We start from the raw sequence: 144,179 nt of genomic DNA, 5'->3' as shown, positions 1-144,179 counted from the left end.
GCGGGCCCTACGGATCGTTCCACTGAGCACGTCCCGCACGGGAGGTTGAGCCACACAAAACTGCTGTTTCCATAGGCCCGAAGGGGCAAGAGGTGACAAGGTCATGGAGAGGTACCAGGCGCTGTGCTAGACTCCCCCGCCCCCGCCCCGAGCGCTCAGACTTTTGCTCATCCAGGTCCCCGGTCCCACTGTCCCCCCTTTGCCCGCGCCTGGGTGCAAGCCGGGGCCTCGAGCCGGAGCTGGGTGCCCTGGGAACCGCGCTGCGCCCGGCTCCACCCCTGGAGGGCCCTCCTCGCCCCCCCGCCCCCCCCCAAGCCCGGAGCCAGGCTGTGTTGGACGCTTGCCTCCTGGCAAGGCCCGGCCGCCCGAGAGCAGGGCCTCCCTGATGCGACTGACAGGGGGGCTGGCTAATCCAGGCCTGGTGGCGCCCCAGGCCGCGTGTCTGTCTCTGTCATCCCCTCCTCGGGCTGCTAAGAGAGGCTCCTTAGGCACCTGCTCGTGGAACCTGGTTAAACTCCCATCAGGTACCTCCTTGCCGCCTCCCTTTCCCCGTTGGCGGCCCCGGTGCTAAAGGAAAGCCCCACGCCCCAAGTGCAAGAGCGCGAGGAAGGGAGTGAGTGCTAGGGGAGGGAAATTTCTCGTTTGTCTATGTAAGTGTTTGGTCCCAAGGAGCAAGGACACAATTTTTACCTTAGCTCAGTGCAAAAAAAAAATGAACTTGAGCGACCACAGCAGTGTGCATCCAGAGCGTGCTGAGCTGTAGCGGGCCAGGCCTGGCATCCCTGCCTTTCGCCACGTCCCGTTGGTGAGGGGCACTGCCAGAGGCCCCGACTGGCAGGAAAAGAGGATTTCGCTTTGCGGAAAATTCTATTTCGTCATGAACTGATCGGTCATCCAATCGCAGGATGGAGCTGTGGGTTCATCTAGAGGTGGCGACCGTCCTCTCTTTCTGTGATCTAGGACAGAGTCGCCTTGGCGAGTCTGGGAAAACCACAAAGGCATCCGGCTTCTGACGTGATAGAGATGCACCACCAGAGAATTGAAACCTAAACCAGTTAACCTTTTATAAAAACTGGACTGGGGGCGTACCTGCCATCAGCTCTGAACTGGGGCTGTGTTTGTTCACCTGGGGAACCATGGGCCAGGTTCAGAAGCTAGAGTTAGCTAGTAACTTTGTTATGTAACAGAGTAGAACAAAGGAGGGAAAATAGAGTACTTATAACCACTATTCTTGTGCAAACAGTATAATGAAAGTGAAGTAAAAGCGGTAGAAACTCCTACAGTATCTGGCCTTAGGGCGTAGATGAACGATGTAACCTTTGTCCTTTTCAGGGAAAGCAAAACCACCACCTCTACTAACAGTTGGGGAAGGACAGACCCTTAACTCAGGCCACGTTGCCCTATCGGGAGAGCTGGCGAGGCCCCTGCCAGGCATTCTGTGTCACTCGCATTCTTACCAGTGTATTTGGCTCTTGTGCCTTTACAATCCAAGTCCCTGTACGACCTTTCCCATCCCCACAGGTAACTGAGACATACAGATGCTTCTCTAGTGGAAGACCAAGTTATTCTTGTTTTTGTCCTAGCACTTCTAGAGAAAATACTACTTGTGCATTTGGGTTCTTGAAATTCTCCTTAGCCCAAAGTTTCAGGTTCTACCAACATCTGGATAGGCTGTAGCTATTCAGAGGTCTCCTGGGGGAGCTTAAGACTGGGGGGGAAACACTGGTTTTCACAGATGCGCCACATGGCTGTCTTTTAAAAGACTCAAAGCCTATTTTTTTTGTCCTTTCCTTCTCTTTGTTATGCTTGGAAATTCCCAGTGTGTCGAGTCTTTGCAAAGAAACCTTTAGATGTGGTTCATAGGTATATGAATAAGTATCTGTGTAAAACAGTGAGTGTGCAGTGTGTAAATACTTTAAATTATTATGCTAGAAAAATAAAGTTACATACCATGCTGTGGAATGTTTGTTCTGTGATTATAGTGACACCTGCTGGAGGAGCTGCAAAACACAGGAGCTGAGAAAAGGGAGCCAGAGGGGCTTTGTGCAAAGTCCTTCCTTGGTGATTACTGACAACACGTTGTGCAACCTGCCCACAAACTCACTTATTTTCTAAACCTCTTAAGTGCAGTTCTTCATTTTTAAGTTTAAAGCGATTTCAAGTAAGTCAGTGTCTGTCAAACTGGCCCCCTGGAATCCTCCCAAAGGTCTGTCTTTAGTAATAGTTGAGGTCCCTTGCAGACATGGGACCTGCACTGCGGTTCCTGAAGATAGCGTGGACTGCAGCAACTTCCTCTGGTGGGAAGGACCTGGGGCAGGGCTTTTCTGGCTTTGGGAACTTGTAATCCCCTTTTCTTGGGCGTTCTAAAAAGAGATGTCACATGTCACAAGATCTCAACTTGTTCTTCCTTCAAGAAATATGCCCAAGGGTAGCAAAATTTGAAAAAGAATTAAGCCCAAACTGAAGGCAAAGGCAATCAGTTAACTCCTATTAAGTCACATGCTAAATGAGACAAATTCCAACTAAGGGAAACCTACATAATCACTTAAGTAGGTTTAATCCATACACTCAGTGTTTATGAGTAGAGCTCAGAATTGTTAAACAAAAAAAATGTTATCTGAAACACATAAAATAGGACAACGGTGATAAAGCCACTGAATCCCTAAAGCATAAACCGGCAGTAAATGAACACTAAGAAAAATCATCCACATCACAATGAAGTCCATGCTTAGAAGTCAAAATTTCTCTTTCGGTGTACTCTATGTCCAGACCCGCTACTTTTCAGGAATTGAAACCTAAGTGTCCAAAAACCTAAGAAGTCTTATTGTCTTAAACAATAAGCGATGATTTCAACAAACCTTAAGAATCCTGTTAGTTACCTGATTTTTTTTTTCATCACAACATCAAGCATTCTAGTGCCTGAAGGCAGTTGGAGTAACACAGTCTCAGTCTTGAATTGCAGTCCTTTCTGAGCAAAGACAGTTTGTTTATGGGAACAGCAGGAGAAAAACTCAAGCAATGTCTTTGCACGTGTACCCAGGAACATATCCCTGCCTCAGAGAATGTAATTAAGACATTACAAAAAGAGCAGTTGAAAATTCCTCATCATCTGACTGCCTTGCTTACTATATTGTTTCTCCTTCCATTCATTTTCTGTCTTCCAAACGGATAAGGCATATTCACATTATTTAAATGGTATTTTCCTCTGAACTTACTACTCCTCCTCCACCAACTAAATAATAGGATATCCACTATATGTGCGAAGTGTGGAAGTACCGTGTGTTTCTTACAAGTAGCATATAGATTTATAAAAAAAAAAAAAAAAAAGTGGGGCACCTACAGCCCAGGAGGATATGCAAACAGGTCCTACACAGATGGAATGTGCACCCTTGCCTGGCTATGATGATGTTCAAACTAAGAGAACAAACCAGTCTGGTTAACTAAAATATATTAAAGTAGGTCCATCAAATTCCAGCTAGAAGAAAGCAACAGGGCAAAGTTTTCTGAGAATTCTTCATGGATCACATTTCCATGACCCCTCACTTTTTTTTTTTTTTTTTTTAATTCCAGTACTTAAAACTCCCAACTCCAGAAAAAGGGCAGGAAAAAAAAAAAAAAAAAAGGAAGCACTCTACTATCAGATGGAATACACAAGGCCAAACCATACACAAACCAGGTAGGAACTGCATTTGCCATAAATGACATATTAAGAAGAAAAAAAAAGGATCATCTCAAACCCTAAAGTAGCACTAGCACCTAAATATGTAAAGCAAATTTTAACAGACATAAATGGAAAATGGACAGTAATACAGTAACAGTAGGGGACTTTAATAAACCCCACTTACATCAATGGATACATCACCCAGACAGAAAATCAGTAAGAAAACATTGGCTTTAAATGACTCATTGGACCAGATGGAATTAATAGAGATATAGAGAATATTTGTTTCATCCCAAACTTCCAAGTAGATATAGTTTTCAGGTGCACATGGAACACTCTCCGGAATAGATTCATAGTAGGCCACAAAACAAGCCTCAATATTTTCAAGAAGACTGAAACCCTATCCAGCATCTTCTCTGACCACAACATCATGAAACTAGAAATTAATTACAAGTTAAAAATGAAAATAAAAACACACCAACACGTGGAGACTAAACAATAACTGCACAACTAACGTGTCAGTGGAGAAATCAAAGAGGAAATCAATGGGGCGCCTGGGTGGCTCAGTGGTTGAGCATCTGCCTTCAGCTCAGGGCGTGATCCTGGAGTCCTGGGTTCGAGTCCCACATCAGGCTCCCCATGAGGAGTCTGCTTCTCCCTCTACCTATGTCTCTGCCTCTCTGTCTCTCATGAATAAATAAAATCTTAAAAAAAAAAAAAAAGAAGGAAATCAAAAAATTCTTGAGACCAATGAAAATGGAAGCATAACTTACCAAAATCTATGTAAGGCAGTAAAAGCAATTCTAAATTCAAAGTGATACAGATCTACCTACCTCAAAAATCAAGAAAAATATCAAATTATCTAACTTTATATCTTAAGGAACTAGGAAAAGAAGGGTAAAACTGACAGTAAAAGGAAGGAAATCATAAAGATCAGAGTAGAAACAAAAAAAAATTTTTTGTTTAAATAGAAACATCAATGACACTAAAAGCTTGTTCATTGAGAAGACCAACAAAATCGATAAACTTCTACTCAGACTCCTTGAGAAAAAAGAAAGGGCCCAAATAAATTTTAAAAAAAAAGTACTTACTACTGATACAAAGGATCATGAGAGGTTACTACTTAAGCCAAGAAATTGGAAAATCTAGTAAAAAAAAAAAAATAGTTAATTTCTACAAACACACAACCTTCTAAAAATGTATCACAAAAAAATAGAAAACCTTAATAGACCTATACAAGAAATGAAATTAAATCACTACTTTTAAAACTAACAAGTAACATTTCAGGATCAGACAGCTTCATAGGTGAATTCTACAGAATATTTAAAGTAAATGTTAGTACCTATCCTTCCAGAAATATTTTTTAAAAAATGAATAGGAAGAAATGCTTCCAAACTCATTTTACAAGGCCAGCATTATCCTGACACCAAAGGAAGTCAAAGACACCACAAAACAGAAAACTAAAATATTCCTGATAAACACAGATGCAGAAATCCTCAACAAATTATTTCTAAATTTAACAATACAAAAATAAATAAATAAATAAATAAATAAATAAATAAATAAATAAATTTAACAATACATTAGAAGAGTCATACACCATGATCAAGCAGGATTTATCTCAAGGATTAAGGATAGTTCAACATCTGCAAATCAATCAACAAGATACTCCACACAACAAAAAGGATAAAAGCTCTATGATCATCTCCACAGATGCAGAAAAAGCATTTGAAAGTTCAACAGTCATTTGTGATAAAAACTCTCAACAAGTGGGTATGAAAGTAATATACCTCAACATAATAAAGGCCATTTATGATGAGCCTACAGCTAACATCATACTAAATAATGAAAAGCTGAAAGCTTTTCCTCCACTATCAGGAGCAAGACAAGAATACTCAGTCTTGCCACCTTTATTGAACATAGTATTGGAAGTAAAGTCACAGCACAAAAAAATGGACAAATTGGTTGCATTTCTGTACACTAATAATGAGCTATCAGAAAAACAAATCAAAAACCCCATTTGCAATTGCACCAAAAAGAATAAAACACGAAGGAAAATATTAACCATGGAAGGGAAAGACCTATAATCTGCAAACTAGGAAACAACAATGAAAGAAATTGAAGACGTCACACACATGAAAGGCATTCCTATGCTCATCGATAGGAATAGTACTGTCAAATGTCCATCCTATCCAAGCAATCTATAAATTCAATGTAATTACTATTAAATACCAACAGCATTTTTCACAGAACTAGAACACATAATCCTGAAATTTGTATGAAACCACAAAAGATGCTGAATAGCCAAAGCAATCCTGAAGAAAAACAAAGCAGAAGGTCTCACAATATTTCAAGATATATGACCAAAAAAATAATAATAATAAATAAAAAGAGGTATACTGCAAAGCTACAATAAGTTAAACTGTATGACATGGTCACAAAAATAGACACAAAGATCAATGGATCAGAACACAGAGCCCAGAGAGAAACCCACACTTACATGATTAATCTACAACTAAGGAAGGAGGAATACACAATGGGAGAAACACAGGCTCTTTAACAAATCGTTCCAGAAAAACTAGACAGCTACAGGCAAAAGAATGAAACTGGAACACTTTCTTGCACCATGCACAAAAATAAATTCAAAATGGATTAAGGACCTAAATGTTAGACTAGAAACTGTAAAACTCCTAGAAGGAAACCTGCACAGTAATTTCTAGGACATTGGCCATAACAACATTTTCCTAGATATGCCTCCTCGGGTAAAGGAAACAAAAGCAAACATAAACTGTGGGAGTACACCAAAATAAAAAATAAAAATAAAAAAAAAAAACTTTTGCAACACAATGGAAATGATCAACAAAATGAAAAGGCGACCTACCAAGTGAGGGAAGATATTTGCAAATGTTATGTTGGATAAGGGATTAAGATCCAAAATTTATAAATAATTTATACAGCTTGACACACACATAAAACAATCCAATTAAGAAATCCTACACCTGATGAAATCAGCTACATGGTGGAATCAAGGCCATTTGTTTGGCTAAATAAATGTGTGACCACAGGGCAGTCCACGCTGGCAATTTACTGATATTGCCACAATGTTTCTGTAATATATTTGGGGACCAATTTATCTTACAATACAGGTGGCTGTAGCAGGATTATGCCACAGTGGGCTATGGGGGAAAAAATAGAGGACCTGAATAGACATTTTTCTAAAAACATCCAGACAGACAACAGACACATGAAAAAATGCTCAGCGTCACTAACCATCAAGGAAAAGCAAATCAAAATCACAATGGCCTATCACCTTAAACCTGTCAGAATAGCTAAACTCAAAAAGACAAGAAATAATGAGCATTGGCAAGATAGTGAAGAAAAAGGAACCCTCATGCATCACTGGTGAGAATGTGAGTTGGTGTAGCTAATATGGCAAACAGTATGGAGGTTCCTCAAAAAATTAAAAATGGAAATACCCCATGATCCAGTAATTCTACTATTGTGTATTTACCTAAAAATAACAACAAATTTCAAAAAAAGATAAACACACCACTAGTTTTACTATAGCATTATTTATAATAGCCACAATATGGAAGCAACCCAAGTGTTTTTCCATAGATGAATAGATAAAGCAGCTTTGGTATCTCTCTCTCTTTCTCTCTCTCTCTCTCTCTCTCTCTCTCTCTCACACACACACACACACACACACACAGGAATATTAGCCATAAAAAATGAAGACATCTTCATATTCACAAAAAAATGGATGGACCTGTGGTTTTTCTTCTAAATACGTGTCAGAAAAAGACCAATACCATATGGCTCTGCTCCTATGTACAATTTGTGAAACAAAACAAAGAAAAAAGAGACAAAGAAAAGAAACCCAACAAGACTCTTAAATACAAAGAAAAAAATACTGGTTGTCAAAAGGAAGATGGCTGGCAGGATGAGCGAAATAGATACAGGGGATTAAAAGGTACAAACTGCCAGGTATAAAATAAGTACATCACAGAGATGAAAAATACAGAATAAAAAGAAAAAAAGAGGGATCCCTGGGTGGCGCAGCGGTTTGGCGCCTGCCTTTGGCCCAGGGCGCGATCCTGGAGACCCGGGATCGAATCCCACATCAGGCTCCCGGTGCATGGAGCCTGCTTCTCCCTCTGCCTGTGTCTCTGCCTCTCTCTATTTCTCTCTCTGTGACTATCATAAATAAATAAAAATTAAAAAATAAAAATAAAAAATAAAAAAAAGAAAAAGAAAAAAAGAAAAGTACAGAATAGGGAATATAGTCAGTAATATTGTAATACCTTTGTATAGTGAGAGATGGTGACACACGGTGGCAAGCCCTGATGTATAAAATTGTTGAATCATTATGTTGTACACATAAAATATACTATTAATTGTACTTCAACAAAATGAAACATGGAGATATCAAAAAAATAAATAAAAATGAAGGTGAACAATCCATTGCTAACAAAAAATATAAAAATAAAAAAAGCAAAGAATCTCATTTATAATGGCATCAAAACAACAACAACCTAGGACCAAATTTAACCATGAAGGTGAAAAACCTCTATGCTTCAAAAACTCTAAGACACTGACAAAAGAAATTGAACAATGACCCGAATATATGGAAAGATAGTCTGTGCTCATGGATTGGAAGGATATTGCTAAACGTTCATCATATCCAAAGCCATCTACAGATTCAATGCAATTGAATGGCAATATATCGATGGTATTTTTCACTGAACTAGAATAATCTGAAAATTCATGTGGAACCACAAAACACCCCAACTAGCCAAAGCAATACTATGGAAGAACAAAGTTGGAGGTACCACAGTCCCTGATTTCAAACTATAGTACAGAGCTACAGTGATCAAAACAGTATGGCTCTGGCATGAAAACAGACTAACAGGGCAGCCCCGGTGGCTCGGTGGTTCGGAGCCGCCTTCAGCCCTGATCCTGGAGACCCGGGATCGTGTCCCACATTGGGCTTCCTGCATGGAGCCTCCTTCTCCCTCTACCTGTGTCTCTGCCTCTCTCTCTCGGTGTGTCTCTCATGAATAAATAAAAGTCTTTATAAAAAAAAAAGGAAAATAAAAAAAGAAAACAGATACACAGATCAATGGAACAAAATAGCCCAAAAACAAATCCATGCATTACATGGTCAATTTATCTATGACAAAAGCAGCAAGAATATACAATGGGGGAAAAAGTCTCTCCATTAAATAGTGTTGGGAAAACTGGACAGCTACATGCAAAACAATGAAGTGGGACCACTATCTTAAAGCATATAGAAACATAATTTCAAAATAGATTAAAGATTTCAATATAAGACCTAAAATCATAACATTCCTAAAGAAAATAGACAATAAACTCTTTGACACCAGTCTTAGCAGTGTTTTTATTTTTTTGGACCAGTATCCTCAGGCCAGGGCCACCAAAGCTAAAATAAACAAATGGACGTACATCAAACTAAAACGCTTTTGCACAGCAAAGGAAACCACGAACAAAAAGGCAACTCCCTAAGTGGGAAAATGTATTTGCAAACCAAACACATGATAAGGAGTCAGTATCCAAAATACACAAAGAACACACTCAACTCAATATGGAACAAAAAAAGATCTTATAATGGGCAGAGAACTTTTCCACAGCAGACATGCAGAGGACCAACAGGTACATGAAAAGTACTCAACTTCATCGAGCATCAGGAAAATGTAAATCAAAACCACAGGTAGAGGACACCTGGGTGGCTCAGTGGTTGAGCATCTGCCTTTGGCCCAGAGTGTGATCCTGGAGTCCCAGGATCGAGTCCCACATCGGTCTCCCTCCATGGAGCCTCCTTCCCCCTCTGGCTATGTCTCTGTGTCTCTCATGAATAAATAAACTTCAAAAAAAAAATAAAAAAAAAAACACAGGGAGGTACAGCATCACAACTATCAAAGTGGCTATTACCAAAAAGACAAAAGCGTTGACAAGGATGTGCAGAAAAGGGAACCTCATCCTCTGTTGGTGGGAATGTAAGCTGGTGCAACCACTCTGGAAAACAATGTGAAAGGTTCCTCCCAAAAATTAAAAACAGAACCACTGTAAGACTCAGAAATCCCACTTCTGGGTGTTTATCTGGGGAAAAAAAAAAAAAAAAAAACACAAATTCGAGGACACATATGCATGCCTGTATTCACTGCACTATTGTTTACAATAGCCAAGATGTGGAAGTGGAAGCAACCCAAGTGCTGCTCAAGAGATGAGGGGATAAGGGATCCCTGGGTGGCTCAGCGGTTTAACACCTGCCTTCGGCCCAGGGCATGATCCTGGAGACCCGGGATCGAGTCCCACGTCGGGCTCCCTGCATGGAGCCTGCTTCTCCCTCTGCCTGTGGATCTGCCTTTCTCTCTCTCTCTCATAAATAAATAAAATCTTAAAAAAAAAGAGAGAGAGAGAGAGAGAGATAAGGGGATAGAGGACAGTGGGGTGCATACATACCAAGGGGGATTATTCAGTCATACCAAGAATGAGGGCCTGTCACTTGGAACACCAGCTACAGACCTAGTACACAGCTGGTGGGTATTATGCTAAAGGAAACAAGTCAGAGAAAGACAAATACCATGAGATTTCTCTCCTATATAGAATCTCAAAAACAAAGCAAAGATGGACTTACAGATACAGGAAACTGTTGGTTACCAGAGAGGGGAAGGGGCTGGGAGTCCGGCAAAGCAGGTGAGGGCAGTCGAGAAGCGCAAAGCCCCCGTCACCAAGTAAAGGGGTCACAGAGCAGAGGGAACAAAGTCAATAATATTGTAATAGGTTTGTATGGCTGGTATGAGGCGGTAGGTAGACGTGTCCTAGGGATCATTTCATCATGTGAAACTATCAGATCACGCTCACGAATACCTGAAACTAGTACGATATCCAATGTCAATTATATAAGCAAGAAAAATAAAGTATTTGGCACTGCCAAGGGCAATAGTGCTACTTGATGGCACAAAGGGCTTTCAAAGCCTTCACACAGGATAAAGTTAGGTGGTGATCCCTGAACAGGACAACAAATTTATTTTCTAGCAAGATCTTTGTCCGAGCTGCCCAAGAGCAGTGCCGTTAATATATTGTTGGTCATGGGTGCAGTGAGGACTGTGGAGCGAGCCCTTCGTTTGCTCACTCTAAGGGCAAGGGATAAATTCTGAGCCAGAGTCACCATCATCCTTCTTGGGAAGGAGGAAGAAAAGGGAGTCAAGTAACTGAGGATGGCACGAAATAAAGACTGTGTTCTGTCGGATTGGGAATTTGATTGTCATGTAGAGGTTGGTAAAGAAGTAAAAGTTTGGGAGCCCAGGTGCCTCAGTGGTTGAGTGTCTGCCTTTGGCTCAGGGCGTGATCCTGGAGACCTGGGATCAAGTCCTGCATCGGGCTCCCCACCTGGAGCCTGCTTCTCCCTCTGCCTGTGTCTCTGCTTCTCTGTGTCTCTCATGAATAAAAAAATAAAATCTTTAAAAAAAAAAAAGAAAAAATTTATTTGGGGAGCTGGGAAGTACATGAAGAGCTCACAAACCAGAATGATAAATTTGGCAAGTATACTAATTACATTTTAGGCTGCAGGCCTGTTATTAAGGGCTCATTTGTGTGGAAATATTTATTTTATACACCCAACATAAAGGTAGAGTTAAAGCAGGCAGCACAGCATAGCAGTCAAGATTATAGGCTGTGGTTCTGAGTTCAAATCCACCAACTTCCCTGGATACACGGCTTTAGATAATGCCAAACTATATCCTTCTCCTTAAAATGGAGATCCTATCAGAACTTTGCACCTCAAACATTCATTTATGAGGCTTAAAGTGTTACCACATCTAAATTTCTTAGCACATTACCTAGCACAGATCTGGCACGTTACTCAAAAACATACCTGAGATGAAGACATGGGTGTTCACTTTTGGGAACTGCAAACCCTTGAGTTCTTCCTAGATTTAAGTTGGCATTTATGCCCCTGGGAACATTCCAGAATCCCATAAGGGAGGCCAGCTCTGCACCAGGCCTCCTAGAGGAAGGAGTGAGACCAAATGCAAAGGGTGGAGACACCAGGGGCCTTGGCCTTGCCTCCTCACCGTGCTGCCCCAGGAATCTCAAGGCCCCGATTGAGAGAGTAATCCTGACTTGCAAGCAACCATTTGCCCCAGACAGAACTGCAGGGCTTAAGAAAGGCCTAGAAGGCCCCAATGGGACAGGACAACTCTCAAGAGAAGCTGCTACCAGTGAAATTCCTGCTACAGATTTCCGGTCATATGTCCTACCCCTCAGCGAACAAGAGTCCCAGGGGGGTACCCAACTTGGGGGAAAGACCCTCTAAAAGGTCTTCATTGACGGGGCTGCACGTAGAAGGTTTGGAGACGGGGCCCCCGATGTTGGCATCACAGCCTTAGCTCTTGGCCTTAGATCTCTTCCAGTTGCTCCCCCTCGGCCAGTTGGAGCATTCTTGACTTTCCAGAATGCCTCGTGGTAGAGCGGAGCCCAAGGGGAGAGGCCCACCAGTGTCAGCACGTCCTTCTGCTCCCTCATCTTAGATTTTTTTCAAATGTAGCCAGTGAGACGAGAGAGGCATTGTAGCCGCTGTGTGTAGACTCGGTGAGGAGACAACACAGAAAGTTAAGGGAAACATGCTGACAAGAACTAAAAGGTAATAGGACCAGGGAGGAGAAGTGGTGAAGGGGGGACAACTGAAAAGACTGTCCCACTGCTAGTGGGAGCACGGAATGAAGACCCAAAATGCAGACAAAGCCAGAGGTATTTATGAAGAAAAGCAGTGGCGTGGAGTCATCAGAGATCCTCCCTTATCAGCCAGGGTTCTTCCTGAAATAGAACCGATGGCGTATTTATAGACCCACAGGTACGTATGGAAATACAGAGATTTGGCCGTCCTGTATGCATGACCATGTGTGTGCGTATGTATCTACCTAAATGCATACAGTTGACCCTCGAACAACACAGCTCTAAACGGCAGGAGTCCATTTGGGACTTTCATTCTCTCTAAGCTTAAGAAAACGTCTGACGTACAAAAGACCTGTTCACCCACAGCTTATGTTATCAGTGAAGCTTTCAGTCAACAAACAGTAGGCTGTTAGTAGTTGACTTGTGGGGCAAAGTTATATGTGGATTTTTCACTGTGTGGGGAGTTGGGCCCCTCAGGCCCTGTGTTGTTCAAATGTCGCAGTGGGGTGAGGTGGGATGCAGGGAATCTGTTATAGAAATTGGTTCATGTGAGGGGATCCCTGGGTGGCTCAGAGGTTTGGTGCCCGCCTTCGGCCCAGGGTGTGACCCTGGAGACCTGGGATCGAGGCCCACGTTGGACTCCCTGCATGGAGCCTGCTTCTCCCTCTGCCTGTGTCTCTGCCTCTCTCTCCCTCTCTTTCTTCCTCTCTCTCTCTCATAAATACATAAATAAAATCTTAAAAAAATAATTAACTCAAGTGGTTATGGAGGTTGAAAGGTCCTGCCATCTACAGGCTAGAACACTGGGAAAACCAGTGGTGGAATTTAGTCTGAGCCCAAATGCCTGAGAACCAGGGAACAGCTGGTGTTAAGTCCCAGACCCTGAGGGCCTAAGAACCAGCAGCTCCAGTATCCAAGGGCAGGAGATGATGGATGCCCCAGCTCGTGAAGAGAGAGAGAGAACTCACCCTCCCTCCCTATTTTTGTTTTATTCAGATCCCCAATGGATCCCATGATGCCTACCCACATTGGTGAGGACGGCTCTCTTCACCATTTCTACTGAATCAAACACTATCTCTTCCAAATATACTCACACAGGCACATCCAGAAATAGTGTTATACAACTCTCTGGACATCTTTTGGTCCACTCAAGGTGACATATGAAGTTCAATGTCATATCCTCCTTTTACTTACTTACTTTTAAAACTTATTATACATTGCCTCATGCATTGGAAGGGGGAATAAGCGGTCAGGATTCCACTGATTTCCTCAACAAAATCCAGCTGGAGCTACTCTGAGCACAAAGGGAGGAGGGTGGGATTTATTTAAAGGCTTCAGAGATATCTTATGGAACCCCAAAGGCAGGAATGGAGTCAGGCTCCCAAGGCTGGAAAGTTCCTGGAAAGCCATTTGGGTCTCATCTCTGCTTTTGATTCTGCAAGTCCTTTTTTCCCCTCTCCTTCCTCTGCAAGCCACTTTCTCTACTTCATAGGAACTCTTAGTGGAACATGGCCACCTCACCAAGTTGTAGTTCCAACTACCTGCAGAGAGTTTACATTCCTAGAAGCCATCTCTTTGGCCCAGCCTAGGACAGATGGGTAAACAGAACACATAATGGGCAGTGGGCCTCTCCCTCACTTCACCACAGACCTCCATTTGGTACTTTAAAGCCCTAGGACATTCGTGTTGCCCATTTTATTCAGGCTCTGAAAGGGAAGGAGGAAGGCAGAAAAGGAAAGGAGGGAGGAAAAAAATGGAGAGAGGAAGACAAGGTAAAAGTCAACTTCATGGTGCCACAAGAGTAGACCTAGGATTGAAATTAGAAGAAACAAAGAAGGAAGGAGTGAAGAATAAGCTGACAGATGTAACTGGTATCATCATGAAAACTCCAGGCTCATGGTAACCACTTTTGCTGACACTCACCTATCAGGAATACCAAGATGGAGGCTGTGGCAAAGAGCCGAAGTTAATACTAGAACTGGACTGATCCTGCACCCAAAATAGGGGAAGCAAAGGGATTTGTCGATCATTTATTACGTCAGTGTGGGCACCTTGCAAACTAGGTGGTTTGAGGAAAACGAGCAGAGAGACTGACTAGAGTGTGATCACCACGCAGTGGGGGGTGGAGCTCACATTAGCATCCAGGCTCACCGAGATGGCACAGCCCATGCCGGCCATGGGAAACCATGCTCCAGCCCAATTATGTTTTACTGTTGCTATATGATTTAAACTATAGCACCTACTTGAAAGAAAGTGCTAAGTCTAGATAAATAGCCTATTGAAAATCATTCCTTTATGAATAAATACTACAAATTAACATTTTGTAATACTACAAATTAATACTACAAATTAACATAACACATCTAAAATATTTGAGGATGTCGTCCTAAGAAGGTAAATCACATATCTATAATCCTAAGTACTTGGTTTAGGGACTATAAAAATGAACTTTACCATCCCTGTTTGAATCAGCAGGGTCAAAATTTAAAAATATTTAGGCTATTCTCCTTGTTATTTCTCTAGATATAAACATGTCTACGTGTAGAACATCAATAAAAACTTATTAAAGCAGCACCAGGGTGGCTCAGTCAGTTAAGCAACTGCCTTCGGCTCAGGTCATGATCTTGGGGTCTTGGGATTGAGCCGCAACTTGGTCTCCATGCTCAGCTGGGAGTCTGTCCCTCTCCCTCTGCCCCTCCCCCATTAGTTCATTTTCTCTAATAAAATCTTTACAAGTAAATAAAATCTTATATGAATATCAATATGACTAATCACAAAAACAGGCTGAACCTTGTCAACTCATCAGAACCACTATTCTTTGGCAATCATGGGATAGGACTATAAATTCACTTCATAAAATAACTCCCAGCAGTTGAAGAGGGATCTTAATGAGTAGAGGAATTGGGTGGAGTGGAATATTAAAGGAGAGTTACTCAATTAACAAATGTTTCTTGAGTACCTACTAACTATAAAACACTGTTGAGTGCTACAGAGTGAAAGCTAAATAGTCTTATTCCCCTACCTATAGAGAAAGTCTAGCAAACCTCAGTGCTCAGTTTTAGAAAGAAAAGGTTTTTAAATTGGCTAACATGGTTTTCATATAGCAACATTTCATTTCTATACTGCCTATCCACAGTTTCAATAAAATACTTTCTCTTGTGGTCATATCAGTTAGCTGGGCTGCAGGGGAAGTGGGGGGCTGGGTTTCTTCCTTGGGCTCTCTCATGCAGTGGGGGTTAGAGGTCACCTGGGGATACAGTAATCTAAATGCCCACTTGGGCTGGACATCCAAGATGGCACACTCAAATGGCTGACCGTCAGTGGTGACTGTTCACTAGGGGATCAGCTGGAGCTGTGAACTAGAGTACCTGCATGTGCTTTTCCATGTGACTTTGCCTTGGGCTTCCCTACATAGCATGGCAGCCCTAAGAGGGAGATTAAGAGTGAGCAGAGAAAAGCAGTTTCCTAATGCCCAGAGAGGATCAAACAGAGTTAAGGTCTATACCAGAAACTAGCAGTGTCCCTTATTTCCACTATATTCTGTAAGTCAGAGCCATCACAGGTCTTATCCAAAGACAAGAAAATAGAGAAATAGAGACACCTGGGTGACTCAGTGGTTGGGTGTCTGCCTCCGGCTCAGGGTGTGATCCCTGAGTCCTGGGATCGAGTCACACAACAGGCTCCCTGAGGGAGCCTGCTTCTCCCTCTGCCTAGGTCTCTGCCTCTCTCTGTGTCTCTTATGAATAAATAAATAAAATTAAGAAAAAGAAAATCGAGAAATAAATCATCTCTTGATAAAGTAGCATCAAAGTCATATGTAGAAGACAATGTGGGATTAGTGTTATCTTTGGAAAACACCATCTGACATATATATAAAAGCATTGTTTTGACCAATATTGTACTTCAGATTATTTTAACTATTAAAACTTTAAATGCAATAAATTATCATCTATCCAGCAAATAAAGTTATCCTATCTAGACTTTCCTAAGGGAAAGAAAGAAATGCCTCATTTGGGGAAAGAACTCCCTTCAAATAGTAAGATAAGTACTAGTTTATGCCTAATATGTACATCACACACACCCACGCTACACATAGAACAGACAGAAGTCTTTAATATGAAAGGCAAGATCATAAATCCAAACACAAACCTCATTGATAATAAATCTAAATGCTTATCTTAGAGTGTCGTATCTTCTCAGCTCTTTATCAACTCAAACTGAGATTAATTCACTTAAATCATCTATATGATACTGTTAAGTGTTTCAGACTATATAATCGTGTCTTCTTGGATTTTACGACCTATATCAAGGGGGAGAAAAATATTACCTCCTCTTCATGATGAGTCTTAACAATGGTTGATGTGTCCCTTATTACTGTTTGTTCTTGGGCTTTTTCTTCCCCAAATGGCTACCAAAATAAATTGCACAAAATATAGAGTTGACTGGACTGCCTTTTAACCTGCGTTAATTTACTAACCGTTTCAAGCATTTGTTGTTGCTCATCAGTAGAGACAAGATTACTGTAAAAGTCTCAACACTTTTTAGTGCTCTGTATAAAATGGAAATGTAAATTCCTTTTATAGTAACTAACACAGATTAACTTTGATGAAACTGATATCAACTCTTCATTTTTTAATAGGGTCATCAGGTAGACTTGGAAAAGCCCAAAATACTCTCCTGATGCTTAAAAATTTCTAGGTCTCGTATATGTTAGTCTTCTTACAAAGACTACTTTCTTAAGTGGGGACTTAGAAAATTCCAGATGGTAAAAATGTAGGCTCTTCCAAGGTCAGAAAAGAGAAAAGCATTTTAGAAGACTGCAGTTTTTCCTGAGAACTTCCTCCTGCCTCGCCTTTTGGTGCAATGGAGAGGAGTCCTTTCACCTCTTGTTCTCCATGAGCAAAGATTCAGTCCTCTTTCCTAGCTCCCATCCCCAGTGTAAGCCTTGCTGCCATTTACCAGTATAGACAGTCCTGAGAGCTCCCAAGCTCTCTGAATGATGAGGTTAGGGAAAAAGTAGCAGGAGGCTGGTTCACTGGAGGGCACTTTGAATCGATTGTTAACATGTGTTGGGAATGCAGGTCAATGCATTCTGGGATTGGGCTCAGGTGGCTCACTGAAGGAGGTTACTTCCTTGGGCTACCTTTGACCTCAATTTAAGCAATGTATTTATAGTTGGGATAATGTAGTGATAGCATGACCTTATAGTAAATTGAACGAGCCCATTAACGATGCAATGATCACCCATTATGAAGCCCTTTTTTACAGGAATGATGCATTTAGGTCTTGGATAGAACTTGATAGGGACCAAGGTGGTAGAAGCGTGGGAAGAAACTTCAGAAACAAAGATAAACGGTTTGTTTTCTGGTGAATAAATAGGTCACTGTTCCCAACACTCCATTTCATTAATCAAGTTGGCAGGATAATCAACAAGCTTAATTGCTAGCAAATGATTAAAATGGGAAAAAATAACATGTCCAAATAGCTGGAAAGTATGGTCAAAATTTTATAAGATTTTAATATAGTCTTGTCATCCAACATATCACTGGCACAGTCAGAAGAGAATCTATTAAGATTTTTTTGGCCAGAAAAAAAAAAAACCCTCAAGGATTTACTTCTCCATTACAGGCTATGTATCCCTTATTTTCTTGAGAATCTTATTCCAATTCTCAAGTTTACTGGAACTACCTTGATGCACTTATAAAACTAAGCGGATCTCCATTATTCTTGTTCATGATGCTAAAAACAAATTCCTTAAGGTCGTTATTGTATTCTGTTATCTACACATTTTGTTGTGCCATTACCAAAAACCTCTAGGAAATTGAAAATGATGATGGTAAACAATGAAATCGCTACATGAAAATCAGATGTAATATACCAAAAATGTAGAGAATAAAGGAGTGTTCTTTTAACTGTCCTCATAGGTTATGAAAATGATAAAGAGAGGCAATGACTAACGCCAAACTCTTGTTCCAAAGACAGACAAGTGATATTTCAGATGGGTACAGATGGGTATCTAGAACATTCAATTTCCAAGCCCTGAGCCTTCAACACCTCTGTCTCCTACATTGGATGACTCAGTGCTACAGTCTGGTTTATCTAGTCCCCACACACCTGGAGCTCTTGCTTAATTAATCTATTATGTCTGTCTGACAAGAGGACTTTCCCAGAAATACTTCTGAACCTCCTTCTCATGAATTATTTTACAAGCAAGCTCTCCCTTTGACACCTTACTCAGCATAATACTGTATCCTGTGTAGATGGATCTTTGAAGAGATAAACAAAACTGATATACCTCTAGCCAGACTCCTTAAGAAAAAAAAAAAAAAGTCAAAATAATTAAATAGGAAATAAAAGAAGTTGCAAACATACAACGGATATACGGAAGACCATACAAGAATGCTACAAACAATCCTATGCCAATAAATGGGACAATCTAGAAGAAATGGATAAATTGCTAGAAACATACAGTATTCCAACATTGAGTCAGGAAGAAATGCAAAATCTAAACAAATTGATTACTGAGTTGAATCAGTAATCAAAAAATTCCCCCCCCCCCAAAAAAAAACCAACAAACAAAAGTCAATGCCCAAACGGATTCAACGGTCAATTCTACTGAACATTTAAAGAGGAGTTAGTATCTATTCTTCTCAAACTCTTCCAAAAAAATAGAAGAGGAAGGAAAGTTTCCAAAGTCATTCTATGAAACCAGCATTATCTCTGTACCAAAACCAGAAAAAGATATCACATAAAAGAAAATTACAAGCCAATATCCTTGATGAACAATAATATAAATATCTGTAACAAGATGTAAACTGAATTTAACAATACATTTAAAGGATCATACACCATGACTAAGTGCTATTTATTCTAGATATGCTAGGATATTTCAATACCCACAAATTAATCAAATCACATTAGCAAAAAGGATAAAAATTCCATGGGGGATCCAACACGGGAGAAATCAACAGAATCCCAAAACGAAATGAAGGAAGATCCTAGGTCCACGTCTGTGCTGCAAGCTAGAGGCACACCCATTCCAAACAGGAAACACCAGTAGGCTTGGAAGAGACTTCCAAAAGAAGTTAAATTAGGGCAGCCCAGGGGGCTCAGCAGTTTAGAGCCACTTTAGCCCAGAGTGTGGTCCTGGAGATCCAGGATCGAGTCCCACGTTGGGCTCCCTGCATGGAGCCTGCTTCTCCCTCTGCCTATGTCTCTCCTTCTCTGTGTGTCTCTCTCATGAAAAAATTAAAAAAAAAAAATTTTTTTAAAGAAATAAAATTAGCAGAGTACCTAATGTGTTTGAATATATTAAGGATTTATATAATTCGGAGGGAGTTTTCAACTGAATTGAGTACGTAAAGCCATGTAAATGATGGACAAGATGCTTAACAATCCCAAGGAAAACAAAATGTGTAGATGAAACAGAAATCACGACATACTGCAGGAATCAGCAGCAGATGGGGTTTACTCCGGCAGCATAACATCTGAAAACCAAACACAGTTTCTATTACACATATCTGTACAGGAAAGATCAGCATGGGAACTCAGATGGAGGTAAAAAATCAAACTAAACCCTCTTCTTTCAAAATAAAAAGGTCCTAGTTAGTGCCTGAAACTGTAAGATTGAGAAGTAGCCATACACTCGCTGTCTTTAGGTATATGTTCATTACATATACATAAAATCAGGCTGGAGAGTTAAAAAAATAAAAATAAAAAAAAGAGCCAAACAATGGCTCAGAGGGCTACTCTTTTCCATAAGAGGTTTGTGGAGGTATCTAAGGTCTTTGTAGTATGTGTATCTTTAATCCCAATAAAAGTTAAAAAGTGTATTTCAATTAGTTGAAGTACAGAATACAAAATCTTACCTATTGTAACATAAGCAAGAATTAAAAGAAGGTACGAGCTGGCAAAGACATTGATATGGAGAAAGAAAGGTCTTCCTTGGGTTTTAAATGATATACTTTCATAAAAATGAAATTTGGGGTTTGCATACTTTTCAGTGTTTATCACAGATTTCAAAGGTCCAGAGATGAGAAAAGCCCCATATGTTTCTATTAGGTTGTTAGGACAATGATATCACAACTGGTTGACATGAAGGCTTTCCACAGGGCACACGATTTCCAGGTTCTTAGTTCATATGTGGTATTTCCTAAAATAGTTGTCCCTGAAGACATCCTTGGGGCTGAAGACGATGCTGGTTTCCCTTGCCCACGTCCTCTACATAATCGCCTTTCTCCCAATTTTCAAATGAAATGCAGATCCCTCCCTCATCCCTAGTCTTAGCGTGGGACAAAGCCACGACTCCAAAAACCTCTGGAGCATCAAGCCAGGAGACAAGTCAAAAATGAATGACTGGCGTAAGCAAATGAATGACTCTGATGAAGGGGTGATACTCATTTTACAAATTGCGTAGTTTTTTATTCTTTCTTCCCACAATACAGGAGTATCTAAGCCAATTTGTCAACTACTAGGCCATTAAAATATTTCTGATGATCACTGTGACTGTCAGCATGTGACAGGGCAGGAGTTGAAGGAATTTTGCTACTCCCTCAACAAAACACTCTCCGTTTCTATATACAAATGTGGTTGTTAGAGCAGAAGAAATAAAATCGATGCTGAATCCTGTATCACTCTAAAATGTATCCTGGTCCATCTCATCAATATCTACATTTTGAGTACCATTTTACTTTTTAGGTTTAATAATTATCAACACTTGTATTTATGCTATGATTATATATTAGTAATAACTAATAATTATGGTCACTTGAAGTTTTTTTTTTTTTACAACTCTTCCAATTCATATTTTTGCAGGAAAAGCTTGAGAAGGCAATCTAGAAAACCCTACAAATATGTATGTTGTGACAGAAGTGGAATTTATGTATGAGAAGAATGAAAAGCAAATTTTCCAATTTCTAAAGCAAGGCTTTCCTCATAATCCCTTTAGGGATTACGAAGGGGTTTTGTTTTTTTACTTAGTTAACGACAAGGATGAGGGGCACCCGGGTGACTCAGTGGGTTAAGCATCTGCCTTGGCCCTGGGTCATGATCTCTGGGTCCTTGTTCAGGTCCTGTGTCAGGTTCCCTGCTCAGTGGGTAGTCTGCTTTTCCCTCTCCTCTCCCTCTGCCCCTGCTCATTTTCTCTCTCTCTCTCCTCTCTCTCTTGCCCCGCCCCCCTCAAAAAAATAAATAAAATCTTCAAAAAAAAAAAAAAAATACAAGGATGAGGCCAGGCAGGGCAGTAGAGACATACCACCCATAGAAAGCCCAAGTTCCTTGGGCCCTCCCTCCTCTGTTCCCCACCATCTACGTTTTAAATGGATGGTGATGACTACCAAATTGTCATGTATTTATATTTCTTTGACTATATGGAAAAGGTGACAGTTTTTTTCATTTGAAAATTTTTCTTTATTTTTAAGTGTCAATATTTAAAATATGCCAGAGATCATCTTTTGTTACATAACAATCATGCCTTTCTCTTGAAATAATTTAGGTACCAACTTCAGTGAAGATATTTAATTTTTAATACCTTAAACTTAGTTACCAATTCTACAAAGTGATGCATAATTTTTGAAATTATTTTTACAAGTCTGAGAGCAAAAATTTTGCAGTACACCTGCCCAGTTTAACGGGTGGGTTCACATCGCCCTCTTGTGGTGGTTATGATGGAAGGACACATAATTTAGACATGGTTTTTTTTTTCCCCTCAAATTACATTCTTCCTTGTTGCAATGAATAAATAGCAACTTGTTGTAGAGATGAGTACATCTCACATCTTCTTACTAGTTTTATAAAATTTGGATATAGTAAAAGGATCTTGAAAGTTAGAATATGACAACGCTTGGGGCATCTGAGGGGCTCAGTTCCTGATCCCAGGGTCCTGGATGGAGCCCAAGTCGGGCTTCCTGCTCAGCGGGGAGCCTGCTTCTCTCTACCCTTCCCCCGCTTGTGCTCTTGGTCTCTTGGTCTCATTCTCTGAAATAAATTAAAAAAAAAAAAAAAAGAATAGGACAACCCAATAGATAAAAAAAAAAAAAAAAAATCAGCTTATTTGCCTTCAATAATTGGGATTCGGCATTGACCAAATAAGATTTTTGCTCTCCACATATGTCCAGACCGTGCACAGAGTCCAGAGACACAACGGAGGCACTCCATCAGCTGAATGAAAAACTCATCCTATCGTTTCAGGTTGTTCTCAGGGTAACTGTGGAGCTTTGCCTAGGAAGGCAAAGCCTCTGCACAGTTTTCTCCCTACTTCCCCCTTCCTCCTACCCTGCCCCACGGAACTCCATGCCCTGGTGCTGTCAGCAATGAGGATATCCATTGTGGACAAAGGGTGGCACAGTAGACACCAGGCGATAATGAAATATCAAACAACAGGATGTGAATTTTGCACACACACACTCCCCTCCCCCGCCAAGCTCCTTGCTAGCTGTGACCTTGGTTGACATAACAGAATTCTCATGGTCAGTTTCTACAACAGTGCAATGCAGGCCTCACAGATGCCACGTGCAACTGCCAAAACACATTGGAAAGGTGCTCAATAATGGCAGCCAACAGCAACGATGGCTCTTTTACACATGCGAAGGATGAGCGGGTCTGCGCACATGGAGGATACAGTCCCAGCGAGACACTTCAGGTAGCTTTAGTCACTTTCATTTGTTCAGTCACAGCAGTGCCATCACATACATCTTCCGAAGTGTTTTCTTTCCTGTTCTGAGACAAAAATTTCACCCTTATTACACTTGCTCGCTCTTCTCGCTTCCTCAGGTGACTGAAGTTGGTTTATGATGAGCACAGATGCCGGCCCCACAAATATGATCCTGTCAGCGACCCCAGCCTGACAGCAATGCCCCACTCGCTTCCTTCACTACGGAGAAGGCCAGCTTCTCCCTGTGTGCTCAAACCCTACCCGTCTCACCTTCGCAGAGGCTTGACCGTTGCTTGATCATGTTTTCCTTTTTAGTGAGAAATATCCTCAAGTATTTGCTTCTCTTTCAACCAACCTTACCTCCACCTCCTAAATAAAAATTGTCTTTGTATGCCACGTGATCCTGTAGATGACGATTTATTGCTCTGTCCCCCTTCATCATTAAACATCTTGAAAGAGTGGTCTATAGTCAGAGTTCTGTTTCCTCACCTCATGCTTTTTTCACTCTACTCCATGTGGAAGGATGAATGTTCTTCCCCTTGACTGAAACTGGTCAAGGTCAAAAATTTAATTCTGATACCAATTCCAATAAAATGGGTTCTGCTCTTAACAGATTCCTTAGCAGCTTCTGACGGTTGACCACTCAAATGAGAAAAAATATATATATGGTATGTGTAGATGGTGTCTTAGGGATGACTTGGTGGTAAAGAATATAAATTCACAGGAACTTAAATAGACAAACAAACATTCATTTGGGGGAAAAAAGTCTCTATTATCTCAGGAAATCTCAGCAGGAAATTCAGCCAAGTGCTGTAAGATCATTCACTGGGTCACTCTGGGTATGCACTCTGGGAACTCTTGTTCCTCCTCCTCCTCTCCACATGTCGGCTTCATACCCATGTTTCTTTGAAGATTTCCAATATATAACTTTCTAGGTCAAGGGATCAGCAAAGACCTCTAAGAGTGACTAAGTCTCTCACAATAAATTTCCACGAGAGAAACCTGATTAGTCCAAGCTTGAAGTATGAATCTTTTCCCAATTAGCTACGGTCCGTGACGGTTAATTTTTACATCAACTTGCCTAGGCTACGGTGCCCAGTTACTTGATCAAATGTTAATTAAATGTTCGTATGGTATCAATGTTGCTGTGAATTTTTAGATGTGATTAATATTTAAATGAGTAGACTTTGAATAATGTGGATTAACTCCCTCCCTCTAAATTTGAGTGAGCCTCATTCAATTAGTTATTAACCTTGAGAGCAAAGACAGATTTCCCAAAGAGAAGAAACTTTGCCTCAAGTCTGCAAAATAGAAACCCTAACTTTCCAGCCTTCTGACTTGTCAAAAGGATTTTGGACTCCCCAGCCACTACAATCATGTGATCCAGGGCCTTAAAATTAATCTTTCCCTCTCTTCCCTCTTCTTCTATCTCCTCCCCTTCTCTCTGTATCAATACAGATAAGTAGATAGGGAGGGAGAGAGGAGGGAGAGAGGTATAGATAGACCAGAAACAGGTATTGTTTCTCTAGAAAACCATAATAATACAGTCACAAAGAACAAGCTTAATCACAGCAGTCTCTCCTGTTATTGAAAAGCAGGTTTAGGGTACTGGATATGAGCAGAGTGGCCCCAGCTCTATTATGCATATGATTCCAGAGAATCTCAAACTTAATTATATTTATAGTTCATTGTGCTTGCTCAAGAAAAATTCGCCAATATATTAACATCTGTTCATTACTATTTAATCTAATATCAATTCAAATATTATTAGCTACCTAATTAAAATTTCAATCTTTTCTTTAAAGCATGCCTATTCATGTTGACATTTTATACCTTCAAAGTCTAGAATTAAAATAGAGAAGACTCTTTGGAACCCTCTGCATTCTTGGAGGGAGAGACAAGTTATGGTTGACAAAAATATCCTGTACACAATATGGGTTCCTGTGATGGGGGAAAGAGGTGGGAAGACCAAGGACAAGAGTGGGAAGGAACCCGATTCTCTTTATGACACCAGTAAACCTTCATTTTTGCCCCCTTCTTCCTAGAGGAGCAAAAGATGATCTTGGATTCCATCATAAATACAAAATATGTATTCATCCAAATGCTAAAATTACTGAAGAAATATAAATGGTGTTTTGTTTCTGTCCATGGGTCTTATTTTCAAATCATCTATATAGTTACAGTAAAACCATAATCAACTGGAATTCTACTTACCAGAAAATAAGCAATGGAGAATCTGAGGTGAGAAGCCTTTTTTTTTTTTTTTTAAGATTTTATTTATTCATGAGAGCTGCAGAGACACAGGCAGAGGGAGAAGCAGGCTCCCTGCAGGGACCCCATGTGGGACTCGATCCCTGGTCTCCAGGGTCACGCCCTGGGCCAAAGGCAGACGCCCAACCACGGAGTCCCCCAAGCGCCCCAAGGAGAGATGGTTTGAGGAAGGAACATGGGTTGACTTAAGAGAGGGAGAATTCAAGGTGCTAGCAGACAACCAGCCCCTAAGAGCAACACTTCAGAGCTTAGGAGAAGTCACTGTTGGCAACAAGGTGGAAACCATCCACTGAAACAAAGTACTTCAAGTGGCAAAAGTTGATGGGCTTGCTAAGGGCGAACAAGTAAAGACAACAAGTAGAGTTTGGTACATGTTTAACGATTTCAAACAGAGAAAGTGGTCTGACACGAGGGAGATAAAACATCTGCTTGGAGCAAGCACCATGGTTTGCCTCTCAGAGGCGTTTTTCCTCTTTCACTCTTGCTAGGCAAGTCTTAGTTTGCCTCATTCCACTGGGGGGTGGAGGAGTTACTGCAGGCTCCAGGGTAAATCCTAACTGAGTTAAGCCCACCATTTGTCCTCCTTTCCTTTTGCCACAGGCTTGTTTAGGCATATGCACGTATACACACGTTTGTACAGCACTGGTGGCTGAATTATGAGAGGGAGAGTCTCCAGTGTGGAGACTTCTGAGAAAGATACCTTCACTAGGATAGAAAACACGGAAGAGAAGCCTCCCTTCGGCTACATATTGCTCCTGTTAGAACAATACAAGCAACGTGGCCCTGATGAAGGACACTATCTCAATAAAGGCAAAGTAAAAAAGGAAGGAATCCGTGTTGATTATAATCACTCAATTATTAATTATCCTCGATACTAAGTACTTCAGGACTATGGGAGGTGACTTCTCTTCCATGTTTAAATCAGTTGAATAAGATTTTCTGTTACTTTACTTGCTGTCCAAAGTACAAATTAATATCTAAAATACAGTCAGAGTCTTAAAATCAAGGCAAGTGAGAATCAGCAATGTCAAATGCTCTCAATAATTCAAGAAGAAGAAAAGTCATTGGTCTAGATCCCAACTGAAAAGTGTGTGTGGGGGAGGAGGGGGAGAGTCAAAATCTTTAATTTTGTTTCTTATTTTATATATCTCTTTTCTTATTATACTAAGTGAAATAAATTTCAATTTCTCTTATTCTATACATATCAAAACTTAAAAATGTATCCATACACTTACCAATTTAATGCATGCAACTGAGAAGGACATTTTATTCACACTTGTATCAGTTAGGGTGTAGTCAGAGAAGAAGAATGACAGTGTGGGGATTTGGCACAAGGATTTGAACTTATTGATTGTAGGAGATGGTTAAGGAGTCTCTGAAAGGCTGTTGACCTTGCATCTGACGTTGGAGTTTGATACACACATGTTAAGACAGATGGGAAGGGAAGACAGATATGAAGTGAGGAAGAGAAGAACAATCCCAAATTCACAAGGAAGAGCTGGAGCCCACAGAACAGACTGAAAATATGTTCAGTTTTTGTTGCCTCTCACACTGATTGAGTGAGTATCCTGCAAGAAGTAGGGCCTTTGATCAAGCCAAGGGATCAGAGACAGGTGCAGTCCCGGCCGCTGCCTCATGCTAGGAGGTGAGCCAGCAGATAAATGACAAGATGCACAAATGGTGCCCATACCCTCATAAAGCCCCCTTTTGGTCCAGCCTTACTGGCAACATATAGAAAAGGGAATTCTGGGGAATGTAATGGAGACTAATAAGTTGGCACATTACAGTAATCCACATTTGCTAGTCTCATGAAAGAAAGGGTCTCTATTATCATGGTGATACTTTTTCCTTAATCTCATGGAATGGCCTTTGGAAAGGACATTTGATACTTGTCAGTATCAGACTACTAGTCTTTTAGTAGGACCCATTTTGTAAAATACTTGCACCTGCTCAGGCATCCTACTATTTCAGTTAGAAGTTACAAATAAGGGACCATTTATCACCACTGGACTATACCCTGAACTTGGTGCGTATACAGATAGTGAAAAGGTACATTCTGAAAGCAGTTGCTTTTAAAGACACATATTTCTTGCTATGAATTCAAGAGACTTCTACCAAGTTGGCATCCTCTACTCTCAATTTTGCCCAAATTTATCAAAAGTACTGTTGTCTCAACCTACAAAATTTAGACCCACAATAAGGGTCATCTAGAAACAAAATAACATGTAAAGACCCTGTTCTATTCTTGGAAAACTAGTTTTGCCAAACACGTTTTTCTTATGTTACAACTGAATGAAAGACTAAGCAGCATATAAACCATAGCTATGTTCAGAACTGTAAATAAAAGCCAAGTTAAGAAATATGTATTTACTATTGATTTCACCAGTAATTTACCTGTATCCACTTTGGTATGTCAGTTTACCTCTTTGTGCCTCTTTTTTCTTATTATACTAAGTGAAATAAAGTAAATTTCAATTTCTCCTATTCTATACAAACCAAAACTTCTAAGCGTATCCATATACTTAAGTCCAAAATATTTAAGACGTATAGAACAGAACAATTTAAAATATAAAAATATTTCCATTCATTCTGACTCTGGCATAAATATACTTTAAACATACCATTATAATGGAGTCATTAACTATTTTTTAATGATTTGGATAGACCAAGAAACAAATCCAACCAGAGAAATTTTGCATTAAATGTATCATACATTTTTCCTTGTACATTTTTAAAGTTGTACAAATTAATTAGAAACCTTAAGGCCAATATAAATAATGTACAAAAAAATACATTTGCCTAAAAACACATACTTGTGAGAACAGCAAAGAGGATAGATTCACCCTACCGTGTAGCAACACTCTTGTAATACTGTAATTAAGTGGTCAGACAACTGGATGACTGAAACAAAATAGCACAAAATTCCACTTATGTATACCCAACAATTTGATATAGGTCAAAAGTTACACCATGAATCAATGGGAATAGTAAGGACTAAAAGATAGTGTTATAGAAATTAGTTCACAATATGGAGGAAAATAAAACTATCTCCTTGCCTAAAACCTTGAACAAAGTAGATTCTAAATTAATTAAAAACTTAAAAGTAAAACCTAAAGCCATAAAAATGAAAAGAAGATAATGTAGAATAGTGTTTTGTGACTAATGTACAGATAAAGGACAGTCAAAATTCAAAAGTACAAAACACAAGGCAGGGAAGAGACAATGGATTTGATCATCAAGAAATTCTGTTTAATAATAGATTAGGAGGAGATATTTATAATATTTCAAACCAAAAAGGGACTAATTTTGCAGCACCCCCAAAAAATGATAATGATCTATCGATTTCTTGTTAGAAATCGACAATTAAGTAAGACAAGCAATAGGAAAATGGGCAAACTATATGAACAGGCAATGCACAGAAGAAACTCAAAGGAATGTGAAATATAGGAAAAGATGCTCAAACTTAATCTGGATGTGCAAGTAAAAATGAAAAAATTTTAAATAACATGTGAAAAGATGCTCAACATCCTACATTATTAGGAATATAGTTGCTCATTAAAGTAAGTGAGATACCCTTACACACCTATTAGAGTAGCCAAAATACAAAACACTTGACACCACCAAATGCTGGAGAGCATGTAGACAACATGTAGAACAGCATGCAGAACAACTCTCATACACTGCTGGTGAGAATGCACAATGGTAGAGTCTCTTTCAAAGCCAATTTGACAGTTTCTTACACAACTAAACATATTCTTACCATATGACCTCTTTCATATTTATCCAAATTAGTTGAAAACTTAGGTCCTCACTGAGGGGGGCACTTGATGGGATGAGCACTGGGTGTTATTCTATATGTCGGCAAATTGAACACCAATAAAAAATAAATTTATAAAAAGAAAAAAGAAAAAAAAAAGAAAGAAAACTTAGGTCCTTACTAAAACCTGTACACTAGTCTTTATATGATATCTTGACTCATAATTGCCCCAACTTTGAAGCAACCAAGATGTCCTTCAGTACATCAAGGGATAAGTGAACTATTATATCTAGACGCAGTGGATTATTCTTCAGCATTAAAAAGAAATTAGTTATTAAACCATGAAAATATAGGAAAAAATTAAATTGCACAGTATAAAATTAAAGAAGCCAATCAGAAAATGCTACATATTGCATTATTCCAACTGTATCACACTCTAGAAACAGCACAACTATGGATATAGTAAAACGATCAATGTTGCCAGGAGTTGGGGGAAAAGAGGAATGAAAAGACAGTGCACAGAGACTTTTTAGGTCAGTGAAACTATTGTGTAGGACATTATATTGGTGTATTACATATCATGCATCTGTCACAACCCATAGAATGTATACCTCTAAAATCAGGAACAAGACAAGGATGTCCACTCTCACCACTTTTATTCAACATAGTACTGGAAGCCATAGCAGCAATTAGACAAGAAAAAAAAGGCATCCAAATCAGCAGAGCAGAAGTAAAACTGTCACTATTTGTAGAGATGTGACACTACATAAAGAAAATGCTAACTACTCCATCCCAAGGCTATCAGAAATGATAAATGAATATCCATAGTTGTGCTGTTTCTTGGGTTTCATACAGTTGGAATCATACAATATGTAGCATTTTCTGATTGACTTCATTTTTATAAACCTGTAAATTTGCAGGTTACAAAAATAATACACTGTAATTACTTGCTTTTCTATACACTAATAATGGGCTACCAAAGAGAAATTAAGAAAACAACCACATTCAATTGTAACAAAAAGAATAAATACCCAGGAATAAATTTAATCCAGGAGATGAAAGACTCATACTCTGAAAACTGTAAGACAGTGATCAAAGAAATCGACCAATATTTAAATAAATCTTTAAATAAATGGAAAGATAGAACATGTTTATGGATTAGAAGAATATTGTTAAAATATCCATAGTGCCTAACACAATCAACAGATCTAATGCAATCCCTATTAAAATAATAGTATCTTCCACAGAACTAAAATAATCTTAAAATTTGTATGAAATTACAAAAGACCACGTATAGCCAAACAATATTGTCAACGATGAAAAAAGCTAGAAGTATCACAATCCCAGATTTCAAATTATACTACAAAATGATAGTAATCAAAGGAGCATGGTGCAGATACAGAAATAGATCAACAGAACAGAGTGCTCAGAAAGAAACCCACATGTACAAGTGCTCAATTAATCTATGACAAAAAAAAAAAAGGCAAGGAGAGTTTCTTCAATAAATGGTGTTGGGAAATGGGGCTGGGAAAACTGTAAAGCTACATGCCACATCCTGGATCACTTTATTGCACCATACACAAATACAAACTCAAGATATATTAAAAACCTGAAAACATAGACAGTGAACTCTTAGACATTAGCCTTAGCCATATTTTTCTGATCTGTCTCCCCAGGCAAAGTGAACAAAAGAAAAAAAAAAAAAAAAGGGAATTGAGACTATGTCAAACCAAAAAGCTTTCAAATAGTGAGGAAACAACAAAACTAAAGGGCAACCTAAAGAATGGTAGAGGGTATTTCCAAGTGATTTATCTGATAAGGGATTAATATTTAAAATATATGATGAATTCATACAACTCCAAAACAACAAATAATCCAATAAAAAAATAGGCAGATGACTTTAATACACATTTTTCCAAAGAAGACATTCAGATGGCCAACAGACACATGAAAAGATCCTAAGCATCAGTAATCATCAGGGAAATGCAAATCAAAAATCACAATTAGATATCGCTTTACATGAGTCAGAATGGCTAGTCAAAAAAGATGATTAATAACAAGTGTTGGCGAGGTCGTGGAGAAAAGGGAATCCTCGTGCAGTGCAGGTAGGAATGCAAACTGGTGCATATGGAAAACAGGACAAGGTTCGTCAAAAAATTAAAAACAGAAATGCAATATGATATGGTAATCCCACTACTCAATATTTACCCAAAGAAAAAGAAAATACTATTTTAAAGAGATAGATGCACTCCTATGTTAAGTGTAGCACCATTTATGATATGGAAGCAATTGAACTATCATGGAATGAATGGATAAAAATGTGGTATATATAAAGAGTGGAATCTCTCTCAGCCATAAAAAATGAAATTTTTTTTGTGACAACATGGATAGACTTAGAGGTTATTACGCTAAGTGAAATATGTCAGAAAAACACCAATACCATAGGTTTTCACTTACACCTGGAATCTAATCCAGAGAAAAAACTTCTTTCCCAGGGGGGAGGTTGATGGAGTGATGGGCAAAATAGGTGAAGGGGATAGAGAGATACAAACTTCCAATTTTAGAATAAGTAAGTCATAGGGATGAAAGATAAGGTATAGAGAATATAGTGAACAAAATTACACTAACATTGCATGGGGACAGATGGTAACCACACTTAAGGTGATGAGTAATGTATATAATTGTCAAATGAATATATTGTATTATAATTGTATGTCAAACTACACTTCAATAATTTTTTAAAATGTAATGACAAAAGAAAAGGAAAGAAGCGACGGAAGGAAAGAAGGACTGACACAGGCAAATAAACTACTGAGAAAAAATAAAAAGCCATCAGAGGCCTCTTTGTCTCCTCCACCCCCACACCATTGCTGTCCCCCTGTGGGCGCTTCCCTTGTACCCTTTTTTGTTCTAGGTCTTGCTGAACTTCTCTTTTTCTCAGAACCTCTCCCTAACCTCCTCCTCAGAGCCCATTAAGACCCGGCCCTTTAAAATTAAACCCTCTGAAAATCCTAATGTTAAATCCTTAATTTAACCTATCCCCTGGACTAAAAATTTCCCCAAAGTAAGTGAGGATTCCCACAAATTTGCTGAGGAATCTAACATAGTCGTTTGGACTTACCAACCTGGTTCCTCAGACTTAGACCGGCTAGTTCACATGATCGTTAGCAAAGGCCAAGCCCAACTCGGGATGAAAACAGCTAAGTAGGATGAGCCTGAAAAATCTAGAACCACAAAGGTGAGACCAACCCCCTGCCTTGTTATACTATCTGGTTTAAAATCACGAAGTGAATTCACCTGGCAATTCCTAGGGCTTTTCCCGAAACCTTCTGATGAGAATGAGATTCAGGCTTGCACTCAGAAACCCAGTGAACCTGTGCACAATTCTGACCCAAGTTGACTCCAAATGGTTTCTAAGGCAAATTCTGGCCTTCTGTTGATGTTGAATCCACTCAGGTGGATTCACTCAGCCTTTAACTCTGTGTTCATTAACAGGTTCAACTGAGATCTTTTCTTTCTAGTTAAAAGGACCAAGGTGGGGCAGCCCCGGCGGCACAGCGGTTTAGCGCCGCCTGCAGCCCGGGGCATGATCCTGGGGACCCTGGATTGAGTCCCGCGTCGGGCTCCCTGCATGGAGCCTGCTTCTCCCTCTGCCTGTGTCTCTACCTCTCTCTCTGTCTCAATGAATGAATAAATGAATAAATAAATAAATCTTAAAAAGAAAAAAGAAAATAAATAAAAGGACCAAGGTGGAATGGAAAACCATGTCCACTCTAGCTTTGGTTAAGTTAGCACATCAGCTCGCCCCCACCCTAGGTGTTTCAACTAAAAGGAAGGCCACTAAAATCCTTAGTTTTCAACTCCAACAAACGGAAGCCTCTAAACAAAGCCAAACTCCATCTGATCTTTGTCACTACTGCAAAATCTGGGACACTGGAAGAAATACCAGTTTAAGCTCTCCAGGAGCCTTCAGCTCTCCAACCAATCCTTTCTGAATTACAGACTCTGAGGAACTACAGCAGCATTTCTCCATCTTTCTCCAGGTTGGAAATGAATCTCTTTCTGTACTTATTGACGCCGGAGCTACACTGTTGGAGCTCAACCCTGTTATTTTTTTGTAAGATTTTATTTACTCATGAGAGACAGGCAGAGACACAGGCAGAGGGAAAAGCAGGTGCCCTGCGGGGAGCCGGATGGGGGACCTGAGCCAAAGGCAGATGCTCAACCGCTGAGCCACCCAGGTGCCCCTCAACCCCACTATTATTAAACAGTCTCTGCCTTGAAGTATTCAAATGGCTCACATAGCAGGGGTTTCTAATAAAGCTCAACACATTCCTGTGTCTCTACCGATTCCATTTAAGCCCTCTGAGGGATACCCTCTTCTCCTTATTTCTTTCATCCCTATCCTTTTATTGGACCAAGATTTCATATAGAGATAATACACTAAAATCTCTTTCTCCAGAAAGGGAGAGATAATTCTCGAATTTGATAGCAGCAACCAAAATAGGCAACCAGATTGATCAAATAACCCTTCGGTATCTTTATTTGTTCCATCTCTGACAACACAAGATCTAATAGTAAGGATACTAACTATTGTTCCCTACTGGACGGGCTACAGGGCATCAAGCCCATAAAAAAAAGATTATAAGCTTGGGGGGGGCGGGGTGGGAGCGCGCGCATTACCGCTGGAGATAAGACCTGCTAATATCTCTTTATCTTTATTTAGGAAGGAAAAGATTACAACTGGACAGTAAGGCCCCAGGGATTTACCAAAAGTCCTTCCTACATCTCCCCAAATTTAAAAACCATTTTGGACGATACAGTCACCTGGAGGCTCTGCTTTGTGACAACATGCAGAAGACTTGCTTTCTCTGCTCCTCTTCTCAAGCCTCTTCGCATGGAAGACAGCATCCACCTGTTAAAACTTTTAGCCTTAAAGGGACACAGAGTCTTCAAGGAGAAATTGCAGTTTGCTCAAAGGAAATTCTGTTATTTGGGGCACCTAATTTTACAAAAAGGGCTACATTTGTAGATCAAAATAGGTTCCATGGCTTCTTGAGCTTGCCCCAAGTCAAAACTAAGTGCCATTTACAAGGTTTTCTTGGCTAGTGGAATCTAAAAAACAAATCTGACCCTATCACTTGGGAAGATCGGGATGATTTTGCCTTTAAAACCCTAATGAAAAGCTTAAAAAAAAAATCCTCCACCCTTGAACGTCCCAATGACTAATTTCCTATTTTCCTGTCCCTGCTAAACCCCATCCCACTTCCCTGCTCCTCACACAACTAATCATAAACCCCCCACCACCACCTCCTTGCCTCTTCTGGGAGTACTGGGAGTAGTCTTCAGGACCGGTTGTCTCTGGCAGGTCACCTCCTTGCCCCTCCCTGATGACTTACAGAGAGCTCCTTTGCTTAACATCAACTTTTTTGTCCTGACAGTTCTTTTTTAAAAGGATCAAAGTGGTAAATGTTATGCTGGGTATGCTGTTGCAGCTTCATTGGAAATCATCCAGGTATCTCTGCCCTTGGTTACCTCGGCCCGGCAGTCTCAACTGTCTTAGCTGAAGCCAAACTGCATATACCCATGTGACAATGGTGATGCCTCTGCAGTAGCTCATGACTTTGGAACGCCCCAAAGTTGCACTGCTCTCAAAGGAACCAACAACCAAACTTCAGTCATGGTCTGTGGAGATGTTCCTTCAAATGATAATCTAGAAAAATTGTAGATGCCCAGCAATTGGCCCTAGAAAAGGAAAAACAATATTGGAAATCTAATAATTGTTGGTTTGGTTAGAAAAAGAAAACTCCAGCTTAGGTCAAATAATAATCCAGTTGTAGGATACTGACCTTAGACGGGAAATGCCTCAGAGTTCTCCCTCATTCCCCTCCTTGTTACTCAAATGTAGCCTCGACAGTCTGCAATCTGTGCAGTTTCCCTCTGACGTGGAATAGGACAACCAGTAAATGTCTCTCTTTTGTTTTTAAAGATTTTATTTATTTATTCACGAGAGACACAGAGAGGCAGAGACACAGGCAGAGGGAGAAGCAGGCTCCACACAGGGAGCCCAATGCAGGACTTGATTCAGGGACTCCAGGATCACGCCCTGAACCAAAGGTAGACTCTCAACCACTGAGCCACCCAGGCGTCCCTAACCACGCTTTAGGACAGTATTTACTAGCATGCCCCAGGGGATGAAGACCTTAAACATCCCACCTTGCAGCCCAGAGATTTTGTTTATTGGAAAAAGCTATCCCCAGAAAGGCTTCATAGTGCAACTCTGTTAGAAAGGCCCCTCTCGGGATCCCTGGGTGGCGCAGCGGTTTGGCGCCTGCCTTTGGCCCAGGGCGCGATCCTGGAGACCCGGGATCGAATCCCACATCGGGCTCCTGGTGCATGGAGCCTGCTTCTCTCTCTGCCTGTGTCTCTGCCCCTCTCTCTCTCTGTCTGTGACATAAATAATAAATAAAATATTAAAAAAAAAAAAAAAAAGAAAGGCCCCTCTCAGGTCCTGTTAACGGATCCTTATGGAGCCAAACTCCAAGGAATCGACCCTTGGATCCATGTGTTGCATCTAAAGAAAGCACCAAGCCTGGGGCACCTGGGTGACTTAGTCAACTAAACATTGGCCTTTGGCTCAGGTCATGATCCCAGGGTACTGGGGTCAAGCCCCATGTTGGGCTCCCTGCTCAGCGGGGAGTCAGCTTCTCTCTCTCCTCCCTGCTCATGCATTTGTGCTCTCCCTCTCTGAGGTAAATTAAAAAAAAAATCTTTAAAATAAATTTTATTTATTTATTTTTAAAAGATTTATTTATTTATTTATGATAGACACACAGAGAGATAGAAAGAGAGAGAAGCAGGCTCCATGCCGGGAGCCCGACGCGGGACTCGATCCCGGGACTCCAGGATCGTGCCCTGGACCAAAGGCAGGCGCCAAACCACTGAGCCACCCAGGGGTCCCTTTAAAATAAATTTTAAAAAGAAAGCACCAAACCCTGACTGGAACTGCATCCCCACTGGCAGCCTGGAAAATAAAGATTTCCAGGAATTAAAGCAGCTGAAGGAGATAGCTTTCCCCAGAAGACAGAACGGGTTTATTTACCTTTTCCTTGCTGTTGCTTTTTATCCTATTTCCTTCTTTACTTTTTTGACCCAATCTGTTGCTTAAAGAGGGAACTTCCCTGTTGGATCTGTTACCAGAAACTCCGATCTATCCACGATGTCAGGGATCCCTTGGTTTTCTCTGCAAGCAATTTGTTTGATCCCAAGACCTATCAGGATAGGCTGTTAGAGCTGGATGTTCACATACTGGTTTTAACCTCTAACCATAACCATACTCTTTAGCTGTTTGCCTTCAAGTTCGGCTCCTGGTTTAGAACGATTATACATACAACCCAGGGTCATTATTCTGCTACGTAAACATTTTGCACCTGTTGCCTGTCAAATCTCTATAGAAGTGACGCACCCAGTAGGTGGTGTTAGCTCGGCACTCACGGATGATCTCTGATGCTTACAACCGTGTAAGATACTGACCTTAGATGGGAAATGCCTCAAAGTTCTCCCTCATTCCCCTCCTTGTTACTCAAATGCAGCCTCGACAGTTTGCAATCTGTGCATTTTCTCTCTGACATGGAACAGGACAACCAGTAAATGTCCTTCTTGGCACTAAGGGATAAGACCACTAAATATCAAAAATCTAATCTTGGAGCAGCAAGGTTTTGAGGAAAGATCTTCATCAGAAGGGGGACATGGGGAAATGTGAAAATAAGTAAAAGAAACCTCATTTAAAATGGAATTGGGAAGCCCTAAACGGTGAGCTTTCATGTACCACCAGTCACCATAAGAAGCATTACCTTGCATTTCCCAACAGGAGACTTACTTGACATACTCCGGCAGCGGGAAGGAAGAATTTCTCTTTGTCCAGCAATAGCCCAGCCAATGAGAACTCCATGAAACAGCCCTTTCAGCTTCCTCCTTTCTTCTGTAAAAGCAAATCCCTCTCCTCTGTTCTCCAGACTTGCCTCTGCTTCACCATACTTTGCTTGTCCTGAAATGCAATTCCTCTGCTATTCTCCAATAAACTCATTTTGTTGGTAAAATAGCTGGCTCTTTTGTTTAAGGTCAACAGATAATGAAGGACTTAGAGTAGCCACAACAATTTGGAAAATGTACAGAGTTGAAGCACTCTCACTACCTGACTTCAAGAGTTATATATAGTTATCGAGATTATTTTAGCATAGGGTCAGTAGAATATTCAGAAATAGACACACATGTGGTCAACTGATTCTTTTTATAAAGGGGTCAAATAACCTAGGAAAATTATTCTTTTCTGGAAATGATGCTAAATAAACTGGATATCCACATGGAGGAAAAAATGAGCCCCAACTCTTAGCTCTCATCATACAAAAAAAATTAACTTGAAATGGAACGACCTAAATAACTCTTCTAGGAAAAAGAAAACACACACACACACACAAGAAAATCTTTTTGATTCTACGGTAGACCTAAGCTTCCTATATGGATGGGATACAAAATATAGTAAATATTACGGGGAAAAAATTAGAAAATGGACTTCATAAGAATTTGAAAGTTTTACTCTTTGAAAATTACTGTTAAGAAAAAAAAAGTAGGTCACATTTGGAGAAAGTATTTACAATACACATATCTGATAAAAGACTGGTATTTAAAATATATTTAAAATGCTTCCAGAGGAAGTTGATATTTTGAGACGATATGTATATGTTGGGGGCAAGGGACATTAACAAAATCTCTAGCTTCTCCATTTTGTTGTGAACCTAAAAACTGCTTTAACAAATATGAACTACTAAAAAAATAGGATAGAATAAATGCTTACAACTCAGTAACAAGAAAGCAAAGAATCCAACTACAAAATGGGCAAAAGATTTGATAGGTACTTCAAGTAAGACATATAAATAGCCAAAGCACATGAAGAGATCAATATCATTCGAAATCAATAACATGCAAATTAAAACCATGTGACTGCATTACAAAAGTATTACAATAGCTTTTTTTTAAAAAAGACACCATAGCTAGTGCTGGCAAGGATGCAAAACAAGTAGAAATTTCATACATTGTAAAACAGTACAGCTATGTTGCACGCATTTGGCAGCTTCTTTAAAAGTTCAGTGTTTACCGTATGATTTAGCAATTCTAAAGTATTTACTCGAGAAATGAAAACATATGCACAAAACAACTTGTAAAAGAATGTTAATACAAGTTTTATTCATATTAAAAGCTGGAAGCCCATGAAGTGAGCAGTATATCCATACAATGGAATATTATACACCAATAAAAAGGAATAAAAACATGAACTAACCTTAAAAACAATGTATTAAGCAAAAGAAGTCAGACAAATCTAATAGTAATTAAGCAAATCAGTACGTGGTTTCCTGGGCTACAGTTTAAGTATGGGGACTGACTGGGAAGGGCACACAATAAAAACTTCTGGGGTGATGGAAATATTTTGTATCATGATTATGTTAATGTATACATCTCTCAAACCTCAGCAAACTGCACATGTATAGTACATACAATTTACTGTAGATGTTTATCTCATGCCTCAATAAAGTTGACTTAATAAACACCCATTTAGAGTTTCTCTTCTTAAGACAGAACATTCCTCCTATCCTAACAAGAAAAAATAATCTAAAAAATCATAGTCTTATTTGAAATCATTAGAGAGTAGAGGTCACCAGGCAACAAAGAGAACTGAATTCTAAAAACATGACAAGATTCTCCAAGGGGAGCTGATACAAATGAATCATATATTTGACAAGAAGAAAGACTGCATAAAGCAGTTAAGAATAAATCAGGGGCACCTGGCAGGCTCAGTCAGAACATGTGACTCTTGATTTTGGGTCCTGAGTTTGAATGTCATGTTGGGTGTACAGAGATTACTTAAACATAAACCTAAGCAAGCAAGCAAGCAAGCAAGCAAGCAAGAAAGAAAGAAAGAAAGAAAGAAAGAAAGAAAGAAAGAGAAAGAAAGAAAGAAAGAAAGAAAGAGAAAGAAGAAAGAAAGAAAGAAAGAAAGAAAGAAAGAAAGAAAAAGAAAGAAAGAAAGAAAGAAAGAAAGAAAGAAAGAAAGAAAGAAAGAAAGAAAGAAAGAAAGAAAGAAAGAAAGAGAGAGAATAAACCAGTTAATGTTTAATGGATTCTTAAAGGATGACTGTGGGCTAGGCTAGTGCTGGGGTTTGCAAAAGCAGCATAAACACGAGGTGCTACAGGAAATTTAAAATTTTTGAAACACACTGATAATGTCCGTCTGTCCAAAATATTGACCACCAGCTTGAGATGATTCAATTTCATCATTAGATCCCACTACATTACAAAGTTTCATGGTTTTTTTTTTTTTTTGATAAAAATCAAGTGCTATAAGAAAATCCGTGCAGAACAGGTAATGAGGATGGCAGTCCCCAATTTGATTCCATGATTTAAGATGTTATACAACAGGTGCACATATCCCAAGAATAAGAACTTGTGGTTATTTTAATACAAAAAAAAATCACTTTTTTTCTTTTAATACTCAGAAAACTAAGATTAGAAGGGAACTTCTTTGACAAGATAAAGATCATATACAAAAGCGCTATGGCTAGTAACTTACACAGTGGTGGAAGAATGAATTCACCCCAAATGGGAATAAGGCAATTCTTGTAAGATGTCCATTCTTACCAACATCATAATAAAGGTCCTAGGAAGTAGATTAAGGCAAGAAAAAAAAAAGGCATAAAAGATTGTGAAGTTACAAAAAAAATTTTTTTCACAGACGATACAATAATCCATGTAGAAAATCTCAATGAATCTAGAAATTATAATTATGGAGTATACCAGGGTCACAGGAAAAAGGTTAAATACAAAAATCAATAAATACTTAAAAACTGAAATTAAATGGGTACCCGAGTGGTTCAATTAGTTTTGGATTCTTGGTTTCAGCTCAGGTTATTATCACAGGGTGGTGAAACCAAGCTCCCCCATCAGGTTCTTCACCCAGCTAGGAGTCTGCTTGGGATACCTTTCTCTTTCTTCCTTGTCCTCTGCTCCTCTCCTCACTCTCAAATAAATGAATCTTTTTAAAAATTGTAATTAAAAAGAGCATTTATAAGGAATAAACTAACAACATATATGCAAGATTCATTCATATAGTGAAAAACCACAATGATGGGAGAAAGACCTAAATAATTGAATATATACTGTGTGCTCTTAAGTCAGACATCTCAATCTTGTTAAACTGTCAATATTCTAATTGATTATAGGTTCATATAATTTAAATCAAAATCCCAGCAGGCTTTCAGTAGAAATTTACAATTTGATTCTAAAATGTTTGGGGAAAACCAAAGGAATTTAGAAAGCTCTAACAATTTTAAAAAAGAACAAAATTTAGAACTCACACCACCTGATTTCATAATTTACTATTTATTTAAAGATTTTATTACTGAGAAAGAGAATGAGCATGCATGAGTATAAGCAGGGGAGAGCAGAGGAAGACAGATCATCCTAAGCCGACTCCATGCTGGGCACAGAGCCTGACACGGCTCGATCCCAGGACCCTGAAATCATGACCTGAGCTGAAACCAAGAGTCCATCACTTAACCATAAACTGCGCTACCCAGGTGCTCCCATAATTTACCACTTAAAGTGTAGTAATCAAGACCGTGCGTTGTTGGCATAGGCAGAAATATAAAAATAGGACAAAATGGAAGCACAGAAACAGACTCACCTATATATGAACAATGGATTTTCAGTAAGGTAAAACAGAAATACAGGGAAAAAGATAGTCTTTTCAATAAATGCTGGAAGAATTGGATATATACTCCCAAAAAGAAAACCAAAAACTAAAATCCTGCCTGCACACATACGCCTCTCATTCATATCTCACATTATATACAAAACTCAATTTGAGATGGATCATAAGACTTAAATGTAATTCCTAAAAGTATAATCCTTTTAAAAGAAAACATGGGAAAAATCTTTTGTGATCCTGAGTCTACCCAGAGACTTGCACGTGAAAGTTTATTGCATCTTTATTCATAATGGCCAAATGACTGGAAACCCAGTTGGTAAATGGGTAAACAAACTGTAGAATATTCAATATAAAGAACAGCACTTAATAATAAAAAGTAATGAGCAGTTAATGCAAAGCACAGATGAACTGCAAAAATATTATACTAAGTGAAAGATTGGCTCAAAGCCTTTATTTTGTAGGATTCCTTTAAATAACATTATGGGAAAGGTAAGCTGATAGATAAATCAATGGTTGCCAGGGACTGGGTTTGGGGAAATTAGGATGGGATAACTTTTTTGGGGTGATGGAAAGATTTTTCTATCTTAAATACGTTGGTGGTCAAACAACTATATAATATACAAAGGTTATTACAATGTATACCTAAATACTCCTTAGGGGTAGAAAAAGATAGTCTATCTAAAAACATCAAAATATAGACAAATCGTTTTCCATTACATACCACATCTCTGAATATCTCTTCAAAGTATCATGATCTTTCCTAAGTAGCCATAAGTTACAAAACCCAATTTTTCATTTTTTATATATATAAGCATAGTGCTTTAAGTGGTTAATTAACCTCTGTATTGTTCAAGTCAATAAAATAAATATTAAAATTCCTAAAATTTACTTGAGACCTTTCTCTCTTAATTTCTAAACATGCAACTTAGGTGTTTATGTTTTAGGTGGTTTTTAAAAATTAGTTGAGTTAAAAAAACAAAAAGATAGTGAAAAGACTAGTAATAGAGATATTGATAAGGCAAATAAATGTTTCCAAAAATACTAACGGATCAGGTAACAATGTTAAGACAAAAAGCTTAATAATGCTGGCCAACTTATGGAACATAGCATTTCTGGGAAAGAATCAAAATAATGAAAAAAAAAATACAATTGATATGTGAGGCACAGTTTTAAGTGCTAGGGTTACAGCAGTGAAAAAGATAAAGTCCTTCCCCTAATGGAACTCACATATTCATGAAAGGGCAGTCAATGACAAGTGAAAAAGAAAAAAAAAAAAGTCAAGTAATACTCTAGGTAAGTGCTAGAAGGAAAAGGTAAGGGATTAAAAAATGATTGATAGGGGCAGGGTACCAGTTTAGAGACTTGACATGTGAGCAGGGACTTGACTTGATTATTCAAGCGAGGGAACAACAATGCAAAGACCTAGAAGTTCTTTGGGGTATTCTAAGCAATGGGAGTAGTGTGAGATAGAAAGAACAGAAAAGCTAGGGGTAAAGTGCCACAGATTATCAAGTTGTGAATGCCGAGTCCACCCATTTATCAAAAATTATAGACATTGGCAGTTTTTATTTGATGAAAGGCTGAGTCTGGCTTTCCATATTTAAGATTAGATGCCTCTTAGATATTTAAGTGCAGATGAGTTCAGGGGAGTAGTTGAAGCTGAAGATACTCCGCACAGCAATGAAAAGGAAAAAAAAAGTAAAGCAGGTGAAACAGAGGACACAAATAAAAAATATTATGACAGTAACACCACAGGTTTCCAGAAAGCAGAAAGAACTGGTCAAGAGGCAAGACCTGATCTAAAATATCAAATAAACAAAGAATATAACACCTAGACACAGTACAGTGAAAAGAACACCAGAGACAAAACAAAGTTTGGAAAGGACAAAGAGGGAAAAAACCGTGAATGCCAGGTCAAATTCCACAGCTCATCTACAGATTGGATACCTAATAGTAGTCTACAATAATAAAATTACAGCACAATCCACATTTCTGCCAGATAATATAGATGATCAATGCAATCAAGATGTTAACTCATTTAAAGAGAAGCATTATGACTTCAGGTTTTGAGACTATTTATATGTTCCCAATTAATATTTAGATCAAGACTCAAATGTAGACTGGGACAAAGAATTAAAATAATCTTACTCATTTGGGAGTTTGAATTACCAATCTTGTTTCAAGTAAGAGCTAATTTTTTTTTTTTTTAAAGGACAGGTGGCTAATGGCCTTTTAGGATAGAAAATATGGCACATGAAGCTTCACCAAAGAATTTATATAGATATTTGGGAAAAAACCTGGAATTATTTTTTAATCATACTTTACCAAATAATCTTATCTTTCATTCTTTAACATAGTTAATATTTCCTATCCTTAAGTCTTTATAAAGAATCCAAAGATTTCCTGTAATAAAACCAATCTACTAGGTTCTTAAAAAAGAAGAAAGAAGTTAGCCTAAATAAGGCATCTATTAAATTACTTACTATAGTCATTCTCCAGAGAAAATTTCAATTGTTTTGTTTTAAATGTCTACATTTAGAAGATTTAAGAATTTTAACAAAGAAGTTTTGACATTTTGTCTCAAGATTTTTGTACTATTGCCTAGTTGCCTGTCCTTAAATATGTTCATCATAAATCTTGCACTATATATAATAGTTTCATATTTTTGAGTCTTAACTAATGTGTTCGATAGTTGTTCATATTAACATGTTTAAATATCAATTTAGACACAGTTAAAAATATTTTTTGCATTACTTGCTGAGCAATGAACTACTCAAAATTTTAACAAGCCACATTTATGAGTTCACATTACAATTTCAAATGAAGCTGGTTGTCTAAAAGAATCTGATATTTAAAAATTGCTTTTCCATCCCCCACCATCCCCCAAATCGCTACACCCCTTGTAAAGAAACATCACAACTGTAAAACTACATTATTTACAGCCCAAAGACTATTTTCCAGTCAGAAACAGTAACGAAGGTAGGAATTACGGCGTTTACCCTAGTGCATATTCTTTAAATCTCATGGAAATGAAATCAGTATATTTATATAATCCTTTCATTACTTAACTACAAAAATGGATTACAGAAATTATATAACGTACTGTTTTATGCAAATACAAAGGTTTGTTTTATTAAGCCACTCACTCTGAAATTAATGAACGAAATCATTCACACTCCAGTTTTCCACAGCTTTCCAATCTAAAATTACTTTCTAACGTATCCTGAACAAAGAATATTTTCTTTATAAGCAAACAGGCCATTGCTTTTAATAAGAATCATTTATTGTATATTATTAAAGTGGAGGGTTAATTGGTACAGTACTGTGCATAATCTCTCACCCTTGAAAATTTAAACACAAATGGATAAAAATAGCAAAGCAGAATGAGCATGTAAAAGACAAAATTTATGCATATCTTATAGAGAATGTTCCCTGTTATATTTATGTACTAATGTTCTCCATTGTGTCTTAATAAGTTTATGGCTTGTTCCTCTTCTACAGGATTGCTGACTTCTTACAAATAGTGAACATATTTTCCATCAATTAATGTTACATACAGTTTTAGGTTTTTCATTCAAGTCAACTAATTAGGTGACTGAAATATTTAACTAAATGTTAAATCAGAGCCCATTCCATTGCCTCAAAATATGTAATACTGTTCTATGAAATCTGTACAATAGGATATAATACAAATATCCCAACTACAAAGTGATGATTAAAAATGCCAACCCTGATCTGTTTACTGTATTAATATAACTTCATTAAGTATTATATTTTTTCGTTAAATGCAATCTTCTACTAAATGTGGGAAAAAGTGGAAAAGCTTAAAAATGTATACTGGCACTAAATTGTTTTTATCACTTTTATATTTATATAAATTAATGTTTAAAAATTGAGTTATTCTTCATATGTTATCTGATACACCAGAAAAAAATAGATTATCATTTTTCATGGTAACTAAAAGAGGGATCAATACTTTAAAAAAAAAAAAAAAGGAAGGAAAGCTTTGTTTTGTACACATAAGATTTTAGACCTAAATGGATAAAAGGAAAATATTTAAAAAATAAATCCATCTATGGATAAATTTCTGTAGACTGCTCCCACAGTTAATCAACAGGGACACATTTTAGAATATTACAGGCATATACCAATATATTTATATTTGTCAAAGTTAAGATTCAAATTTGTTACATCACAGCACACACCCAAAATGTATGCCAACATGATTCAAAAATCCCCACTGAATATAACAAAATAAAAATCTGTGAATAAATATAAGGCATTCTAAAATAAAATCTGCAGAAAACCAACAAGAGTCCAACAAAGATTTCTATGATCTAAATTTTACTTCATAGATTCATATAGTCTTCAAAATAGATTTAGTTGTAGTGCCACATATTAGCAAGAATCAACTGCTTACCAAAATACCTTTTTCCTGGTAGCTAAATGTTACTACTAAAAACAAAACGAAACAAAACAAAAAACAAATAAAAAAAAGTTAAGTGCTTAAGGGAATAAGAATGCAGCAGAAAATTACAGGAGCCCGCATATCCTTTTTCTTAAATTTAATTTGTCATATATAAGGTTTTTATATACAATCAGTGTGCATTGTAACAGTTTATATTAAAAGTCAATCAAGTTTATCTAAAATGTTACCTGGCTGCATAGCACATTTGACATTATTGCCCACATGAAAAGGGAAAACAAATGGATTTACAATAACTTTTGGCCATTTTGGATTCTGTAAAGTGTTCATACACCTACCCTTTTAAACCAAATGCATCTGAAAAAAATGTTTCCAGAGCATGCAGTTTAGATTTTACATATTATCTCACCATTTTGTTACTACAAACACAATATTTACTAAAAAAGAAAAAAAAAAAAAGAAAGAAATAACATGTATCTAATAAAATAGTCAATATAAAAAAGAGGACTAATGGAATTAAGTGGCCCCTTTCCCCATTTTTTACATTCTAAACAATGATTCCATCAAGACAAATCATTAAAAAGTGTTATTACACTGATAAATTTTTTTAAATGATAAGAAGGCCTGAGTTGGTAGGGAAAGGAACAGTCAAAAAAAGCCTGAGAAGGGAAAGGAAGTAAGGAAAGCTCATTTAATCCATTTACAATAATTTACAGCCATTTTTATGTGTGTATGTATGTGTGTGTAAAAAGGCATAATAATAGATCACAAACAGGAAATTCCTGGCTATTTTACAGATATAAGTACAGAATTTAAATATTCAAGCTTGTGATGAAAAGCGGCAAGGTGGTCGCAGTGTACAATGTAAACAAGTAGCTTTGGAAAGTGAACAAAGTCCTTGAGTGTTTTTTCTTTATTAAGAAAAGAACTCTCTTTCATTCCTTCCTGAAACATGATCACAGGTCAGAGTAAAGTTCATATACAAACATAATTTAAATGGAGGTCAGTCTAAAATCACTGACTTAAAAACAGTTTTATCCAGCCTATATGGAAGGGCAGTGTTGAGGTCCCTGTAATAGTAAACATTTTCCATTTCTTTAAAAAAGAAAAAAAAAAAAAAGTACTACAGTATTTGTAGTACAGTGCAGCATAATCCTTAAATATAAAAATATTTTCTCTTCTGTTGGGATAATAGACCTTGCATCCTGGAAAGAAGTAACAATACTGCTACTGATAGAAGATCTGTTTATATCTTTCAAGTCATGTAAGGCAATTACTGTGTTGGTTTATGATATATGGCTAAAAGAAAAGTCCAGAAAGACAAAGTATCAGTTTTTGTTATGTTTTCCGACTACTCCAGGTATGCTCAGGTGTACTTTTGTGTTCAATTGAATGTTCAAATGGAGATCTGGAGCCATAAGGAGATCTCTGATCTAGTGGTGATCTGGGGCCACTACTGGAAGCTCTGTGGTCCATTTGCCAATCTGAGTGATACCTATAATCCCTGGAAGATTTATGGTGTGTATACTCAGAACTTGCCCGATGGTCTGAATGTAACCGATGATCTGAATGAGAACGATGATCAGAATGAGATCTATCCTTTATACTTCCTTCCAAATTTGACCTGTGATCTCTACTCCTGTGATCGTCCAGTTTTCTGTGTTTCTCTCTATCACTGTAATACCTAATAAAAGATAAATTAGAATTAAATTGATACTCCAAATTAATTGTTTCCAGATAAAAACAATTAAAAAATAAAACACAAAAATACTTTAAGGCATCCTTTTAATTGTATATTAAGCTCTGTGTTTTACTATAAAAACTTCCTAAGTGAGCTTCAGTCATTGGACCTATCTCTGCATGCCTCTCTGGAAAAATCATTCAACTCACAAAATTAAAGTGAACCATACAGAATACCCCAGACAGCATCTAAGTTTACACGCCCATTTTATTTTTTAATTATTTTTTAACTATTTAATACTTAATATTTATTTTTAATTAAAGCATAATTGACATACATTATCATACTAGTTTCAGGTATACAACATAGAGATTTGAAATTATACACATTATGAAATGTTCACCATGGTTAAGTGCAGTTACCATCTGTCATTATACAAAATTATTACAATACTGACTATATTCCTAAACTGTACTTTATATCCCCGTGACTTATATAACAGTATAAATGGAAGCCTGTACTTAATCCTCTATACCTATTTCACCTATCCCCCCCCCAACCCTCCAGACAACCATCAGTTTGTTCTCTGTATTTAGGAGTCTTGTTTGTATTTTGGTTTGTTCATGGTTTTATTTTAAGATTCCAGACACACTGAAATCATATGGTATTTGTCTTTCTCTGCCTTATTTCACTTAGCTCACATGCCCATTTTTCAATTGGTTACTTTTTACTCTACATAACAATTACATTAATGCATCTTAATTATCCGGAAGTGGGGATTAAGATAATGGTCTAGAATATCCTTGCAATCAGAGCCTTTTATGAACCTCCAAACAGAAAAAAAAAAACAAAAAAAAAAAAACAAAAAAAAAACAAACTCTAAAATGCAGTCTGTGAACTAATTTGCAGAAGAGAATTTTCACTAGTTGGGGAAAGGTCATTGTTATAAATTATATAAATTATGTTCTATAAGCCTGTAAAATTATAAATATTTACTACTACAAACAAGGCTTTTCATTTTGTGCCTTTTTCTAAGAGCTAATCTACAATTGACATAATTATAATGTGACAGTGCTTCCACTACAGAGAAGAAATTATTGCAGTGAGCACAAAATGCAAAATGCAAAAAAAAAAAAAAAAATCTATTAATTTCTTTACCTCTGACCTTTTATTCTCAAGTTTTTTTCTTTTGCTTTCATAGTTATCATTAACTGATGAAAATATTCCTTTACCAAGTAAAATGTATTTTGTTGTTATTATATTCAGGTTGTTTACTACTCAAAGGCTTCAAAAACCAATAAACTGAGAAAACTTCCTGATTTCAGGACTTCCCAGATTGCTGTGATGAAGTTTAACCTCAATAAAGTGTCTTCACATTTTTTCCCCTTTGTGTTTTGTTTTAATGGAATGGAACATAAAACCCGCTCACTGAATTTCAGTCATATTCCATTGAGCTTTTATTTGACTCTATTATTGTTGAAGAGTATTTGAGCCAATATTCTAAAACCAACCAACAAAAATGAATCCCTATGACTTACCAATTATAGAACTCCCTACACTTTCATCTCTCACTGTACTTTCATATTTATAATTAAAAAAATATTTTATAGAAATTCAGTTCTCAGTATTAACAAAAAGTATTATGTATCAGTTTTTTTATTTGTAAACAAACATCTTTATTTCACTTAATATTTGCTATTATTACCTGAATACTGAATTGGATGAAAATGTCAAATATTATAAATTAAAAAAAAAAGTCATGAATAGGCAAACTTTCAAAACTAATTGTACAGTTTACCTGCTTTCTTGCTTGTAATGATCCCAGTCACGATGATCTTTACCATTACTAAAAGAAGAATAGGGTCTTTTCCTAGAGTCACTCTTTTTGTAAGAATCTCCCTGATGCCGGTCTTTATGATGATCATGATACTGAGATAAGTGTCTATCAGATGAATAACTGTCCCTGCTACTATCATCGTGATTTGTATTCTCTTTTAATCTTTCCACATCTGTTAGATAAAGAATACAGCTTTTGTTAATGATGTAAAAAAAAAAAAGAAGAAGAAAAGAAAAGAAATACATGGTATACAAACTTTGCTGCTAGATTATAAGAACTCCTTTCTCAACTCCAGCAAAAAATCAGTTGTCCAACAAAGAGACTTTAGAGATGGTCTATAAAAGTAGTAGAGTAAGGCCTACAAAGGGGTTACTGTATTCTGAAATGTGAAAAAAAAAAACAACTAAAAAATATAAGGCCCACTCTTCTCAGACCATACTTTTGTGAGTCTTGCACCTACAGAATACATTATTCTAAATAATATTTTTAAAAATTACATTCATTTTAACAATTATTCTGTAAGTTCTAGAAACAAAAGGTTGATTTACGAAAGGTTAATTTAACAAGCTAATAAAAAGGATTACTGTTTAAGATAACAGATTTAACTTAAAAATGTGAGTATATATATTACGTAAAGCAAACCTGAAAGAAGAAAATAATTTTTAAATTTACTCTCTAAAACAAGTGGTAGCACTTACCTGGATTTCTAATCACTTGAGCATTCAAGTTGCTGTTCTGGTCATTATTTTGCTAAAATAAATACACATATGTAAGAATCTTTTAAGTGGCTTCAAATACCTTTATAAAATAAGATAAACAAAACAAAACACCCTAAAAAGAAATCATGATGCTGAAAGAAGTCCTCCTATATTAGGATGTATAAATGTATCATTTGCAGACATCTTTTTTTAAAGCATAGACTATCCCACAACTTTCTTAAAAATTTGACTTTGAAAGAATTCTAGATTTAGAGAAAAGCTGCAAAAATAATACCTAGAGTTCCCATATGTCTTTTACTCAGCTTCTCCTAATGTTAATATCTTATATAACACCACAGTATAATCGTAACTGAATAACACTGGTACAGTACTATGAAGGGAACTAGAAACCACATTCAAATTTTACATTTTTCTACTAAGATCTTTTTTCAGCTCCAGGATCCAATCTGGTACTCCATATTACACTGAGTCTTTATGTTTTCTTAATGTCCTCCAATTTAGGACAGCCTTTTAGTTTTTTTCTTGTCTTCAATGACCTTAACACTTTTATAGAGTACTAGACAGCTCTTTTGTAGAACTCTCAATTAAAGTTCGTCTGATATTTTTCTCAGGATCAAAATAAGGTTATGCACTTTTGTCAAGAATTCCATAGAAGTGCTATAACCTTTCTTAGTGCTATATTATACTGAGGGTTCATGATGTTAATCTTGGTCAAATGTTTAAGGTAGGTATTAAACATCTTGGAGGAGATACTCTGAGACTATCCCAATATCTTGTTTTCTTGCCCACTAATTTTAGCTTCTTTCACAAGATCCTATGGGCAAAAAACTTTAATCGTGCTCTAACAGTGATTTTATAATTCCTTCATTCCTTCTACATTTATTAAAGGAATTCTTCTATAAAGAAGAATATCTCTCAGTTTTAATAACAAATTAAAGGAAAAAATATGATGGATGCATTAATTTACCTGAGATTCCTGCCGTTTTTTAATAGCATGTTTATATAATTTATGTAATTTTCTGGCATCAAACTCTGTAAACTTAGATACAAAAATCCACAGGTTTCTAGGAGAAGAATAGGTAAATTAGTCTAGTGGAAAATATTTAAGCTTTTTCATGGAACCCTTAACCTCTAGATATAAACACACACACACACACACACACACACACACACACACACAGCCTTCTACAGAACAAAGTCTAGGAGATTATTTCTAGTATTTTTAAAAACTTTATATGGCTAAGACTCCAATCTATTTTAAGTAATCTCTACATGCAACATGGCGCTCAAACTCACAACCCTAAGGTCAAGAGTCACATGCTCCACTGACTGAGCCAGCCAGATGTCCTCATATGGTAAAATTCCAAATGAAATTAAACATTAAGGGACGCAGGAGTGGTTCAGTGGTTGAGTGCCTGCCTTCAGGGCATGATCCCAGGTCCTGGGATCAAATTCTGTATCAGGATCCCTGCAGGGAGCCTGCTTCTCCCCTCTGCCTGTGTCTCTGTCTCTCATGAATAAATAAAATCTTTAAAAAAACAAAAACAAAAACAAAAAAAAAGAAATTAAACTTTAAGTTTTACTTTTCTTCCAAATCCCTTCATTTTATAATCTTTTAGAGTGAAAGGAGTAATCTATCCTAATTTGAAACCAAAAAAGATGTAAACTTACAAATCAGGAAGGGACTCCTAAGAAACAAGCTATGTTAGTAGTCTGACTAAAGATAGCATCAGATAATGTGGATTAAGTATTTAAGATGGGTCCTAAAGAATTTGTTAAAAAAAAGTAACTGTATGGGGGTGCCTGGGTGGCTCAGAAGGTGAGTGCCTGCCTTCCATCTTATGCTCCGGTCATAATCCCAGAGTTCTGGGATTGAGTCCCACATTGGGCTCCCTGCTTAGTAGGTAGTCTGCTTCTCCCCCTGCTTGTGCTCTGTCAAAAAAAAAAAAAAAAAAAAAAAGCAACTGCATGGAAGTTATCAACAGAGAAACTTTGATTCTGGTTCTTGAAAATAAAAAGAGAATTTGGCTTTATCCATTTAAGCTACACACACACACACACAAAACTGAAATTTACTGTACCCCTGTTCTATGGTTCTGTGGTTTGGGGGTATAATAATTTCGTTTGAGAATAATTCTGTTTTATAGTATTTACGGAAAGCATTAAAACTCCAGTATATATATTCCAACTATAAATGAAAGATTAAGGCAGATAATATAGTACTTTAGGATTATTTCCTCTCCTTCCTCATAATTTATCTTTTTAAAAAAATATTTCAGAGAGAGAGAGAGAGAGAGAGAGAGAATGCACATCTGAGAGCAAGAGAGCAAGCAGGGGAAGGGGCAGAAAGGAAGGGCTTGATCCTAGGACCCTGAGGTCACAATTTGAGCTGAAATCCAGTCAGATGCTTCCCCGACTGAGTCACAAAGGCGCTCCTCCTATCTTATCATTATCATCCAATTGAAAAATATGCAGTGCCTTATATACAGTTTATAAAGGGTTTGCAGATGATTACTAGTAGGCTCAGAGATATTCTCTAACTGTTCAAGGTCACAAAGCCAGGAATTAGCCAAGATGGGGACCAAGCACATCTATGCCAACTCCAGGAATCATCCCATGGCATTAGGGGCACATGACTTCAGGCTATTATCATGCATGGCTTCAGTGTCATCAGACAGGATAGCTCAGTTTCATCTGTTTTTAAAAGCCTAGTGATCATAATCAACTTCCTGTCTCTATAACAACATGGGTTCTGGTTAAAGGGCACAAGGATAGTACTTTTTTCATTTAGTGTAATCACTCCTTCTGAAATATGTCATTAGTTTTTTGCTTTGATGTGCAGCTGCGCTGCAAAGAGCAAGGAAATCAGCAGACTAATAAATTGATATGACTGGTTTGTGGTTATTTTATAGTATTCCTAAATTGTTTAATAGTTTGGTTTTAACACTTATCTGGATCTGGTAATCATTAAGTGATTTGTACAGGATTATGGCAGTTCAGATTTACAATTTTAAGATCAACTGTGCTGCTGCTGCTTCGAAAATAAAGCAGAAAATAAAATTCATTTTACACTGCCTGAGAATATTAATTTTTACAAGGCTATTTATTCATACCTGAGTATGAACTGCTAAATTTACATGATAATACATTTTTGTGTCTGGTACTACAAATTCTAAAGATATTACTAAGAAGAATTTGGTGAAGTAGATATTTCTAAAAATCAAATGCAATCTGAATTCTAGTGAAACAGTTTTCTTTTTTTTTTTTAAGATTTTATTTTTTGGAGAGAACACAAGCACACACGTGAGCACTGGCAGGTAGAGCGGCAAAGGGAGAGAGGGAGGGACAGGGAGACTCAAACTGAGCTCTAAGCCCAACGCAGGGCTCAATCCCAGAATTCTGGCAACAATGACCTGAGCTGAAGTCAGATGCTTAACCAATTGCACCACCCAGGTACCCTTCCACCGTTTTGTGTTTAAAGGCAGAGGTGACACCAGTGGTTTATCGTGATGTATAATTAAGCAACTGTTCACTAATAAAAAGCTTTAAAGTTAAAGGAAAAAATGAAAACAATCAGAATAAGAAAAATTGAAATGTAAGACACAAAAAGATGGCTACATAATTATAAATTTAACATTTCCTGTAAAGTACATTACTTACTTTCTCCACTGCTTGATTTGTTCAGGATTTGTATACTCTTTTAGACATTCTGTGATATGGTCTCCAATTTTTATTAAACACTGTCTAGTATGCTCCAGTTGTTCTCTTTCTGAAAGGCCTTTTTCAGGCCTATCAAGTTGTTTCAAAGCTGCTTTGACAGGCCTCATTCTTTCCTTACACTTTAAAAGGGAAAATAACATGTGTTAAAAAGAAGACTTCAAGAAAGATCTACTTCCTTCAATGATATCTTATATGAGTAAATATAGCACTGTTTGATGCTAAAATTAGCATTAAAGCTTGCCTCACAGCTCTTAAACATCAGGGTTTTTTTCCCTCATATTTTCTTCAGAAAGTAAGGTTTTCCATTATCATTTAAATTAGATCTTTGTGTATGTAAAAGCTTTGGATTTACTTACCTTCTGTAAAAATAGTTACTTTTTACCCTGTAACACATCATTATGCAGCCTTAAACACAGAATGTTAAGAAATAATATGTCTCAAAACATAATATCCTAGAGATCCATTCTTTTTTTTTTTTTTTAAAGATTTTATTTATTTATTCAGAGAGAGAGAGAGAGAGAGAGAGAGAGAGGGAGAAGCAGGCTCCACGCAGGGAGCCCAAAGTGAGACTCGATCCTGGGTCTCCAGGATCACACCCTGGGCTGCAGGCAGCGCCAAACTACTGTGCCACTGGGACTGCCCCTAGAGATCCATTCTAATAAAGAATATAATATAAAAAAAATAAGAATCTCCATAAAATAGGCTGGCAAAGCTATTAAAATCAATATAGCTATAAGTATAAATGTCTACTCTTCTAAATCTTTGGGATCAAAAAAAGCTGCTAATGAAATTTTACTCTTATATTTTGACTGGTCAGAGAATTGGAGATGCTTGATAAGAACCAACCTTTTCCTTGGCCCATGTTATCACTGATATGCTAATAAAAGAATGATATATCAAAAAAATTGTATGATTCAGTTAAAGTTTATAAGTGCAATAAAAGTAATTTTTAACCAAAACTAAAATAAAAATATTACTAAAAAAGCAAACTATACATAAATTTTACTTATATATACAAATGCAAAACAAATTTAAAATGAACAATAATTAAATTCTCAAGCAGCAAAATTGGGATAGTTCCAGGAAAGTTAAAGATGGATCAACTACAGACGATATATTTAGCTGATCCAACGCCATTACATTTTAAAAAGAAATCCTTACACTGCTGCTGTAGAAGGGCCATTCTTATTTAAGGGTCACACTTATTAAATTAAGTGTCTATGTATGTGTGGAATTGTTTGAGTATTTTATTCTATTTTATTTACCTATTTGTCCAAATCACTTAGAAGTTTTCCATCTTTTGTCAGGAATAATTTAAATAATATTAGAATTACATGTTTTTTTAGTTAAAATTGGAACTCAGCCAGGCCTGATGTCTTTTTTTTAAAAAAAGCAAACCCTTTTCCTTTCTAACTTTTATTTTATTTTTTAGAGATTTTGTTTATTTATTCATGAAAGACAGACAGAGAGAGAGAGAGAGGCAGAGACACAGGCAGAGGGAGGAGCAGGCTCCATGCAGGGAGCCCAGTGTGGAACTTGATTCCAGGATCACACCCTGGGCTGAAGGCAGGCGCTAAACCGCTGAGCCACCCAGGCATCCCCCCTTTCTAATTATTAGCATTACTCCTACCTGTTCTCTACATTTCCTGTTTCTTGTTCAATTTTGGTAGTTTATATTCTGATAGAAAAGGATTCATTCAGCATACGTAATTTGAGTGCATACCATGTTCTAAGCATTGTCCCAGACCCAGGAAATAAAGCAGTAAATAAAAGAGAACTTTTCTTTGTGGAACCTACACTCTAGTAGGAGAAAGCAGGCAATAAATAAACAGGATGCAGTGTGTTGGATGGTGACAACTGTGATAAAGAAAAATTAAAAAAAAGTAGAGAACTTTCTACCTCATATAAGATTTCAGAGAAGAGTAATGTTTGAGCATACACCTAAAGATAATGAAGGAGTAAGCTATTTTGAATAGAGGAAAGAACAAGCACCTATGTTCTAAAACTTGTATGTTCAAAGGAATAGTATAAATGCCAGTGTGGCTGGAGTCTACTAAATGAGGGAAATACAAAGCAAAAGATGATAAGAGTTAATAAATGAGATGTAGTTTCTTTTATCCTATTATTATGAAACTTTCATCCTGAGTGAGGGAAAGCCACTCAAAAGTCTGAAGCAAAAAAATAAGAGGAGGTGAGTTTCTTCTCTCTGTAACAGTCATTATTACTCTGGTTGCCATGTGGAGTATGCACTGAGGAATGAAAGGGGTATAAGTACAAGAGTGGGAGCCATGAGAAACAGCTATGAAGCTACTGAAATAATCGAGGGCAGAGATGGCTGTAGCTTGATGCAGTATGGTAGAGCCAATACGATTTACTCATTGACTGATAGCAATAAAGAAAAAAAAGAGGAATTCATGACTAATATCTATGCTAAGCCAAGGCTAAAGTTGGGAATTGGAACAACGATAAATATTTATAAAGCACTTATTAGATATCAGAAGCTATGTGCTGTGTAAAGACACCTCGTTTGATTCTGATGGTAGACCTTTGCAACACTATTTTATTGAAGAAACTAAAGCTTAGAGTGAAATGACATCTGTCAAACCCAGGTCTGACCTCAAATGCTGTACTCTTTTCCTTGACTGTTAAATTTTGAATGACATTTAGGAGACAAATCAGTAAGACACAAAGAAAATCAAGAGGTGTCAAATTAGGCAAAAGATGTAAAGGAAAATGACCAAGAAAAGGCCTCTGAATTAATAATCAGAGCTATCTCCAAGTAAAATTTATATAGCAATAAAATCCTAATCATGCAAGCTCAGAAAGTCTGGCTCCAGAGTCCATGTTTAAAATTATAGGAGATTTTTAGGATCAATCATGAAGGTTAATGGAGAAGAAATTCATGCATTGGGCACAACAGGAAATTTTCCATTTCAGCTGTTATATGAACAAGTTAGAAGGCTAAGGAGGAAATTGGGCAAAAAAAGGTGGCAAGAGGTACAAAGGTACAATTTCACCTAACTCAGTAATGAACAGGGAGAGTAAGGGAAGCACTTCAAAAGACTTCAGTTTTCATTTCAGAAAAGCAAAATCTCACCACCACCTCTCTATTCCCACCCAATAGAGAGTGTTAAAAAAAAAATCAACAGAAAATGGATAGAAATGCTAGATTAAGAACTTGGTCAAAAACAGAAGGTTAACCTTAAAAAGATGGGAAGGAACCCCAGCGTGTAAACATGAAGAGATAAAAATGAAAAGTCCAGAGAAAGGTTCAAATAAGTAAGATGGAAGACAGGAACAAAAGTAACTTAATTCTGACTGTCTCCAATATTCTTAGGGATTGAAGGGATATAAAAAGCCAAAAATTAGGAGGGGAAAAAAAAAAACTGTCATAGGAACTATTAAACTCAAAGAACATGAAAAATATTTGAAGCTGTATTAGGGCATGCCATGGAATTAACAGGAACAAATAAATGGGTTCATTGATCAACATTCTCTAGTTAGGGTACAAAGTAGAAGAAATGGGACAAGAAGGTAACCTGGGCATTTATAATGGTTTCAGAGGTAAAACAAAAACATGGTTTTCGAAGTGAGAAGTTCCATCTTTCAAGTATAGTATTTATTACTAGCAATAAAACTGACAAGACGACACCCAAACGGCACAAATGATTCAGAGTCTAGAGATCCTAAAGAAGAAATGTCCCCCCCCCCTTTTTTTTTTTTTTTAAAGATTTTGTTTATTTTTTGAGAGTGAGCTAGCAGGCATACACTCCTGAGCACAGAGGTGGGGGTGGGAGGCACAGAGGGGAAGGGAGATGATCTAAAGCAGACTCCATGCTGAGCCCTGACACAGGGGCTCCATCTAATGACCCTGAGATCATGACCTGAGCCAAATTCAGAGTAAGACGCTTAACTGACTGAGCTCACCCAGGCAGCCCAAAGAGGAAAATTCTTATATGAATGTAGATCTACATTTGTGCACATTGTAACTGCATATGTAAGACCCAGACTGTATGTTGTTCCTTTAGGTGCTACCAATAATAATGTATCTCTTATTCAAGGATAATATGTACCTGTCTTGTATCATAAGGCTTTTTCTTTAACATTGTTACTCCTTCCTGATTTTGCTCTATATCTGGATTTTTTTAGTCCTTTATCAATCTGCTGGCATGTCTATATTCAATAACAACATCCACTACAACCACTATCAATTTTTTGAGCAAAGAACTACCTGAAAACTTCTCATGTATCAACCATCTGATCATATTTAATTTCCTAACAGCAGCACTCTGGCTCTAGAGGCAGTACATTCAATTACTATGCATAATTATTTCCCCACACTGCAACCTCACTATAAAGGTTTCCTCAAAATGTGTATCAAAATTAATTTCACAGGTGAAACTATTCTGGGCTCCTGACTGTATCCAGTAAATAATTCATTTGGGAAAAGGCCAAGATAGATACTCCCTGACTTTGATGAACAAAAAAACATGACAGCGTGTAAAACCAGTGTTTTTAGACCTGTGTTACTCAAAGTGGTCTATGAACCTGTATTAGTCCAAAAGAGGGAAGAAGTACAGAAATTTTAGAAAACTTTGTATCATTTTGACAGTGCAATTTTTTATCTACTGAATCTAGTAATATAACATTGGAGCTTTACATTTTGCCTTTTTTTTTCTCTCATTTTCACTTTTCTAATGAAAATTTTTTTTTTTTAAAAAAAGAAATGTTTTCATTTGTTTTTATTATACTTTCTAAGAATACTGGTCTATAAAAGATTGGGGGAAAAAAAGAAACTAGTCCTTCACTGTAGATAAGAAGCACTATTACATAGATAAAAGGTTCAGGATCTGAGAAGTTTAAAATTCTAAAGCTGAAGGGAAAAAAGTTTGCTTCAAGGATTCTCTAAATGCCTCTCTTTAAACTCTTTAATTTATTAAAAAGTTCTTCAAAGTTAATTCTAATTTTAAAATGACTTTTAAAATTTAAATCTATTGCCTTTATAAATCTGAACTGTAGTACTACCCAATTCAAATACATTTTTAAAGTGAAAGCTCCAAAAGATAAAATTGCCAATTAAAATAAAATGTTATATGAATTCTTATTAATAACCAGCAAGTCTACTACTTACAATGCTGAATGTCTTCTGATCTAGCTCTTCAGATTCTTCAGATATGGGAACTGGTTCACCACTTGCAGTGATATGAACCGGAGCATCTGACACTGAAGATTTCTTGGATCTTTCCTTGCTCTCAGACTTGGATTCGTTCAACTAAAGAAAAAGAGAAAATAAAAACAAAAATCCAACAAAAACAAAGGCAAAATAACACTTGCAGAAAACAATGTCTCACTTTCTATTATTGTTTGTTCTCATTTCATACTGTTTAATCTTCCTAGGAAACCAAAAATAATTCTACTCCGTACTATTACCCTATAGGTAAAGCATTAAAAAAAAAAAAGAAAAAAAAAGATTCAAACCTATTTTTCTCCTTTTCTAGATATCCACATGTATTCTTAAAGAACTTAGTTATTTAGGCTAATTTGAGCTGATAGGCAATTTATTTTCCTAAAATGTAAATAGGCTGATTGTGTCACTTTCTAAGTTTTACATTATGATTTGCATACCTTTTCTTCCTTTATGTCTTTTTCTTTCTGTATAGCTTCTTTTACTTTGTTTTCTCTTTTCTCTTTAAAATCTTTTTCTTTTATATCTTTCTTATCCTCTTTTTCTTTTATCTCCCTTTTAAGTTCTCTTTTATTCTCTTTTTCTTTTGCTTCCCTCTTTTCTTCTGATTCCTTCTTTATAAAAACATCTGGCTCAGGTCTTTCTTCACTGTCTCTTTCTGTTTTAATTTTTTTATTTGGATGTTTCACAGAAGTGATCTCATCCTGAAAAGTGCAAGTATGGCCAATGTATTACTAACCAAATCTTGACAAAGACTAATTCCTTTTCTTTGCAAGACTATAGATTGCATGTATGTGGATTCAGAAAGAAATAACCCAGAATCCCATTAATAATGATACATGCAATGTTCACCTTCCTATAAAAACTAAAGTAAGCCAACCCCATTTGAAATTCAAAATAAAATTAAAGGAAACAGAATCTCATTTTAAAAAATGGCAAATGTTTGAAAAGGAAGGTCCTTTGCTCTATCCCTCTTAGTGCTATCCTGTTAGAGGAGACTATGTAATGAACTTTATAAAAAAGGAACTTCAGTACCTAAAAGTAGAATTTCAGGTCTTAGTTCAAATTTTAAATGTCACGTATACTAAAACATGCTATGTCTCTTTCTAATATAAAAGTCTGTTTTTTCTAAAACACGTTCTTACCTTATCATCATCTTCATCGGACTTCTCTGAAGGCAGGGGTGAAGAATCACTCTTCATTTCTTCTTTCACTTTTATAGACTTCATTGCTTTATTCTTCTTAGCTCTTGCTTTTCTCCTCTTTGACCCTCCCTAAAAATAATTATTTTTATTCTAAACAACTCCACAGATTAAGTAAAAAACAATTTCTTAAAATACTAAATCTAAAAAGTTAAAAGAACACATATTCCTACCCAATCCTTAGTCTAATGGTAATGAGCTACACCAATCTTAGGAAGTCAACAAGAGTGACATAACTTAATAATATGAAATCAAATGCATAGTATTATGAATAATAGATATTAACTATAATTAATAATTCCTTTAAAAATTAGAGAAAAATGGAAGTTGAAAGAAGTTTTTTCAGCTTCCTAAATTAGTATTATCTTCAACTAAATTTGATCCCACCAGAGATAGCATCAGAGACATTTTTATTAAAAAAAGAAAAATATTTTTATTGGTACATAGGTATTTATGGACATTGTGGTTATAATGCAAATGGTGAAGGCTATTAGTGTCTAATCACCTCTCCTTCAGTGTATTTTTCCTACTTTTTTGTACCCGCCTCATAAATAAGCTCAGTGATCTTTAATGCTGTTTTTCCAAGACCACCAAATAAAATAATAATAGAGGCTTGAGCTCTTAAAAGTACACCACTCTAAGCAAACTGCCCCTAGTACCTATCCAAACACTAGGGGAAAAAAAAACAAAAAACAGGATCCTATTTCTGAAAGATAAGACTTGCCAGTTTTAACAGGAATGCAGAGATAACTTAAAGCAAAGTATCAGCATTTGCAATTAAAGCTACCAAATTACAGAAAAATATACTTATAAGGTCATATTAGCCTCAGATATCTAGGGCTATCAGTAAACCAAATTAATCTTACTAAAAAGTAAATTGCTCTTAAGCATCTAAATCTTAACTTACTGCACCAGAAAGTCTCTGAGCTTCTTTTTTTGCAAGATCTCTACTAAGTAATTTGATGAGGTAGTCTGCACGTGTCTGCAACTGCTTTGCTTGTGGTTTTTTATCAGGATCATCTGGAAGAATCTGAAAAGAAATTATTTTTTTCTAGTTGTCTTTAATAAATAATACGAGAAACCTATTGTCTAAAAAAAATGCTTACTCATTTAAAGAAATAATGTAAAATTTACTGGCAAGTTACAATCGTTAAAATTTGTAGGAATAAACAACTAAGAATGCAAAATACATTTTTCTTATACCTATAACCACAGCAAAGATTTCGTTTCCCTGGGATGAGTTCTAAATAAATACACGAAAAAAAATCCCTCCAATCAGGTAATAATACAAAGTATGAGGTTAAAAATTTCTTTCAAATATACGTGTATTGCTCCCGTGTTATTAAACATCATAATATTCTTAGATTTCTTTCCTCTCTCATTTAACAGTATATCTAACCACAAAGTATACAAAAATTCCTCAAAAACAATCTATCAGCTATTTAGGTGACCCAAAGCATGCACCATGAAGAAATTTTTACAGTGGAAATTTCAACTACTCAAGTTTGGCTTCATACGTAGCAAATGACATAGTACCAATATCAAAAGGTTCCTCTCCTCTGTGAAGTAGTAAAATATAAAAAGATAACTTAAATGATAATAAGGCAATGTTTCCAGTGTTTTCTAGTCTAAGCAAAGAAATGATTTTAGCTACTGTGGTAGTATCAGAAGACTAAAACCCGTAAACATTGTTTGATAGTAACAAAAAAAAAAAATCAAAATATTTTTTGCTCTTGAGTAATATGACAGAATGAGAATTTTACTTTAAACCTAGTACTAGGAAGAAAAATACACCTATACCTTAATAGTAAAGATATAATTTCAGAAGTAAAGCAAAATCTCAAAGATCATTTAAATTAACTCTCTCATGAAAACCAGGGGACCGTGGTCATACAGCTAGAGCCTTGGTTTCCTATCGAGTTTGTTTCTTTCTTTTTTTTTTTTTTTAAGATTTTATTTATTTATTCATGAGAGAAACAGAGAGAGAGGCAGAGACACAGGCAGAGGGAGAAGCAGGCTCCCTGTGGGGAGCCTGATGCAGGGACTCATCCCAGGACCCCGTGATCACATCCTGGGCCAAAGGCAGATGCTCAGTCGCTAAGCCACCACCCATGCATCCCAATCAAGTTTATTTCTAACATAATTTAGAAGCAAAAATCTAATTCAGTATCAGTAGTCAACAGAAACAAGAAATATATAGGTACCTTGTGTGTTAAACTGAGGTCAGGATCCATTTTAATCATTTCCCAGCTTCCATATCCATATTCGTAGATACCAATTAACAAATTGGAATCATCTTCTTTGCCCCAGTCTATATCAAAATGAGCTGCCTTTGTGTGGCATGGGATAGTATACCTGTATCAAAGTTAATAACCACTGAGAAGTTTAGAACTGCCATATTAAAAATTAATTTTGAAGAACATATGTGAATTATTGAAACTTCAAAAATACTATGTTTTATTTTCTTTTTAAAAACATTTCATTCAAACTAGTCAATGACATAATACATTTTATACCATATATACATATCCGACTTATTGAATAACAACAAGTTTTTACAACGGATAAATTAAGCAACTCACTGCTTTCTTTCTTCTGGATCTGAAGGAATGGATTTGTGCAATGGTATTAATTCTTCTTCATGGGAGATGACGAGCTTGGCATTCACTTGTACTCCAGATATTCGGAACGTTGGACCCTTTACTTTTCCAAGTCGACCACCTTAATTATTTTCAAGATAAAAAAAAAGTGTGAAATATGCAATTCTATAAAATACGAAGCAAGATAGATTATTACTTATATTAATATGCATTACTTATTTAGCTGTATTAGTAAGTATTACTTGTTTGTATTACTGAGGGGTGGCGCTTGCTGGGAAACCTTATACTTCACTAGAAGATTTTTTAGTACGTACTAGAGTGATTATAATATAGCAGACGTGGATTCACAGAAAGCATCTCTTAGAAAGCATTTCAAAAAAAAAAAAAAGAAAGCATTTCCATAAACGTTTTATCAACTGCACAAGATACATCAATCTATTAATAATGTCACCTTCTAAATAAGTATCCTAGTATATCTTTTTCAGGATTATTAAATCTTATCTAAATATTTTCATTTAGGTAGGTAAATTACGAAATAAGCTTAACGAAGTATCTATGCCCAAAGCCAGTATCACATGTGTACACTACATTTTCCCAGCCATCTATACTAAAAATACAGTAATTTCTAATGTTATCAACCAGCTACAATATACCAGACAGACTCCCTTGCTTTCTATAATACAACTCTGTTACCCATTTCTTATTACCCCAAAACAGTCCTGCTTTATTTTTTAAAGCATCTTTTAAGAGCGACGAATAGGTAACTGAGATGTAATACCTACATAACTCGTTAAAAGTTATTTGAAACTTCCATTTACCTCTCTTTAAATCACTCTCACTTTAATTTTTATTACCTGTTCGCTCTGTTCCTGAAGAATTATCCTTTAAAGCTTTAATGCAACCATTATGCACCAATTCTCCTAGTCGTCTGAGGTCTGTTTCTGACTTATCAACTAATTCAGCATCCCGAGCAATTGCATCTAATCTGTTAATGAAGTGATATAATTTTGAGTTAAACATTTAAGACAGAATAAGTTTTACTCTACCTCAAGCTCTACAAGTCACTCTACATGCCGTACAAATTCTAGTTCACATAAATGGCACAAGACATATAAAAAGAAATTTTTAAAATGTTAAAATATTTGCCAGGAAAACAATTCATTTATATAAGCAAGAAAAATAAAGTAAACCAATTCATTTTATAGAACAAATGGTATGCTTCAAACTTGAAGATTATGTAATAATTCTATAAAAGCTTTTCAAAACCAATTAAATCTTAAATTCAAAAATGATTAAGCATTGTAATACAGATGACCCTTGAGCAACACAAGCATGAACTGGACAGGTCCAGTTACATGTGGATGTTCTTCGATAAATATAGTAATTCTAAATATTCAAAATAAAACAAAATTACTTTAAGAGGGAGTTTTGGAGAGAAAAAATAGAATTAAGCCAATTTGAGTCTTTGACACTGTATATTCAGACAGTGGGTATGCCATAACAAAGGACAAAGAATATTCAAATCAGCAATTATTGAAATTAATCATTAACTTAAAAACAAATTTTTCTGATAATTTCTTTTTTAATAGTTTATATAAAAAGGAACTATAATTAGGATAACGTAAGAAAACTTCCGTAGTAAGGGAAAACATAACTGGTCTTTAAGTCAAAAGACTGTATTAGCAGGATGCCTGGGTGGCTCAGAGAGTATCTGCCTTTTACTCAGGGCATGATCCCAGGGTTCTGGGAACGAGTCCTGCATCAGGCTCCCCAGGGAGGAGCCTGCTTCTTCCTCTTCCTATGTCTCTGCCTCTCTCTCTGCATCTCTCATGAATGAATAAGTAAATAAAATCTTAAAAAAAAAAAGACTAAGTTAGCAACTGACCTTCTCTAAAGGATAAATCTGCTATTTTATGTTTGTGATGAAAAAGATCAGATAAAAGCACAATTATAAAAATGCTGAATATTTTACAGACATGTGTATTTCACAGGAAACTTCATTTGTAGGTAAAATTTTAGAGCCTAGAAAGAATTATGAATATGAAATCCTTTAAAAAAGTCTATTTGAAATCTGCTTTCTACAGACTAACTTTGTGAATGATTTTCAAGGCAAATTTAGCAAAGTAGCTAAACTGAATAGTGGTATATATAAATAAAGCTGACAGCATGAAACACACATTCTATAATTCTATGCAATTATAGACAAATGTATTTACCTTTCCAGAGGGCCACCAAATTTCTTGTAACTCTTGATAAACCTAATAGAAAATAATTGTTTGGTTTAAATGTGGGCTTCACTATCTATTAAAAAATAGATTTATAAACATACAGAAATAAGAAAACAGTTGTTAGTGCAAAAGTTAAATGAATAAACTATGCTAAAAGCAAAAATGTTAAAACGTTAAGATATACTAAGTAAAACAAGACATATTTTAACACCCAGGATGATGTTTAGAAACCAATATAAATAAAACAATAGAAGCTAAATTTTATTTTAGAAATTACTTTATTATTTTCACAAGACAAGTTCAAGGCTACCACAGGAAGTGTATCCAGAATTATCAATCAATCATACTACACCTCCTCAACATTCCAAGTATTGATAAAAGTTTACTGAATAATAGCTTTAATTCAGATGTATGGTATTATACCAACAGTGGAAAATAAAAATTTTACTTAAGAACAAAGCTACCCAAATGGTTGATGGATGAGGGGAAATATCCAGGAAAAGTAGAAGTTGAAATGTTCTTCAACTAAAGACAGAAAGTCCAGCAAATCAGGTGGCCATAAAAGTACCCTTAATAAAATCTAACAATGTATTTAGTTTTCTGGTAGAAAGAATGAGGAAGAACTTTATCGGTCAGGTCTATGATTTAAAAGAAAAGAGTTACAATGGCTTGAAAGAAACAACAGACTCTCAAAATACAACAGTGAGCAAACCTTTTTACAAATTTCATAAGCAAAAATATTACATAAACAAAAGTAGGCTGTTATCCCATTCCCCTTATTATAAATGTGTATAAAGAAACAAACATACTTTGAAAGAAAAGTAGAATTTATACTTCATAACTATCTTACCTCAATTACTATTTGGACATATCAGAAATGCTTTTAACATTGTTCTTTCAAAAAGCAAATCTCAGTGTTAAAAAACTAGAAAAATATGGAACTAAAGTATTCCCACATAAAAACAGTAATATCGGGACTCATAAATGCAGTGAGAAATTTTAATAAATAAATCTAACATACTAAAATATTTATTATTCAGAAGGGCCACTATTCTGAACCTCATTAATAAAACCAAAAAATTTTAGCAGTCTAATAGACTAACAATAAATAAATAACATGCAGAGATTAGATACCAAACTCTTATTTTTCATAGCTATCATGAACACCCCAAAATAGAACCATACAATCCCTACACAATTATCATATATTTGCCTCCTCTAAAACTTTCATCTTAATCTTTGAAAATTATGGGATTTGTGTATTTTAGTTTCACCTCCTAACAAAAGCAAGTTGAAGTAAAATAGTCTGATGTCATCTTACCGCCGAATTTCTGCATCACTAAATCCTTTGATATTCTCTCGAGGAATAGTCCGTGGTCTTCCACGTTTCTTTGGCCTTTTCCTTTCTGAGATTGAGTCACTATCAGATCCAGAATATCTCCTACTTCTACTGCGCCTCCCTTCACTTCCATTAAAACTAATCTGGAATTGGAAAACAAAAATGCATCTAACCTTAGACTTACAGAAGGCTTCTACTGTAAGAGCAAAGAAAACATTACAAAAGACTGAGAGAACTAACAAATTCAAATGTCTGGATATCAAAAAATATTCTATAAATAAAATTTAAAAGCAATTAAAAATAAAATTAAAAACAGAGAAAAACATGGCAGGTTAATGACAAAGAGTTATTAATGGTCCTAACATCTTTAAAAACAATCTTAAAAGTCAGAAGGAAAATACAAAATTGCCTTTCTTTTTTTAAAGATTTATTGAGAGAGGGAGAGAGAGAGAGAGAGAGAGAGAGAGAGAGAGAGAGAGAGAGAAAATGCATGTGAGATGAAGAGAGGGAGAAAGAAAAATCTCCAATAGATTCACCACTGAACAAGGAGTCCGATGCTCGATCTCACAACCCCTGCCATCATGACCTGAGCAAAAACCAAGAGTTGAACACCTAACCAAGTGAGCCCACCAGGTGCCCCCAAAATTGTCCTTTTGTAACAATATGAGAAAAATTAACAAGCAATTAATCAAATAGAATAAACAAAGAATTAACCTCAATGGTAAATGTCTTTTAAATGAAAATTAAAGTAACAATATTTATTTATAACACCCATTACTTAACAGAAACATCAAAACACTTTCTGTAAGTCTCTGGAATTTTTCCAAACTCATGATGCATTTTCTGAACCCCTAATATGCTGAGACCTAACTGAAAGTCAAAGATAGTATTCAGTTCTTACTCATTCTAACCTCCTCCCATCCTTTCACAAGAAGTAATATGGTGCTGTGCTTACCACGTACTATAAAAGGAAATCATTATGGGGCTGGCCAGAAATAAACACTAACAAGAAACTACATACATGGTCACTTTCAGACCAAATACACATTATTTAGCTCCATTTCTGCCAATGATGTAAAAAGATGATAGGATGCCACCACGATCCTAACAACAAATCTCATCTATAAAACCCTAACTTCTCTTACACATCAAAATCATTAGGCAACCTAATAGTCTAGAATATATGAGATACAGTAGAGCTTGTAAGAAAAGACAGAACTTGAACACTGGCTCACCTGTGAAAAGCAAAAATGGTAGACAGCAAATAACATATAGGCAGACAAAAGGAAGTTGGCTAAAACTTGCTAAAGGCTGAGTTTGGGTAACTATGAGAGCATAGGATCCCTGGAAATGAAAAACATGGAGAAAAAAAAAAAAAAAGAAAAACATGGAGAACAGAGCTTGTACCCTCTCTCAGACACTCCTCTGCAAAACAGGTGCTCATGAGTGAAGACTGGAATCAGGGCAGGAGATCAGAAAAAACTTTCCTTCCAGATACTGGCCTGGAGAAAAGGAACAGTTTTCTACTGCACTAAGAGCACCCAGAGGAAACATAATACAGTAGCAGGAAAAGAAAAAGAAAACAAAAAAACTACCCTAGGGGAAGGATAGCGGAAGGATGACTAAGCAATTGCCTTACTTGCCTCATACTCAAAATTTAAGGAGGCACCAAAAAAGCTCAGTAATCAACACAAATAATCTTCTAACACAATGTTCTAAAAAACAAAACTTAATTCAAACAAAAAAATCTAGTATTAAAGTTTCTTTCCTTTTGCTGTAGGATCTGATGTAGCCTGGCACGGCACTGTTGCCATTATTTAAAAGTCTCCTCTATTTTCTTCATTTGGGTTAGAAAATAAACAGCAGTAAGTTTTTAAAAATTCATATCACAAAAGGTATGCTCTCTAATGATGATAGAATTGAACTGGAAATCAAAAACAAAGACACTTAGAATATCTACCAAATATTTGGAAATTAAACACGCATCATAACAACAACAACAACAACAACAAAAACAAACCAACAAAAAATATCTAAGGGTCAAAGTATGTCATAAGGCAAATCAGGAAATGAATGAAAATGAAAACACAACCAGGTACCAAAATTTACAAGATTCAAAAAAGGCAGTGCTTAGAGGGAAACTCATAGCATTAAATGATAGTAATATTAGAAAAGAAAGATCTTGATTCAATTGTCTAAAGCATATATCTTAAGACACTAAAAAAAAGTAGAGCAAATTAAAGCAAAGCAAAAAAAAAAAAAAAAGGGTAATAATGAATAGAAATCAATGAGTTTGAAATAGAAAAATAAACAAAACCAGAGATGATTTTTTGGGGGATATTATTAATAACTTTATGCTCATAAATTCAATAACTTAGATAAAACGGACAAATTCCTTAAAAGAAACAAACTACTAAACTCAATCAAAAAAAGAAATATTCTGAATAGCTCTTTATTTATAAAAGAAATTAGAGTTAACTTTTTTTAAGAATTAAAAATTCTAACAAAGAAAACACCAAGCCTAGATGGTTTCCCTGACAAACAGTGACAAACATTTAATGAAGAATACCTAATTCTATACAAACTCTTCCCAAGAGCAGTAGTAAACACTTTCTAATTGATTTTATGAGGCAAGAATTATTAAATTAGATGAAAACATTACAAAAGAAGGAAACCATAGGAAACCATAGACCAGTATACCTTATAAACAAAGCCAATCAGTCCAAGTATAAATACCCTTACAACAACAGACCTATCTTTTAAATGAAAAGGTCACCTGTTTTGCACAGTTTCTCATTCTCGGGAGCATATAAATTTCTTCAAGTTCCTTTTGCCTTTCTTCCTCTTCTAATCGTCTTCTTTGATCTTCTGGAATTATTTCCTCCCAATTCTTTGAATTTCTTTCTGGTTCCAACTCAATGTCATCCTCATCCATATTTGAAAAGTTGGCAACCTTAAATTCCAGAATTTTAACAGAGTAAGTATTAAAGAAGAATTCATCCTTAAGTTACATTTTGTGGGACAAGAAGTGACATATTCAGAATAAGGCAACAGAAGTTAAATATCCTCAGGATAATGAATATGACTATGGATTTGGTCAAAGTAGAATAAACCAAAAGACTTCTAAGAATGATTCTCTTTTGTCCTGCTGCTCAAGGAAATTAGTTGACAGAACAAAATAATTTATAGTAACGTGTTAAATCATCTTCTGCCAAAAATACCACACTAGTCCATTAACTACAAAGTGCTGTAGAACAACCCAATATTCTCATTTTTATAATCATAAAAAGTAGTATTAGAGCTACTGACAAGACAAAAAGAGCTCTGGGTCCTTAGGTTCCTAGCTTCTTCGTCACTTAAAAAAGAGGATAGAAAGAGCTAACTTTTGTGAAGATTAAATAGGACAATACATTTAAAGAACTATGACGACTCTGGTACACTGAAGGGATTCATTAAAGCTAATCACAGAAACTGGATGATAAAAACCTATGCTTATCCTGTGTAAGGAATAAGACTGCAAATGGTATTCATTCTCTCATGTCTATTATTTAGTTGTTTATTTACCTTAAAGATTTATTTATTTGACAATGTATGTGTATGTGCGGGGAGGGGGGAACAGAGGGAGAGAATCTTCAAGCAGGCTCCCTGCTGAGTGTGGAGCCCTACATGTGGCTCAACCCCTGGACCCATGAGATTATGACCTAAAATTAAACCAAGAGTCAGATGCTTCACCAACTAAGTCACACAGGAACCCCATATTTATTACTTACATGTGATGGAAGTCCTAAAGCCAGCAGAATAGGAGTATCAACTCACTGATATAAAAGCAATCTGTATTTACTTTACTTACCTTATCAATGACATTTTTTTAAACTGCCAATTAGTCAAATTAAAACCAAATAGTATAACTTAAAATAAAATTAATCACAGCATACTCAGAATAAGTACCAGTTACAGAAGCCTTAATTTTTCCTTAAGATTAAATAGTCGTCTGACTTATCTCCCTGCTTTTAATTCTTACTCCATTACACTATATCCTCCACATTGCAAAGTGATTCACTAAAGTTACAGAAGTTTTTATTCACTGCTGTGTCCCTGTGCATGGCACACTCGAGGGGCTCAATCAACATTTGCTGGATGAACAAATGACACAAACCGAACTGTGGAAAATGGCCAGAGGAACCTACCTCTTTATACGAAACAACTGACATACAACTTACTCCATGAGGCTGGCTGACTTATGATGCTTTAGGACTTCTTCCAACCTTTTCGCCCTCATTTATAAGTACTAATTAATAGGCATTCGTTGCTTACATGAACTGATTAACTTGAATTTTCTTAGGTGTGATAATGCTTAATTTAATCCTTTGTCAAAAATTGCTCCAACAAACATTAAAAGCCTTCCATCATAACTATCTACATAAGAGATAACGTTCATTAATTTACCCATATATTTGAGGATGTGCTATTTGCCAAGCACTTTTTTAGATGCTAATCAGAATAACAGCTGTCCTCATTCCACTAAATGTACCTATTCATAAATGATTTGGTCCTTTTCAAAACAAGTTGCTACTGGTTTGTCAGAATAAGGGAGAAAAATTTTCATAGACTATAGCAAATTTTAAGACAAAAATGTTAATAAATTATGTGGATTGTGGTTAAAGAAATTAATAAAACATGAAATGACAAAAAAAATCAATCCCTTTCAATTTTAATAATTTTAAGGAAAAAAAATAAAAAGAAAGGAAATCTACCTTGAACTGGGAAAGCAATTCATCTCCTACAGTTAAAGGGCCTGGTTCATTTTCATGAGTTTCAGCTCTCTTCAAGATTTCATCTATATCCATTTCCTATAATTAGAAAAAAATCTTTAAGTATACTTTAATATATTTTGAAGTAAATATACCTTATACTTAAAAGTCTACAGAAATGACACATTTTGAGGCAATTTTTTTTTTTTACCTGGGGCTCTTGTTCTTCTCCTTCAGGTTCCTTAAAAAGTTCTTCAGCACCAAACTTTAAAATGGCTGATAATTCCTCTTTATTGAAAGGAGTGGAACTAAATCAAGAAAAACAAAAATGCTTAATACTAACAGTTAACAACTTAATATTTACATTGCTGTTTTATTCACTATTGATACAGTCAACTTTATATAAGTAAGTTATATGACAGAGTCAGACAGGTGAATTATTAGTTCACTTATTTTAAAAGTAAAGAACTTGAAACCTGGAAGTTAAAGGAACTTCTCCCAAGACTTATAAAACTTGAGTCGTGAATTCAGCACTGAACGTATGCCTCTGACTAGAAATTACTCTGGTGCTTTAAAAAATTTAAAAAATTACAATACTAAATATGATGCTTCAAAGATCTATTTATAGCATGTAATACTTCAGGAGAATGATTGTAGAAGCATTCTAAAATTATTTTTTTAAAAATATTAAAGTAACTACCAGGGCACCTGGGTGGCTCAGGCAGGTAAGCAATCTGCCTCCGGCTCCGACCGTGATCCGAGGGTCCTGGGATAGAGCCCTCGTCAGGCTCTGCTCAGCAGGAAGGCTGCTTCGCCCTCTCCCTCTACATTTCCCTCACTGCCCGTGGTTCGTGTTCTCTCTCTCTCAAATAAAAAAATCTTAAAAAACAATGAACTACCTTGAGGGAGCAGAACCTGTATGTAGTACTGTCTTCCCCGTCGTGTCCATTCTCTGAATCACAAGATGATCTAAAACCATCTTCTTTTTGGCCCTTTCAAGTATATCCTCTTCAACTGATCCCTTTGTAACCAGACGATAAATATTCACCTGTGAAGATACGTATGATAAAACATAAAATGTAGTAAGAAGGCTCTGTTTTGCTAATCTGAAATACCCAAATACTGTATAGAGCGGGAAGCTCATGCTACATGAAATTTTAATAGGTCAAAATAAAAATTTAAAAATATATACCTATACATATATAAAAGCTAAATTTCTTCAATTTGAAGATGATTTTGAGGTTGTCCCTCTTACATTTTGGTTACAAGATTTTACTGGCTTATTTTCATTTTCTAAAAGCAATGATAGTAATTTTTAAATTATCTTTTAGCTGAGAAAAAAGGTAGAAAAAGTAGAAAATATATGATAATTTACACTAGGTTCCCTTAATTCTGATTAATGTTTCATACTCCACAGAATCAAAAATTCTGTGAACCATCCCCCCAGGGTAATGATGAAACCCTGCCATAAACAATGCTTTCTAAAATAGACAAAAACTGATGTGTAGAAATTTGGCCCTATTTCTCAAGGTCAGCAGTTCCATATCAAACAGTACCACCATATAGGGATATTTTGGAAATTTACGGGTACATTTTTATAGTTTTTGTAATCATTAATTAGGTGAGCTTACGAGCACTTATAGAGCATAGGGACCTAGGACACTAGACATTCTGCATTAAAATGGATATTGAGGCACAAAGACAAACTATCCCAAGTCTTACAAATGATTTTTTAAAACTTTTTAAATTATTTGGAATCAAATTTCGAATTCTATTTTAATGTAAACAAGAAGAGTTTTAATGAAGTTATAATATATACAATTTTTCAGCATTGCAACTATTCCATAGAGCAGATAACTGAGTGTCTTTTTATTTAATCTCTGTCAAAGCTATCATTTCCAAATGTGTTTAGTATTGGTGTCACCAATAAAACTCATCTGGATTACTCATCTACACTCATTTTGTAGTCATTGCATGTAAATATTTAAAAATAGATATGAAATACCTTTGTGTCAGATTTAAAACCAAATACTAGTAAAACAGCAGGTACATGCATAATTTCACTCATGTGGAATTTGAAAAAACTAAACAAATAATGATAGAGGAAAAAAGAGAAAAAGAGAAGCCAACCAGGAAACAGCCTCTTACCTATACAGAACAAACTGATGGTTAACTTGAGGAGGTGGGGGAAGGAGGGGGGGTTAAATAGGTGATGGGGATTAAGGTGTGCATTTGTTGTCATGAGCACCAGGTGTGGTATGGAAGTGCTGAAGCACTATATTGTACACCTGAAACTAGTATTGTACTGTATGAAAACTGGAATTTAAATAAAAACTTAAAAAACAAAGAAAAACCAGCCAGGTACATGAAGCACAGGATTCTTACTATAGTACATCAATAATGAAACAATAAAAAAATGTATCTCAATAACCATTAATAAAAAAAATATATATGCACACTTATATATTTTAAATTAAATGATAATGTACTTAATAAATGTATTAAAGTATATTCATATTTATATCACATTTATTTTTTTAAGTTTTGTAACATAACAATAAGAAATCTATGTTACCATTATTTTGTGAGCTTATTCAGATATTCTTCCCAGAGGTCTACCATGTAACTTTCTAGGATATCTAACTGGTTCTTCTAATATATCCTCTATTTTCTATCATCTATTAGAAAATGTGGTGCCCTTTAAGTAGTCTTTAAGCAATATAAATGGAATGTGAACCCAGCCAGGTGTTGAGGATTTCAATATAGGAAGTGTCTGTTTAGTGCAAGTAACCACTATCCCCCATCTCATTCATAAAACAGGGCTCTTTTGACTATTCACATATAGATTAGGCCCAGCTCATTTGTGAGATTATCTTATTTCCTGATCATCTATTCTTTGACAGTCTACAATTTATTGTTATGTTATTATCCATACTTCAAGATTTGCCTCTCTTTATAATGTGCAAGTGTTGTTATCTAATTTTAATACTAATTTTTACTCTCTTATGCACCAATATACCCCTGCTCTTTCCTTCCTTTGTACTTTCTATGGAGAAAGAGTCTTGCTCTTATTTCCCCAACTCTTAAATTTATTCTTTATATTCTCGTGTAGTACTATAGGTTAAAATATGTATTTTTTAAAAAGAGGCTCTTTTAAACCTAAATTGATATTAGGAGATTCAAATCAGTTTCAAATTCATGTATCCAATTCAAGGAAAATGTGGTGCTAAAAATAGCTGTTGTAAAATGGGACCATTGCTATAAATACAAGCTTTCACTTAGGGGTATGCAACATTGTTCCAGAGTATAAAAAATTACAGAAATAATAATGTATTTCTGATGACAGTTTTGAGAATTATTTGGGTAAAATATCTTTTCAGTTTAAAATTATGGGCATATTTTTCAGTAGAAAATATGAAATTTTAAAAAGGTAATAAGATGTGGTAAGTCTTTCTGTGCTACTTGCTCATATCTCCACTCTAGAGAAGTTTGAGCAGCACTATTCTAGGTAGAGTGAATTAAAATACAAAGACCAAGGCATCAGAATGACGACAGATGGTTTTTTCTCAAGGCCTATTACAACAGTGCCAGATAGCTGTACAAAAACTGTAACGAGAATGGCTTTTTTTGTGTAAAAAAATCTTATAGGCAAATGGATAAAATACAGGTAAACACAAAGGTAGCAATATACTAAGCAAAATCTCTTAATAGTCAAAGTAAATAAAGACATTATAAAGTTTATGTTTTGAATGAAAAACATTGGTTTTCTACAGCAGTAAACAGAATATGACTTAAAGAGGGTGCATAATCCTATTTTGGCATAGTTACTTCAATTCTGCCAGACTGACAGGTGATTTTGAGAAATGAGTTCCCATGTACCTTACCTGTTAAAGAGTAACATGACTGTGTTCCGATGATATGACCAGGAGGATAAACCAAAATCACTTCCAAACACTGATGATCATAAAAAAAAAGAAACTTTAACAGTAAAATAAATGGAAAAAAATAATACCTGTTTCTTCTGCCCAATTCGATGAGCTCTAGCCTGTGCCTGAAGATCATTTTGTGGATTCCAATCAGAATCAAATATAACAACAGTGTCAGCAGAGGCTAAATTAATTCCTAGGCCTCCAGCTCTTGTGGAAAGCAAAAAGCAGAAATCCTGTAAAAAATCATAAATAGGCTCAATTTTAAGTTATTCTGAATTGTGACTGTAAATAATAAATAGGAGAATTTTACAATTGATATTCTGATTTTTAAGGTATTTTACCAATAAAACTAAAAGGTAGTTTTAAAAAATACTAATAAAATACAAAAACCTTTGGCAAAACCAGGCAACAAGACTCCAAAATACAAATATACATTGGGATAATGTAGACCAAGTTTAAAAAATTCTAAATAAAATTGGGCTAATTTATTTTGAAGCAAATTAACTGTCCTATGCTGAAATAGTATTGATAGGAAAGGGTAAAATTCTTCAGATTTAACACAGAATACTGATTTTTAACTCTCATGTACAAAACAAAGTTGGCTAACAAGATTTTTTTAAATAAAAAACAAGCACATGATTAAAATAATGATTAAAATAATTTGCAATTTTAAAAAGCACTCATACCTCTGATCCTTCAGCATTAAAATGATCTAGAGCTTGTTTTCTCAGCTCCCCCTTTATTGATCCATCTAATCTCTAGAATAAAACACATTAAAATACTGCATATAACAGAATCAAATATTTAAAAATATTATAATCAATTATAGAATTAAGTTAGTAGAAAAGGCAGCATTGCTTTTGCTAAGACTGTAAGAGTAGAAGGTACTTCTTAGGCAAGAAGACCATGCCCAGCCATTCTATCTCTCAAGTTTGTGCTCTTAATTACTAAAGCTATTTCCCTAGTAAATAATGGCAATGGCAATCATTCTGCCTGAGTCTCACTATAAGAAATACATTTTAGATGTGAATGAGTACACAAAGCAAGTTACGTGACACAATGTACCATGATAAACTCTAATGCATTAAAATCTACTGCATTTTTTGAAAATGTTAGTACAACGCATTGATTCCCAGTTCCATTAACAGGTTACAGACCAACAACCATCAGTGTCACCTGAGAACTTGGAAATGCAAAATTTTGAGCCCCATCCCAGATCTACTGAATCAGAAACTCTGTGAAAGGGGTCCAGCAAAAGCCGCTGATTAAGTCTGAAAGTCACGGATTTGGGCACCATGGGTTCTAGTCAAACAGCCTGCATTTGAGTGTCTTCAGTATTCATGGGTGCCTGGGCAAGAGATCTCGACTTTTCACCTTGTCCCTTTCTGAGGTAATGGACATGATAGTAGTACTTCCTTCAGAAAATTCAGAGGATTCAGTGAATTAACACAGTAAAACACTTAGCACAGTGTCTGACATATATTGAGTGCTTACTAAACACTAGCTGATATCCACCCCCCCGCAAAAAAAGAAATTGAGCTATTTTTTATTAAAAATCATAATTAGTATAAACTTAAAAAACTAAGCATATCATTTATTGAGGTATGATCTAAACCAAAAGAATGTTAAAAATAATTTTCTCTGGAAATTAATCTGGGAATGAGAAGGGATTAAAGCCAGAGAACCACTGATTACAAGCACTTGTTTACTATTTGCTTTGTTTGACCACATACATGTAATAGTTTATCTAAAAACAAACCAACATAAGGTTGAGGCGGGATAGAGAGGTGGAATGGAAAAACAGGGTAATAGCTAAAGGGTAGTTTCTTTTTGAGGGGATGAAAACATTTTAAAATTGTGTTGATGGCAGCCCAAGTCTGTGAATATATTAAAAATTACTTAATTGTGCACTTCAAGTGGATGAATTCCATGGGATGGAAATTACATCTCAATAAAGTTGTTAAGGAAATCAAACAATGATACTTTTTCCTAGCTTGAATGACTATATATTTCTCAATCATGTTCATAGCACCAAAAACCTGTCCTTCAAAGCAGACATTAATTACCACAGCTGTAACATTCTATTTATTTGTAATTATCTGCTTAATGTCTATCTTCCAGATTAGGATATAAGCTCCAACAGAGCAGGGATTATATTTGCTGAGGTTCATCATTATAATTCTGCTTCTATTTTACTGCCTGCACTAAATATGTATCATTTACTAGTTATGGGAGTGTTTACTAGGTTCTAATCACTGTTCATGGAAGGATTAAATATGGATTAAATAAATTATTAGAAAGTACTGAGACTAGCACCTGACTCTAAACATCACTCATTCCTATTAGCTTTAATTACACTGAATGGATTTCAAAATAAATACTGAATAGATGGAATATACACCATTTTGGTCGTTAGTACCTTCGTTAGAGTAGTCTACAGTTTTATTCAGCAAACTGTATCAGAATAATTATGAGAATATTATTCTTCAGAATCTGTAAGTCCTGGTAACATTCACAAGGAATGCTCTTTCTCTTCCACAAACTAAAGCCTAATACATAAAGCTGCCCATTTAGATTTGAGCACAGAAGAGGAATATATAATTAAAACAGAAATCAGAGAAAAGGAAAAACTGCTTTGCTGCTAAAATGCAAGGTCAAGAAGAAACAAATAATGCCAAACAGAAGTTTTAATTTTTTAGAGAGGAAGATGGGGAGGAGGAGAGGAAGAGAGACAATCTTCAGCAGGCTCCACACCCAGTGCAGAGCCTGATGCGGAGCCAATCTCACAACCACAAGATGACCTGAGCCAAAATCAAGAGTCAGGCGCTAAACTGACTGAGCTAATAGGCACCCCACGGATAATTTTTTTAAAGATTTATTTGAGAGAGGGAGACAGAGAGAGAACACGGTGGGGGGGAGGGCAGAGGGAGAGAAAAATCTCAAGGAGACTCCCCACTCAGACCCTGAGATCATGACCTGAGCCACAATCAAGAGCTAGACGCTTAACCAACTGAGCCCCCAGGAGCCCCCACAAATAGAAATTTTTAAAACAAATATATTATCTTAAGAATAAGTTTATATAGAAATCTATACACAGTTAATTTTATAGAACACCTTCAAGAATCAAATGAAATTTAAGTCAAAAACAAAAAACGAAATGCTTACTTGAAAGGGGAATTGACGGTATTTCAAATATTCTGCAAGTATATCTAACATCCGCACCATTTGGGAAAAAATAAGAACTCTATTGCCTCGTTCTCTTAGGCGAATTAACAGTTTGTCAAGAAGAATCAATTTTCCGCTACTACGGATTAAGTGCTAGGAAACAATAAATTACAACTGTTATAGCATGTAAAAAGAATCAATCAAATGAAACAAATGCTCCACTTAACAGTTCACCTTTAACTATTTAAAACTGAAATACTATATTTTTATAATATTGGAAAATAGTTTATTTCAGTTGTGAAAGTTTCCTAGGACCCTTCTAGGATCATCTTGATCTACGACAAGCTAAAATTTTCATTGCCATTTAGCACCTAAGCTCTCGTCATGTTTAGGGGGCGAAGGGGTCAGTTTTACTTTATTTGCTAGTTATTACACTACTTCTCCAAAAACCTTAGCTGAAAAACAATACACTAAAAGCAGCAGCAACTAAGCAACTAAAGGTTTTAAAACAGTTAAGAAAACGTTTTAATTTATACCTATCAGTCACTGAACCTACAACTATAAAGCAGTACTGCGGCTGGATGGCAGCTGTGCCTTCTTCACACTTCTCATTTGTCTTCCAGAAGTGATAAAAAGGGTAAAATCTGAGGTCAAGAGATTTTTCTCAAGATTACCATTTGCCATATCACAAATTCAGCATATTCACTGACATTAATTCTTGTCGATTAAGAATATACAAAGGGATTTCTGCTGGATAAATCTTAGTAGTCCCTTCAAATCCATTTTTAGAAAAATTATTAAAATAATTAATTGGATAAAATTATAATTTTGAAGGCTTTCTTATAAAGACTTAAAAAAAAAAAAAACCAACACCACTATTTATACCATAACCAAAGAGAATTCATAACCAGTATATTAAAGCCATGTGCCATTTTCAGTTATAACTGACATAAGCATTTCTAGAATTTCGTTTTACCATAAGGTAACAATATTTTAAAATCCTTACTTGTAAGGCCTCCTGTTTATTATAGAATTCATTATTATCTGGTGGTTTAATGAGGTAGCAATGGTTACAACATTTCTTTAGCTCCATCATAATGTTCAAAAAGCCTGAGGTACTGCCCTTGGAACCTTTGCTGAGGGCTTTATAATTCCTAGTTAATATCCATCTGTTTAAAGAAAAAGAAAAAAAAAAACACAAAAATGAGGCTTAGCAGAGTATTTATCAGAATAAATTCTAAAACCATAAAAAAACAATTAAGCACCAAAGCAAAACTGCACTATTATGACGTTCACAACTGGATATACAGTGGACCAAACCTTATTCATAAGATTGATGAAGTTCTTTCATAACATTGAGAACACAACAAATAATTTATTATCTGTGCAATACACAATAAAAAGGCTTAATGTAACACAGTGAATACCATGTATTAATCCTTCCCCCCACCCGCCAAAGTTACTTCAAAAATTACCAACTGTTATCTATGTTAACCTTCCTACAAATTTTATTAGATTAGGAAACCAAAACCCAATTTCTTATAGACCTACAAGAAATCTCATAAACATACCTGGTTTACTCACAATGCCTTCTAATTTAATTACAATAACACAATACATATTACTTGTAGAAAATTTTGGGTGGTTATTTTATTACTCTAAAATACTTAATAACTATGTAACATTTCCCCTCATCATAATGTACTTTGTCTTCTACCACCTTTAATTTTCTTCTTTTTTATGAGGAAGTCTTAGAGGGATTTGAAACAATTTCACCTCTGATTTGCCTCAAAATGATAGGAGGTGGGGGAAATGGGAATGGTTAGAGATAAAATAAGACTGGCTACGAGTTGAAAACAATGCTGAGTGTTGGGAATTTATTATATGACCCTCTTTTTTGTATATGTTTGAAATTTTCCACAATACAAACCTAAAATTTATGCAATAAATGTATTTCTTTCAATGTATGGCACTTATAGACTTTATCATGAAATAAATTTCTGAGAATCTAAGTGCATGTAGCAGTGTTTTTTATGCAACTAAATGTTTTAAAAAGACATTAGGACAAATATTCCCTTTTGATTCTTTGAAGTACTACTGCACAGATTTTACATATATAAATTATCTAAGGTATGATTAATATTCAATGGGGAAGTCTAAAATTTTGTTTCTTTTTCTGGCCTCTAACTCTGTCAATTAAGTAATTATCATAATTACAAAATAATGCCTTAGTAGTACTAATACTTTAGTACTTACACTGAACAGAACCTTCTATATGGTAACAAAGCATAAAACAAACTCAAATTAATTACGAATTAATCTTAGGTTAGCCAAGAACTTGAACATGCCATTCAAGCTCTCTTTGTTCAATGGCCCAGAGAGTAAATCTATTCTAAAATTCAAGAACTGTTACGGCTCTACAAACCTACTGTGCTGTGGGACACCTTGATGAGACAAGGTTACAGGAGGTTATTTAGAATTAAATGTCTAAAACATGTGCTCTGTTTACTGCTTACTTGTAATACTGTTTCTGTAAAGCACTCATTTCCATTCTTAAAATCTGCTCAACTTTGGCAGGAAGAGATTTTTCCACATCTTTTTTAACTCTGCGTAACAGAAACGGCTCAAGCTCCTTGTGGAGGCTTGCATAACCATATTCTCTGCCTTTCCCATGTTCTTCTTCAAAATCTTCCCAGGAAGAAAACCTTAAAAATTTAAGAAAATGGAAGAATCATTGAAAAAAGTCATACAACGTGAGTTTTTTTTTTTTTTTTAAGATTTATTCATTTGAAAGATAAGAGTGAGCGCTCAACGCCAAAGAGACAGCACCAGCAGAGAAGAGGGGCAAAGGCAGAGCAGACTCCCCACTAAGGAGGGAACCCGATGCAGGGCTCCATCCCAGGGCTCTGGGACCTTGACCTGAGTGGAGGGCAGCCACCTGGGCGCCCCTGCATATGAGATTTTTGAGAGTAGTCATATATAAGCAAAATACAGACTTTCAGGAAAAAAGATTTGCTAATATTAGCCACTTCTTTTTTTTTTTTTTTTTTTTTTTTTTTTTAAATTTTTATTTATTTATGATAGTCACAGAAAGAGAGAGAGAGAGAGGCAGAGACATAGGCAGAGGGAGAAGCAGGCTCCATGCACAGGGAGCCCGACGTGGGATTCGATCCCGGGTCTCCAAGATCGCGCCCCAGGCCAAAGGCAGGCGGTAAACCGCTGCACCACCCAGGGATCCCTAATATTAGCCACTTCTAAGAATTATCCTTCCCAAGAAATCCACCATGTATCCATATAAAGGTGAAACATGAATTGTTTTATATAAATTATGATTCTCCTTGAGTAAAAGATGTTAAATAAAATTAAATATTTTCAAATACAGAATTATCACTAAAATATTTTTCAAAAAATGCAATTTTAAAGTTCTGAATCTATTGAAAAAGAATGTGATCTTAAACAAGTTATCTAGCCCTTATTTAATCTAGTTTTCCTCATAAAGAAAAGGGCATTACCAGTACCTTATTATTGTTACTGCTACTGTTAAATACCAGGAAGGACACTATTTGTTTTTCAAGTGAATTTTATTTTGAACATGGGCAAAATTAACTGTCATAATTTATTATACATGACTCAAACTTATTTACAAAACTGAAAACTTAAAATATTATTAGAAATATGAAATGCTGTATCCCATGTCCTTTATTTTCCTTCTTATAAATCTGTGGTCTAATGTTCTAGGGCAATAAAACTTCTTGTGGACCTTATTACCAACACTAATAATTTTCTAGCTAAACTAAAGATACAGAACTAATATTAAAACCATATATCCCAATTTATCTTACTTTTCTGGCATAATGAAATGTAGCAAAGACCAGAGCTCTTTGAGGGAGTTTTGTAGAGGAGTTCCAGTAATAAGGAGACGGTGATTGGACTTAAAGTCTATTAAAGTTTTATACAGAAGAGAGTCATCATTCTTCAATCGATGCGCTTCATCTACACCTATAAACGCCCAGTTTAGACCTCCAAGGAATGCCTTAGAATGAACAGAAGAACAAAGTTAAATCCTTAAGAGAATTTAAATTCAAATTACTAAACTGAGGTATAAAAATTAAGAGCAAACTTCTGTCTTTTTTCAAATAAAAATTATATTATTTCAAGATTTACTGAAATCCTCAAATCAAGTAACTCAACATGCAAAACAAAGTTCCTTCCATGACTAATTCACCCACTGGAAAACAGAGAATAGCAAATGAAAGGTTTTACTAGCTTACACATTCATTAAAAAAAACAAAAAACAGTATCATTAAAATAGTATCATTTAAAAATTTTTACAGAAGACTTTTAGCTGAAGGCCAGCAAAAGCCTCTACTAATTTAGAGAAAACATGATATAAGTTTGGAGGTGTCTTACGCCAAGTATAGAAATAATTCACTGTACGATTTTTATGAACTGTGGATCTCTAATATATAAATGTTAAGTCTCTGACTTAAAACAGAAACAGCCTGATTCTGCGATTTAACAGTTCTGTGTTCTGGGAGACAAGCTCATTAACCTCTTGTGAGACTGGATTTTTCTTTCCAAAAAAGTAGAAATAGCAGTATCTTATAAAATAGATGGGAATTACTTGAGATATGAACTACAAAGAATTAACATCTATAAAGCATTTAGCATAGTGCTTCACCCAGCAGTAATTAATTCTTTTACCAATTTTCCTCCTCTTTAGAGACCTTACAAATCAACATATTATGCCGAATTAGCTTTACGTAAGTCAACAGTTGGCAAACTTCTCCTATGAAGACCCAGATGGTAAATATTTTAGCTTTTTGCAGACAATGTGTAGTAGTCTCTGTCACATAACTCTTTGGTTGTTTTTATACCGTCAAAAAATGTAAAAACCATTCTTAGTTCAAAGGTCATAAAAAAACAAGCCATATGTGACCCACAGGATGTAGTTTGCTGACCCATGATTTATCTTCTCATCCTATCCACAATACATAAAGGAAAAAGGGATATACACCAAACAGAAAAGCATAGGTAATACATACCTTATCCTTCAGTAAAATTTCATAAGTTGTTAAAAGTATATTAAATTTTAACCGTTTGGTCTGGGGATGCATCCATTCATGAGTCCGTATCTATCAAGAAATTTTAAAGATAGTTTTAAGGAAAACATTAAGTATACTTTTATTTGAGTATCTAAAAAAAAAAAAAAACCTTCAAAATACATAAAAAACTATGTATATGTTTATGTAAGAAAATCATTTTAATTCTTAAAACAGTCCAACAAGCTAGTCATCTTATTTATAAATGAAATATAAGTACCACAGTACATCAAAACCTGTAAAAAATAAAGCGGACGCATTTTTAATACACACTTTCCACTGATGGAAGTTCTCATTTAACAAAACACAAGAGATTAATTCTTTTAATAACACAGCAATTATGGATGAAATATGATATCCGAGTCTGCCTCACAATATTTGGGAGGAAAGTACTCTGTAGAGGTACAAATGAAACAAAACTGGCAATGCATTGAAACTCTGAAGATGGAGATGGGCACACAGAGGTTTATTATATTCTTCTGTCTGCTATCCTGTATATTTGAAACTCTCCATAAGAAGTTTAAAAACATTTATCATATAAAGTAATACTCAACTGAAAATAGTCTTTTATTACAGCCAATTAAACATGTATTGAACACTTACTTTGTGGCAGGTTTTACACTAGAAATTAAGACTATGAAGACAAAATACCTGTCCTCAAAGACAAGTATGTCTATATTTTTAAATTTGTGGAGAAACAACTTACCATATTTCTGCTGTTAATGTCACCTAAATAAACCACAGCATTCATTTGAGAAGCCCATGTCTGAATTTCTCTTTGCCAGGAAGTAAGGGTGGAGAGTGGTACTACTAACAGAAAAGGTCCATATAATTGATGTTCGTGAAACAAATAGTTCAGAAATGAGATCGTCTGTATTGTTTTTCCAAGGCCCATTTCATCAGCAAGTATACAACTATTTCCTCTACAAAATTAAAAGCAAAAATTATGTATGCAATTAGGTTCAGAATTTTACAAAGATATCTTTTACATAACCCATATACACAAATTTAAATAGTTAAAATTAATCGGACATACAAACAAAAGACCACTTTTATTGGCTATAAGTAAGAAATTTTAGTAAAGGCCTCTGTAATAGTTTAAGTGGACAAAGTTTACCATTTTAGTCCAAAGGAAGCTTAAAGATTAAAAGTAATAGGAAGCAGTGTGGCAATTAAATAGATTAAACTCAAACCCCACTGGATTTTCTTCTTAATATGTAGTATTACTTACATACTAAGGAAATTTAAAAACCTGCATATAAACGCCAAAATCTTTATCCTTGATATTGATGGAAATATTTTCCAAATCCTGGATTTGTGAAATTCATATGCCCTCAAATTAAACAGACAATTCAAAATATACTTACTTGCACCAAGAGTGAGCAAGCCAATTTAAACCATTCAGTTGATAATCTCTTAATTCTAAACTTTCATGTCCTCCAATATAGGACGGCTGCTTCTTTAGGGCTACAAATCTTGGCCTTTGTTTTAATACCTTTAGTAGAAATAAATGTTAATAAGAACTATTAAATGTGAGAATTTTAGAAGATCAAAATCTCAGCTTTTACTGTAAAATTTGAAATTTTATCTCCAATTATCAAGCTCAGACATTCCATGGGTCAAAATATATCTCAGGATTCATTCAAAGAAGATTGTTATGTCTTACTGTAACAGCCATGTACAGTGATAAATATTTTGTCTTCTTTTTTTGAACAGAAAATGATAGAAATAAGTTCCTGCTGAAATACTTGAGTCTTACACAGTTCACAAGCAAGAGCTTTGTTAAAGTCTTTCAGTAAGCTTGTGCAGCCCTGATCTAAGAAATAAGCCACTCAACCGGCTTAACTTTCTGATTTCTAAATTACCATTACCAGTTTAACTCAATCTTGTAATAAGAAAACAAATTCTAATAGTATACTGATCCTCAAAACTATAGCTAATAATTTCTGTAAGTATAAAAATCTTATATTAGGCAAAGTAGTCCTGAGTACCACCTCTTTTCTTATGGATATATCCCTTTTTCTTTCCTACCTTAAAAGAAAATATTCACTAACTTTTAAAGCAAGCATATATTTTCCAAGGAATTTACCCTATTTTGTCTCCCCTCACAACTACTACCACCAATTAATCATGTTCTTGACAGTTTCACTCACCAAGGCTAGAAGACAGCACCACATCTAAGACCACACAGCAATTACAGGAACACCATTTCCTCTAAGACCTATCAACCAAGTAGCTCTCTCTTAGCCTATCTGAAATCAGAATCCAACTCTCTATTTGGGCTTGTAGTATTTACGATACATAAATACTATTTTCAATTATTTAAAAATTTCAAACAATACTCACTTTGCAATCTTTAAAAGGAGTGGTTTTTGATTGATTCCTGCTAAAATACTCATCTATGCAGGCTTGAAACTTTTTGGAAATTAGAGCTCCATCTTCCCAGCTGCATTCTGAGTATGGAAGGCCCTGCCATTTGCAATAATAATCAGGATAACCAGCTGCTGACTTCTGATTGGAATGAGCTGTGAGATAAATCAGGTATTTATTTATTTGTTTTCACACTGAATCTTACCTGAGGACTAATTTTTGGTAAAAAAAAAAAAAAAAAAAAAAACCTACACAAGCAAAAATTAGTCAACTGGTTTACAATACCCTATTACAGTAAGACTACTACCGTATTTGATGTGTAAGCAGTAAATTTGCAATTTTTTTTTCGGGTCAAGCATGGAAAGATACAAGTTTAGTTAAAATCACTTATTACTAACCAATTATTCGTTCCACTATTTGATACTGTTTATGTAGATCATCTGTAAGTTCTTGCTGGCAATTGTAATATTCCACATCTTCTGGAGAAGCATTTTTCAACCTGAAAGATTATTAATCCAGAAATAGACTTCAAAATCTCCCCTAAATAACCATTTCCCCCAAATACTATCTATAGCATAAAATCTCCCATTTGCCACTTATCATGTGAGTCAGCTGAATAATGAAGAAACTGAAATAGAAAATAAAGTGAAGAATCATTAATTTTTAATTTTATATATGTATAACTTATATGGGATACATTCTACATGACTGTTATTAAGAAGTTTAGATATGGCTATTTTCAAAAAGTTTTACTTTCAAATACAATTAAGTCTATAAATAATTATTACTGGATTCTTGACTATGTATTCCTTATTAACAAAAAAAGCTTAGTAATGATCTCTGAACTGTTAAAAAATTAAATCTAAAACATATTTACCATCTTTTTGTTTCCTGATCTTTTTTCTTATAATTATCCAATTTTTTCATTCCTCTAACATTCTGCTGCTTAAGGGTTTCTTCTGTCTCCCAAGTATTGTGGATATGGGACCATCCTTTCCATTTAATTAAATACTGGATCTCTCCTGGTTCCTTGTTTTTCTCAAATCCTGCATTTGGGTCACCATCTGCTTCAACTGCATAGATGGTTGTAGTAGCACCAGTAGCTGAAAAAGAAAACACAATAATGTAATTCTGTTATAAGATTGTTTCCTTCAACTCAAAAATTCAAGAATATGAATAGAAAAATGTATGCACTTTTAAATAAGTATCAGGGTACAAGAATTTAATTTAATTTGGTACTACCCATTACATAAAACAAACTCCGAATTTTAGAATGGATAGATTATCCAATTTAATCCCTCAGTTTTAGAATAAAAAAAAAACACGGTCAAAAGACAGAGTGGCACACCTTAGATCACACAGCAATTTATAGTAACTGATGACTGGCTGCCTCATAACTAGAAACAAAATAATGACAATGAAATGAAAAAATGAAAAATCATCTTTAAAAGCTGCATGTCCAAAACCATTATGTAGGAGGTATATGTACCCCTGTGTTCAATGCAGCATTATTTACAACAGCCAAGACATGGAAACAACCTAAGTTATCCATCAACAGATAAAGAAAATGTAGTAACACACGTATAATGGAATACTACTTGGCCACAAAAAGAAGGAAATCCTGCCATTTGCAACAACATGGATGAATACTGACGGCATTAGAAATGAAATAAGTGAGACAGAGAAAGGCAAATACCATATGATCTCACTTCCATATGGAATCTAAAACAAACAAACAAAAACCTTATAGAAAAAGAGATAGATCTGTAGCTACCACAGACAGCTAAGCAGGTATGTGTGCGTGGGGAAGTGAGGGGGAGATAATAATGCAGATGTATACAAACTTTCAGTTGTCAAATAAAGTATTAGGGATGTAATGTACAGCATAATGACCATAGTTAACACTGCTGTACAGTATATTTGAAAGCTACTCAGAGAGTAGGTTCTAAAAGTTATTACAAGGAAAAATTTTTTTTTTCTTTTTATTCTATCTATAAGAGATGATGGATAAATATAAACTAAACTTGTTGTGGTAATCATTTTTGTAATATATGTAATCACTATGCTATCTACCTTAAATTTTATACAACACTGTATGTCATATCTTGACAAAAACGGAAAAAAGTACATGTCACGATAACTAAAAATGACCTACATATTTGAGATGAAAGAAAAAAATTTAAAAAGCAAACTATTTGTGAAATTTAAAGTACCTAAATAATAAACGTTATTCAGGCATGACAACAGAAAAGCTCAAATACATAGGTTAAAAATTTTTTGGGTAGCCCTGGTGGCGCAGCGGTTTAGCGCTGCCTGCAGCCTGGGGTGTGATCCTGGAGACCCGGGATCGAGTCCCACATCCAGCTTCCTGCATGGAGCCTGCTTCTCCCTCTGCCTGTGTGTGTCTCTCTCTCTCTCTCTCTCTGTATGAATGAATAAATAAATCTTTAAAAACAAATTTTTTTCTAATTATCTGCAAAATAAATGAAGTGAGGCTAAGTGAATTATTCTGTGAGAAGAAAATACTCTGGCTAAGGAAAGTATATAACAAATAAACAAAATAGATGATAAGCCACCCTCTTAACTTTCAAAACTGAAATAACTTCAAGAAATTACTCTACTAAATATGAAACAACCAAACAATAAATATGTTTTTTTAAGAAAATACCTCCTTTTCTCCCAATCCGACAATCCATAAAACGTTCTATTGTTTCAAATTCCTCTTCCTCAGGTTGAGGAACATCCTCTCCACAGACTTCCAATAGATCATCAGAATCTGTTTTCATTTCTTCATCTTCTTTATAGCTAACATTGACAGTTGCTTGGCGACGAGAACTTCTTTTATCATTATCATAATCTTCTTCATCATCTTCCTCCTCAGATGAATCAATCTGTCTCTTTTTTTGTCCAAGAATTTTCTTCCCATTTTTTGCCTTAGATCTAGGTAGGGAAGACCAGAGGATAGAGGTGTTTTACAAAAGCACTAGCATAAAACAAGATGCGAGACACTATACACAAAAAGAATACCTTCTGTAACCAACAATTTTCAGCATCAAATAAAGAGCATACTAGAGCTTACCTATTTTGAGGTTTTCTGCTTTTAACTTTGTTTTTTGGCTCATAATCAGATTCTGTTTCATCACAACTGCTTTTATCTCTTTCTTCTTCTTCAGATTCTGAATCTGAACCAGACTGAGATGGAGATCCTGACCCAGACATTTGCCAATCTTCACTGCATATAGAATATATAAAGTATGTTTAATTACCCTTATGCTGTAAATTTTATCTCTAATAAAAATACAAAAAAAAATCAAAATGAACTACATTTCAGTTACTATAAAAAAAAATGTTACTTTTACCCACACCAACAACATATTAAAATGTGTCTAGAATAAAAGAAATGCTTGAAAATATTCTTCACAGATTTCTCCTAGAACTCCAGCATTTGGTTAATCATTTAGTTATATACTTCAGTGAACGGCAAATAAGGAAATGTTATTCTGATTATCACTGTGGATGAAAACATAGTATGCTATTTAAAGAATCATAGGGTTTAATTTTGAAAATCTTGTATAATTATACTGGCCCTCTCAAAAAAAAAAAGATATTAATCCCTTTCATTTTACTTTTCAAGAGACTGTGACTTTTAAAAAAAACACTCTGGCACTGATTTTTAAAGTAGTGTACAATATTAAGAAGCCTAAAATACAGCACAGAAAAATGTATTTTAAAAAATCAGTTCATTTTAACCAAGAGTCAATGATTACTTGCTATTTTTAGTCTATTCAGTCTATTTAATTCCAATAAACATGTAGAGAAAAATTACTGGAAGCACATGTTAACATTCTGCTATAACATAAACTTCAAATGGAAGATACACATTAAATTCTTATATATATGCCATATCCTGTCTCACAGCTACTGCTTCTACTCCATTCCTCTGTATCTCTTGCATCAATTATGACTACGTTAAGAGTTACATAAGCAGCACATATGCTAAAATCTGGTTTATGATAAAAACATGAGAAGCAATTTTTTTGAGATCTTTCTAGAGTTTGCATGTTAGAAGTAGCAACAGGTAGAATATATGAAAGTATCTCCACTTATTTCTTATAATACAAATTATAATGATTGTAATATCTAACCAAGACTACCCATCATCTTAAATCACCGTTTTTTAAAAATATTATTTGGCTCTACCTATGCTAAGTTTAGAAATTACTAACTGAGTGGAAGAGTTTGGAGAGCTGATGAGACACAGTAGTTGAAAATGTACTTGGTAAACTAGAAGACAGATCTGAGGAAATCAGCCAGAATGTAGCATAACAATAAAGGGATAAAAAAAACATGATACAGTAAGATCTTTGAAGATGATGATGGATGATCCAGTAGAAATTTATAACAGATAGAATCCAACATGACTAATATATGTTAATAGTAGTACCAGAGATATTTACAGGATAAGAGATACAAGAGAGATGCAGAAATACAATGACTTGAATTTCCAGAAACTAAAATCTTCACATATAAAATGAGTGAATACAGTGGAATAAAAAAAAAAAAAAAATCCAAAGCTATACACACCAAAGCAAAACTGCAGAATATACAAGTAGAAAAGACCGAAGACAATGGAATATTATTTTTGACAAAATGAAAAAAGAACTTAGACCATCTGAATAACTGAACCAAGAATCTGAAGTACTCTTAAACACTTTCTGGGTCAAGATCTTTAGGAAATTATAGTCAGTTTCTAAATGAGTTCTACAGAGAAAGTAAATTTCAAGTACAGATGAATAAGATAGCCATTAACATAAACTAAAAAATACTCAAAATCCTTCATCCACTAATCCCTACACTTCTATGTTAAGTTCCCCAAGTTACTAAGATTTTCTGATATGACCAAGTAGATCTCTGGAGTTAAAAATACATAGGAGAAATGCATTAATAGAGGATATAAATAAGTGCCACAAGAACCTCAAGTCCTCATGGAAAGACAAATGTTAAAGAATACTGGTTTAAATTAACCTAATAAGATGCCATAAACCAAGAATTTACAAAAGTCTACTTTTGACAATAATTTTTCATCAAAGAAGAAACACAAAATCAATAAAGTCTTCCTGATATGAAAATGATTGGTTAAACAAAATGACATACTCTTTATGCTTTTTCCTTTTGACCTCATTCGATGAGTCATCAGAATCTTCACTGCTGGAGGAATCCTATAGGAGAAGAAAAAAACTAATGTTATTAACGATGAGAATTTGACCACTGATGTCAAATTTTTGCTTGTCATACTATTTAATATCCACCTTGCTAATAACACTGTTAAAGCTTTATTCTGATGTTACATTTGTACCATTAGCACACAAAGTAATAACATCTTTATTATGAATTTATAACATAGCCATTGAAATTAAGTAAATATCACAATGTCAGCATTTTGTACAATACCTTAAAATCTACCATCTCTAAAAACTATTACTGTTGCCTAAGATGGTCTCAAAAAAGAATTGTAATTGTTGGTATGTCAAATTTTGACTTAGTATTTTTCTGCCCCATTAGACAGTTTTTTTACACAGTTCTTGACTATTTCTGTACAAATATACATGCTGGTGTACTTATGTGTGCACAGGAACTATATGTTTTAAAGCCATAGCCTACTCTTTTAAAAAGATGTTGTAAATTCTGTTATTCATATTCTCTACAAGTATGGTTTAATAGGCACATTTGTCTATTTTCATAGTATTCATATTTAGTTTATTTCTAGTTTTGCTGTGATGAGCAAATGTACACACCTGTCCACTGCTCATTTTGGATTAATCCCTAAAAGTATAATTACTGGATAACTGAATATGGATATTTCAAGGCTCCTGATACACATAAACAGTTATTTCCTCATCCTTTCACAACATTTACTGTGTAATAATTTCATAAATAACCCCACCTAGTTAAATGATTCAGCATCGTGTCTACTTTTTAAGAATTTACTTATTTATTTATTATGAAAGACAGACAGAGAGAGAGAGAGAGAGAGAGAGAGAGAGAGAGAAAGGCAGAGATCCAGGCAGAGGGAGAAGCAGGCTCCACGCAAGGAGCCCGACGTGGGACTCGATCCCCGGTCTCCAGGATCACAGCCCGGGCTGCAGGTGGCGCTAAACCGCTGAACCACCGGGCTGCCCTAAAAGTAATAGCTTTTTCATAATGAAAACTCACCTCCTCTGATCCACTATTGGATGAAGCTGGATGCTGCTGCTGCTGCTGCTGCTGCTTCTTGAGCATTGCTGACCTCTGAACAGCCAGAATACTGGGGCTAGATTTCCAAAACTATCAGAGAAATACAAATCACAGAAGGATGAACTTTTGAAAAAACTGAAAAAAGGTTAATTTACTGAACAGCAGTACCAACATTATCACTGCCTCGAGTAAGAAGACTCTTGTCTATACTCCCAGTAGGAGTAATACAATATTATGGCAATTAAAATTCTGAGCTTTAGTTGCACATACAACAGTTATAGTGCGCTGATAACAATATTAATCAATATATTCTTTGACACTGAATATTATTTTCAAAAAATAAAGTGTCATTACAGGACACCAGCGCTACTCAAGAAGTGGCTGCCTAGTTTAATTGAGGTGAGGTAAAGATGAAGAGCTTGAGTCAGAATGCAAATCAACTATATCAACTAAATACAGTTTCAGTTCAACTGACTTATATTACTTATATTTGTATTTATTTATTAGACAGCGAGATTTTTCTCTTATTGAAAGAAGCTTGTGTTGATGTATATTCTGGCCCAAGGATCTTACCATGGATTGGTACTCTAAGAAACACTACTGTATTCTATTATGAGGTATACATAGGTTTAGTAAATCTTGCAGTAGCTTTTTTTCCAAACAGAATGACCCTTAGCCTACTCTACCAAGTATCTTCAAGGAAGCAAGTTCTGTTAGATTCTCCTGCTATTAACAATAAAGTATCTCCTTTGAAGATCTTGAAAGTAGAGATCAGACACTGGAAGATTAACAGAAAGAAGTCACAAAGCCTTTAATTTTTATCCATGAGACAATGAATATTTATGAAACTCAGTTTCTGCCTTAGAAAGTTTTATTTGTTTATTTTGTACTTGCTTGACTGCTTCTCTTCCAAGTCAATTAAGTCCACAGATATTTAACTACAAGTTTGAGAAAGCAAATTCTAACGTTTAAAATTAAATGTTTTCTAAAAGCTAGATTAAGAATGCTATAAAACCAGTGTTGTAAATTTTTCCAAAGTAGTACAAGAAATCTATCTTTCAGGATACTTTATTTATTACCTCAGCTCCATCAACTTTCGGTGGTTTTGCTTGGACTTTGTTTTCTCGGGAAGTGTCTGACTCAGACTCTGACTGACTGCCGGATTCAGATCCAGAGTCAGAGTCACTGCTACCTGACTGGCTACTGCTTCCATCACTACTGCTTCCAGAACTTGAACCAGATCCCGAGCCTGAAGCTGACCCAGAATCATCATCCGACTGGCTACAATTTGAAAATAAAGAGATTTCAAACAAAATTTATTAGGAACTTAATTTTCCTTTTAAAAGTCAGCAGAAAGCCCCAAATCATTAAACCTTATTTATGTCATATTTCCACATTCAATAGCCAAACAAACAGAAAAAAAGAATTAATGTTAATCTGTAGTAACTGACATACTTGTTAGATTTGGTACAGTTTTGGCAAAAACATAAACAACCAGGTTACAATCTTCCTCTAAGATAATGAGCAAAATCTATCAAACACAAAATCCTGGGCTTGAAACCTGGGAAGCCATAGTCCCTCATCCTTAAAAGGCCATTTAACTATAGGAAATCTAATGTAGAAATTATGTGAAGAAAAGGATAAATGTGCTGAAAATCTTCACAGTCACAGGTAGAAAAAAAAAATGTAGTTTTTTACCTGTTTTTAAGTTTATATCTGTGTTCTCTCATTCTGGGGGAAAGTAATTTGTTAAAATTAAACTAAGATAAAATGTAATTTACTAAAAGAAAATCGGTAAATTGCTTCTCTGACAATATCACTGCATCCATCATGGTACCACAGTGATAAAATCTGAAGTAATACTAAGTTCTCACACTCTTTCCTAACCTCTGTATATCACATGTGAAAGCAATTAACAGTTCACTGAGAAACGACCTTTTTTCCCATTACTATTTTTCAGCCCAAAGTAACCTAGAAATGGTCTGGCCTAAACAGGTGATTTTGTAAATTACTATTACTCCCAAGACCATTTATTCACATGGTGTTTACATCTGAAATGTTGAAAACTAGGGCATTCAATTCTTTATACACACAACAGACTCAACTTTTGATGTAATTTCATCTAGCTTTATGACAAACAACAGGTAATGCAGTTTATGTATACACAGCTAAACTCGAGCTTCATGTCCTCTGCTGTAATTTTCCGAAATACCACCAGATGGAGGTATTACTCTAAGGAAATAGACTGCAGTATTAAAAGTAATTCATTTTTAAGATTTCTCCTTTTCTAGAACAAGGAGTTTAGTATGCACATGGAAACAGACATAAAAGTTTGAAAGACTTTTGATTCCAAAAGTTAGATATAAATTAAAATGCTTAAAATGCAAACATATCTTTTTAAAATGTGGGAACCTAGCAGAATCATTTTTTTTTTTTCACAGAAACAGCAAAAATCTGCCTTTTAAAGTCTATGATATCGAGAGCATTTTTTTTAAAAAGACTTATTTATTTTAGAGAGAGAAAGAGAGAAAGAAAGAGCACATGCATGTGAGGAGGAGGGGCAGAGGAAGAAGAAAGAATCTTTAAGCAAAATCCCCACTGAAAGCTGAGTGTCGAATCTAAAGGACTCAATCCCAGGACCCTGACTGAGATGACCTGAGCCAAAATCAAGAGTCAGACGCTTAACCAACTGAGCCACCTATGCGCCCAATATCAGTTTTGTCACAATTTCTAAAAATCGGTCACATGGTTTAGAGGTCCAAAAAGAGCACAGTGTCTTGTAATAAATAAATAAACAAACCCCACTTACATCTTTTACTTGGGTCCCTTCAGAGAAATTTTGGCAAGAATATTGAAAAGATATTTTTCCTGACATACAATTTTATTTCTCCTTTAACCCACTAGGTCTTCCATTTACTCAATCAACTTTACTGAGAGGTATCATGTATTAGGTAATAGGCAAGACAGAAAGCAGAAAGAATCCTTACCATTAAAAACCCTCTAACCTGGTATGGAGAGACAGTCATATCAACCAATAAATGTTGTTCTATACTATTTTTAAGATCTAGGTGTATGGGGAGCACTGCAAATACAAACAAGTCTAACAGAGTAATTAAGGAACACTAAGAAAAAAGTATGATTGACAGAAAAGGAGAATGGGACAACTGGGTGGTGGCTTAGTGGTTGAGCATCTGCCTTCGGCTCAGGACATGATCCCAGGGTCCTGGGATCGAGTCCAACATCAGGCTCCCCACGGGGAGCCTGCTTCTCCCTCTACCTATGTCTCTGCCTCTCTATGTCTCTCATGAACAAATAAATAAAATCTTAAAAAAAAAAAAAAACGAAAAAGAAAAGGATAATTAAGCTGAGAAGTATCACTTTAATGCTTGTAAGCTTCTCGAGGATACCATTTATTTTTTCCAAAGTACCTACACCAAAAATGTTTACACAGGTGAGGGTGCTCAACAGATATTCGAAAAGTAGACTGATGAGAACTACTGAATTTGTGGGCTATCATGGGCCTATATTCTTGATTATGTCTTGATTAGTCATTCCAGATAAATGGCTAGTCAAAATTCTCTGTTAATAAATTAAAATTCTAGGTGAAAGGAGGAATCTTTCCCTGTACCTTCTTCAGGTCATAGTAGTTCTGGCAAACGGCCTGAATCTAGGTTACTCTAATGGCATAGACCTATTCCAGAATGTCTTTAGCTTATTTATTTGAAGCATAAAGTATTTAGTTGTTCTTAGTAAGATTAAGAATATACAAAGATTAAGTAAGAAATACCTTAGGCATTGCCACAATCTCCAGGATACAGTTAAGTAAAAAACAAAAACAAAAAACAAGATACAAAACAATGTTTATAGTATGCTTCCTTTGTAGAAGGGAAAAAAAATATACATACTTGCCTATACTTTTACAAAAGCAATAATGCCAGCATAAACCAACAATTAAGTTAAAAATGGTATCTATGGAGGGAGGGACAGCAGGAAGAGAGTTGAGGAAATAAGGTTTGAAATGAGTCCTCAGATTCAAAACATGTAAATGTTTTATATAATTATTTTTAAAAATCCTAAAAATTTTAAGGAAAACACACAGGTTCACGGGGGAAGGGGGCAGAATCTATATTCAGACAAAATTGTGAGTTAAAATTGGTGAAAAACCTCTCCTTATTAATTGTTTCAGCCTACTTCTGTAAATGCTCTTTCCAGAATAAAAAATATGGGCAAGGCCTAGCTTTCTTTTATAAATCATCAGTGTTTCTATAACAAAGTGCAAACACTTATGAGGTCTTTCAGGAATTTGTCTTTGCCAACCTATTGCCAGCCAGTTTCCCACTTAAACCTTTTAGTTCTAGCAATGGCAAACTACTAGTAATTCTGAGAGCCAGTTTCTCTTTCCAGTTCCTGCTTTTGCTCAAGTACTTCTCTTATTTTTCCCCACTTTAGAATTCCTACTTGAGTCTCATCTCAGAGTCATTTTATTTTATTTGAAAGAAAGAGCACAAGCAGTGGGGAGGCACTGAGGGAGAGAGAGAGAGAAGCAGACTCCCCACTGAGCAGGGAGCCCGAGGCAGGACGATCCCAGGACCCTGAGATCATGACCTGACCCAAAGGCAGATGCTTTTTGTTTTTTTTTTTTTTTTTTTTTTTATGATAGTCACAGAGAGAGAGAGAGAGGCAGAGACATAGGCAGAGGGAGAAGCAGGCTCCATGCACCGGGAGCCCGACGTGGGACTCGATCCCGGGTCTCCAGGATCGCACCCTGGGCCAAAGGCAGGCGCCAAACCGCTGCGCCACCCAGGGATCCAGATGCTTAACTGACTGAGCCACCCACGTGCCCCTCAGAGATGTTTCTCTGACAAATCTCTTCTGACTCCATTATTCTCAATCCAACTTTCAATTAGAAGTATCCTTCCTCAAGACTTCCAAAACATTATGTACATACCACTATCTTGGCTCTGAGTACACTACGTAAGCATCACTGTGATAGTGTTTTTGGTATCCTAATTTTCATATTTTACTCTATGTTTCTAGAGTGTTGGGATCAACTTGTTGCCTGCCCTTTGTATGCCAAACACCAAACGAAGAGCTCAGTATCTCAATGGGTGGATGGACGTATACAACAACAAAAAAGTCAAGGACAGATATGGGTTCAAATTCTTATTTAAAATTCACAAATATAATCTGCCTACAAGAAATATTGCTGAGCTCCAGCTAATGTTTACTTATTTAGGTAATAACCAATACATATGAACTTTTATACAATAAGTCACTTAAAGAGTTAATTACCCTTATTATTTATATTAAATCCCACTAGCACATTAACAGTGCTAGATTAAAAGAAACACTGTATTCTTTTCCTCACCTTTCTCAATTTACAAAATAAAACCCACCATAAGTTTATGGGCACTTTGATAAAATTGTTTTCTGAGGGTAAATTAAATAGAAATACAACATTTAAAAAATAAAATAGTAATTCAAATTAAAGTCTCTATTCAGGCTTATTTTTACATTCCACTTCAAATATAAACAAGAGAGCAATATAATGAATTACCATATACCTAAAAACCGGCTTCACAATTACTCTTACCAGTCTTGTTTCAAATAACCTAGCTTCCCAAACACAATCTCAGGCATTTTAAAATTTTACCCATAAATACTTAAGTAGGACAAATAAAAAGAAACCAACACTATTTTTAAATATCCACAATATCAGTATCATACCTTTAAAATATCACCTACTCATGAATTTTAATATGAAATTAAATAATATTAAATATCTAGTTCAGTCTGTTTAGTCATGATTTCATTCCTTCCACTAACTGCACTTCAACCTAATTTTTTAAAGTCTCTTTCATTTTTTAAAGTTATTTAAATTCCAGTTAGTTAATATACAATATAATATTAGTTTTAGGTGTATACTATAATGATTCAACACTTCTAAACATCACTAAGGGCTCATCACAAGTGTCCTCCTTAATCCTCATTATCACCTGTTTTACCCATCCCCCCCCCACACACACACAGCCTTTCTGGGAACCATCAATTTGTTCTCGATGTTAAAAGTCTGTTTCTTGGTTTGCCTTTTTTCCTTTGCTTGTTTTCTTAAATTCCACATATGAGTGAAATCATATGGTATTTGTTTTTCTCTGACTCTTTAAGTTGGCTTCATTATTTTGACAGTTCCCTCTTCCTGTTTTCTCTTGCAATTTATTTTGTGGAAGTTTTGTGGTAGTTTTTCCTGCTTTCTTAGATTTAACTTACGAAAACCCTGTAGTATTAACATTATTTTTGTGGCCCTTGTATTTCTGGTAAACTCTTAGACCAAGAGACTCAGAGTAAAATTCAGCTTTTCTGAGCAAGAATATTTTTTGAGTTGTGGACTTCTATCAGAAGAAACTTTCAAGTCTGGTTGTCTCTTTCCAAGTGAGGCTGGTTGAGCTGCGGCATTTTCTGCCTTATCTATTCACTACACAGTTCCCTACAAGCTCTCAAGTTTTAACAGCCACTGATCATGATGGCTTTATCGCCTATTGTTTAGAGACAGTAAAATGGTGATATTATATCATTCTTCATTTACCCATTATATAATTTCTTCATTATTAATAGATGGAATACTTTTATAATGATAAATTTTCTCTCGTATTTGTTATTCTTGAGATACAGTTCATACACGAAAGCCATTTCCATTTCTTTTCCTTGTCAGTTTTGTCAAATTGCTGGCATCCTTTCAAACTTGATCAATAATTTTTATGTCTCACTAATGCATAGATTTGAATTATCTGATGAGTTTTAATCCACTGTGTCACTATTGATGTTCAAATTGTCCCATCTTTAGCCAAAATGAAACTCTTTATTAGTTCCGGAGTCCTTCTGACAAGAACTGAAGTGGTCTTTGACAGCTTCCTCACTTTCTGGTTTGACCAGAAGAACCAGGCTCATCCAGTATATTTCTTGTTTCAGTATGTAACTTGGGCATTTCATCAAAAACCCCTGCTTCTGTTTAGATTAGAACTTAAATTGCAATCTGAGTACTAGGTGAGCCGATTACTATGGGATCTGACACTGTTTTTAATGGAATGGTGTAGAATAAATACTTTGAGAGACAATGCATTAAGAATTTATACTACCAATTCCAATTTAATGGCAAACCAATTTAACTGGTTTTTATTTCTTTGGTTTTATGTTTATAGTATCACTTTGATTGAGTTTTTTTTATTCCAAATGACTTTAACAAAATTACTGCTTATCTTAGAATTATGTAATAGTTTCAAAATAATACCAATATTATTAACAATATGATTATCAAATGTTAAGATTTCTTTACAATTCTTTTTGTCCTTCAGGAATACTCACTCCTAGAATCAAATTATTGCTCTAAAGTCAATGAAATAATTTATTTCTATATAGCCACCAATTTGGTATACTTAGCATCATTTGTTTTTCTTAAACAAAGTGCTTTTCTAAAAAAGCATTTTAGAAACTGCTTTTTATTCATTTCTATTTAATCTTGGTTTATTATTTACTTGGATCCAACTTGAGGGCTATAGAAGTTATAGTCAAAACCTACTTTCCATCCTTGTCTCCTCTACACTATATCCTCTCTCCCCTATAGTTTTTTTTTTTTTAAGTTTTACATTTATTTTCCCTTTTCTCAATATAAGAAAATTATGAGGGACGCCTGGGTGGTTCAGCGGTTGAGCACCTGCCTTTGGCTCAGGGCATGCATGCTCCTGCGGTCCCAGGATCAAGACCCATATCCCACATCAGGCTCCCTGCATGGAGCCGCTCCTCCCTCTGCCTACGTCTCTGTCTCTCTCTTTATGTCTCTCATTAATAAATAAATAAATTTTAAAAAATTATGAACAAAGATAAATGCTTGTATCCTATTTCATAAATAATCACTAACATTTACACACTATTAAATGTTATATATATTGTATTCTGAAGATTATTTCACAGCAGCAGGTATGTTCCCCCTTCCTTTATGCAGCTGTACATATTTCATTTCGTAGATACATCACAGTTTTAACCTGTCCCTCAATGATGAATATGCTTTGTTTCCATTCCTATGATACCACAGTGATACAAAAATATGGCCCCTTTGCATGTATCTATCTATGGCAGCATATCTTGGGCTGCTATTTATCAACCAATATGGCAGCATATCTTGGGCTGCTATTTATCAACCAATATAAACATATCTGCTGGAGCACCTAGGTGGCTCAGTTGAGCATCTACCTTTGGCTCAGGTCGTAATCTTAGGGGGGTCCTAGATTGAGTCCCGCCATCTGCTCCACACAGGGAGCCTGCTTTTCCTTTTCCCTCTGCCTATGTCTCCGTCTTTCTACGTCCCTCATGAATAAGTAAGTAAATAAAATCTTTAAAAAAACAAAACAAAAACATATCTGCTTTGAAGTGTTAAATTTATAATCATGTAGGACCCAGATCTTGATAGCTAAGTATTATTCCATACTTAAATGAACTCAGTCTTTTGAGAAATGGCAGACTCTAGGGACAGAGAAAGTACAAGATAAACCTAAATTATCTTGCCATACCAAAAAGCAAAATACAGGAAGGAAGGGAGGGAGGGAGAATATCAAAAGAACAGGGGGGAAAAAAATAAAAAAGGACACAGGAGCCAACCTGAAGAAGCTTTCACTGGCCAAATCTGATCTGAGCATCAAAACAGACCATAAAAGGTTATTACCCAGTAAATAAAACAAGAATCCTTGAGTCCATGCTGATGGCAGGTAGGTAGACAGGGAGAAAGACAGGGGAGGATTCTGATAGGACTCTGAATGCCAAGTGATTAATGTGACCAGGAGAGCAGTGTTAGAAAATTACCATTTTGCAATCACCATAGAAAACACTGGTTTGGGCAAGGATCATCAGGACATGCTAAATCTGAGAGTCTGATGAGTAAGATACTTGCACAGTCTCAAGGCATCTTCTCAGAAATTCCTTTTTAGTGTACTAGATAAATGTGAAACCAGTTAAAAAACCAGATACCACCTTGTCCTGGTAATCAAAACTCACGCATCAATAGGGATGGACAGGAAGACAATATGAGCCTCTAGATATACCTTTGAGAAAGACACATCACCATTTACACAGTATTCCAGCCAGGACACAACCTTTGAGAAAGACACATCACCATTTACACAGTATTCCAGCCAGGGATACATATGGTAGGAGATGCATAACTTGGATCTAATTGTAAATGAACATAAGTCCAAATTGAGAAACATAACCTATAAAATAAGTAGCCTACCATCTTCAGAACACTAATGTCACGAAAAACAGAGGAAGTGTTCCAGATTAAAGGAGATTCTTCAGAGGGGACCTGGGTGGCTCAGTTGGTTAAGCGTCTGCCTTAAGTGTCTGCCTTGGTTAAGCATCTGCCTTTGGTTCAGGTCATGATCCCAGAGTCCCGGGATGAAGCCCCAAGGTGAGCCCTGAGTTGGGTTCCCTCTCCCTCTGCTGCTCCCCTGCTTGTGCTCTTTTCACTCTCTAAGAAATAAAATCTTTAAAAGGAGATTAAAGAGACATGATATGTGATCTTTGACTGGACCCTATACTGAAAATTGATTAATTAAGATGACTGACTACACTAAAATAATGATTGAAAGATTAAAGTACTATTATCAATGTAAATTTTCCTGAATTTAATAACTATACGTGGCTTACGTAAAGGAGCATCTTTGTTCTTAGAAAATATATACTGAAGTGTTAATATGTAAAGGGGTATGATATCTGTAAAATGCTCTTGAAAATTTCAGGAAAAATAAATATGTATTACATATGAATCATGTATATAGATATACATGTATAAAGGCAAAAAGTTAACAAATAGTGAATCTGGGCAAAAGATACACAAAGACTTCCATGGTACTATTTTTGCAAATTTTCTGTATTCTTCACGAGTACCCCTCCTCTATTCATCCTTTCCTTCTCCATTTGAGTTTTTCTAGATCTCTACCCTGAGATCACATAAGACACCCACCAGGATTATCTGGTACTTAGTACATGCTTAACGTAAGCTAGTTGTATTGTAGAAGTGTTATTACTTAAGTCTATCCCTACTCTCTAGAACTCTGACAGACTTTAAAAACATGTGAATTAATAAACAGTTAATACTCCCATTTCTCTACTTTTCATTCAAAATATCATAAGCCTAAATCTTTCACAAATTTTCTTGTGCTTTCTTCCCAGTTTCTCTGCCTCTACTTTTCTTCTTTCAATTTTTTTCTTCTTTTCTCTGCCTCTACTTTTCTTCTTTCAATTTTTTTCTCTAAATCGTCTAACTTAAAATTGTTACGGGAAAAATAATTTTGAAGAATCAGAATATCTAGAACACTCAACACTAGGTCCATTTCTGATATGGTAACAATTATCCACATCCAAGCAGCACTGGTTCCTTCCAATGATACATATAATCACCAAATCTCTAAATAATCTTTACTCGTCACCGCCCCCCCAAAAAAATATCTTATACCCAGACAGCTTCATTCATTCATGTTATCTCTGCTTGACCCTTATGGCCCATTCTCTCTCTCATTTATGGTCTGGTTTAGACAAAATTTAAAATTGTTCTTCAGAGATTTCAAAATCTCTTCCTAACTATATTCTAATTTATCCTCACATCAACAACAAAAGTGTCCTTGAAGGCACATAGAGGAAGTTTTTCTCGAGTCTTTCTAAAGGAGGAAATCTTCTGGGGTCTCAACTTTAAGGAGACTTAATTCCCTAGTCAAATACTTAATTCCAACCTCAGCCTCCTGTCCAGAAACCCTGTATCCCTCCAAATATCCCCTGTCCTGCCATGTTTGCTCAGAGCTTACTGTTCCTTACCGCTGGCTTCAAGGTCCCTTCTGTTCCTGGCACATAAAAGTTTTTTTCTGAAGTTCAGCAATGGATCTATTTTTTGCCCATTTGCACTATTTTATTAAGGATTTTCATGGTTTGCGGGTAGGAAGTACTTTACAAGAGTTCATGTTAGCTCAGCCTTGCAGGATAAAATAGCAACATCTCCTTGCTCTGCACTCAACTCTCTGCTCAAATTAGTTCTCTAAAGAAAACACCAAGACTTACAATGGGTATGTGAGAACATATTCTCAAGTGAATAAACAAAGATTCTTCTATATTACAAGAAAATAATGTTCAAGTACTTTTTCCTTTGTTATCACAGGAATTGGAAACTATGTCTACAACGGGACATAAAGGAAGAATGAATAAAATAGTGAATGATCTAAGAAAACGGTAACAATGAGTAGCTGCTTTCCTTGCCATCAGATCAGTGAGAGAAGAAACTGGCCCTGATAAAGGGACAGGAATAGACTAAAAAAGCCAAGACAGTGTTATTGGAAGGGGAAAAAAAGAGAAAGTATTATAGGAGTGGGCGTGAAAGTACCAAGGAGTAATGAAAAGAACCTCTCAAAACAACACTAAGGAAGAAGACAAAGACTGTGTATTCAAACATTATATATAAATTAGACTGCCTGTATCAAAGGCTTACATCAATGATTTCTCATTTTAATTCTATTAAATAATGTATTTACTTTTGTCCCTAAGACATCAAGACTTTCTTTCCAGTTTATCCCATTTCCCTACTTTATCACTTTCAAATTGTTTTTAAACCGGTAGTAGGAAGGATTAGACTCGGAGGTAGGGGAGGAAGGCTATTGGACACACTAATAAAAGGTAAACTGATTTCCCACAGAAATATTAATAGAAGGTTGACAAACTTGACAAACACAGTAATATATAAACAAACAAATGTGTTTACTATTCTAAGGAACAAATATATTGCACTAAATTCTCACGTCATGCCTTGTTCCCTCCCCCTGATTACTGTTTAAGAGTCAGTATCATTCAAAAGGACTTCTTTGGAGTTGTGAAAGAATTTTTAACAGACACTCATGGGGGAAATTCAGGGCTAAACTGATGAGTGCTCTGAAGTTCAACCCTAACTTATTTTTCCCTGGCTTTCTAGCTCCTTCTTCTCATTGTTATTATATTTATGTAGGTACACCCCATTAGGCCTCAGGCTTCTGCAACATGGGAATAAACATACTTAAGGATTATTATCAAGATTTAAAGCATACAATCTGGCATATTATAGAAATTCAATACCGACAGCTATTAGAAATTTTTTTAAAAAGGTCTTTTTACTGAGTTTAAGATCAGAATCATTACATCAAGGTCTATTCTAGTGGTTCTTTGGACTGTCATAACTGTAAGTATAAATATATAAAATGCCTATGAACAAAACCTACAGATAAATTTTTTAATACAAATTGCTTAATTAAAAAGGAGAAGATATGGTGGTTACTAATTGGTGCTTTCTGCCAGATCCTGAGTTCTCATTTAATTCTTTCAATTTCATTTAATAAATAAACAGGCTTAAAGAAGGTTTAAGTGAAGAAACCAAATACTAATACTATGATTTAAAAAAAAGTGTACAAATTTTGAATACCTATGAAGAAATAAAAGAAAATATAGAAAAATGAAAGCCACTAAATTTTTACCATGATAGGTGTGATTTAAATATAACATTTCTTTATATTTGTGCCATATGTTTGTTATCTACTTGCTCCTCCCCCCCCTCACCCAGTATCCATTTTGTTTGCCCTTTAGTAGTACAGAACTGTCCTCCAGCTTTCACTGGTATATGTCCATCCAGCTGAAGATTAGATTTCTCAGTCTAGCTTTCAGCTAGATGTGGCCATGAGAAGAAGTTCCAACCAAAGGGATATGGCTAGAAGTGATAAGGGATTTTAATATCACAGCTTAAATAAAGTGGTTTGCCTTAAATCCTCCCCGTTTTCTTCCTGCTGGCTGAAAATGACAACTAGCAGACCAAGAGAAACCATGTATTAAGATTAAGAAGAGCAAAGCTGTCCCACTAGTCCCAGTACCTAAATAACCTCAGGGGGTACAGCTCACTTATCTGAGAGTGAAAAAGAAGTTAAACTATTTGAGTCTCTGTGTTTTGAGGTTTCCAGTATATAAAACACTCTACCTGGTTCTCTAACATATTATAACAATGTTTATGCAATTAGCATTTTTGAAAGAATAAGTTCGGGCAGCCCGGGTGGCTCGGCGGTTTAGCACCGTCTTCAGCCCAGGGCATGATCCTGGAGACCCAGGATTGAGTCCCACATCAGGCTTCCTGCATGGAGCCTGCTTCTCCCTCTGCCTGTGTCTCTGCCTCTCTCTCTGTCTCTCATGAATAAATAAAAAAAAATCTTAAAAAAAAAAAAAAAAAGAGTAAGTTCTGTACATGGATAACACGAATTCACTGGCTCATCTCTTCAACAAACAAAAAAGTACCGAGCAAGAATCTCTAAGCAGAGACAAAATATCATGGGAAAAAGTGAAAGTGATGAGAATCAAAGATATAAAGATAGACTGATACCTGATTAAAGAACTAGAGATTAAGGAAATGGAATCAGGGGCAAGGCCATTTATGGAGGGAGTGATTTTTAGAACTCAGCACTGATAGTATTCCCTATGCTTGTCATTCTGGAGAATGATTCCTCTCTGAAGCAACTGATAAAACTTTCCACTCTAAGATTACTCAAAAATACCATATTCTTTATGTGACCTTCTCCAATTTCTCCAGGTGCATCACTGTTCCAACCTACACGTTCACAATATTTTGCTCATGTTCTTAGAAATGCCTCCACAACACTACAATTATTTGGTATATGTACCTCTCTTCTAACTACATCCTGGAATTCATTAAGTCAGGGGCTTCATTTTAGTTGTTTTTATAGACCATTATTCACTTTAACAGGACTAGAGAAACAATATGGAAATTTGTAGGTATTGAGAAAATACTTAAAACTAAAAAAATGAACTAGTGGCCAAAGGCCAAAAACTTTTCGGACTATGGCAAATATTACATTTTATATCATAAAGCTGTATAGACATACACACACATGCACACATAGGCATAAAAGTTTGATGAACCAGTATTCTCAAAAAGACATATTGTATTTTTTATCGTAGTTTACACTACTGTCTTAAAGAGGAGCTGATCGTAATCCTTTAACATTCTGCAACTATTTAAAATGTATTACCCTAGAATAGTCATTTAAAAAGTGAGAAGAGGGACGCCTGGTTGGCTTAGTGGTTGAGTATCTGCCTTTGGCTCAGGTCGTGATCCCAGGGTTCTGGGATCCAGTCCCACATCAGGCTTCCCATAAGGAGCCTGCTTCTCCTTCTGCCTATGTGTCTGCCTCTCTCTGTGTCTCTCATGAATGAATGAATGAATGAATGAATGAATGAATGAATAAAATCTTTTAAAAATAAATAAATAAAAATAAAAAATGAGAAGAGCTCAGCTAGATGATAATAAAATCAGACTACCTGTAAATTCTGTAAAATTACATTGTATTAAAATGTTATCCACCTTATCTTTTATTATAAACCATCAAATAAATATCAAAGGTTTGAGAAAACCTAGAATGTATCCATCCATCTGTATGTATGGTTCTGAAAACCAACTAACGCCAAAACAGCAACCCAACAGTTCCTTTTAGCATTCTAAATTACCAATCCAAGTCAATATTCTACTATAAACTCAAAGTACAGTATGCTTCTACCACCTTAAAGCCTCCAACTGAAATTGAGAATAAAACTGCTCTGACTAGATGCTAAAAAACGGTCACATTTAGCATGACTAATTTCAAAGATGACTGGGTTTAGTCGTGTTTAAGAGGTGAAGACAGTAAACTCAAAAGTTTCTCTAGTAAACATTCAGGGAATCAGATGAGAAATAAAGGCTACTAAATATACATTTGAAAGGCATTAAACAATAGTTTCATAAAATAGATATAACATTTGTTGTAATATCAAGAACAATACAAATCTCTAAGCCGATAATTTTGTTTCTTTTGTTTCTTTTTTTTTTCTTTTTTTTTTTTTTTTAGATAGGGGAGGGGGGTAACAGGGGGAAGGGGACAGGGGGAGAGAGGGGGAAGGAAAGGGGGAAAGAGAGAGAGAGATGGGGAAGGAGTAGAGGGAAAGGAAGAGAGAGAATCATAAGCAGAATCCATGCCCAGTGAGGAGCCCAACTCCCGGCTTGATCTCACAACCCTGAGATCATGACCTGAGCCAATACTGGAGTCAGACATTTAGCGGTCTGAGCCACCCAGGTGGCTCCTCTAATTCTATAATTTTTAGTTGTAACACATAGACAAAGCTTAACTGATGACATTTATGTTTTCCCCATTACATTACCTATCATGCAAAAGTTTAACTTATCTAGAAACTTTATTTCTTTTTTTAAGATTTTATTTATTTATTCATGAGAAACACAGAAAAAGAGAGGCAGAGACATAGGCAGAGGGAGAAGCAGGCTCCACGCAGGGAGCCCGATGTGGGACTCAATCCCGGGACTCCAGGATCATGCCCTGAGCTGAAGGTAAATGCTCAACCACTGAGCCACCCAGGTGTCCCAAGAAACTGAATTTCAAAATAATCTTCAAAATAATTGAGTGGAAAAAATAAGAATAATAATTGAGTGGGAGGATTTAGAGACTAAACTAGACTGGCCGTGAGATAAAACATGAAGTTAGATGATGTGTACGTGGGGGTTCATTTTACTGCTCTCACTACTTTTGCACATGCTTGAAATTATCATCCACAACTTAAACACTAATAATAAAATAAATGTCTATCTTTAAAAAGTTCCGTTTAAAAAATTTGATTAATTTGTTTTAAAAAAAGATGTTTGAAATATGTATACTTTTTATTATTTTAATGAATACAGTTGCAAAACAACCAAGTTCCCAACACTGTATGCTTTACTTTCTAACAAAGTTATATGTGACTTGATATTTCATCAGTCCGCAGTATGCATGGGAGTGTGCTGCTACACATAACAACCACCTCCATTTACTGTGAGCCATTCGATTAAAAAAAAAAAAAAAAAAGCAAAATCATCAATGTAGTATAATATGACTAACATAAGCTACTGAACACTGAACACTAGGGTCAATCTTTTGTTATAAAGTACAGGCTAAAAATGGAATAAAGACATTATTTACATTTTTTGTACCCATATACAACTGTAAGTCTTATAAAGTTTCCTTTCAGATTAAACTTCTCCCCTTTATTAATGCAACATTTACTCAACTAGAAATGGAAATACTGTAACGGTTGCATCAAATGGCAATAATCATACTATAATTAACTTCAAGCACAAAAAGAATAGTCTCTTTTCAGAGAATTTAGACTGCAACTACACTCTTGTCTAGTGGCCCCATTCCTCCACATAATAACTCTTTAGCACAGTATTTACTGCCATCTAACATCATTTTCCCGGGTATAAAAGTTACTCTTTGCTTTTTTGCCTAAGCCTGTCAAAATACCTTACCATCAAAAAAGTCACATTATCAGAACTTTTAACATGCATAAAATCTAAGATCACCCAGGTTTTACGTACCTCTTTTAAAAACACCACCAAATTTCATTCTGACATTGGGCTTGATATAGAAACTGTTTACCTTATGATCAGTGACTCCCACTTTTCAACTGCTGCACACTATTACTTCTTTGTATTAACTATAATTTGGTATTTTTCTTCACTGTAAGTCTAATAGGAAAACCTCCAATTTTAATATCTCATGCAATCTACTACAAAGTAGTTGCTCAATCATCTAAATTAAGCATCTGAGGACAGAGAACTGTACCTCTGAAAGCAGCAATGAGAGATGTGAAATAGCTAATATGAATGGTTCTCATTTAAGAAAAGAGCTCCCCCCCACAAAAAAAAGAAAAGAGCTCCCCACTTTTTTTTTTTAAGATTTTATTTTATTTATTCATGACAGAGAGAGAGAGAGAGGAGAGAGGCAGAGACACAGGCAGAGGGAGAAGCAGGCTCCATGCAGGGAGTCCGACGTGGGACTCGATCCCAGTCTCCAGGATCATACCGCAGGCCGAAGGCAGCACCAAACCGCTGGGCCATCGGGGCTGCCCCCCACTATTTTTATGGTTTATGTCTCATCTCTGAGATACTGGAGACACTGGATGCCAGAAGCCAGTACGGTTTAGCCAGAACTTTTCATGTTTCCGTACTTTATTCTCAATGATAACTTTTTTTTTTTTTTTTTTTAAGATTTTACCTATTTATTCATGAGAGACACACAGAGAGAGGCAGAGACAAGGCAGAGGAAGAAGCAGGCTCCCTGCGGGGAGCCTGATGCAGGACTCGATCTCAGGACCTCAGGATCACGACCTGAGCCAAAGGCAGATGCTTAACCACTGAGCCACTTAGGTGCCCCTCAATGATAACTTAGAACTCAATCTATCCACAACAAAGAACTCTCAAACGCAGTTTAACATTTACTTAAAGTTGACTTTTGACTAAGGAATCACCTCATATCACAGTGACTGATAATATACCTTTAACAGCAATGTTCTCAGTCATTCATACATAAGAACTTGATTCTGGTACAATAAATTTCTAGAGTATCTCTCTCTTTAAACGTGTGGTTCTGACCAGTAGTCCATTCACATGAGTAATATTCTCTCAATGAATGTTGCATTTAGTCAGCTATCCTTCCTTACCTCTCCTTCCTTCACTTGGGACCAAACCGTACACTGACTTCAGCATAACACTGAGTAACGTCAGACTGAAGAACTGCAAAGCGAGCATGTCCAACACATTCTTTATTAGGAAACTTGCACTTCTTCACTGGGGGAACTATGACCTCTGTAAAAACCTTCCTTTCCAACCCACGTCTGAATATATGCTATTTGTTCTTCCTTTCTTTCCAAACTACATCATTTCTTACTATTAAGGTTACAAAAATTAAAGAGCTCCATGAAAACTTTCCAATAGCCCATTACATTACTCCAGTACTTTGCCCAATTCTATTTTCTTTCACCTCATTTGTATACCTATACGCTTCCATGAATTTGAATATGCTTACTCGATTGTGTGTTAAAACCAAGCTATTGCACTGTCACCTCTAAATCATAATAATCTTTTTTTTAAAGACTTTATTTATTGATTCTTGAGAGACGAGAGAAAGGCAGAGACATAGGCAGGAGAAGCAGGCTTCCTGCAAGGACCCCAGGATCACACCCTGAGCCGAAGGCAGACACTCAACCGCTGAGCCACCCAGGTGTTTCCATAATAATCTTTCTTCGTTAACATGGCAAAATACTGAATGGTTCCAGGCAAAAAGCTTCTCCTACATGCATATGAATTTAATATACATACAAATCTGGGAATCTAGTTAAAATGAAAATTCTGATTCAACAGATCTGGGAAAAAGAGGGGAACTTTTAGGGTGAAGGAATCACTCTGCACAGTAATGGAGTAGAGGACAACTGATTCTGTGCATTTGTCAAAACACATAAAACTGTACATCAGAGAGTAAATGTAATATATGCAACTTTAAAAAACCAACTCATGTGACTGAGGAACACAGAATGGAATGCAAATTGTGCCAAATGAATCTAACTTTATTACAAATTTATGACAACCGCATTGAAGAGGGTGGGAGGAAGAAGCTAACTTTAGTAACTTTTTAGAAAACAGTGTTTTGACTGGAAACTAAAAGTCTAAATATAATATGAACTGTATACTGTACATAAACACTATATTCTAGTTGACAAATATGTTTCTTCTGGGAGCATGGCCTAAAAATTCTCAAACTGCTTTACCTGTATCTGACCTTGTGGTGCATGATGGGATGGTGGATAGCAGGTGCCAAGTTTCTCTTTGAAGGAGACTGAAGTTATAAAGGAGAAGGAAGGTTATCATGAATCCTGCAGTACAGAATTAGAGTTGGAGACATCAGTATGAACTCATGTCTACCTCAACATGCATAATGATAGATACCGAAAACTAGAGATATGTAGATATGTTTAGTATATATACATATACTACCTAAGCTCTGTCTGGTTTTTCCACTAAGAGAACCTAGAAGTGATACTTGGGTAGCAACAAGTATACCCAGCACCCAAACCTTGGTTTCTAATACCCTTTTCTCCAATAAAAGGATCCAGGGCTCTTTAGAGAAATGGCTGATTCTAGGGCAAAAAGATAAGGAGTATATAAAAAGGATACAGAGGCCAACGTGAAAGACAACACCTGATGGGCAAGGCTAGAACAATCTGAGCAACAAAATACATAATGTACTGGATTATAACCCAAAGTAAACATATTCATAAACATAAGTCCAGGCTTATACAAATGAACGATTGAATGAATGAAGAAAAGACTTCTTTACAAAAGAATTCCTCTTAATATACATAGATACTCCCTCACAGCAGGAGATAGAACTTAATTCCAACCTTCCCCCCAACCATTTGAGAGAGGGCTAGACACAGTGACTTGCTTCCAAAGAATACAGTATGAAAAGAAAACAAGAGTAACTCAAAGTGGAGACCCCTGGCAAATATTATGTTAGCTAAGTGATGAAGATTAACATCAGTAATATCATGTGGATATTACCCTCCCCATACTACGTGACTACGTAAAAGAGCACTTTATCTCTGTGATATTCTAAACTGATAACCCCAGTTTATCCTAATTTAATCTTTTTTAAAAAAGATTTTATTTATTTATTGAGACAGAGAGAGAGAGAGAGAGAGGCGGGCAGAGACACAGGTAGAGGGAGAAGCAGGCTCCATGTTGGGAACCAATGTGGGACTCAATCCTGGGACTCCAGGATCACACCCTGGGCTGCAGGCGGCGCTAAACCGCTGCACCACGGGGGCTGCCCTATCCTAATTTAAAAACCTCAGAAAACATCCCAAATGGGGAATATTCTATAGGGCACCTGGCCAGTACTTCTTAAGACTTAAGGAAATCAAGGAAAAACGGAAACTCTCACAGAACCAGAGGATACTGCACAGAGCTGACAACTTAAGGCAACATGGTACCCTGGATTGAATCCTGGAACATAAGTGGCATTAATGGAAAAACCAATGAAATCCAAGTAAAGTGTGGAATTTAGTTAGTAGTTTTTTTAAAAAAGATTTTTAAAAATGGCTATAAATCTGGTTTCCCCTTCTGGAGAGTAGGAATCATAATACTGCATACATCACGGGAGTTTTAAGGATGAACTGTGATAAATTCATGTAATACTCTGTGCACTATGTGTACCATGCCTGGCTCAGAGTAAGAGCTCAATCATCATCGCATGCCACATTATTTTTGTTTCAAGAGAAATGAAATGTACTCAACCTCTTGCTGGAATGGGCCAGGAGACCATCCTCTGGGGGTTCCCAGGGAAAAAAATAACAACAATAACAACAACAACAAAAAGTGGCAAGACAGTGAATGACTCCAGCCAAACAAGTTCATATACACACACACACACACACACACGAATTTCACATGAACACATATCACACTTTGGAATCTTGTTAAAATGAGATTCTGATTCAGGCGGACTGAGGTGGGGCCCAAGGTTGTACATTTCCAACAAGCTCCAGGTGATGCCAATACCACTGGTCCCAGGGCCACAACTGCAGCTTGAACTTTTCAGTTTATGTATTTTTTTTAATTTTCTATAAAAAAGATAAAGTTTTTCCATCTATTCTTTATCTCTTCCCTGCAAAGAAATTTCCTTATTTTTAAATACAGAACTGTTACCAAATGTAACCAAGCAGTCACCAAGATCTTAAATAGCAACTACTTAAACAGTATAAAAAGGGGCAATTACACATTAACATTTGCCTCCACATTATCTCATGCCTATGTAGATAAAGTAATGTATCTGAAAGTCGAATCACATACAATTCTTTTACCCTTACCAGTCAGAAGTCTAAACACTTTCCAGTCACTAAATTAATCACAATCCTAAGAAATAGTATGAAAATTTTAGTTGAGTAAATTGTATTTGGAGAGTGTAACGTATTGCTAAAGCTCCTGCTCAATACCCTATTGAATTTCTAAAATGTTAAGATTCTAGATGATCTGAGATTATCACATACAGCATATTTGAGGGAAAAAAAAAAAACCTTAATAGGAATAGATGAAGTACATACAGAGCTGAAAAACAGGGATTAACAGCAAATGGTGTAAATGAGACATACTTTTCTGCAAATAATGACATCATGGGAAAATTTTAGAAACCAGTTTCCTTAACTCAATGATGTCTAGCCATTTTGGTTTTATGATTTCATGTTTTCCTGCCTTTCTTAAAATGCTTCTTAGCATAAACTTTTGAAATTTAAGAATAAACTGACTTTTTTTAAAAAACTCTGAGATAACTGCAAAGTAAGCTTAGAAAAATACCATTTTAACTGGCACTGCCTTTAAAAATTATTCAAATTTACTTAGGGAGAAAAACTGATTTTGATGACAACAAATCTTTCTGGTATGCGTGTACATAAATGCAACATTTCCAAAAATGGCATACCATAGTTTTCAACAAGACACTAACAAATAAATATATGGTAAAGAAACATGGCCTGTGTTCGAATTAACTTCGACTTGGTGTTCCTTAAACTTAACAGGTCCTTTAGACTAAGGGGCTTCTCAAAGCCTTTTAAAGACCCTTAAGTTTTGGGATCCCTGGGTGGCGCAGCGGTTTGGCGCCTGCCTTTGGCCCAGGACGCGATCCTGGAGACCCGAGATCGAATCCCACGTCGGGCTCCCGGTGCATGGAGCCTGCTTCTCCCTCTGCCTGTGTCTCTGCCCCTCTCTCTCTCTCTCTCTCTGTGTGACTATCATAAATAAATAAAAATTTATTAAAAAAAAAAAAAAGACCCTGAAGTTTTATAAAAGGAAATTTTCATTTAGAACATTTCCACTGATTATATTTCCTACTCACTGCTTAAGCAAAAACACTTTTAAAAAGTTCAGATCCAAAGAACTGTGAAGTATAAAAGGCCAACAAAGGTATCTTCTATAAGCCAAGAAAATTTGTGTGACATATAAAGTTCTTCTAAGTAAATATAAAAATTACACACATGTATATTTAAAACGTATTATAAATATATTAAATCAAGCACTGTTAACACTATGAAAAGCTACAAAGAAACAGAAGAATTCTAAGAATCAGGTCAATAAAGCCCAATTGCCAGCCACAGATTAACTATAAATGGTTAACTATAAATGGTTAAGACCATTGTGGCACATCACCAACAATTTCCCTCACTCTGTAAAAATTTTTCAAAGGCACTATATGTAGACGTTAATTAAAGTGATTCAAATAAATGATCAAATTCACAATTTTAGATTATCAAAAACCTAATCTATAGGCAAGAAGAGAAACTTTTCCAAGCATGAAGCATGTACTAATCCAAAAATTAGCAAAATGTGACTATGTAGTTCTGGTCTTCATCCACAAATCTATTCCTGGATTAAATCATCATTCAAGGGAACTTTATAATAAAAAGTCTAACCAGGATTTGGAAAGCTTATTTTTTTTTGTTTGTTTTTTCCTCAAATCCACACAGCCAGGAATCAGTACTTTGAAATCTTCCAACGGAATCTTTAGAAAGCTTTACTTCAGTTGTATAATAAACTCTGTGCTGAGTTTAAACTGATGTGCAGGTGCATCCTGACCCACATTTCTTAGTAAATAAGTTTCAAAATTGTCAGTTATAAGCCAAAGAGACATCTTCCTGTGTATTCTTTCTCCTTTCAGAGAATAGTCATAGACCATCTTTCCACACGGAAAAACATTTTTTAGTAGAAAGCTAATTATACCAACCAAAAATGTCAGACGACTTCTTAATTTTACTTCATTTCATAATGGAATTTCCACAAAGGGAAAAAAAAAAATCTAAAGCAAAAATACATTTAAAAATTCTACCCAACAGAAATCAACTTTTACTTTAAAAACTATTTATGTCATTTAAAAGCAGAATATATTTTCCCTCCCTTCCTTCTATATTAATATTCATAGTTACTATAAGCTTTTTTTGTGGTGTGTTTTGTTTTTGTTTTGCAAGAAAATACCCCTATGTATAAGTTCACATCCTCAAGCACCATCTCCCTTCTCTATACTGCCCGAGTGTGAAAGCTCTGCCTGGGGGGCGGAAGGGTGGGGGTGAATGAGGGCTTAGGATTGGTAACAATGACAGTAGAGCAAAAGAAAAGGACAGTGTAAGAGCAATAAGGAAGAAAATGAAAGCAAATTAGAAGCACGCCTCCCTTCTGATAAACACCAAGGCAGTTGCAAGAACAAGATAACTTGACAACCACACTTCTCAAAAGCACATAAAAACCTATATAGTAGAAATAACTCAGAATAATTAGAGAATATAATTTGCAATTATTTTAAGTATGCACTGTAAAAGATTCCTTTAAGTAAATGTGATTTCACAGAGTTTAACTTTTTTCACTTATACTACCAAATCTAACTTACTACTCCCCTTTAGATATGGCAGCAAAATGCATAAAACAGTATTGGAACCAGTAAGGGCTCAGAATGTAACAGTTGAATACTCAAGTAGAAGATTTAGTCTCAAGAGTCTTATTTCCTATTTTTGAGAGTTTAGGTCCTGTGTTTCCTCTAGATATGTCTATTAACCATTTTGTTGCTCACTGACAAATAAATAAAAGAATGTGGACAACGTGACTCTTAATCACTTACTAGAGTCAATATGCCTGTAGAGATTTGAATCAAAGATGAGATTCAAAACTCTTCTAATTAGACTCTCAACTCTGGTGATTCTTGAACAACTGTATTATCCGAAACCTTATTATACTTTGTCAATTAAGTAACTGAATGTTTCAGTTCAATTCTTTTTTTTTTTTTTTTTAAGTAGAGACCTCGTTCAGAGAACTAGTTAACGCAGAGCTGTCAACTCAGATTTTGTATGTAACGTATAGACCAATACCTGTTCAGCTAAATAATGCTGCTTTCTATAACTGCTCCTATGTTATCTAAACAGTCTGCCCACAAAAGTTTATAAACTAAAGTACACCTAACAAGACCAGAAAAATACCAAGTTTAAAGTCAAATACTTATACCAATGTTTCCTTTTCTAGCCAGCATTTTTTCTGAAGTGCTCCCAAATGCCTGTATTTTCCTTTTTCTTGCCCATCTCATTTCTCTACCACTGTAATTAATGTTCCAGTTACACAGTATCCTATGGTATGTAAAACATGATGCTAATTGTAATAAACAAAATATTGAATGCTCATATCAGGAACTATTTTAAGCCCTTTACACATAACATATTCTCAACTTTAAATAAGATAAAAATACTGTAATTCCTATTCTGTAAGTGAAAAAAAAATCAAAACCTCAGAAGTAAAATAATTTGCCCAAATTTACACAAGTAATAAAAAGTAGAACTGGGAAAAGTAATCACGCAGTCTAACTCCGATGCTCACATTCCTGATCTCTACTGATTAAGTATATACAACTGCATGGACTCCATCAATGCGCAGATAACTCAAAATCTGGGGGTTACATAAAAATTTAAAGAGTCTTTGTGAAGAGGTTTCTTACATGTTAAAATAGCTTCATATGGCTTATTCTCATTAACTGTATCTTCTCTGCAAAGACATAGCCCAGGTAACTCATTCATATATAATGAAAACTCTACTTTAAAAAGAAAATTGGGGGAAAAAGGGTTGCAGTTATATTTTAACAAACATCCAGATTAGTGTTGTCCAAAAGTACTTTTGGAGGGAGAGCAATGTTTTCTATCTGTGCTACACATCATGGTAGCCATTAATCACATGTGGGTTTCCGCACTTGACATGCGTCAAGTATGACTAACTGCGCTCTGAATATTTTGTAATCTTAAATAGTTTAAATAGCCACATGTGGCTAGTGGCTACTATATTGGACAGGACAGGTATAGAAGACAAAACGCCAGAAAAAAGGTGAGTTAAGAACTCCTTACTGTCTTTATTTGAAGAGTGCTCTAACAAAGTTATTTAAATGTCTCGTTTTACTTGCTCTATTTTCAATTAACTGACCCAAACAATAAAAACCAACAAAGAGACTTCAGAAACCTAAACTTTCTATATTTAAATTCTTCTTTGCGTATTTCAATGAAAAAAATAAAACCTGTATTATCAACAAAACTTCAGGTATCAGAAACGTTTTACTGTTTGGATAACTAAGAGGAAGAATCTGATCTGAAAACTCTGCCACCTACTAGGAAAACTAAAGAGTCATGTTAAGTTTTACATTCTCTTCCTAATAAATACTTGATAATAAAGTGCTTACCTTGATTCTCCACTACTGTTTCTAACACTTTCTTCATCACTGTGTCCATTCATTGTAAATATCAAGAAGTTTTAAAATATAAATCTTCTCAGTTTAAAAGATGAATACAAAAACGAACTCCTTTAACATCAAAAATTCACGGATGAATTTTCTCCAACATTCACAGGCTTCCTGGGCCCTTTCTGATTCACCTAAAAAAAAAAAAAAAAATTGAGAAAGTAAGAAAATTTCTTGTAGAGAAAAAGATTAGTCAATCTATTTAGAACTTACAAAAATCTGCCTCAGTCAGTTAGAGATGGTAAGGAAGGAGTCCTTCCCTCGAAATACTTAGGCTTCTATTAACTACAATCCTGAGTAGGGACTAGAATTTAGCACCACGGCTTATTTCTGACAGAAGAAATTAAAAGTCTGTGGAGTGATAAAACTTTTAGAGTGACTGCAACTGTGTATCAATACACACATATACACATTACAGATAAATAGACAAGCACAGTCAAGTGGTAGTATGTAACCTGCATCCCAAGAACGGAACATGTTCTACCAAATGAAGTCTTATTGGTTACTTGGTCCAACAAATGAATGGAGCGGGGGGGGGGGGGGGGGGGGGGGCATTACCTTTAATCAAGCGCTAATTCCTCTTACCAACAACTTCATACACTTAAGGGAGGGAAAGTTTCGGAAATGATCACGTAAGAACAGAGTAAAAGGTACCCTATACTTTCGGCGAAAAACGTACAGGTCAAAACAAACGTGTTCTCTCACAGGTAAACCGAGACCGGAGTGATAACATTTAAATAGCATTCATCCAGTCTGGTCTTGCAGAGGTTCCATTTATAAAAAAAGAAAGAAAGAAAGAAAAAGAAAGAAAGGCAATAGAACATACAGTAGGATTCATCAAGAGGTGGGCTTGGGGTGGGTAGAAATCCCGAGCCAAGCAAGACACGGGCATCTGCACCTCTGGAGACAGCGGCGCACTGGAGAGTCACCTACGAGCCACCCGCGAATAAACAAAGGAGATCTCTGGCAGGGGAGGGAGAGGAAGACGCGGGGGAAGGAGACGTCAGATCCTTCCCCGGCCCCGAAGTACCGGGGCGGGCGGCGGGGCGCGGGCGCGGGGCGCGGGGCTGTCCGCCGGCCTCCCGCTCCCACGGGCCCTTCCGGGGCCCGCGGGGCGGGGGGCGGGCAGCGGGGAGCGGGCAGCGGGGAGCTGGCGCTGCCGGGCCGGCCGCCGCGAGTCCGCCTCGGAGCCCTCGGGGGAGCCCGGCGCGGGGGAGCCCGGCGCGGGGGACCCCGCGACACACGGCCACAGCCACAGCCACAGCCACAAAGTGGCCCCCGCTCGCTCCGCGCGCCCAGGGCCCGGGTCCCCGCGGCCGACGGGCTTGGCCGCCGAACAATGACGCCGCCCGGAGCCGGGACCTCGGCCGCCCGGAGTCTGTCCCCGCCGACAAAGTTCGCAACTCCGCCCGCTCTCCCCGGCGGACTCCTCCTCGCCCTTCAAAATGGCTTTCCCCGCGCGTCGCGACTTCCCTTTCCCCCCGTCATCCTGCTCCCGCGGCCAGCGCCGAGCGCCGAGCGCCGCCGGGCCCCGGGCGGACGCGGCCGAACAATGACTCCCGCGGCCCCAAGTCGCTCGACCTCCCCGACCCTCCTCTCCGCGCCCGTCGCGCACCGGCCGCTCCGCCGCCGCTAAGTTTTCCGAGCGGCCCCGGCCCGGGCCCCGGCCCCGGCCCCGGCCCCGGCCCCGGGGGCGGCCGCAAGCCTGCCCCGCCGCCCCCGCCGCCCGCCCGCCCGGGGCCTGCAGCCCGGTCCCAGGGGCGCGCTTCCCGCCTCAAAGTTCCCGCAGACCCGCCCCGCGCCCTCCCGGGCTCGCCCGGCCTCCCCCCGCCCGCCCGCCGCTCCCCACGTGCTGGGAGTCCGCGTCGCGGCGGGACCGAAGCCCCGGGCCGCCAGCCGCAGGCGGGAGGCGGGGAGGCCGAGGGGCCGAGGGGCCGAGGGGCCGAGGGGCCGGGAGGCCGGAGCTCCGCCGCCCCCGCCCGTCCGTCCGGCGCCGGGATGCGCCCGCCGCTCACACGCCCCCCGCGCGCCGAGCCCGTCAGCCCGGCCTCGCCCGCCGCCCGCCCCGCCACATCGCGACCCGCCCGCCGCCCCCTTTCTTACCGGCGGGCGTGCACGGCTCCGCGGGCGGAGGGAGCCGACCGGGCTCCGCGGCCTCCCCCGCGCCCGGGCCCGCGGTCTCCGCCGCCGAGCGAGTCCCCGCGGCTCCGGGCGTCTCGGGGTGAGCAGGAGTCCGTGAGGAGCAGGAGGAGGCGCAGGAGCAGCAGGAGGAGGAGGAGGGGGAGGAAGAAGGGGAAGGACAAGCCCCGGGCCGCCGCCGCCGCCGCCGCCGCCGCCGCACCAACGCGCGATCCCCCCGCGGAGCGGATCCAACAATCAATTCATTATTGAAGCACCAACGGCGAGGAAGGCAGCACAGGCGACAAGTAACGAGCCGTCGTCGTCGCCGCCGCCGCCGCGGCCACGCGCGCGCTCCCGCTCCCGCCGCTTATCGGCTCCCGGCAGCCGCCATGACGCCGAGAGAGCGAGCGCAACCGCCGCCGCCGCCGCCGCCGCCGCCGCCGCCGCCGCCGAGGTCGCCGTCGCCTCCGCCTCCCGCGCGACGTCAGCTCCTCGGCTCGCTCCCCGGCTCCACTGGGCGCGAGGCGGGCGGGCGCGCGCACGCCGGGCTCCTCGGGCGCGCGCGCGCGGGCGGGGGGCGGGGCCACGCCGCGGGGGCCGTCGGAGCGGGGGGGGCGGGAGGGAGGCTATTGGCGGCGGGGGCGCGCACGCGCGAGGGGCGGGGGCGCGCACGCGCGGAGGGCGGGGGCGCGCACGCCGGCCGCGCGGGGGCCGCCGGACTCTGGCCGCCGGGGCTCGCTCGGGCGCCCTCGCTTAGCGGCGGGGATTCGGTTCCGGGAAGCGGGAGCTGCGGGCTCGCTCCGCGCGGGTAGGGACGCAGCTGTCCCTCGGAACGGTTGCGCAAGGACGTCGCGGCGGAGGGACTGAGAGGCTCCCGTGGGAGCGGCGGGCTGCGGGGGCGGGGAGGGGGATGCTCAAAACGACGCGGGGGCTCGGGGCGCCCCGGGAGGGCCAGGCCGGGGTCCTGTGCGCGGTCTGGGGGCCTAGGCCTCGAACCCTGCTCCCGGGGGTCCCGACGGGGTGGGGGGCGGTGTGCATCCCACCAGGCGGCCTGGGAACGCGGCTGTCGGGCAACTGCGCTCCGCCCCCCCCGCCCCCGCCGCCTGCCCCGTTTCGGCGCCGGTGGCACCGGCTCCCGGCGGGGCCGCCCAGGAGCGGAGAGAGAGACCGGGCTGCTGCTGCCGTGACACCTCCTGCTCTGTGGAAAGGCTTTCACGGCCCTTGTAGGCGCCTGCCCGCAGGCGGGGAGGAGGGCGCGGTGCAGGCTCGCTGCACAAAAGCAGCTCCCGGGACGCTGCTGACTGTCCAGCTGGCCCGCTGCTACTTAGTTGGCGGTTTCTTGCATAACTGTGACTGCGGGTCTCAGTTACAACCCTTTTAAGGGTCGGAGGAAACACCCTTTCCAGCGTGGCGCTGCTGTCCGGCTTCACTCGTGTTGAGCGCATTCCAAGATTGTATTTATTTATTCATAGAGACACAAGACACAGGCAGAGGGAGAAGCAGGCTCCACGCGGGGAGCCCGACGGTGGGTGGGACTGGATCCCGGGACTCCAGGATCAGGTCCTGGGCTGAAGGCAGGTGCTAAACCGGTAGGCCACCCGGGCTGCCCGAAAGCATTTCTTTAAATCCAAATTCTTGTAGACTTTCTTCACCTGGCCCCCTGCCCCCCCCCTGCCCCCCCGCCCCCCCCCCCCCCCCCCGCAGTCCTTTGACTCAGGCCAGGTTAATGATCAAACTCTCTAATCGTTTTCTCCAGATTTGGTGCCAAGGCCCACCTTCCGAGGCAGAGGAGCGTGAATGTGGTAGCTGCGTTCTCAAAACGATCCTTTTCATCTCTTCGGAAATAACTCCTGTTTTAGTCCACCAGCTGCTGGAACAGTTTGGTTTAGAGGCCTCAGAGAGATCTCAAAACGTCATCCCAAGTATGTGGAAGGAAGTAGGGAAAGGCAAACAAGTACACATGGTCTGCTAAAATACATGTATATATATGTACATGTTTATCAATAAGTAGTAAAACAAAATGTAGCACTGCCCTCATTTGTAAAACGAGCTGTGCTCAGCCTCTTTTTCTTGTATCTTTTTTTTTTCCTAATTACTAAATCACCGTAATGCTGGGTTGTGAAGAAGATTGTAACAAGTAATCCATTTTTGAAGTCCCGAAACGTAGAGACGAACTGCCAGTGTCTAATATTAAAGGTGATATTAATTCAAAATTAATGATGAAGGTGCCTTAACGATTGGGGCTTCCTGTGCCTCACACCAGTTTCTTTATTGGATTACTAGAGTGGTAAGTAAAAGGGAAAAGCCCCAAGAACACAGTAACCATGGCAGTTAAAGAATTCTGGAATCAGAAGAAGGATGCGGATGATAAAGTTGAATTATATCTGTACTACATTTTATCATCTCACAAAAAAAAGGATTGTACGAGTTACATGTGTGTTTTCTGAAAGCACATCACAAGCTTCTTAAACTGCCATTTGGATGTAATACACTACACGTAAACTCTGTAGACGCTTTTCTTGCAAAATAAGTCTTAGTAAATTTGTAATAAAATATTGAACCTTGGATATTTATATTTCCGTTAATATCATAATATTCCTTATGACTGCACAGAATTTTATAATTGCCGTTGAGAACGTGGAGAACTACAAGGTAAGTGGAAAATGGGAACAATCTTGCCAGTTTTTTAAAAGCTATTTTATTTATTTTTTTAATTTTATTTATTTATGATAGTCACACAGAGAGAGAGAGAGAGAGGCAGAGACACAGGCAGAGGGAGAAGCAGGCTCCATGCACCAGGAGCCTAACGTGGGATTTGATCCCGGGTCTCCAGGATCGCACCCTGGGCCAAAGGCAGGCGCCAAACCACTGCGCCACCCAGGGATCCCCTAAAAGCTATTTTAAAATGAATAAGGCAAGAGTTATTTTTTTGACCATTTGTTATCTGAACGGTTAAGTTTTTAGTTTCACTCTGTATGAACAGACTGTCCTTATCTCTATTGGTACTAAAAACAATAGACAAACAGTTGATAATCTCAGCACATGACTGGCAAAAATCCCTGGAAATTAATGGCAACCAGGAAGTCTTTATTATTTCCCATTTGAGAAATTTCATATTCTTTGGAAAACATACTATTTTTACAAAATCTAGGACAGCACTTTGTGGGTCCTTGATTCTGTTACACTCTTCTAGGACTAGTTAACTGACGGGCATCCATAGATGGAGATAGATTAAGAACCACTTATCCAGAATTGTGAGATGTTCAACATAAAGGCAACGATAACTCTTGCTTTTCTCATGAATATTTTGGATGCCAAGATAGGATTTTAATTGCATGATTATGTTCTTTTTGCCTAGAGGATTTGTGTATGAGAAGCTGCTAAAACAATCAGAACAATATTAAAATAGCCTAGAATCTAAAACAATGTCATCATCCCCAGATCCTTGCCAAACAGTGGAATAACTTTCCAAATATACTTAAATTTACAAAGTTCTTTATAAATAGAATCCATGAAATCCTAAGTCACCTTATAGTGAAAATTTACATTTTTCTATGTTTTTAATTATTAAAATTATATGACAGGAGCTGTGGTTCCCAGTGTTGGCAAGGGGGGGCGGCAGGAGTCAGAAACTGGGGAAATTTTTTCCTAAGAATGCTGGACACTCCTATTCCTTCCCTCTTCTGATATGCAGAATTTCTAGGTTCTAGATAGTGTTTAGAATTTTTTTTTGGATTTTTCTGATATCTACCAATTGCTCATTCACTTTTGGCCATCATATTTGGGAATTTTTACTGATAAATTATTGAATCGCAAGTTTCAAATGGAAGGTTCTTAAAGGTGATGCTGAAAGACAACTATATAAAATCTAACCATTGGGGACTCCTGGGTGGCTCAGTGGTTGAGCGTCTGCCTTCGGCTCAGGGCGTTACCCCCGGAGTCCTGGGATGGAGTCCTACATCGGGCTTTCCACAGGGATCCTGCTTATGTCTCTGCCTCTCTGTGTCTCTCATGAATAAATAAATCTTAATAATAATCTTTGAACTATATATATTCTACTTTCTCTAATTTCAAAGTGTGCCCACAGAGTAAGAAAAAAATTAGCTGAATGGTAGCAAATTGGTGCATTAATGCTGTATCAGATCCTTTATTTACTGTTCATTTTACCTCGGGTATGCTGTCTTTACCCTTTATCCCCTCTACTTTTATTATATAGGCCCCACTTTCTCTGTGTCTTTCCCTGTAGCTCAACCTGTGGCTTCCTTCAGACTTGAAACCTAATGAAATCACTCCTCTGCTTTAAATACATATTTTTAAATATACCACAAATCTGCATACATAATGTTTTAGTCTTTTCACAGTCTGACCCCAGCATTGCCTCCCATCATTCCTAGGAGACACAAGATACTCTAGCCACATATTTCTTCAGATCATTAGAAAGTTACCTTTAAATGTAAGTGGATATAGTTCATCTGTCTTATGAATTAGCCTCTTACGGGTTTAAGCAATTCATCAAGGATTGTTACGTATCCTCTTGCAATTGTACAGACACTGTAAGAGGCATGTCAGGGGCAGCCCAGTGGCTCAGCAGTTTAGCGCTGCCATCGGCCCAGGGCGTGATCTTGGGGACCCGGGATTGGGTCCCATGTCAGGCTCCCTGCATGGAGCCGGCTCCTCCCTCTGCCTGTGTCTCTGCCTCTCTCTCTCTCTCTCTCTCTCTCATGAATAAATAAATACATTCTTTTTAAAAAAGAGGCATGTCAGGCAGCTCTCCACCTCCCTTTTAGGACATCAAATTGTGTATTATGTAAGTGCAGCATATCTTTGTATCCTATTAAAGTACTTGTTTCCATATGACATTGTGAGCTTCTTGAGTGGATGGAGACTCTGTTCCCAGTGCATTATTGTTGACATTTATTCAATAAATTGCATACCAGACATTCTGCCAGGGTGAGGGGTCCCTGTGGGTAGGTTGTATTAGAGCAAAAACATACTTTCAAGAGTTAAAGTCTAATAGAGGAAACAATCATACTGCAAAATCATAACAAAAATGGTATGAAGAACCAATCGTGAGAATTCATAATGGAGGACCCTAGTCAGAAGAGTCTCCAAGGGAAGTGATGTGGTCTGAGAACTGAAGAATTAATATGGAATAGATAAGCAAAAGAGAAGTAAAGAGCTTTCCAGGTAAAAAAAAATAAATAAGATGAGCAAAAATCTTGGACCAGAGAGATGAGGTCGATTTATAATCCAGTTGGCCAAGGATGGGCATTTTTTACTTTCCGAAGTGCTCTGGTTTGGACTACAAGGAGGGTAGTACTGCTAGAGCAGATAGAACAAAGGAAGATGAAGCTACATAGGAGTCAGGCTATACAGGGTCCAAAGCCAGGTAAAGAAGTGGGTTCTGGGCACCTGGGTGGCTCAGTTAAGCGTCCAACTCTTAATTTCAGCTCAGGTTATAATTTCAGGGTTGTGAGATGGAACCCTTCATCAGGGCATGGAGCCTGCTTAAGATTCTCCCTCTCCTCTTTTCTCCCCCTAAAATCAGTAATAAAAAATAAGTGGGTTCTTTTCTTGGAACAAAGGGAAACCTTTGAAAGATATTAAACTGTGGTAATGAAGGATTTGCAAATTGGAAATTTTACTCTAGCCTTAAAAAATTAGTGGTATGTCAAAGAAAACACAATATCCTTTAGTGAATTAGGCTAAAAGATAAGAAATACCTTGATGGGCCAGGGTAGTGTTATGGAAGAGAGAGTAGATTTGGAAGGAAATGTCCACAGAATTTGTTGATGCCGTTGGATTCAGGGTTGGGAGGAGGAGAGAAGCTGTACATAAAATGGAATGGCATGGAACTGAATAGTAATAGCATTCACTTCAATGGTAATATATTTGGAGATGGGTAGGTGTGGAGATCATAAATTTGGATCATAACTGAGTTTCTGATACCTTTGAGTCAGGATTCTTTGGGATAGAGGTCTGGAGCTGAGAAGGGAGATCTGGACTGAATAAAAACTGAAGTGTGTGGGGAGAAATTAACGTCTTGAGTATACATGAAATAAACTTGGAAGACAGCCTAAGAGCATACAGTCAAGAACTTCAGTTAATTTTTGGCTAGGTGGAGGAAGATGAGCTGGATAAGGAGTTGCAGATGTCAAGGATGTTGTGCAGTGGATAACAAAGGCATAAGTACTTCAAGGAAGGAGTGGTGAATGATATATAATGCTATTGAGAATCATATGAAATAACATCAGCATATCCATTGGATTTAGTAACATGATGAGCTTTTGTTACCTTAGAATTATTTTGCTGGAATAATAAATAGGGCCAGAGCCAGGTTGGAGTGGAATGTGATAAATGAAGAAATTGAATCATGGAGTCTAAAATCAATGACTGACTTGAGAGGGAATATTCTCTTTGCTTTTGGGGAGCAGGGTTGTGTAGATTTTTGTTTAGGTAAAGACAAGGTATTTCAAAGACAACAAGAAATGTCCTTTTGAGAGAGAGGTTGATTAGAGACGAGTTAACGATAATGAGCTAGAAGGATTAAAAAGCATTCAGAAATGGATATACCTTAAAAGTCTGATTTGGGAAAAAAATTTTTTTTTCAACCAGGAGCTAAATACTAGATACCACTATTTATAGTTATGGGGTCCAGGTGATGACTTGATGTGATTTAAAGTTTCTGTGAGTCTTCTATTCCCCAAATATATGCACACCTCATATTCTACTAATGTTTGAAAAATTGTTGGTAGAAATCTATTTTCAAGCATATACTCCTGGGAAGACTAATATGCTAAGACATTAATTCTTGACTGTGCCCAAATTAAATTTTGGGTAGCCTTGCAATAAAAATGCTCAAGCCTTACCTCAAGAGATTACATTCCATTGTTTTTAGGTGGGGCCTTGGCTTAAGCATTCTTAAAAGCTCACCTTTTTAATTGTTTGGTTTTTTTTTATTTTTTGAGGGACAGGTGACAGTCCTTTTTTTTTTTTTTTTTTTTTTTTTTTTTTTTTAAGATTTATTCATTCATGAGAGACACAGGCAGAGGGAGAAGCAGGGAACCTGATGGGAGACTCAATCCCAGATGTCCTAGCCGAAGACAGATGCTCAACCGCTGAGCCGCTCAGGTGTTCCAAAAGTTCACTGTTTTTAAAAGATGATTCTACTGTGCTACAGCACTGGGAAACTATGGACATTGTTGTATTAACACTGCATTGACTCAAAACAGTTTGGATGAAGTATGGAGAGGCCGGGACACTTATTTTGTTAATAGTGGTTATTAATGGGGCAAGGGGAGATTTTGCCCCACAGGTGACATTTGGCAATATCTGGATACATTTTTGGTTGTCACAATGAAGGTCAGGTGCTGCTGACATGTAGTGGGTAGAGGCCAAGGATCCTGCCTAAAGATCCTACAGTGCATCGGACACCCCAACAACAAATAGTTATCTGGTCCCAAATGACAATAGTGCCATTGTTGAGAAACCATGCTATAAAGGATGACAAACTTAAGTATTTTTTAGTGAAATCTTAGTAGGTAGAGTGGTGGTTTGATAAGGGTACTAATGAAGGAGGAGGATCTGCACACTACCTAACAAGGTAGTCTAAACTCAACCTTGCTTATAATTAGCAACAAAAGAACCTCAAAAACAAACAAAAAAAAAAAAAACAGAACCTCAAAACACATTTGTAGAACAGAGAAATATAATTAGCACAATAGACTGATAATGTTACTTTCCTTGTTTAAAAAAAATACGGTGTAACAAACTCATTGTTGGTGTAAGTGTAAATTGGATTGGAAAATTGATGGCACATCAGGCTCCCTGCATGGAGCCTGCTTCTCCCTCTGCCCGTGTCTCTGCCTCTTTCTCTCTGTGTGTCTTTCATGAATTAATAAATAAAATCTGGGATCCCTGGGTGGCGCAGCGGTTTGGCGCCTGCCTTTGGCCCAGGGCGCGATCCTGGAGACCCGGGCTCAAATCCCACATCGGGCTCCCGGAGCATGGAGCCTGCTTCTCCCTCTGCCTGTGTCTCTGCCTCTCTCTCTCTCTCTCTCTGTGACTATCATAAATAAAAAATAAATAAATAAATAAATTTTTAAAAAATAGAAAATAATAAAATCTTAAAAAAAACAAAGATTCACATTGTGAACAACTCTAATGCATTGTTTAGTGAAAGAAAACTTTGAATTTGAAGTCAGATCTAGTTTTGAACCATTAACCTCATCCATTATTGTTTACATGACATTGGACGAATCACTTATATTGGGATTTTTTTGTGACTATAGAACAGAAGATTGATGATTTAAGAGAAGTATAGAAAAATCTAGTTTGTTCTGATTTTAGCTTTATTTCATGATCCTCCACCACTGAGAAATACAGACATTCAGGGATGGGTCTCAGCAGCTATATTTGTATTAGGTAACTCAATGCCTCTGTCTTTAGCTAGGATTAACAACTATACCCTACCTGGACCAATCAAGTTATCTTGAGTATTTAAAATTGAGGTCGAGAAAGTTTGTCAACTAATCTTTCTGAGAAAGAAAGGTCAAGGCTACCAGACTTAGGAGCAGCATGTGGAGAATCTTAGTTGTGTTGCAGAGTAAGAATCTCTCACATTACTGTGTCATTCAGTGTTCTGTTATAGTTGTGTGAGGTTGATACCTTTCTCCCCACTTTATTTTATGACTAAGGAAACTCAGAAGCCTGACTAAAGTAAATATGTGCTGAGCTAAAATAGAACTCAGGCAGTCTGACTCCAGAGTCTGTGCTTTCATGAAACCGTGCTGACATACCAGACACAGCTATAAGAGCTGCCTTGGTTCCTGATAGGTTTCCATTTCTTGATCTCAGTCCCTTGAGAAGGTTGAGTTTGCTTCCTATCTTTGAATTATTTATCATAATTTATCCTTATAATAAAATTTCATGTCTTTGCTTAAACTAGCTGAAGTGGGTTTCTGCCAATTGCAACTGAAGAGTATTTCTCCAGTTTGACTGTGAATGGGGTTGAAAACAACAAACCACAGAGAAACTGAAGCTGGATGAATCAAGGTGGAATAGCAGGCAATAAAGATTTTCCTGCCCTAAATTGGGAACTTGTTAGCTCATGCTATACAATTGTGAATCTTTTACCCCCACTTTCCCCAATAGTATCTTAGAACTCAGAGTATATATGCACTGAGGTAAGGCATTAGAGAATTAGCTGTATGTATATATGTATATATATGTCATGTGCACTAGTTACTGTATGTGGAGGGTTTTATATAGTACATTTAAAAGTACAAAAGAGACAAGTTCTAAACAAAGTTCCCAGATGAAAGTCAATTGCACCAAATTTGGCTATTTATGTCAAATTTAGCAGCTTTGGCAATTATTGGAAGCCAATTTGCCTTTGGTCTGAGATTATATAAACAGATCAAGGAATTAGTCAAGGGAGGGGGATCTGAATGACTCACTTGGTTAAGCATCTCACTCTTGATTTTGCCTCAGGTCATGATCTCAAAATTATAAGATGGAGACCTGCTGGGTGTGGACCCTGCTTAAGATTCTCTCTCTCCTTCTCCCTCTCTTAATAAAAAAAAAAAAAAAAAAAAAAAAAAAAAAAAAAAAAAAAAAAAAAAAAGAAAGAAAGAAAGAAAGAAAAAGAGAGAGAGAAAGAAAAGAAAAGGGAAAAGAAATTAGTCAAAGGGTTTATTGAATTGCAACATTTTTTTTGCAACCTTGCTTCTAATACTGAAGCTTTTACATTTGCATTCCAGAAAGTGAAATTTTAGTAATAGCAATAGAACTCTCAAGAAGGAGCAAATGATATTAAGTGGTCCAATTTCTCAGTTCCCTCCAAAATATTTTCACTGCCCATCTCCTTCACAAAAGTGTGATGATCCTTTACAATTTCTATCAATAGCTGCTAAGATTGGAATGCACTATGTGTCTGGGAATATTACTAAATGCCAAATGCAAGCTGCCGTGCACACTTTTTCTCTTGTTTGCTTTGAGGCTAACGTAGAGAACAATGAGGATGGACAGAGTCTCAGCTGTTGCTAAGAAACAGAAGTTCAGAAGAATCGACAACTTAAGGAGAAACCTGACCCACTAAGGTCTTCAGCATTAGCTAGATACAAAACAAAACTCCCTAAAAGAAAATTGACAGGCAGTTCTCCACAGTAAAGCAGTAGCATATGATAAACCCCAAAGTAGACCCAGAGCACAGACTGTCTCAACCCCTCAAACACCTCTCATTGTCTAGTACAAAAGAATCTGCACCAGCCAGAAGTGGGTACCGTTGCCCCAAATGACAAATTTAGTGTCCTTTGTCAGGAGTGGCCCTGGAAGACTCTGTAAGAGAATCGAAATTGGTTGCAGCCAAATTTCCTAATAACTGACTAGGAAGTGGGTCCATTAGCTCATGCCTTGTAAGATTTCAAGAGCCTATTATTAATATCCTGTTTCTGCTGGACATAATGTGTGATTTGGTTGAACTAGTTGAATTTAAATTTAGTCCACATATTGCAGAATTAATTCACGTATTTCTTGGGTGCTTTTTATATGCCTATCTTTGGGGTAGGGACATGGAAAACAGTGTTAAGATGGACGAGGGTTTTTCTCACTTGGAGTTGCCATTCTACTTTGGGGGAAGGAAGAAGAGAGACCGACCCATCATTAAAGGAAGTAAGGTTACAAGTTGGGATGGGTTCTGTAGGGGGAAGGTGAAGTTATGCCAGAGAAAATAAAAAAGAGACAAATGGAAAGAGCAGTGGAGTAGTCAGAGAAGGCTTCTTTGAGTTGTAACTGGTAGAATGAGGTCCTGTCTATTGTAGGAAGAACCATGGGAAGGGCAGGAAGAAAAGTGCAAAGACCCTAAGGTAAGAAGGGGTTTGTTTTATGTAAAGAACTGAAGGAGGCAAGTTTAGCTGAAGTATCATGTATGAGAAGTTAAGCGGATATTGGACTCGAGATATTCAAGGAACCTCCTTTGGATCCAGAGGCTTGTGGTTTATGGAAGACACTTGGGTTTGATTCCAAACACGAGAAGATGCTATTGGAAAATTTTACACCAAAGCATAGTAAAATCTGATTTACTTTCTATAAGAGTGTTGTAGCTGCTATGTAGAAAATGGATAATAGTAGCAAAGTGAAAGTGGGTCTTTCTAGTTCTCCGCTTAAAAAGCTATTCTAATATATAATAGCTGTTAATATAATTAGAGGAGTAGCTTTGAAATGTACGGAAGATGGAATCAAAATTAATTTGGGTTGTAAAAGTAACAACATTTGAGTTGAGGTCCTCATTTTCTATGTACTAGTATCTAAATATATCAATAAGCAGCAAACAAGTATATTGTTTGGAAATGTGGAGATAAATATCAAAGAGCTAGAAACGTTGAATGTATTTGAGAGTGGAGAGGGCTGAGAGAGGGAAATGCTGTTTTTTCCCCATAAATATTCAATATCATTTTAAAAATATAAATGTGTGTGTGTGTGTATGTGTATAAAACCTTTACAATGAAAAGGTTAGAAAGGTGTGTGGTAATAGATGGAGTAAGTCAAAGAAGCGTTCCTTTTTAGTTGAAAATACTGATGTATGTTGGTAGACTGGCATGAATAATAAGAATATGAAAATTTGATGATATGTAATAGACAAATGGAATAACTGAAGAAGCAAAACTGAGAAGAAGCGAAAATACAGGTGTCAAGAGTTAAAATTGCCCATGATAGGGAAAATGACACTATTTCAATTTTAACAGGAAAGAAAGCTGAGAAGGTGAGTACAGATGCAGAGAGGTTTGATTATCTGTTGGAATGAAAATGAAGTAAATCCTCTCTGACAGTTTCTATATTCACAATGAATTATAGACGGAGTAGGATCATCACCTGAAAATGAGGAGAGTGAAGGAGTCTGGGGTTACACACACACACACAAAAATGACACTTCTACATCAAAGAATGTAAAGATGAGCTTCCTAGGGAAGCATAGTAGGACTGCCAGATTGACTTGGGTGTTCATCTGTGGTCTGTGGTCATGAATTCAAGGAGAAATGAGTCAGCTAATTATATTTTCTTTATTAAGTTTCTTGGGTCTCTGCACAAAGAACCAAATACTTGAATTCAAGGAGGTTTGAGATTTTGTGAAATGAGTTCAACAGAGAGAGATGGAGGCCAAGGCAATTAACTGATTGTGCTTCAAAAGGAATATGATGAAACAAGAAATCCAAGCTGGGTAAATGTGGGAGTGAATACAGATAATTAAAAAGTAGTAGGAGTAGTGAAGGGTGTCAATGAACTTGAGGTCTATAAGAAGCTAAAGACTTAATGCCAAGTTAATGTGAGCTGGACGGATAGGAGGTGGTGGACCAAACAGGATGTTCAAAATGGATTATTTCACAGGCAGTACAGTTATCAGTGCTTACATGGCCCAGTGTTAGGATAGGATAGGATATGAATTGAGTTTAGTGATGATCTTTGGAGATGATGAAGGCTAAGGAATTGTCGTGTCCAGTTCCACGGTAAGGAGCTTGGAAGTCTCTACCCTATGCTAGCAGACGGTAAAATCAGCAACTCTTCTTGGAAGAGAAGGGACAAGACAGGACAGACCTCTGCCCCCACAATTGGTGAGACAAACAAATACACGGAGTCCTCATGGTTTACCTGAGCAGAGACAAGCAGCAACTACTGTGGGAACAAGACCAGGTGAGGAAAATCTGAACTGTAATTGATTAATTTCTGGAGGCTTCGTGTAGGTAACTCTGAGAGTTAAAAAACTCAGGGGACCCAGTCATAGGTCGCCCCAAATATTACAAGATTTACCTCCAAGAGCTTGCCTAGGTTTCACAATAAATATCTTACAAAAATCCCCTTGTGCTCTCTGCAAGGGGAGGGGAAAAGAACCATTCAGAAATATCCAGACCATTCTGCTCTTCTAAACAAAGCCTGCCTGAAACAAAGCCTAGTTTCAGGGGAAAGTAGTTAGCCAGGGCCTAACCTGCTGGGCTATTTTCAAAGCCTAATTGACCTAGGGGAAGGGAAATACCTAACTCCTTCCCACTCTAACTACTCTATCCCCACCTCAGGGGGGACACAAAAAAACTGAGAGACACTTGTGAGGCTCACAATCCAGAGACACAGGCTCACAAAAAGACTGACATCTAATCATAGAACTCTCAAAGGCTTCTCCTCCACCAACACCTCAACACCACATCACTAAAGGCCTATTTAGAGCAACTCCTTTTATCCAGGACATTAGGTGCAACTATCCAGAAAAAAATTTCCAAGTATATCAGGAGGCAAAAACCTCACAGTTTGAAGAAACAGAGTAAGCGTCAGAACCAGACATGGCAAAGCTATTGGAAATTATCAGTCAAGGAGTTTAAAGTAATTATATGATTAATATATTCCAAACTATAATGGATAAAAGGCAGCATGCAAGAACAGATGGGCAGTGTAAACAAAGAGACAGAAATCCAAAGAAAGAAACAGAAAGAAATGATACAGATTAAGAAACAAATAAAAACAAAAACACAGAAATAGAAAAGAACTAAGATTATGCTATTGGCTGGGTCATCTGCATAATATTTTGAAAGTCACTGAGAATGACCATGTATAGTGTTGGAAAGGGGAAAATGATAGTAAACCAGAAAATAAAGTTGTCAATAGATAAAAGAATGACTAGAAGTGAACAGCTGTAAAGGACTGACTAGTGATCAAGATGATCGCATCAGCTTCAAAGAAGCTTATATTCTTGGAGACAAGAAGGACATGTCCCAGATCCTAACCCTGAGATTCACTATGTAGGGGCACAAAAAGTCTTCAGTTGAGGAGCGCCTGGGTGGTTCAGCGGTTGAGCATCTGCCTTTGGCTCAGGTGGCGATCCCAGAGTCCTGAAATTGAGTCCCACATCGGGTTCCCTGTGGGGAGCCTGCTTCTCCCTCCGCCTGTGTCTCTGCCTCTCTCTCTGTGTGTCTCAGGGATAAATAAAATCTTTTAAAAAAGAAAAAGAAAGTCTTCAGTTGAAAAGAATATAGCCAAGTCATTAAGACAGCCTAGACCCATTTATTTTTTTTATTTTTTTTTTAGCCTAGACCCATTTAATTCTAAGAATATAGATCCTAATTTGATAAGGACACATTCTATTCAACAACTATATGTGAAACATCTATGTATTATGCTATTTTTTCGGTGTTAGAGATATAACAATCAAAAAAGAAAGCCAAATGTCTGCACTTTTTGAAATTCATATTCCTGTGTGGGGAGCCAGAAAGTAAACATATGTTATATCTGGTAGTGGTAAGCACTACGAAGAAAAAAAAATATGTATTTTGAGAGGGATAGAAGGTGATGGGGATGGTATTTTAAACAAGGTCACTGGGAGCTTTACTAATAAAGGTCACAGACATGTGAGCCAAAAACTGAATAAAGAAGAGACTTGCAGATATTTGGCAGGGGCAGGAGCATTCTATGTAGAAGGAAGAGTGAGGACAAAAGCCATAAGGCCAGAGAGTACTTATTATGTTTACGACACAGCAAAGAATCTAATTTGAGTTCAGTAGAGTGAGCACTCACTAATTATTTGTTTGTTTATACTAATTTTTGTATTAACACTGAGGAAGTAAAAGTGTTCATTTAGCTAGAAGCTTCTCTGTCTCTTTTTATATTTTAAATTCTCCATAGGTCATTATTTTTTAACCTGAAATGTGAAGTATTTACATATTTGGCACAATATAATAAGTAATAAATGCTTTATTAGTAAAAAATTAAAAATCAATTTGATTTTATGATTTCTTAACATTAGTTATTATTGTGGATCACCTGTTTTTTTTCCTCTGACTAGTTAAGACCACTTTAATAAGAGAAATGTAAGCAAAAATTACACAAAACTATCATTTTATATATGTCACTAACAAAACTTCCAGAGGGGATGGTAGGTGAGCCTACATGATTCATCTGAAATAAGTGAATAAGAGAAATAAGTATGCATACTTTGTCTAAATCTGGTGTCCTATGGGTCTTCATAGTTAAATTAACATCTAATCATTAATAAAGCTGTTTGAACATTTTCAAATCAGTCCAAACTCCTTTTTTTAAAAAAAAAAAAAAAAAAAAACATAGGATGAAGAGTGTGGTCCAGTGGAACTGCTATGAGGAAGAATGTGGCAGCCAGTATCCTGCCTATTATTATATTTCCATTTTGGCTCCATCCCTACCACCTCCTAAATCTACTCTTAACAAAGAATCTGGGGGGTTGGGGGTGTCTTTAAAAACAAAAAGCAAATCCTATTGCTCCACTGTTTCGCACCCTTTAAGAAAAATCCAACCTTCTTTCCATCGTATTCCAAGAGCCTGTATAACCTGACTCCAGTCTAGCTCTGCAGTCTTAACCCATCATTCTCCCCCTACTCATTCTGACCCAGCCATTTGGCCTCCTTTCTGTCCCCAAGCCTGCCAAATTCTTTTCCACTCACAGACTTTTGCTCGCGTTGTTTCTAGGCCTGGAATGCTTCTCTCAGCTCTTCTCATGCAGGCTATTTGTCATCCTTTAGGTCTCAGGTCAGATGTCACTTCCTCAGAGAGGCCCTCTAAACAGCATTCTCTAAGGAGGCTTTTCTCAGTTACTTTTTCTAATTCCCTTGTTTATTTTCCTCATAAAAATAGCAATTAGGATTTACCTTCACCTCATTTTACTTGTCTAATTTGCCTATTGTTTTCTTCCTACTAGAGGATAAGCTCCCTGATAAATTGATATGATGAAAAAAACACTTGGAAAAATTTAAGGATATATTCAAAGTAAATTCTGTAGGATTTTTAAAAGCAATTAAAAATTATAGGTAAACCATAAGTGCTCTATAGAAAGGAAATAAAAATATAGTATCCTATTGCTGTCTTTTTCATGGTTATCATGAAGTTAAATATGATTTAACTAAATATGGTGATGTAATTGTCTTGGAGTGGTAGGGGTAGATACGGTATATGAATGACAGATGCCTATAGTGGAAGTTGGCATTGTTGGTCCAGCATCCATTCCACATTTTTCCCTATTGCATAGTGGCCCTATAGACCTCTTTAGATGTCAACTTAATTAAATTGTGGGTGTTATCTGATTGCCCTTGCCAATCTAATAAATCTTTGGATGGGAAGTTCTGAGCCAATAAATCCATGGCATTCCCCAGGTTATAGGGAATGAACATATGACCCAGTTTGTAGTAAAGATCTATAAGGGATTCATCTAGATATTCAGGAAAAAGATTTTCTTTATTCTAATGTGAAAAATCAGAGAATGAACCTCTCTCTTCCTTTGGATATCAGCTGTGCTAGTGTGAAACCAGAAACTGCTATCATTCACTTGTCCCCCACAAGAGAGACGGTCTAAGGATGGTGACATCATAGAATAATAGATAATAGAACTGAGGGAACCGCAGAAAGTGGAGCTAGTGCCATTGAATGAAGCTGACAGAATAAACTCACAATAAACTCTGGGCTTCCAATTGTGGAAACCAGTGCAGTTCTTATTTCTTAAATGAGGTGGGATTGGCATTACTAGAAGTTGAGGCCCCTTACCTGACAAAATCCTACTTTCTCTTAATAACAAGTGAAGAGACATTATCTAAAATATGTAAATAAAGAAAACACTTTAAATATATATTATTTAGAAAAACAGAGCTTGCTAGCTGAAGAAACTGCTTTAAATACCTGAAAAGTATCTACCTCAGGGCCCAGAGATGGAGAGAAGAGAGATGAGCTATAAGCTATTCTTTTTAGTTGTTGGTCTGTCAAAACTATTTCACTTGCTAACCATGTACTTTATTTAGACTTTTCCAAAAAGAACCAATGAAGTTTAGAATTTTAAATTGAGTCCATTTTAAAATATGATTTCTCTAATTACTATTTAATATGGGCAATTAAAAATCAAAGTATTTGGTGTTCTAGATGTAGAGAATGGTAATAGAAGAGTGGGACGTAGAATGGACATAGAAAGAAAAGTGGGGTCTTAAAGGATAAGAAGTTTGAAGTTTCATCTTTTTTAAAAAAAATTGAGAGAGAGGAGGCAGGAGGGGTAGGTAGGGGCAGAGGCAGATGGAAAGGCCAACTTTCTCTAAGCGGGGATCTGGACAGGAGGCTTGATCCCAGGACCCCAAGATCATGACCGGAGCAGAGGTTTAACGGACTGGGCCACCCAGCACCCCTCATCTTCTTTTTAAGGTGCCCAATGAGTGATATCTTTAAATGTATACACTATTTTAGAGAGGTACTGAACAACCAAAAAAAAAAATACTGAATGTTTCTTTGTTAAGATAGATTTCTTAAAATACGGTTGTCATAGCCCATTTCTGAACACTAAGAATACCAGCTTTTCTTTTTCTTAGATTGATAGTATGCTTTCTGTAAGTAATATTATGGCCCCATGTTCCACTTGTAAAATCTTTTTCTGTTTCAATGTAAAGCAAATTTATTGCTCCCCAATAGATTTTCACAGCGCTCATGTTCACTCTGCATAAAATTCTAGATAAATATTTGATACTTTCCTCCTCTTACTACAAATTCACTTTGCATCTTTTCTCATCTCAGATTTCAAATGTCATCTGACATATATTTCAGTGGAGTGTTTCAGTATCTTCCACAACCACTTAATTTTTATACAGATAAATAGCTAGAGACACATCGAGTAATTTTTTCACTACAGAAAAATGCCCATGTGACAGGAAAGTAGTAACTGAAATCCAGCCTATGTCCGCTTGCTATGTACCCTGGAATTTGCTGCCAATGAGAAAGGGCATGTTTTATAATTCATCCAAAGTTTCTACATATATTAGTGGTGACCAGAGTTGCAGAAGGAAATAAAAACAGCAATAGGAGAGGGTTATAGGATATATAATCCATTGCAACCAAGATTTTTGGAGCATTCTCTGAGCATTAGGCACTGAGATCACAGAAATGAGGAAGTCAGTGGGCGCGTAACCAATGGGGTGATCACAGGTCTATTGAGTGCCTACATTTGCGTATTTTTGCCGTTGTCTCATTTGGCTAGAGTCCTCTTTTGCTCTTAAATATGTACCAGTATGGATAGTAAATTATACAGTCACCCTAAAAAGGAAGGAAAAATCCATTCTAGACTGAGTGGCATTACAGGAGGGAAGTGGCACAGGGCAGAAATACGGCTGCAAACAGGGACTCTGAGCTGGTGAAGGGACGTTAGTCCCACCACTCTTAAGGAGTTTTAATTTGTCTTGAGAGCAGTGAGAATTAATAATGGTTTGGGAATAGGCAAATGATAAGATCAGATTGGTTCAGCGTTAGAAAGATCAAAAGTACATTTCCCTACCACTGCCTTTCAACCCCCTCGCCCCCACCTCTCACCATATACACATACATGGGGCTAGGAAGGAAGAGAGGAGAATCTTGTCCTTTCTAAGTATGAACACACTCATAACTGAGCTCCACTTAATCTTAAATCCACTATAACTCCTTGGAATCACCCTCTCCATTCCCTCTGTAAAACACACTGCTGGGGATCCCTGGGTGGCGCAGTGGTTTAGCGCTGGCCTTTGGCCCAGGGTGCGATCCTGGAGACCCGGGATCCAATCCCACGTCGGGCTCCCAGTGCATGGAGCCTGCTTCTCCCTCTGCCTATGTCTCTGCCTCTCTCTCTCTCTCTGTGTGACTATCATAAATAAATAAAAATTAAAAAAAAAAACACACTGCTGTTGTTGGCACGCTGAACTTTTCAATGCTTATATGTGGTAAGCTACTCTAGGGCAACACACATTTCTGCCCCTGTAAGTTGAATTGCATATTTTAAATCATGTATTTATTCTTTTTTTTTGTATTTATTCTTTTAAGCCTGTTGATGCCAGTTATACTAGTTACTACAGTTATGTAACTGAAAATTACATAAACCGATGAATGAAGAAGGCAAACTAGTTTCTATGATAATTTTGTGGAATGATTTTGAAAAAATGAAAGACAACTGACTAAGAATAATCAGATAAAAAATAATAGGTAAAATAGTATAATCATCCAGAAGATTCTGTGCTCAATTTGCTTTACCATATACTGTGTAACTGAAGCCATATTAATATGCTCTAGTAAAGAAAGGCTACGTCAGGCCTGCCGTCGAGGCTACTATTTGGTTGAGCTTACAGTAGTATATGATCATTCTCCAGGATTCATCATTCAGTTTTTGCCAGGGGGCAGACAAATGAATTAAATGAATTTATGATAGGGACCATATATTAGGATTCTCCAAAAAAAAAAAAAAAAAAAAAAGGATTCTCCAGAGGAACAGACTAATAGGAGATAGGAGATATTATATATGTATAATATTTGTTAATATAATATAACATATTATAACATATTATAATATATATATAACATATTATAATATATATATAATATATATAACAAATTTGTTATAAGGAATTGGCTCATGCTTTAGAAGTCCCAAGATAAGCACTGAGCAAGCTGGAGACCCAGGAGAGCTGAGACAGTTCTAGTTCTAGTCCTTGTCCAAATCCCTAGAACCAGGAAAACTGATGGTATGAGTTCTAGTCTGAGTCTGAATCCTAAGGCAGGAGAAGACTGATGTCCTAACTCTAAGACAGTCAGCAGAGAGAGAAAATTTTCCCTTACTCAGCCTTTTTGTTCTATTCAGGCCTTCAATGGATTGGATGAGTCTGACCCTCATTGGGGAAGGCAATCTGCTCAGTCCACCTATTCAAATGTAAATTTGAATCCAGAAACACTCTTACAGACATGCCCAGAATGTTTAACCAAATATCTGGGCACCATGTGGCCCAGTGAAGTTGACACAAAAGTTAACTGTCACAGACCACCACAAGGCATCCTCGTGATCTTTAAAAGTGACACTTGGGGATCCCTGGGTGGCTCAGTGGTTTAGTGCCTGCCTTCGGCCCAGGGCGTGATCCTGGGGTCCCGGGATTGAGTCCCACATTGGGCTCCCTGCATGGAGCCTACTTCTCCCTCTGCCTGTGTCTCTGCCTCTCTCTCTGTCTCTATGTCTCTCATGAATAAATAAAATCTTAAAAAAAAATAAAAGTGACATTCATTTCCACCATCCATACCCAAAATATGATATATTGTTTTGTTGTTATTGTTATTTGGTCAGAAGTAGACTGGGTATTAGTTTCCAAGACTTCTATTTAGCCTTCCCCACTTTAAACAGTTTTTACTTCAGAGCTAAAACCCATATGGGGATTACTCCAACTGCCTATGTCAATCACAATTTTAAACCATTAGGGATTAAAGAAATGAACACTAGTTGGCAGAAGGAACGGGTGTCCCAGTGTACTCTCTGTGAGTCCAGATTTGTCAAAGACTACATTTATTACCTTGCTTTTATATATTCCTATTCTTGATGGGAAGATCAAGATAATATTCTCTGTCTCAAAAGTATCAATTTCATTTCACACCCTGTATCTAACTTTCCCTGAAATGTCTGGATATTTCCTTTTACTCAGTGTTCAGTCACCTGAGAAAATGGCCTAAATCCCTTTGGGAGAAGGACTAGAAGAATCATTATAAAATATATTTGCCAGAGTGTTGTGGAGTCCTCTCCACTAAGGCATGACTGCCTCTATGGTCAATAGCTTCTGGGTCTGAAAAGTAGCTCACATGTGGGAACTGGGCAAGGAATCATGATACCTTTACTGTAGTGACCATGCTCAATCTCCTCATCCATTCTTCCTTACTTTGATCACATATATTAGGTAGTATCATTGTTGCGTGCTCATCAATTTTTTTCCCTTAGGGCCACTTAGTTCTGGAAAGCATCTCCACAGCTCTTTCCAGGTTGAACTCCCTTGGCTATTATGCTGATTTTACCAGTCATTAGGATAATTGTGACTATGTTGCCTTCTGGCATTAAGTTCTGTCTTCCGGATCTACTATGCATCTGGGCCCCACCATTCCCCACCATTATTGCTACTAATAAGTCAAGTTCTATGATAATATCACCTACAATGAGTCCTGGCCTTTAGAGGAGCTGTCACTGAACTTTTTCATGAGAATGTTGCCACTCTTATCAGGGCATGCCCATTGGTTTTGGTGAATGGTGTATCCTCTGGCCCTTCTCATGAAATGTAGTCTTCCTTGTGAGCTTCTGGCCTCATATAATGTACCTACTTCTCTGATCTTTTAAATCTTACCCTCTATTATCTGCCATGGCTCTTTAGGCATTTCAATATCTCTTAGCATAGGCCATTACTTTCTCCAGACTTCTAGGATTTCTAGGAACTATCCTAACAGGAGATGAGATTTGCACCATCTCCTGGGACCCTATCACGGTGTTAAATCCCATATCCCAAGAATTCCTCCAAGTCAATAAGCTCATCCTTATCTACTCTTACGTTCTAGCTTTCTTGATCACATTATTGGTGTGGCATCCATGAGAGAAGGTGGGGTAAGTTTCTTAGAGAGCCTTCTTTTATTCAGAAGCACTCATTGTAGTGACTTTCTGCCTGGAGCTGGGGGGGGGGGGAGTGCTAGTTTTTAATCAGAAAGGTGGGCAACTTCTGTATTCTGAGTGTTCAGGGGAGTCTCGGGAGCCAGAATCTTTGGGGGCATCCACACAGCTATCCATATCCCATGTGTCATGGTCCCTAATTTTCCAACAAGTTACCTACCCTTGGCTTCAATTGCTTTTAAATATTTTTATTTATTTTTATTTATTTATGAGAGAGAGAGAGAGAGAGAGGCAGAGACACAGGCAGAGGGAGAAGCAGGCTCCATGCACCGGGAGCCCGATGTGGGATTCGATCCCGGGTCTCCAGGATCGCGCCCTGGGCCAAAGGCAGGCGCCAAACGCTGCGCCACCCAGGGATCTCGGCTTCAATTGCTTTTTAAAGCTTCTTGATTGATTAAGTTTTGAGTTTGGTGTTCAAGCTTTTTCTTTTTTTTTTTCCCAGGGCAGAAGGAATGGGTGTCTTTGGAAGCTCTTAGGGAAGTAGTGAGTTTTCACTAGGTTAACTGCTCTCTGGTTTTCATTAACCTTCTGTAGGCTTGAGTGCAACTTAATAATAGGTAGCTAATAATAGCTTGTATCTATTGTTCATACACATACACACACTTTTGAATTGCCTGCATTTTTGCCCCTGCCATGGCATTCCTCTGCTTCAGAATAATCTCCCTAGTGACAACTGGTGAATGTTTTCGTAATTGGGCCACCACATTGTACCAGAGACTGCCCATGCCCCAGATACCGTATGAGGTGAGCTTCATTGACAGTGGGACAGTTCTGATCCAGTTTCCTTTTATCAACTATGTTACTTCGGGGCGTTCCAAGAAACAAAATGACATGAAGTTAGTTGTATAGGAAGTCTTTTGGGAAAAAGATGAAGGGAGATAAAGCAGGATTGGGAAAGAAAGTTTCAGACTGTGGTGTAAATCTGACAAAAGCTCAGACAACACAATGTGGAGCTCGGGAGCAAATATTGACTGTTGGGAAATCCTATATTGGGCAAAATGGCTCAGGCCTAGTACCATCACTGTGCTCAGTCATTGGTTGAGGGCTGCCACAGAAGAGATTGTCTCAATTGGAATGCTGTATCACAGCTTGCAAATGCTGCAGGTAGAGGCAGTTACCTTCATGACATTAGTTGCACTTGAGTTGCCAAGTTTTATCTTGAAGGGAGACTGAAGTAGTGCACTTCCATGGCTGTCCTGCTGATTGAACCCGGAAAGGCTTATGGGTGCCAGCAACTAGCAGCTGAAGAACTTGATCAAGAAGAAGGGGAGGAAGGCTGAAACATGGAGGGCTGATTAAAAGCTGCTGAAGAAGCAATTATAACAGTAGATCTCCCCAAATCTGTATCACTAGGCAAAGGGCAACTTCAAAGTGAAGTTTTACCGGACAACAGCTATGCCCATCTGTTTACATGCTGCCCATGGCTTTTTTCTTGCTACCACACAAGAGTTGAGCAAATTGAAAATATTGACTACCTGGCACTATACGGAGAAGTTTGTCGACTTCTGATCTCTCGAGGTTATTTACATCTATATATTTCTATGGTAGAAATAATAATTTAAAAAATCGTATGCTGTGGCATAGCTCTTCCCAAATCTGCATCCAGAGGAATCACGCTGGTAGTTAGAAATTGGCTGTGGTGGGAGAGTTTTTACCATAGAAATAAGAAAGGGCTACAATTCAGGGCTTTTCCTTTTGGGAGAGCTGCTTGCTAAACATTTACCAGCAGCATTTATTGCTTCATGGTAAGTGCTGTGGACTGAATTGTGTCTTCCTGAAATACATATATTGAGGTCCTAACTCCCCGTCCCTCAAAATGTGACTGCTTTTGGGGATAAGGTTTTTAAAGGGGCAATGAAGCTAATCCAATATGACTGGTGTCCTCCTAAAAAGTTTGAAAACAGGTACAGGGGATCCCTGGGTGGCGCAGTGGTTTAGCGCCTGCCTTTGGCCCAGGGTGCGACCCTGGAGACCCGGGATCGAATCCCACGTCGGGCTCCCAGTGCATGGAGCCTGCTTCTCCCTCTGCCTGTGTCTCTGCCTCTCTCTCTCTCTCTCTCTCTCTGACTACCATAAATAAATAAAAATTAAAAAAAAAAAAAAAAGAAAACAGGTACAAAAGGAAGACCATGTCAGGACTGGGGGGAAAAAAACTGCTGTGAATAAGCCAAGGAGAGACGCTCCAGAAGAAATCAGCCCTTCTAACACTTTGATATTGGGTTGTTTTCTAAGCCACCCAATCTGTGGTACTTTGGGAAAACTGATACAGTAAGCGACTCAAGAAAGTGTCAGTTTACAGAGGAATATTTATTGGAATGATTTTCAAAGACCATTGATCTATTGAGTGTCTGCACTCCACTCTTTTTACCACCAAATTCTGTTGGCCACTCCCAGTGCCAGATCAGGCTTTTGTATTTCTGGAAGACCAGTTCCCTTAGGAAATAAATACTATATTATTAGTAATACTATACTGGTACTAGAGTGTGTATTTGAGTAGACTATTCGACACAGCATCTTTATTACTCTTTTAGGCATAATTAGACTTTAAAACCTTTACAGGGGGGATCCCTGGGTGGCGCAGCAGTTTGGCGCCTGCCTTTGGCCCAGGGCGCGATCCTGGAGACCCGGGATCGAATCCCACATCGGGCTCCCGGTGCATGGAGCCTGCTTCTCCCTCTGCCTGTGTCTCTGCCTCTCTCTCTCTCTGTGACTATCATAAATAAATTTTAAAAAAATTTTAAAAAAAATTTTAAAAAAAAGCTACTAAAAAAAAAATAAAAAAATAAAAATAAAATAAAACCTTTACAGGTACTTTTAAAAATGAAGTGTTCTTGGGAAGATGCTAATCTATTTTAAATTTAGATTAATACTGCAGAAACTTAGAAATATTTTGTTGTTGTTGTAGATTTTTATTCTGTTCATAAATACAATCATCTACACATGTGTATATCTTTTCTGTAGTTTCAGTACCTGAATATGAGGTCAGTAAATGAAAAATGCTTTCCTTTTTAGGTTTTCAAATATGCACAATTTTTTTTTAAATTCTCTTAGCATGAAAAAGGAGCAGTTCCTAAAACACAGCATTTGCTAAGAAACCTCTTAAGTGTTTAGATGTTGTTGAGCAGTTTTCTACGTGGCATATTTACACTCTGTGCAGTAATAAGTGCATACCTCCTCTAGCAATATGGAGTACTTCAGTCATTTCCAAAAGTTTTTTTTTTGGTTAAGTTTTTATTTTAATTCCAGTTCATTAACATACGGTATTATATTAGTTTCAGGTGTATGATAATTTAATACTTCCATAGGTTACCCTGGGCTCATCACGAGTGCATTCCTAATCCCGATTGCCTATTTAACCCATCCCCCTACCCATCTGGTATCTGTCCATTTTTTCTCTATAGTTAAGAATCTGTCTCTTGGTTTGCCACTCTGTCTCTCTCTTTTTTTTTTCCCTTGCTCATTTGTTTTGTTTCTTAAATTCCTGAAATCTTATGGTATTTGTCTTTCTCTGACTGCCTTAGAAAGGCATAGAAATAGCATAGAAAAGTATCTATTCATGTCTTCTGCTCATTTCATTTTTTAAAAAGATTTTATGTATTTATTCATGAGAGACAGAGAGAGAGGCAGAGACATAGGCGGAGGGAGAAGCAGGTCCCATGCAGGGAATCCAGGATCACGCCCTAAGCCCAAGCCAGATGCTCAATCGCTGAGCCACCCAGGCATCCCTCTTCTGCTCATTTCTTAACCAGATTATTCATTTTTTGGGTGTTGAGCATTTCCAAAATTTTAAATGTATTTATTTTTTAGCATTGATGCTATCTTTAATGCAAAGCTTGTTTAGAATGAGATATAGCAAGAAGTAAACGTAGAGATGCTAGAATTGAAGTTAGGGAGGGCTGCAGAGGCTCTTCAACACAGCCATTCCTCTGTCATCCCAGAAGTCCTGTGGGATCCTCCCAAGAATCCCGGGCCCCTGAGAGATACAGTTAGGATCTGTTACAGAGAAATAAACTCTAGGTATAAGTTTGAAAGTTTTGCTCTGAGTTTATGACTTTGAGCTGGCCATTAACCTTC

At 37.1% G+C, this 144,179-nt stretch overlaps 1 protein-coding gene and 1 long non-coding RNA gene across 6 annotated transcripts; one reads left to right on the top strand and one right to left on the bottom strand.

Moving 5' to 3' along the window:
• Nucleotides 1-46,421: 46,421 nt before the first annotated feature.
• On the bottom strand, nucleotides 46,422-118,980 carry CHD1 (chromodomain helicase DNA binding protein 1). Of its 2 annotated transcripts, XM_072789620.1 has the most exons (37): nucleotides 118,619-118,980; nucleotides 116,459-116,649; nucleotides 92,366-92,567; nucleotides 91,266-91,376; nucleotides 90,207-90,271; nucleotides 88,132-88,284; nucleotides 87,721-87,992; nucleotides 85,930-86,155; nucleotides 85,451-85,551; nucleotides 85,029-85,207; nucleotides 84,050-84,177; nucleotides 83,389-83,605; nucleotides 82,626-82,715; nucleotides 81,423-81,613; nucleotides 80,097-80,285; nucleotides 78,587-78,749; nucleotides 77,581-77,733; nucleotides 75,102-75,173; nucleotides 74,499-74,648; nucleotides 71,386-71,534; nucleotides 70,698-70,794; nucleotides 70,490-70,585; nucleotides 68,512-68,688; nucleotides 65,718-65,878; nucleotides 64,385-64,426; nucleotides 63,023-63,153; nucleotides 62,151-62,289; nucleotides 61,773-61,923; nucleotides 60,476-60,598; nucleotides 59,512-59,640; nucleotides 58,807-59,070; nucleotides 58,313-58,453; nucleotides 53,122-53,300; nucleotides 50,429-50,525; nucleotides 49,441-49,492; nucleotides 48,704-48,914; nucleotides 46,422-46,908 (listed from the first exon to the last, which is right to left on the bottom strand). In XM_072789620.1, exons 2-37 carry the CDS (start codon nucleotides 116,509-116,511, stop codon nucleotides 46,563-46,565), a joined length of 5,400 nt encoding a protein of 1,799 aa, XP_072645721.1. In that variant the 5' UTR covers nucleotides 116,512-116,649; nucleotides 118,619-118,980; the 3' UTR covers nucleotides 46,422-46,562. The 2 variants fall into 2 exon arrangements, with proteins under 2 accessions (XP_072645721.1, XP_072645732.1); XM_072789631.1 differs by lacking the exon at nucleotides 58,807-59,070.
• Nucleotides 118,981-119,314: 334 nt separating this feature from the next.
• LOC140612327 (uncharacterized) lies at nucleotides 119,315-127,727 on the top strand. Of its 4 annotated transcripts, none has more exons than XR_012013605.1 (3): nucleotides 119,333-119,444; nucleotides 120,109-120,225; nucleotides 120,393-121,288. It is a non-coding gene; the product is annotated as an uncharacterized lncRNA (long non-coding RNA). The 4 variants fall into 4 exon arrangements; XR_012013610.1 differs by lacking the exon at nucleotides 119,333-119,444 and adding an exon at nucleotides 119,500-119,859; XR_012013609.1 differs by lacking the exon at nucleotides 119,333-119,444 and adding an exon at nucleotides 127,584-127,727 and having other exon boundaries at nucleotides 119,869-120,225.
• Nucleotides 127,728-144,179: the final 16,452 nt, after the last annotated feature.

The sequence above is a fragment of the Canis lupus genome, chromosome 2 (genome assembly GCF_048164855.1).
Source record: "Canis lupus baileyi chromosome 2, mCanLup2.hap1, whole genome shotgun sequence".
NCBI classification, from domain to species: domain Eukaryota; kingdom Metazoa; phylum Chordata; class Mammalia; order Carnivora; family Canidae; genus Canis; species Canis lupus.
This window is presented reverse-complemented; position numbering and strand designations above follow the sequence as displayed.

Coding starts and splice junctions, on each gene's coding strand:
- CHD1 (XM_072789620.1), bottom strand. CDS start 116,511: ATGAATGGACACAGTGATGAAGAAAGTGTTAGAAACAGTAGTGGAGAA. Junction 87,993..88,131: donor AGCAGAAAACCTCAAAATAG/GTAAGCTCTAGT, acceptor TTCCCTACCTAG/ATCTAAGGCAAAAAATGGGA. Junction 50,526..53,121: donor CAAATCAAGCAGTGGAGAAA/GTAAGTAATGTA, acceptor TTCTTCTCCTAG/AAACCTGTGGATTTTTGTAT.